Source organism: Lepisma saccharinum, chromosome 4 (genome assembly GCF_977018435.1).
Source record: "Lepisma saccharinum chromosome 4, izLepSacc3.1, whole genome shotgun sequence".
Lineage (NCBI taxonomy): Eukaryota > Metazoa > Arthropoda > Insecta > Zygentoma > Lepismatidae > Lepisma > Lepisma saccharinum.
This window is the reverse complement of record NC_139232.1, coordinates 784,860-929,038: the sequence shown is the minus strand read 5'-3', so window position 1 is coordinate 929,038 and position 144,179 is coordinate 784,860. Positions and strand designations below refer to the sequence as shown.

General features: G+C 38.4%; 3 protein-coding genes across 10 annotated transcripts; 2 read left to right on the top strand and 1 right to left on the bottom strand.

The window, feature by feature from the left end:
- Positions 1–25,124: 25,124 nt before the first annotated feature.
- mrj (DnaJ heat shock protein family (Hsp40) member B6 mrj) lies at positions 25,125–112,816 on the bottom strand. Of its 4 annotated transcripts, none has more exons than XM_083120231.1 (7): positions 112,647–112,816; positions 51,166–51,258; positions 48,100–48,209; positions 47,580–47,684; positions 39,281–39,463; positions 36,611–36,863; positions 25,125–26,557 (listed from the first exon to the last, which is right to left on the bottom strand). In XM_083120231.1, the coding sequence occupies exons 2-7, from the start codon at positions 51,228–51,230 to the stop codon at positions 26,455–26,457; spliced, it is 819 nt and encodes a 272-aa protein (XP_082976357.1). In that variant the 5' UTR covers positions 51,231–51,258; positions 112,647–112,816; the 3' UTR covers positions 25,125–26,454. The 4 variants fall into 4 exon arrangements, with proteins under 4 accessions (XP_082976357.1, XP_082976358.1, XP_082976359.1 ...); XM_083120232.1 differs by lacking the exon at positions 112,647–112,816 and adding an exon at positions 97,409–97,624; XM_083120233.1 differs by lacking the exon at positions 112,647–112,816 and adding an exon at positions 75,341–75,467.
- A 6,663-nt stretch (positions 112,817–119,479) lies between these two features.
- LOC145987076 (mitochondrial ribosome and complex I assembly factor AltMIEF1) lies at positions 119,480–134,904 on the top strand. Of its 5 annotated transcripts, none has more exons than XM_083121540.1 (3): positions 119,480–119,497; positions 133,695–133,865; positions 134,771–134,904. In XM_083121540.1, the coding sequence occupies exons 2-3, from the start codon at positions 133,698–133,700 to the stop codon at positions 134,807–134,809; spliced, it is 207 nt and encodes a 68-aa protein (XP_082977666.1). In that variant the 5' UTR covers positions 119,480–119,497; positions 133,695–133,697; the 3' UTR covers positions 134,810–134,904. The 5 variants fall into 5 exon arrangements, with proteins under 5 accessions (XP_082977666.1, XP_082977665.1, XP_082977663.1 ...); XM_083121539.1 differs by lacking the exon at positions 119,480–119,497 and adding an exon at positions 123,633–123,758; XM_083121537.1 differs by lacking the exon at positions 119,480–119,497 and adding an exon at positions 123,780–123,885 and having other exon boundaries at positions 134,775–134,865.
- Positions 134,823–138,781, top strand: LOC145987075 (mitochondrial translation release factor in rescue). Its single transcript, XM_083121535.1, has 2 exons — positions 134,823–135,084; positions 138,344–138,781. Exons 1-2 carry the CDS (start codon positions 134,823–134,825, stop codon positions 138,562–138,564), a joined length of 483 nt encoding a protein of 160 aa, XP_082977661.1. The 3' UTR covers positions 138,565–138,781.
- Positions 138,782–144,179: the final 5,398 nt, after the last annotated feature.

Sequence of the window (144,179 nt, the reverse complement as noted above, 5' to 3'; positions counted from 1 at the left end):
TTTTTGAGAAGGCAACACTATAATAAGGGTAATATGCCTCGTTTACCCCTCTGAAAATATACCTTGCTTGCCCTTCGTTGTAGAAAATCCATGGACGTCCATGGTAAGGGGACAATTGCCCCATTTTGCTCGCCTCCGTGCGCACGCCTATGCTAATAGAGAATGTTGCAAAGGACTGGTCGCGAAATGAGAGTTGCAGAAGGACAGCGTGGCTAATTGAGTGTTGCAAACGGCCGGTGGAAAAAAAACAGGGTCACAAAAGGTCGGTAGCAAAAGGACAGCATGACTAATCAAAAGTGTTGCAAGAATCCAGTCGCCAAAAGATAGGGTCGCGATTGTAGAAGGACAGCGTGGCTAATAGAGAGTGTTGCAAGAGACCGGTAGCCAAAAGACAGGGTCGCGAGAAGATTATTGCAAAAGGACAGCGTCGCTGAAAGATAGGGTTGTTAATGGCCAATCGCCAAAAGACGGTTGCAAGAAGACAGCGTGGCTAAAAGACAGGGTCGCTTTAGGCCATTCTCAAAAGGATAGCTTTGGTAATAGAGAAGGTTGCAAAAGATCGGTCGCCAAAAGACAGGGTCGCGAAAAGATCGTTGCAAAAGTACAGCGTCGCTAAAAGACAGGATTGCAAAGGGGTTCGCCGGAACAGTGGGCCCAGGCGTTTGAACGAGAGGAGAGGTGAGATGTGGTTACTGGTTATGTCTGATATTTCGATAAAAACGCAAATGTTTGGTGCGTTAAAATATGTACAAATCAGTACACGCTAAAAAAAAGAAAAGAAAAAAAAGGCACAACATTGCCTCAATCTTCTTACGAAAACACTATAGGTAAGCTAACAGCTAATGTTTAATTACACATAACTTTGGAGACATCGTAGTAACTGAAAGTTGTTTTGGGTTCACGACGCTCTTCACCTTCAGACTATCAGCCATTCCAGAGTTCTAGAGCTCGTGGTTTCAGTCTCCTCTCTATCAAGTTCAGAACTGAGAGGGGGTTGTTTATCCTGGATACCCCTTCATTTCGTCCGAGGAATTCAGTATAATCAGGTTTAGAATAGTAGTCAAACCATAATGCGGGATTCCGGCATCAACAAACATTTTTTTTATTTATCTCTTTCTATTCCAGCTGATACATAAAAACGTGCATTTATAGCCATTTATGCTCATTTTTCAAATTATTTAAATTCATCGACCTCCGCACGTCAGCTACAAAGATGAAACAGGCAAGCAGGCACATTGGACAGTTCAATATATTCATGTAAGTCTCAAAGTTTGTTTCTATTCCACAGGGCCTCGAAATACATTTTTTTTAAGAAACGGAACAGTTTCCTTTCATTAACTTGGTGTTGTATTTTTGTCTCTAATTACTACAGTGACGATTTTAGTGACTAGTAAGATGGCGTGCTGTATTAAAATTAATAATAGTTCATATTAAAATATTTACATAAACATAAAAGAATGCAAACTACATTGGACACGAGGCTTCTGGCATTTTCTTCTTTTTAAAATTTAAACAGCGGAAATCGTAAATGGTAGTCACTCACAAGGGGATTTTTTTTTAAAAAAACAAATGTACAGCCACCGGCAATAAAAAAGGGACGCGTAGATCCTGAAATGCTCGCTAGCCAGCATGGCGTTGTGTGTGTTGCCTAACTTTACGGTGTTCTGAGAAGGTAGTTACAAAGCGTTCTTTTTATATTCAAGACAGAAACATAATATGCAGTGCTTCAAACGTCACGCAATTCTAACTTTGATCGCTTCAAATTAGAAAGCCGTAAAACATACTTACATCTGGAATTTTGCATTTGTATGTATTTGTAATACTTGTAATTGCAAATTTGTGCCGTAACCTCTTAGAAATTAATTAATGTGCAAATTTAGGATAAATATCTGTCCAAACGGTCAATTTCGAGAGGGAAAAGGAAATTACCATAGGATCAAAATTGGAAGTTTGCGAGTCACTTGGAGCACTTTATGGGTTTGTTAATATGCATTTCATGAGCGAAGTAGCCACATTCGGCTATCTGGTAACTAATATGACTGTAATTTAGGATTTTCTATCGATTCATAAAAAACAGTGTAATTTTCTGCATCAATACCCATTGAAATTAACCAATTTTTAAATAAAAATGTATTTTTCCGGAATTCTTTAATTTATCGCCAATTTTGGTTTTTCAGCGTCCTTCTTTCCAGTCGCGGTTATAGATAGTCAATTTCCCGTTCATTTTCTTTTCCATGTTTCTGTTCTTCATCACAACATTTGAAAAGCGTGATCTCCGTGGCGGAGTGGTTATGATAGGGCGCTACGACGCTAGGGACCCCGGGTTCGAATTCTGGCCTGAGCATAGGTCTTATTTGTGAGTGTTCTTCACCAATTTAATATCATCACTCATGCTCGCCGTCGCAATTAACCAAAAGTGAAATAAAAACGACGCTACATATATCAAACATCAAATGAAACTCGAATCAAACAATGTACGAAAAAATTACATCAAATACTTGCACAATTCTAACACAAAAGTGCACGCGAAATGTCATTTCCAATGCCATGAATAGACTTCTGCTATGGTAGCATGAAATAACCCAGTTTTTGGGAGCGACAATTTTTATTGTCGTTATTTTCACGATTGAAATTATTATATAAGTGAATTCCACAAAGCGTACAAAAAGGCAACAATTAAAAGCACTGGCGCATTTTACTTCAAGGCGTGGATAGATTGTTTGAACAGTGATCATGTTCCTCATTATTACATACCACATTTATTTAAGAATACTAACAATGATACAAGTTCAATTAAGGAGTCCCGGTTTGATCCTTGAAGAGGCTCATTGCACAATGGTTTGGATCCCACTTGAAGCTGTAGGTGCAGTCGCAATTAGCCCTATCTGAGCATAAAGTAGACTTTAAAAAAACTTTAAAACCTTGCTTCAGAACAGAATTCGGTTACCTTTTCGCCTGAAAAAATTTTAATGAGAATTTCAGAAAATTAAATGTTTACCATACAAATTAATTCACATTTTACTCAAACTTTACCGTATGTTTTGAAATTTGTAAATTTTGACAGGAGGTTTCAGTAAATCGATTTAACTTTGGAACGAATAAATTACTTCTGAGTGCCAATTTAATCCATACTCACTTTTTTTAATTACAAAGCGCAAATTCTCAAAACAAAATAACCCGTGGTTTGTTGCTAAAGGTGTGTGTGGGGGGAGGGGGAGAATATGCCCTAAAATATAAACCAAAGAATAAACCCAACATTTTATTTTCAATTGTAAATTTCGATAAATGGGCAACACTAGTAAAACATGGCGCTTCAGGAATGGTAATTGTATCATATGATTTCACCGGGGAGAATGTAGGTCCTCTCGATTACAATACGAGAGCGTTACCACTGAACAATCGAGAGAACAGCAAGACACTTTGTCTACATCCATAGACGTTGTAATGGATCATGAGGTACGGTTAATATATGGAAAGACTTGAGCAATGATGGATAATTACAGGACAAAACAATATTACACTGAAGTGTTACTTTTTAACTTCACTCATGAAATGTATTTTCTTCCAAAGAAGAGCTCTACGTGACTCACAAACGTCCAATTTTGTTCCCATGGTAATTTCCATTTCTTTCCCGACATTGACAGTTTGGACAAATAAATGTATCCTAAATTTGCACATTTTATTAATTTCTAGGAGGTTACAGCACATATTGGCAATTACAAGTATTACAAATACGTAGAAACGTAAAATTTCAGGTGTAAGTATGTTTTACGACTTTCGAATTTGAAGCGATCAAAGTTAGAACTGCGTGACGTTTAAAACACTGCATGTTAGGTTTCTCACTTGAGTGTAAATAGAACGTTCTGTAACGACCTTCTCATAACGCCGTAGAGTTAGGCAACACACATAATGCCATGCGGGCTAGCGAGCATTTCAGGATCTAGATGTCCCATTTTTTTTGCCGGTGGCTGTACATATCCTCAATACTTTGCCTTAATGATAGGTCTACTTATTAAAAAACTAATTTGTGCAAGTGAAAGATATTGTTATTTTGTGTGAGATCAAGGATGGGATTTATTGTTTGACTGGCGTGAAATTTTACTGGGGTTAATCGGGGCAAAGAAGAAAGAACGACAAAAAAACGCTGGTTGCTGTTCCAGCACTCCGTACTCGTCTCCAACTTACGCAACACAGAAGAAATATCTAAAATATATATATAAAATAAACTAACCGGAACGGTTCGTTGCCATTTTATGACGATACAGAACGGGAAAGTTCCAGATAGCCTATTCATGAACCGGAACGCCGTACCCGTCTAAGCTCCCCCTGGCACTGCCATCAACCCCCTCCCCCTCCCCTCCACCCTTTGACCTTAGGTAAAACTATTTTGTATAATTTGTTTGCAGTGAAGAGTGAGAATATAGACAGCAGATATTATTTTTCTCAACTTGGTGAAAGATAAATTCACAAAACATGAACATCAGGTATTATATTCGTTGTCTTGTTTATGAGCCGAAGTCTAAGTAGCGGCAAGTATTTAGAAAATTCTCTAGACTTTAGAAAGTTCTTTCATAAGGGAGCTTCTTTATCTGTACCTTCGCTGCCCCTGTTGCGGCCTCCCGTTTAGACAGAAATCTGTGGCTTATGGCGTCATAATCCACATTCATTCCGCATCTGCGTCAAAGGTCAACAGCTCCCAAGTTTTGGGAACTAACGGGCAGTGTTATTCATTCGACCGGGGGTGATTGAGTATTGTGCATTTATTCTTGTATGTTATAAATATCTGTTTCACCAAACGTAGTATGGAGTGTGTAGTAAGGGATGATGTCAGTAGTAGTCAATTAACACTTCAAGAGATGTTTTAGAAAATATGGGAAAAATAAAAAAAACTGCAGTATTTGTATGATATTTCTGAAATCTATATTTTATATTAACTTAATGACCCCTTACACGCACACATATAATTTATCTTGATTTTATTTTGTTAAAATATTGAAAAATGGACTTGGTTCACAAGGGAACCCTTGATTACAAGGCTACGACGTTACCTTAGCACTGCGCCATAAGGAACCCCTTCATTACAAGGTGAAAGCGTTACACGCTACACGCTACTTGAAAAGCAACTGCCACTTGTAACTTTGTTGTAACTCATTATGTGCCTCCCCCGATGGCGTAGTGGTAACGTAGAGCTCCCGATTTCGATACCCGGTGTAAGCACATAGTACTTCGGATCCCACTTTAAGCTATAGGCCCAGTCCCGATAAGCCTTACTGTGCTTTAAGTGGTCTTAAAATTCAAAATCAATCAATCAAGTAACTCGTTACTACCGTAGACAGTATTTCGAAATAATCGTCTACCTATGAATTGCTACCTAAGTGCCTAGGTCACCACACGGTCTTTCAAACACGGAACCAGTGGCGTGGCGTGGGATTTTTAAAAGTGTTACCGGTTATCAGTAGGACATTTAAGGGAGACTTGGGCGCCTCCCCACCTCATGCCCCCCCCCCCCCCAATGTCTTCCAAGTAGTTCATATAATATTAATCTGGTACGTCTGCAATTCAATACTAGATTTTGGTAAAGTTATTAATCAGGAAAAAAATGTTGACATAAGGACTGAAGTGAAATCGCAAACATTGGTTGTTGACACAATAATACGTAATTTGATACTTACAGAAACATCGAAGGCTACTTATAGAGCAGATCAATCCGACGACTCTTCTTTGAAAATAGTTGTATGATGCTGGGGACCCGGGTTCGAATCCTGGCTTGGGCATGGACGTTTGTGATGTCTATTCATCAATTTCATCATATCATCACTCATCCCCATCTTCGCAAATGAGCCAAAAGTGGCACAAGCGAAGCAAAATCAATCAAATCAAATCAAAAAAAGTTCTATGATGCTGTCATAAAGTGAAATTTTTCATTTGAATTTGAATTTTTGGGTGCGTCATGGTCATGGTACATGTTATCCACATTTGAATTCCACAAGTTTTTTTTTTCACCCGAAAATAGAGTACATGGCCAACAAAAGAGTTTCGACAACTGCGCACTTCCACATAACCACGGATAGTCGTTATACCACGAAACATTGAAATGTCGATCATATCCAGCAGACGACTTGGTTTTTAAATCGTTCAAAATAGGCTTTGGCCTCCCTTTCGCCACAATTTCGATTTTTTCTGCAAAAGAACGAACCGAAAGATTGCTTCAAAATATCTTCTATCGCACGATTACACACACTGTTCAGATAGGATGAACCCGCCACCTCGGAACTCGGAGCAAGCTCCATTAATTAATTGACAATGCCCGAAAACAACATAAAGACGAAAGACACCACTCACAAAACTCGCACTGCACAGTCCCTCCCACAAACCGTTGTTTACTTTTGTAACACGTGAAGCACCCTCCGTGCCCCCTCCCCTCTCAGCATCGGCGCTTCCCCAATATTTCCTTCGGAACCTGCAAGAAGTCCAGTTCTACTACTGTTGCCATCTTAGTTATTTTGAAACCAGATTTGCCCAAATCGCGAAACTTTTCGTTTCAAATAAGACGTATGTAGAGTAGATGTAGTCTTCATCTGTTTCCTAACTACTCCCACTCCCATGTTTCGCTCATTTCTGACACCACTACTATTTCGTATATTTTACGTTCCTTGATACCTTTAAGGCTTTCGCTTTATAGGATAATCGTAATCGTGACTATGAGAATGCGTGGTGAATTATTTAAATAAAATTATTATTTCTTTGTGTATGTAATTATTAATTTTTATAATTATGTAAGTAAAATAATAACAACGAACATTGAAATAACTATTTCTTGCTGAGGATTCGAACCTGCGACACCTGACACTTCAGAGCGTGCTAAGATAACAATCGGGAAATTATGCTTGTAAGTAATGTTTTCACCCAAAAACAGTTCTACCACCTCAAAAACATTGCTTCAATCCGAAATTATCGCATTCCTGCGACAAAGTAACAGTTGGACTGAAAAGTTCGTAGGCTAACATAGTAAAAAATATTTTTTTGACAAAATTCGATTTTATTATTCAATAGAGTTGCCTTCGAGGGCGATACAACGATTATAGCGGTCATACAATTTTTCGATGCCATTTTTATAGTACGATTTCTCTTTAGCCTCAAAATAGGCCTCAGTTTCGGCGATTACCTCTTCATCAGTGCTAAATTTCTTTCCAGCGAGCATTCTTTTAAGGTCTGCAAACAGGAAAAAGTCACTGGGGGCCAGATCTGGAGAATATGGTGGATGGGGAAGCAATTCGTAGTCTAATTCATATAATTTTGCCATCGTTTTCATTGATTTGTGACACGGTGCATTGTCTTGATGAAACAGCACTTTTTTCTTCTTCAAATGGGGCCGTTTTCGCATGTTCAAATATTCATGCACAATATGTCCAACACGTTCCTTTGATATTTTTAAAGTCTCAGCTATCTCGATCAACTTCACTTTACGATCATTTAAAATTATTTTGTGGACTTTTTTGATGTTTTCGTCGGTAACAGCCTCTTTGGGGCGTCCACTGCGTGCATCGTCTTCGATGCTCATTTCGCCTCGTTTAAATTTAGCAAACCACTTCTCAACGGTTGATTTTCCTGGTGCAGAGTCCGAACAATGTTTATCAAGCCAAGCCTTGGCTTCAACAGTATTTTTTTTCGCCAAAAAGCAATGCTTTATTAACACACGAAATTCTTTTTTATCCATTTTTTCACAATAACAAAAGCTGCTTCACTCACAATGCTATATCTCACGAACTAATTATCCGGCATCTGTGAAATTTTTACACGTATCTTTTGAAGGTTAGTACTAAGTAAAAATCACATGGATTTAATTCTAGTAACGCCATCTATGAGTCAGCCTACGAACTTTTCAGCCCAACTGTTATGTCAATCTCAATCGGCCCTTTCAACAATTATCACAAATTCCTGTAACGGAAATAATATTATATGTGTGAAATATAGAATTTTAGGTTGACATTTTTAGAAGGACAGCGGACCTCTTGATCATACCCATCCCTCTCCTCTCCTTCTCGTCCACGATGTCGAAGAAGGACAAAGAGGACTTTCGTAATCGCTGATATTTAGTGTAAATACAAAATACTTGTTAGATTGCTTTCCCCCCCAGTGTGATTTGATTTTTTAAAATTTTGATTTGGCGATTTAAGTCCACTTCATGCACAGTAATGCTAATCGGGACAGTTTAAAGTTGGATCCGAACCACTTGTGCCTCCACCGGGTATCGAACCCGGGATCCCTTGATTATAAGGCGGCGACGCTACCACTGCGCCATCGTTCCCCAATGTGACTGGACACCTTCAGAGTAAGATAGACCCGATTAGGCGACTTAGCTCTTTTCTGTCAATTGAATATGGCAACAGTGGTCTGTATCCGGTAAGGATCACCGGCAACTGCGCCGGCTAAACAGGCATGCCAAAAACCCGCCTCCTCCTCCCGCGGTCAGTCTTTGCCGCAACGCGAAGTCTTCCTTGCGTGGGCTCAGGGCCCTTTCCTCATGTTGCCTGAGGAGGGTACCGGATCAGTCCTCCTCTTCGCTTTTGCCGGTGTCAGAAAAAATGTCAGTCTGCAATGTTTACTTTACGACAATATTACCAGTTTATGTACGTAATAATATTTTAAGACAGGTTCTTCAATTCTTTATATTTTGGTGTTACCTGCGGTAACAGCGGCTACATGCACGCCAAGCCTCTGCACGGAACAGTAGTATTTGCCGATCTGCTATACACAAAATAATATTCACACAAATAACACCTATCTTAAAGTTAATCGGCCATTTGAAGTATCAATAAATAGAAAACACTTACCTTCCACCAGTCTTCCATCATGCGGTTGCCTTCAAATACAACAATACAACAAAAGTTGCTTTCACTGAACACGGCAAACACACATTTAAAGGTGGAAACACAATAAGACGTCAGTCATATTTCTTTCAATCGCGAACTTCTAATGTAAAAGTACGCATTCTTAGATCGCACAACACATCTTGCCAAGAAGCAAATCGAACAAACTCGATGATTCTCATCCGAGGTTATTCGGCGACTGTCAAACTGACAGGGATAGCAAGCGCATGAAATAACATGTATTTTCCTTCTAAGCTGAAGTCAAAGTAGTTCACTGTGCGACGTTAAGAAGCATTGCATTTCATATAACTGCATAAAGAACACTACCCCTCCCAGTATTTTCTGACAGCCTATACGCAATTGCTGTTACTGCAGTGGGAAGTAACTCAAGACCCTCATTGGGGTCAAACAGGTCTTTAGCGCAAAATCCTGATCACTTCACACTGCACATGCCCACTCACTAGCGGGTCTCCCTTATTTCCAGGGTGCGAAATCCCGGGGGGGACAGGGGGAATTCCCCCACCAACGATCTTGTCCTGAAATCCCCCCCACCAAACTTTTCCGGGGGGAGAGTTTTTCTTCTAACAACAAACATACACAATTAGTTCAGGAGTCGAATATACTTGTACTTTACTGGAATAATATCGAAAACATAGGCCTATACAAAGAACGGACAACAAAGAGCCTCATATCTAAGGACACTGAACTCAGCAATCCCCAGAATACAGGAATGAGTCCGATTTGTTATTTCTTCTCCATTTCCCATCGCCTTTCGTCAGCTACCGGAATGTATTTAAATATATTAATAAAACAGGTAATAGCATTTAGATGTGATTTTTATGTGGGAAACTATTATCTTCCTAATGTCTCTTAATTTTTGCCCCCTCCCGTAGTCATTGTTCATAGCATTAGTACTATATTAAAATCTTCAATTTACAATCGAATTTTGAATGATAGACAGTCGATATATTGTATATTTTATAATATAATTTTATTATTTAATAATTGACATATTTAATTACATTTATGTATATGGGTGTATGTCTGTCTGCTCCTCCCCCCCCCCCACCAATCTGCAGTGATTTCGAACCCTGCTTATTTCACAACATTTTTGCAACCTTGTGTTCTGACGTCAGACGAGGAATGCCTACGGGGTTAGGTTAGGTCTGTTAGGTTTGGTTCTATTAGCATAAATACATTGAAAAATTATTATTTATGCTAATGGAACTGAACCTAACTAAAATCAGAAGACTGCTAAAGTGTTGTGCGATAAGTGAGGCCCCTCAACAGCACGGCACAAGGCAAACCCGCCAGTGTTGCCACAATCTAACACAATTTCCCTCTTTCGCCCAATTTTTCTCGCATCTGAAGAAATCACATAATAATTGGTGGATTTATTAGGGGCACCCAGGGTCGGATTAACCTATAGGCAACTGGAGCAATTGCCCAGGGTCCCCACCGAAAGGAAGCTGTGAAGGGCCTCCACCAAAAAAATCTTAACCAGCTGGCTATGCTTGTGAAAATTACATAAGAAGTTGTATTTTGAAAATAAAAAAAAATAAAAAAAACTTCAATATTGTCGTATGTCTACACTCTTCTGGATCCAATTGTAGCACAGCTCTCAGCTCAGTATACTTTATACCATGGATTATTTGGCTGTGGTGTGGAAATAAAGCACACTTATTCAAACAATCAATTCTCAGATACGATGAAGATAATAAATAATCCTACGAAGTACATAACTTTCTTTCGTTAATACGAACTGTGAGTTCTAAGCAGTAGCAATGTCAAACACCAGGAAGACATCCCAATGGAACTGTCTATGTATAATAGTGTATGTAAGGACCCTTTCCGCAGTACAGTTCCCAATGTATAATATTGTATGTAAGGACCCTTTCCGCAGTACATTTCCCAATGTCGAAATTCTCTTTAGAATGTATTTGGTCTTAATGGTAACAAACTGCAGCAGAGAAAGATCTTTCTCAAAAATGAAATTAGTGAAAAACAGACTTCGTGGACAGGATTGCTTATCCGATCTTTGTTTATTAAGCATTGAACATGAACTTCTTTGTGAATTGGACTTCGATGATATAGTAGATGAATTTTCGGCAAAAAAGGCAAGAAAAGTGTGTCTACTGTAAGTGTTAAGCCTTTGGGAATTTTCTTGAAGAAAGTGTAGTTACTACAATTTCCACAATGAACCTGTCGGTAATTGTCCAGTAGATGGACCGTGCATATGTAGTGAAATATTTACTCTTAATTGTAAATAATACCATTTATAATAAATTATGTACGTAAGTACAGTCCACTGCTGTTCTCTTTTTCCGTCTGAACCCCCTTAGTATTTACTATACAGGGTGAGGCAAAAAGATGTTAACACTGTATGGGAGACTAAATTCAAGGCCTGGACCGGACAGGATGCACCATCGTGCCTGACAATTGGTAGGATCTACGAGAAGTTTGTTCGGACAGGGTCCGTTGAAGACGATTGCAAGGGGAACAGCGGTAGGAAGAGATGTGACCGAACGGAAGAGAATAAATATCATCTGCGTCCAGGAAGCGATGTTAGCCAATCCAACCAAGTCCACGCGCAGACTTTCTCTAGAAACTAACATTTCGCAAAGGTCACTGATTAGAATTTTGCATTGTGACTTAGGAATGAAGCCATACCACTTGCAGATTGTGCAGCAGCTCACAAACACGGTCAAGCAAGCACGTGTAAAGGCTGCAGAAATTCTCTTGGAAATGGTGAACATTGAGCCTGACATTCTGTTCATGTTTTCTGACGAAGCAACATTCCACATCAACGGTCGTGTGAACAAGCACAACTGTATCATATGGGCGACTGAGCACCCGAAGGAAGTTCGAGAGCACATGCGGGATATAGCTAAGGTGAACGTTTGGTGTGCCGTGAGCAAATTTGGAGTGATTGGACCGTTCTTTTTTGAAGAACAGACAGTCATGGGAGAGAATTACCTTGCCATGCTCAGCACGTTCATGGAGGAGAACGTACCACTTGCCATTCTCCAGCGAGGGTACTTTCAGCAAGACGGCGCCCCTGCCCATTACAGTCTGCTGGTTCGGGAAAACCTGAACGACACGTTCGGTAAACGCTGGATTGGTAAAGGTGGTCCTCTCCCATGGCCAGCACGTTCTCCCGACCTGCCGCCATGCGATTTTTGGCTGTGGGGCATGGTCAAGGATCGGGTCTACGCCAGCAAACTTCGCAACCTAGACGACCTGAAACACCGCATCACTCACCTCATCGCTGGAATTCCTGCCTAAATGGCCCAGAGGGCCTTACAAACAACAATGAACAGACTCAATGAGTGCATTGATAGGGATGGGTGCCAAATTGAAACCCTGTAACCAAATCCCTGCTTGTAATTGAAAGTGATTCAACACCCGTTTATTGTTAACATCTTTTTGCCTCACCCTGTATATTGGAGTTACGGTGTTCACTGTTCATAATATACTGTAGACAATTAGACGCAGAATTTTACTGTTGCTATAGCGGTGCAATTTTCGTCCTGTAACTTTATTTTACTGCGCTATTCTCCCTGCAAACCTATCTTCGATATGTTTCATTGTGAATGACTACTGATTCTAAAATCAGGTCTACCATTTCAACTGCTGAAAATTGGTGGTTAACATATTGAGCTAATAAAGCTCCTAGTAAAACAATGGGGGCCCCCACAAAACATTTTGCCCAGGGGCCTCCTTGATACGGCCCTGGGGGCACCTGCCCGAAAAAGTAATGGCTCAGTATTATGAAAAGTGGTATGATATTTCAATAAAAAACAAAGTTCGAGCAACATAAAATAGAAAAAATCAATTAATAAAATAATAATTATTATAATAATAGGGTTACATGTTACCTACACTAAAATATAAAGGAGTGCTCTGTAAAACTTTCTTTGGAAACTTTGTTGCCAAGAATATTATTTGTGTAAATATGAAACGCTTCCTTGTTAAACAAGCTACGCAACGAGATAACATTGTGAAAACAAGAAAAACTTAAAAGATATAGAAACAAGTTAGGAAATTATTAATATATTTAAAATTATGATGTGTCAAGCGTTCGTCCAAATGGTATATGGAATGACCCTATTTTAAGTAGTTTCTCAACACTACACACTCGCATGCACACACAAAATGTTATCAATAATATCTCTGATGCTCCACAGGTTTTCTGATAAGCTGCAGTTAGAAACAGTGTTGACAGTAACATATTTTACAGTAAAAAACCCCAAAAATATGAAAAACCTTTTTTAAAAAATTCTCTCCGGTTACATATATTGCCCAGTCTGATTGCATTTCCTGCCAATACAGTAACAAATTACTATATTGTAATATTCAGAAATTTTGAGATGGGTGTTTTTGAGAAAATGATTTATAAAAAAGGTAAAAATGGATTTAAAAAATAAATTGCAAAGAATTTTCTACATAACTTTAGAAGCTAGTGCAGAAATGGCATTGTAAATAGTTAGTCCAGCTTCCATATTCTATTATACCAGCAAAACTCATGTCCTGTGGTTCTTCAGTTGAAGAAAGAAAGAAAGAAAGAAAGGAAAAAAAAATCAAATTTTTATATTTTGATTTTTAATTTTAGAATAGAAGAGGATTTCATAAATATGTTCCTTATTAAGGTTTTGGAAGTGCTTTGAACAAGCTTTCAAATAAAGGAAACCCAGTCTCTACCATTTTTAGTTTTTGATTTATAGTGGTTTGAAAGTTGCATTATTTTCCTAACACACACACACACACACACACCATCACACACACACACACACCCACACACACACACATATATATATATATATTACCAAATGGTGTCTTTCTTGGTGAGCTTGTAACACTGTAACAAATCAACAGAATAGGCAAATATTTTATTTTTGGACATGTCATATGTGGTCCTTTAACATATTTTTTTCAGCAAAATCCATGATGGCGAGTGGACAGCACCTGTATGATCTGAGATGAATCACCCTATAGCAACTTGGTGATATAATGCAAACAGCACAAACTGACCTGTCTAACCTACACTGCTCGCCATTAAAATTGCAACACCCAGAAGGAAATGAGATAGAAACACGGAACTTGGCAAATATGAGTTCATAATAAGATAAGAAAATGATTACAGTTAGAGCTCGGTGGTGTGACATGTGACACGTAGAACATGGTTGTATAACCCCAAGGAGCTAGTAGCGTGTACAGCCTCCACGGGCGGCAATAACGTGTACAGCCTCCACGGGCGGCAATAACTGCTGCAACACGGCGAGGCATGGACAGAATGAGTCTATCGATGTCTGCTTGCGGTATGGCGTCCCAAGCGGCTTCCACATGGTGCCAGAGGTCTTCAACATTACGTGCCGGAAACCTGAGTTGGGCCAGCCGGCGACCCACCATGGACCAGACATGTTCAATTGGCGACATATCCGGCGAACGTGCTGGCCAAGGAAGCAGGGGCACGTGGTTAGCTTCCATAAATGCGAGGACATTCCTTGCAACATGGGGGCGCACGTTATCCTGTTGAAAAGTGGCATTATGCAGTGCATGGATTAATGGGACAGCAACAGGGGTGAGAACCTGTGTGATGTACCGTTGGCTGTTCAATGTCCCTTGAATGCGTACGAGACGCGAACGAACACCTATGGCGATGGCACCCCATACCATGATACCCAATGAAGGCCCTGTGTGATGATGTATGATGCAGGCGTCATGAAGCCTAGTGCTACGGTGCCGCCACACGCGTGTACGTCCATCATGATGTATACAGAAGCGGGATTCATCAGAGAACACTACAGCATTCCACTCCGCCATCCATGCACGACGGTCTTGGCACCATCTCAGACGCAAACGCCTATGCTCTAGCGTCAGAGGAATCCGCAACAGTGGGCGCCGGGAAAAAATTCCCCGGTTCGGCAAACGACGAAGCACGGTTCGTGGGAACACTGGATGTTGTAAAACATCCCGTACTTCATGCACAATCCTCATTGACGTGGCCGTTCTGCCTGTAAGGGCCCTGCGTATCAGACGTCTGTCCTCTCGTTCCGTTGTCCGACGTGGACGTTGTGAACCTCTACGTCGCTCTACAGTGCCTTCCTGGACCCACTGGTTCCATACACGGATCACTGTGGATGCATTCCGTCCTACACGGGCACCGATCTCACGGTAGGATAATCCGCATTCACGGTATGCAACAATTCGGCCGCGATCGAACTGGGAAACCTGCTGGAATCGCTGCCGTATTCGACGACGTGGCATTGCTGACCGATTTTAACACACTACATTCACGACCATGCACTTTCACTGCTCTTCTGCACCTATCTGACCTGCTGCTACAGGTACCACTTACCAGATGGCGTGGCAGGCGCACATGACGCATGACGGCCTTGAACACCTAATCATTTCCTTCTGCACCTCTCCTCTACACACTATGCACATTTCGTCCGATTCCGATTACTCCTTCTGGGTGTTGCATTTTTAATGGCAAGCAGTTTATTAAGGTATGCACCTAATAGCAGAAATAAACATGTGAACAGCTTAGGCACTTTAAGTTTGTTTATAACTTGTTAAATTAATACATGAGTAGGTATATATCTACAAGTTGCTATAGATGTCATTAGGTGCTCGTGGTGGGAATGCTTGCTTGCTTCGTCATGTGGATGCTAAATCAATTAAGGATTTCTTTTCTTCTCGTTTTTTAGTTTGACGGGCAATTCTAAAATGGAGATAACAGAGGAAAAGTAAGTTGATTTTTGAGCAAGTGGTTTTGTCTAACACACAGCCATGAAAATAGGCAGCTGGACAGAATTGCCCTGATGCAACATATGGGAAAATCAAAGCGAGAGCAGAACAAAAGTCGCTGGTTCCCACACACTGTGGGGCATCGTTGCCTAGTTTTGGCATCAGACCAACCTCTCTCCGGGGAACTTTCACGTCATCCCTGTACCTTTAGAACAAATACTGTCAGTTTGTATCACATGGATTACAAAGACCAACTCTACAATGAGATTTCATTCGCTCAAACCTTTGAACACACGCGGTTGTGCTCCGACGTGGCAACAGCGCGAACTTCTGCAACCGGCCTAATTTCATAGCCGTGCATTTGGCATTTAGAGAGGCTGAAAACCAACAACAACCCAAAGCCTCCTCATTTACATGTTGTCCTCACACAATATAGTTTACAGAAATTAGAAAATTGAGTAACAAGCACACCGAGCATTTACTTGATGGCTCTAGTTATGATGTTTTCAACAAGATGAGGCACTGGCATGTAGATGTTCATTATTTATATAACGAAATTCTTCCTCACCATTGGATTGGTTGCAGCAGATCCCATGACTTATGTTCTATGATGGCCTCTTAGGTCACTGGATTTTACACCATATGACCACAACTCTGAATGAGATCAAAAATCACATCTTAACTGCTGTGTAGTTGGTAACACTGGATCGATATGCTGGAGCAAGTATGGCATGAATTCAATTACAACCTTCATTTTGTTCTTTTAACTAACCTTTAGTGGATGGATGGGATATACAGGGTGACCTGTAATTAGATGTATTCCCTGAAAGGGGTTAAAGTAGTGGCAATTTGCAATAAATTTGACCATATGATACCCCGTCTGAAAAGTAGTAGTTTTTGAGATAATCAAATTTCTATTGTTTTTTTTTGTTGTTAAATTACGATTTTCCACATAAAAATATGAATTGAGAAAAAACAGCTCATTGTATGGCACTTATTCCAGCATTTTCTGATAGCTAACAAGTAAGTGGTTCAGTGAAAGAAAAAAAAAGTTTGTCCTAAATAACAATCACATGTAAGTAACGGGTGGGTCTAAACTTACAAGTGGTGATAAAAAAATGCACTCTTAGTTTACTTGGCAACGTAGTAATAACAAAAATGGTATGACACGAAGCGTACAAATTACTTAAATTACTTCCTTGTGTCATCAGCTATCCAACAAGGTACAAATGTTGCTAACATTCACATTTGTATACAAGAAATAATACTCCATTCATTTTTATGTGAATGGAATTAATGAACATTACACGTCTTGCTCAAAGTGGGCACCTTCGGTACGAATGCAGAGGCACGCAGGTTTTTACGGACATTTGCTCTCGTAACTCGTGGTGTGATGGTGTCCTTGATGTGTTGAGCAGCTGTTAAGATCCTCTCCCTGAGCTCTTCTTGCGAGTTTACCGGTGTCTTGTAAACTAAGGCTATCATGCAGCCCCAAATGTAGAAGTCGCAAGGTGTCAAATCGGGGGATCGAGCCAGCCAGGGAATCGGGCCACCTCAGCCAATCCATTTGTTTGGGTAATTTTCATCCAGCCACTGTCGCATGCCCAGTCAGAAGTGAGCTGAGTAGCCATCATGCTGGTAAATCATGTCACATCTTGTGGCTAGAGGCACATCCTCCAACAACATTGTCATCTCATTCCTCTAAAATTGTTCATAAGTGATGCCATTTAAGATTTGGGGCAGGAAAAATGGCCCGATCAAATGATTGTTGATGACGCCCATCCATACATTCAATAAGAATCTCCTCTGACTGGCCTTTTCTTTGACTTTTTTTTTTTCGGGTTCTCGCTCTTTGGCACCCAATAATGTGCATTATGGAAATTGGTTACACCGTTCCGGTCAAACTTTTATTCGTCTGGCCATAAAATCTTGCTGAGGTAATCTGGACTTTCGAGATCAGCGTTTATTAGAAAACGACAAAAATCCATCCTTCTGGCAGGGTCTCCCTCCTCCAGAGCAGCATGGGTGTGTAGTGGTATGGATAAAGCCATGCCGTATGCAAAGTGAACCACACTTTCCACTGACTCATGCCAAGTTGCTTGGCTACAACTCTCGTCGAAGTAGTGCCGTCTCTTTGAAAACATTCCAGTATTTCCTCCTCTGCTTCAGCAGCAAACTCGCGAGATCCGCCTGCATCGCTTTGCCGTTGTGGACCTGAACCGGTTTCCTGGTTGCGCCGGTATGTTGTACAAAACACTCGCATGTCTGGTAAACAGCGATTAGGGAAAAGACACTCGTATTCTTTTCGTGCTGCAGCTGCGTCAGCATCACAAAACCCGTAACAGTACAAAATATCAGCGTATTCTTCATTGTCGAATGCAGCCATTGTTGAACAGCACAATAACAAAATTTAATAGCACCTATTCTATCACTTATTGATTTCGTTGCGAGGCTATGCAAAGTAGATTTAATGTAGATCAGCCACTTTCAACCCGAGATAGGCTCTTAGGTACTGCCATCTAGAGAGTGTCATTTCACTGCCATCTAGTGAGCTGCATGATTCACATTTGTATCACTTGTTTACGTGATACGTGATAAGATAAGTATTGTCATCTAGTGGGCGTATGATGTAACATGTAACGACCAAGCATGAGTAACAGCGGCCCAGATAGCGTGCTTCTAAGGAAATTAACATGAAAATGAATGAAGTATTAGTTCTTGTACACAAATGTGAATGTTAGCAACATTAGTTCCTTGTTGGATAGCTGATGACACAAGGAAGTAATTTAAGTAATTTGTACGCTTCGTGTCATACCTACCATTCTTGTTATTAATACGTTGCCAAGTAAACTAAGAGTGCATTTTTTTATCACCACTTGTAAGTTTAGACCCACCTGTTACTTACATGTGATTGTTATTTGGGACAAACTTATTTTTTCAACGAACCACTTACTTGTTAGCTATCAGAAAATGCTGAAATAAGTGCCATACAATGAGCTGTTTTTCTCAATTCATATTTTTATGTGGAAAATTGTAATTTAACAAAAAACAATAAAAATTTGATTGTCTCAAAAACTACTACTTCTCAGATGGGGTATCATATGGTCAAATTTATTGCAAATTGCCTCTACTTTAACCCCTTTCAGGGAATACATCTAATTACAGGTCACCATGTATATATATCTCACAGCCTATAAACCTGTTGTGGACGGATAGGATATTTATACAGAAGGTTGTTCAGGATATATCCAAATGACTTTCAAGGTGTACTGACCACATAAAATGACATGCTGCTGCTACCACTGGTTGTGTTCTATTGGACCACCAGCACTGTGGACTATCGCCCTACATAGGAGTTTCCATTGTAGCAAATTATGTTGGAGAACAGACATGGGAATTCTATCCCATTCCTCTCTGCAGACTTTCCAAAGACCAGGGAGGGTGCATGGACCACGATGTTTCAGATGGCGTTTCAAGAGTCCAAATGCACTGACATCAAGGCTTTTCACCGGAATGTCCTGAAATGGAATAACATGGATTCCTGTTTCCCACTTAATCTCCTGATAAAAACGTAGGAATGTTCGGGCGGTATGGCTTGAGGACTTGTCCATATGAATATACACCAGTTGAGTGTTCCCTTGTACAGTCACGGACACTTCTGGGTTGTAACTATACCATTAGCTTTCAATGGGATTGTTACAACTCAGAAGTGTCCATGACTACAAATGAGGGATGTCTGTACAGAAGATGAGGTCATAACGGATGACAAAGTGGACAGCATTCACCTTCACATTTCTGTCCACTTATGTATCGGCAACTTCTATGCATAACCGAATCTAGCAACAACCATGAAGCCTCTTGAAAAGGTGCACCAGCAGTAGTGAACTAAGTTAACATCTTGCCATAGGTGTTAAGGTGCAATCGATCAAATGTGACCACTGCCAGTTAGGTAAATGTATGCTTTTTCCATTGTGAGCAGTCCTCCATTTTGGCCCTGCCAGGTGTCTTTCACAATTTTTTCTGCAGTTGATCCTGCATTCAGCAATGTGGCAAGGGAGGAGGTGGTGCACACGAGCCTTACAAACACATGGCAGCCCAAGACGGTTATAGATGGTCGTGTTTACAGTGGAAGGAGCCATCTGCACCCTCCTGGCCATCTCACATTGGGTTGGTGGATTTTTGTGGGCGAATGTTTACCAATGTGCCCCTGTTGTGTGCACCAAGACACTATCTCCTTCACAGTTGTTCTCCCGACAGCCAAACCATTCTCCAGATTGATTTTTACTATTCTGTCATATGAGAAATGTGAATGAAAAGGGGCCACAACATAACCTTCCCAAAAACGATTCACTTTTGGTGCCATTTGACAGCTATTCTCGCTACTCAGTCATGTATCACAGCTGACACTCCGCACCTGCAACCTGCAATACACGACTGATAACAGCTGCACCATCACTCCAGCTCAATTCCACAGATGAAAGGTGTCGCAAAGTCATTTGGATATATCCCAAACAACCTTCTGTATTACATATCTATATATCCCAGAACCACGTGGCAGCCAATAATGCACCATTTCTTGAAAACTAAACACGATATTCCAGTTCTGTGTTTTTGACGATTGGTATACATATGAAGGTACGACATACTCAAATTACAAAACAATATATTCAATGTTACTATTATTTACAAGAGGAGTTTGAAAAAGTTATTAGTTTCCCTCCGAGTATTATGGGACAGATTTTATAAAAAAGGCAGAGTGTCTACAATTTCGTAATAATAACATTTCTGAACTTTTCCAGACCAAGTAATTAGGGCAATTCATGTATTTACACATTTGTATGAGAACACTACTATCTAAACACCACACTTAGAAACCCACTAAACGAACTTGAAAGCAATAACGAGAAGGAAAACTGAACAGAAATTGAAATTGACTGTTAGATAGGGGAATCAGGGGTGAGCATTTACATAATACTTGCAACGTATTGACTATTGATAAACAAAGATTTCCTATTATATGTAAAAAAAAAATATAACAATTATAGCAACATTTAAAAAATATATGTATTAATACAAGTATCAACCAAACACAACCCAAAAATTGCAACAAATAGCCACTTGCTGTAAAAGATTTCTAGTTGAAAATAGTTCCAAACATGCCCTATTTCCTAGAGTATTCAATTTCTACGGTTCCCTAGAGCAAGGTCTGTTGACCTGTGTTTGCCGCTCGCTTTGGAAGGTCCGTTCATAACATGCCTTTTGAGCAAGCCGAGGTGGTTGTAAAACTGTGACGTCATACAAATGACAGATCGCTGGGGAAAGTTTAGTATCCGCTAGTTTTAGCAGGGGAAACGTGTTTCTGTGTTCTTTCCTTGCTCTTGTATTCGTGTATTCGCGTGTATTTTTAGTCATTTTGTTGGTTTTTTTCATATTGTAGTGTGAGTGATAATAATAATGTCTAACTGTGCTGTGAGCACATGTCGAAACTATCTCAGGAAAACTAAAAATTTTGACATTGTTTACCATAAATTTCCTCCCAACGAGAAGTTCTGAAAAATATGGGAGAGCAAATGTTATCGAAAAGACACATTTCAGGTTGCTAACTCGAGTATTTGTTCTTCACATTTTTCACCAGAATGTTACGAACGCGATTTAAAATCGGAATTATTAGGAATTACAACAAAGAAGAGACTGAAGAAAGATGCCATTCCTACATTGTTACTTCCAGTCACACATATGCAGGTCAGTGACGACAACAGCGTTCGTGCAAGACGTGCAAAGGCAAGATGTGCTAGGAAAAGGGTTCTCTCTAAGGTAAGTGAACAATTATTTGTGAACAGCAGTGTGCCACCTCAAGAAGAAAAGCCTTTATCTGTGTTGTCATTTGTTTGTTCAATAGAAAGTGAAAAAATCGAAAACACAAAACAATTTGAAGTGCTTCGTGGGGAAAATGAAAAGCTAAAGACAGATATAAATAATTGTCATGAGGAAATCAAAAACCTTAAAATCAATTTGCAAAAATGGCAAGCAAGGTATAAGAAGGTATTGTAGTCAAAAGTGGCTTTAAAAACAAGGGAGCGGAAGAAAGTGAAAACTATCGTGAACAAAAAAGGGAGACAAATTTTGAGCAAAACCTTTACTCCAGGGCAAATCAACATGTTAATTAAGGGGAAAAGAAAGCAGGTGGAAACAGGAAGATATAATTTCTGCATTAACACAAAGGGCGATCAGTGAACGATTGTATACCCACATGAGATCAGAGGTCGGAATTCCATTACCCAGCATTGTAACACTTCGTCGCTGGGTGCAGAAATTGAGACTCCCACCGGGAATTCTTGCACCAGTTTTGAATATTATGAAACAGCAGGGACAGTGTTTGACTGAAGTGGAAAAACTGAGTGTCCTGTTGTTTGATGAAATGAATGTTAACGGACGAGTGTGCTACGACAGTGAAAATGACAGAGTTTTGGGTCCCCATAGAAATGTTCAGGTTGCAATGCTTCGAGGATTGACAGGTGAATGGAAACAGCCAGTATACTATAACTTTGATACGGCTATGACCAAGCTTTGTTGTTTGATATTATATCAATGGTTGGGGTAGCTGGGTATAAAATAGTCGCTATAGTTTCGGATCTAGGTGGAAGTAATAGAAAACTGTGGAACGATCTTAGGGTCAATTGTGAGCAGCCGTTTTTTTCAGTTCCATTGTCAGGGGAGAAAATTTGGGTTTTTGCAGATTTGTCACACTTAATAAAATTATTAAGGAATCATTTTATCGATAATGGAATCCAGTGGAATGAAACTGTTATGAAGAAAAATATCATAGAAAGGATACTCAAAATGGATTCTTCCGAACTCAGCCTTGCTCCAAAGTTAAATTGGATGCACATATCAGTGCAACAGAATGACAGACAAAGGGTTGCGCCAGCAATGGAACTTCTCTCCAGGCACACTGCTGCTCTTATTGAGTATGTCTTCCCAGAGAATGAGGTTGAGGCAAATTTTTTCCATCTCACTAACACTTTATTGACTTCATGAATTCAGGTGTGCCACTGAATTCTAGCAATAAAATCAAATGTGGCTTTGGCATACATTATGACGAACAAATGGAAGTGCTTAGTGAAATGGAGAAAGCAATATCAGAGGCAAGAGTTATGGGAAAATGCAATCTTCTTCCATTTCAACAAGGATTTCTTGTCTCCATCTGCAGCTTAAGAGGATTATACCATGATTTAAAATCAAAAGGTTTGAAATACATTCTTACCAGAAAGCTGAACCAAGATGCTCTGGAGAACCTTTTCTCTCAACTTCGTGGGATGGGGAATTTTTACAACAATCCGCTACCGGTAGAAGTGAAGCACAGGTTGCGCTTATTGATACTAGGTTGCCACCTGCCTCACCCGGGGAGTGCTCCTGTGGAAGATGCTGGGGAGACCACGATGCTTGCTTCATTGTTTGATTGTCCCTTCGATTCTCAAACAACTGACCAAATACAAGAAGTGACCTTTACGTCATCTGTAGACTTGCCACATGAAAACAGTGACATGCTTTACTTGATGAGAAATGAAGAAAAGGAGGCTCTGCGGTATGTTGCGGGCTATATCGCAAGAAAATGTAGGAATTTCGAAACTGGTGAAATTTGTGCATCAAATTCATCGGGTGGAGGATGGATAGAAACTTTGTCACGAGGTGGCCTTGTGTCTCCTTCTCCTGATTGGATGCAAGTTATAAAAGAGTGTGAGGGAATATTCTGGCAGTTCCACGGAAAAAACAATAAATTGGGGAGCAAAAGCAATAAGCAGTCTGTTGGAAATTCTGAAAAATAGGTTTCCCCATGAAGATCCGAAGATGCTCAAGTTGTTTTGTAGAGCAAGAACATTTTTCCGAGTTCGATATCTGAATCGCAGGACCCAAGAAATAAAAAGAAATGCCATGAAACAAAAACAATGGACCCAGAGCTGCTCTTCTTCCAGTTCTTTCCAGCACTAGCCGTGGGTAAGTTTATGCTTTTACATACTTATAATTCTTCTATACACCATTACTTTCATGTATTCTGTGTAAGTTGTTTTGCGATGCTCTTCAGTATGTGTTTTTCCTCTTAAAAAAAAAAGAGCGTTGCATGCTTTACAGTGCTGAAAATAGCAGACATGCAGAGAGTATCATGCTGATGAAGTCACAGAACCCTGCTGAGGTTGTAAACACAGGGACTGACAAAAAGGCCCGTTATGACCAGAACTTCTAGAGCGGGGGAAAGTGGGCTTCGATGGACCTTGCCCTAGAGTATTGAATATTTAATTTATACCTGTAATACTCAGTATATCAATCTATAGTATAGCTTGTCCACAACAAATTAAAAATTTCTTGCTTGTCCTTTTCTTCTTTGTTCAAGAAACTACTTTTGGTGCACTTCCACAAACATATTGATTTTTCCAGAAATGGAGTAGGCAGTACATTTTCCAGACATTTCCAGAAAAAAGGTAAATTCTCTGACTTTTCAATGATTTCCAGACTGGTAGACACCCTGAAGAGGTAATAACTCCTCAACTACCGCTTCATTTATATATACTTTTTGCAAGTAATTATGGGAACAAAAGAATGCTTTAACATCAGACAATTAGGGGTTCAGAGGGGGACCCAGAGGCAAAGCTCCAATTTTCAAAATTTGCCAAAATTACAGCTTTTGAAAATCTTGCATATTTTTTTTTAAATTGGGGCACAGGCATTACATATGCTCAAAGAGGTGTCTTTGGTCTTGTCCCCCCCCACCAATTTAGTTAATATAGCATTGTTTACGTAAGCTGGCAATACTGTCCTTATTATACATTGTTGCTATTAACTTTCCCCAAGATGTGTCAGCCTATTTTCAACCATGGTTGTACGAATGTACTACAACTACATAATAGATTTTTTCATTCACTTCAGACAATTGTGGTGACCACGGGGGCATCCCAAATACCATTTCTTTGTTAAATTTTGATTTCTCTTCTTCTTTCTTTGTTATTATTGGGAGATACAAATGTATAAATTTCGCCCCTAAAAGTTCTGTAATTCTGAAGAAAAAAAAATCAATTTCATCTCTCTATTACAATTAGTTCTCAAGTTACGATTTTTTGTACTTTGCGGCAAGTTTGAAAAGCATGCGACTGAAAGGTTTTGATCTAGAGAGGGTGTCCATGCATGCGAGGCAGGCTCCTTCCGTTAAAGGAGGTGACAGAATATTTACAAGGTATGATATGAATGATTATGTTTTCATTCTTACTTACAACCATGCTATAAACACTAAATATACTGTGTATGATCAATTGGAATTTGCTGAATCATTTTGAAACACACTGTGTATATAAGATGTATTCATCAACACATAAAGAAGCTCACCAACATAACATAATGACCAAAAAGGGCTTTCACTTATTCCAGTGAATTTATAACAAAACTGCATCTTTTTTATTAGCTTATTTTGCAAACATCGTTTGGTATTAAGTCATAATAAATAACACGAGGAACTTCATTTCCGTCATTCTTTATTGAAAGTTACAATATATACGGCAAGTAAATTTAAATATATCAAGAACAAGAAAATATGCAAGTCATCTTGGTATTTATGGCACTTGCCATATGCATTTTTTCAAGAGAAAAAAAAAATGCCATCACAAACAGAGAAAAAACATGAATTTACTTTTCTTTAGTTTCTTTTGAGTTTACGAAGCAATATACTTCTGCCATGATTATTCTGTTCTTTGGCCTAAATTGGCACTTCATTTAAATGAAACAAAAAAGTAGTCATTGCATTGTAAATGATTTCTCAGTCACTGATACACGAACACACATTTTGTATTACCCTTGAACAATGATTCTTCCACATACTCATATTTACAATGCACAGGCATTCAAAACCATCCAGTCTATTCACACACACATTTTAAAATGAAAAAAAAAATACCATACTGAGATAAACACTGAAGCAGAAGTACAATTTATATATAATATATATTTAGAAGAATAACATTAAAGTATCATTGATTCAACTTTTATGCCACTTCCTCACAGAAGATACATTAGGAAAGCAGCTTGATATTTTTGAAAAGCCACATCAACAATGCCACAATAGCTCGGAGTGGATGAGAACTCTTTAAACAATGCTGTCCAGTTGCACTATTTTCACACCATAAACTGAAGATAATTATGCAGCACTAATAACAATATTACTAATGTGTTTTAAAACTAATTTAGAATTCCAAAATACTTCTGAAACCAATTTCTACAACTACATGGAGAACTGCGGAGAATAGTAGTAATAATAGTGGGCCAGATAGCAAGGTTCTTATGGCAATGCATTTATACAAATAAACTATCAACATTACACCAAGTAACCCAAATTGCAGTTATTGTAATGTTAAACAATTAGGGAAAAAATATAGAACTCTTTGTTGTTATGAGTGAGTTTATTTTGTTGTTTTTAAAAGCTTGTTTCACCATAATTATCCTTACATTTTAAATTCATTTTGTGTATAATTAAATAATGCACAGCAGCTGTTAGCAACAAGCAACATACTTTTCTGTATAAATGCAATGCATGGTAACTTAAGCCATAATTTAAAGTTGTTCATAAATAACATAGGTTTGTAACCAGGACCAACACGTCAACAGCACAAAAGCATTTACAGTCAATTTGCTGGTGGCACACAGTGAAATACAACTTAAGCTTTTCCATCTTCAGAACCGTGCAGGTCTAACTAGTCACTTAGCACATGTTCACATTAAAATTTATCACTTTTTGGTCCGAATATAACTATGAATGCTTCTCTTTCAACAAGAACTATTTGAAGAATTGTGCTTAGCTATTGTAGCTGATCGGTTGTGCCACACCATTGACAGTCTTTTTAGTGAGAACATCATCTTCGTACACAGATACAGTCTCCCTGCCATTTTCACAAATCCTGAAAAATAAAGATATTACAGTTAACACAAACTTAATTAAAGGATATCTTACACATTGTGTAAATGTGTTTGTGAATAAATAATACAGGTTATTTTCTGGCATATATTCAGTTTTAAAACAATTGTATTTTTACTGTTTCGTCAGTCGTCCAATAAGTGATAACAAGGATGGGATGGAGACAAGTTGCTCTTTCTTCCTCTTGACCAAGCACGTTAAGTGGTATACTTTCGATCCTGAAGTCCCCAGGTTAGAGTCCCAGCCATGCATGATCGTTGTAAATGCCCTCTCATCTTGTAGATATCACTCATACTCATCATTGTTATTAACCAAAAGTGGCAGGAACACAACATACATTAACAAAAATATTAAATTTATTTTTCCTGCTGCTTCATTTCTTTTTTTAAAAATAAGTTTGGAATATTATTATATTGGGCAATAGGTGATAGGCACGGTGGCATATGTCGGCGAAAAGACAAGAACGTCCACCAGACAGATACCATGTGTTGTTGCATTCCAAGTCTGGATCTATCACCTATTGTCTAACGTAATAATATTCCAAACTTTTTGTGAGGAGTGTATATAACAGGGTTCCCAATCATTTTGGCAGTTAAATTTCCAGACCATTGTGTGGTATTTTGACATGCTGCTATCCCAGTTCTAACTGTTAAACAGAACTTGTTATTCAAGTAAATCACGGTCATTCAAGAATAAACTATGAAAACATTTGTACATAGAATATCTGCCATTAAGAAAACAGTTCAAGAAAAAGGGAAATTTATTTTCGTTTTTAAAATCTGGCAATTACAAAACCAACATCATTCTCCTCTGATTTTTCACTGGTTTCCTGGACTTTTCCACTTTCCTAGATCAGTTTAAACCTTGTATAATGTCTAGAGTATAATATTTAATTTCTTACACCAATAATAAAACTTGCAAATAAGTGTCATCAGCTTATTGTATATCAAATGTTTCACGTGATCCAATTTTTTTTTTTTTTTTTTTTTTTTTTTTTTTTTTTTTTTTTTTTTTTTTTTATATTCTGAAAGCAATGGCTCTTATATGAGTGCATGAGTTCCTCATGGGTCTCTTTTCAGATGTGAGCCTCAACTACTGGGTGGGATGCATGGAGTAGATAGCGAATGTTCACCAGCTGTGAACAAGGCACAGCCAAATAAGCAGTCCTGATCCAAGACAGCTGTGTTATCAATAGGGGCATGCCTATTTAGTTTTTGACAAAAACACGAAATGTAATGTTAATTTTTCATGTATTTGAAAGGTGTGATGTGCACTTTGCTACCATGTTTTGTCACGAGATGATGTGAAATGAACTAAAACCCGAAATTTAGGGTTTATTTACCAACACGACACCTTCGGACGTCTGAATTATCCTGTGATAATAGTAGTGTAATATGAGGTATTATTAACACAAAATTTTTCTTGTATAAAATTAGGCTAAAATGCCTATAAAAGTATATTATTTAAGTGTCCCCCTCTATCAAATTTAAGATTTTTTGCAATATTACTGGGATGAAGAGGGAAGAGAAAAGATGACCCCCCACCCAAATTGATGTGGCAAAACCTAAATTTGCTAAAATTGCTGTTTATAAATTTGTTAAAAATATGGCTTTTCTCGATATTGTTTTGACTACACTTAAAACTAAGGCAAAATGTTTATAAAATCTTATTGCTACTGTGTAAAACCTACGATTTTTGAGCTTCTGAGAAAGGATGACCTCTTTTTTTAGATTAATTTGGATACAGCTGTATCTGTCAGATTGTTTTTTATAAGATTGTTAAAAATATGTCTCTCTCAACACTATTTTAGCTTTACTTAAAACTAATCCAATAAGCTCATAAGAGTTTTTTGATTACACTGTAGTATACTATAATATAATCTTAAATACTTGTTTGTTTAAAATATTTTTGTACTATTATTGTTAATATGTTGACTTGTAATATTCTGAATTAGGACTAGGCTTAATTGATATATCTAATACTAAGAAAATATAATATGCAAAACTCTTCTAGAATTGCTCTGTGACTCTTTTATTTCTTACATCATAAACATATGATTTTTCACCTATAAGAATAACACTACATATGGTATCATCAGGGAGTGTATCATGGAATTCACAGATAATTTTAATGTTTGTCCTGTCATTAACCACAACCTGTTTTCTTTTTGAGGTGTTGATGACAAACATGGGTCTCTGTGCTTTGAATTCATCTGGTGTGTAATACATGTCAGTATTCCCAATTGTGACCCTTTTGTATGCTGTAAATGTATGACCCCCCTCAGATTGATGTGGCTACTCTTGAATTTGCTAAATTGTTGTTTATAAGTTTGTTAAAAATATGCCTCTCTTGATATTTCTCATACTGCCGTATTTTGTTAGGTATAAGTTGTATTCATACTTTTACTTATCACCAAGTAAATAGTAGAAAACAGTAAACAAAATTTGCCTGTTTTAGAGATATTCCAAAAAATATATATATTTGATAAGCGACAACAACAGAGCCATCTATGTGCAAATGTCTGAACTCGGTGAACACTTGGGAACAAGTCAACTTTTTTCAATACTACATCATTTTATACTCTCTTTGCCAGCAATAGGGAATGGTAGTAAGCGTTAGACAAAGTACTTTGGAGCCGAATATACCTTTCTTAAGATGTCGTATATTGCTAAAATATCTTGAAATGCACATATTTCTCATACCGCCGTATCTTGTTCTATTAGACCTCTTCAAGAAAATTGCCAATTCGTGAAAGCTAATTGAGCAACAACAGGTGCTAATAAGGCAAGCATACAATAATATGGGGATATGTGAATTGTCGGTTTCTTCGATTCAGATAAATGGATCGAATTGAAACTGGGATATTTTGCATTTTTTTTATATGATAGCTAATTGAACCGAGGGATAGAACATAGCTCTGCTGGGATTCGTCAAAATATTGATCCACAGAACAGTGACCTACAGAAGCAATACATAACACACGCCATTAGGTCATTGCCTGTCTGCACATGGAATTGAGGTAGGTCACTGCTTGTCAGTCGATCAATACTTATTCCACCAGCTCAGTACTGAAGAGTGTTAGTGATCGACTTTAGGTCTCACCACTGAAGTTTCCGGGTTCGAATCCCTGCATGGGACATTTTAATAAGTGTTATTTATCCAATTTCATCTTCATTCTTATTGTTGCTACGTAAAATAACAAAATTACAAACAAGAAGATATAATAATAAGAAGAGATGCAATGTGTAACATGTAGTTTTCGAGGATTACTCTCAAGAAAGGGTCTAACACACTTCCACGCAGCTCTGGCGCCTATTAGTTGGGGAGTAATTATCTGTGGGGCTCTTAATACGGCATAGTTTTTATTATAGAATAGTTATAGAAAATTTGCCATCAGATGTAGGCTTATGTGTTGGTTTTAGATGTTGATAAGTATACGGAAAGTGAAAAAAAGATTCTGAAAATGTGATTATATTAGTGATTTTAAATTGTATTCTTGGGGTCATGTACACACTTGAATTTTGAATTTTTTCCCGAGAAAATTTATATATAAATACCAGAGCTGAAAAAAATATTATAATTATAATTATTGTCTTTTAAGTTATATTTTATCAATTATCATAAGTTTAAAAGTGTTGTTTTTTCTAGTAAATAGAATTTTATTAAATTTTGACGATTGTGCGTTTTGTATTTTTCCCCGAGAGAATTTATATATAAATCTTCTATTTTAAATAATATTTTGTAAAAATGACAACTTGTATAACTGACTTGCCACTTGAACTGCTGTACAAGATTTTTAAGTACACAGGTGAGGATGTTGCGAGGCTTGTTGAGTTAAGTAAAATAGCACCTGAATTTCGTCCACCGTGCGAGATGATTTTTATGGACATTCTACGCAAAATAAGGGGTATTAAAAGTTTGCAGAATCCCGAGTTTCTTTTTCGGGCTGCAAGCAAAAAATTGGCCGATAGGATGGACGAGCTTCATGAGGCGAGGGAAGGAAGGAGACGATATACGGATGATTGGTATAAGTCAAATGCTGAAACAGATAACATTATTACACAACTTATCGCACTGACTGAGGTACGAACTTTTTTTCTAACCTGACATGATATATAAATAAAATACTATTACTAACAAGGAGATAAATGGATTAATTTTTGCAGGTGACCAAATCTCATGAAATATTGATAAAAGATATGCTTAATAATATAAACAAATGAAAATTATATTAAAGAGGAAATAAAATAAAAAGTAGACTTAATTCAGGAAATGCATGTTACTTCTCTCTAAGAAATTAAAAGTTAAAATATACAAAACAGTAATTTTACCTGTAGTATTATATGGATGTGAAACTTGGTCAAATATAAATTAAGGTGTATTTAAAAATAAAATTGTTAAGAAAATATTTGGACCTAAAAGGGATGAGAAGACAGGTTAGTGGAGAAGGTTACATAATTTAGAACTACATAATTTATATTTATATCCAGATATTATTACAACAATTAAATAAAGAAGTCTTAGGTGGACAGGATATGTGCTACAAAGCCTGAATAGGAGAGAAAAGAGGAGTTTACAGAATTTTTGTTGGGAAACTTGATGGTAAGAGGAGGCCTAGACGAAGATAGAAGGACAATATTGAGATGGATCTAAAGGAAATTGCTAGGGATGGTTAAGAATATATAAATGGATAGATGGAAGGCCTGTGTTGCTGCAGCTACGAACTTTTGGGTTTAAGAAGACTAGAGAGTTAGTTAGTTAGTTAGTTATGAAATCACATGGCACTATAAAAAAAATACAATCCCTGGCAGTTAAGTTGAATTTTAAGATGCTAAAAAGATAAATTATTCGAATTTGGAATACCTAAAAATCTTGTTAATATGTCTGACAAAATGTACAATTTATGAAAAGTTATAAAACAAAGATGTATCATATTTATTGCTTTTTAATTTTGTCTTAGAATATGCTATTAGGAAGGTAAAAGAAATTAACGAAGTACTGTGACTCAATTGCAGATGATGTAAATACAATTAAGAATAATGCTAAAATATTTTTTAAAGCAGCGAAGAGAAAATTACAGGCCGAAACCAAGTGATAATTATTCGATTTTGAACTAGTTTCCAAATTCAAGTACTTAGGAGTAATACTAACAAATGACAAGTAGGATTAATTCTGAAAATGCATGTTATTTTTCTCTTCATAAACTTTTGTATTTTTGTTTAATATCTAAGAAACGAAAAATTGAAGTATACAATAACAGTAATTTTGTCTGTGGATACGAAAATTTGATCTCTTGAAAATAAATTGAGGTGTATTTGAAAATAAGATTCTTAGGAAAATATTTCAGCTTAAAAAGGATCAAAAAACAAGTGAATGGTAAAAGTTACATAATTTAGAAGTACATAATTTATATTTGTGTCTAAAATATTATTAGATTGATGATTAAATCACGAATACTTAGGTGGGCACGAATGAGAAAAGAATAAAGGAGAGTTTACAGGAATCTTGTAGGGAAACCTGATGGTAAGAGACCAAAACGAAGATAGAGGCGGACCTAAAAAGAAATCGGTAAAGATGGAATGGAATATATAAATCTTGCTCAGGATAAGGACAAATGGAAAACTGCAGCTTTGAACTTTTGGATTCAAGAAGGCTAGAGAGTTAGTTAGTTAATTGATATTCAATGTAATATAATTTAACATATTTCAGAAACTAAAAGGCAGCAACATGGTATTCATATTGACAAGGGAATTCCTACAAAACTTTTTTTTTTCCTCATAAGTTTACCAATAGCACTTACTTACTAATTGTGAAGATGAGGATGACAATACGTTCCATCGTTCCTATATAAACGTTTCAACGTTTCGGTAAACGTTTTGGTAACGTTTTAACGTTTCGATAAACGTTTTAGTAATATGTGTGAGTGTGTGTGTCCGTATCTATAGGTTAGATTACCTTTCTTATATGTAATTTCTCTTTGTATTTTTTATTTCTCTGTAATTTTTTATATATTTTTTTTCTTCCTTTTTTTTCAATATTTTAATTATTTCATATTCAATTTTTTTGTAAACATGGTCAAGTGGAAGAAAAGGCTCCACAGCCTTAACTTCGCCATGTAAAAGAAGACGAAATAAATAAATAAATAAATAAAAATAATTTATATTTGACCAAGTTTCACATCCATATAATACTACAGGTAAAATTACTGTTTTGTATATTTTAACTTTTAATTTCTTAGAGAGAAGTAACATGCATTTCCTGAATTAAGTCTACTTTTTATTTTATTTCCTCTTTAATATAATTTTCATTTGTTTATATTATTAAGCATATCTTTTATCAATATTTCATGAGATTTGGTCACCTGCAAAAATTAATCCATTTATCTCCTTGTTAGTAATAGTATTTTATTTATATATCATGTCAGGTTAGAAAAAAAGTTCGTACCTCAGTCAGTGCGATAAGTTGTGTAATAATGTTATCTGTTTCAGCATTTGACTTATACCAATCATCCGTATATCGTCTCCTTCCTTCCCTCGCCTCATGAAGCTCGTCCATCCTATCGGCCAATTTTTTGCTTGCAGCCCGAAAAAGAAACTCGGGATTCTGCAAACTTTTAATACCCCTTATTTTGCGTAGAATGTCCATAAAAATCATCTCGCACGGTGGACGAAATTCAGGTGCTATTTTACTTAACTCAACAAGCCTCGCAACATCCTCACCTGTGTACTTAAAAATCTTGTACAGCAGTTCAAGTGGCAAGTCAGTTATACAAGTTGTCATTTTTACAAAATATTATTTAAAATAGAAGATTTATATATAAATTCTCTCGGGGAAAAATACAAAACGCACAATCGTCAAAATTTAATAAAATTCTATTTACTAGAAAAAACAACACTTTTAAACTTATGATAATTGATAAAATATAACTTAAAAGACAATAATTATAATTATAATATTATTTTCAGCTCTGGTATTTATATATAAATTTTCTCGGGAAAAAATTCAAAATTCAAGTGTGTACATGACCCCAAGAATACAATTTAAAATCACTAATATAATCACATTTTCAGAATCTTTTTTTCACTTTCCGTATACTTATCAACATCTAAAACCAACACATAAGCCTACATCTGATGGCAAATTTTCTATAACTATTCTATAATAAAAACTATGCCGTATTAAGAGCCCCACAGATAATTACTCCCCAACTAATAGGCGCCAGAGCTGCGTGGAAGTGTGTTAGACCCTTTCTTGAGAGTAATCCTCGAAAACTACATGTTACACATTGCATCTCTTCTTATTATTATATCTTCTTGTTTGTAATTTTGTTATTTTACGTAGCAACAATAAGAATGAAGATGAAATTGGATAAATAACACTTATTAAAATGTCCCATGCAGGGATTCGAACCCGGAAACTTCAGTGGTGAGACCTAAAGTCGATCACTAACACTCTTCAGTACTGAGCTGGTGGAATAAGTATTGATCGACTGACAAGCAGTGACCTACCTCAATTCCATGTGCAGACAGGCAATGACCTAATGGCGTGTGTTATGTATCGCTTCTGTAGGTCACTGTTCTGTGGATCAATATTTTGACGAATCCCAGCAGAGCTATGTTCTATCCCTCGGTTCAATTAGCTATCATATAAAAAAAATGCAAAATATCCCAGTTTCAATTCGATCCATTTATCTGAATCGAAGAAACCGACAATTCACATATCCCCATATTATTGTATGCTTGCCTTATTAGCACCTGTTGTTGCTCAATTAGCTTTCACGAATTGGCAATTTTCTTGAAGAGGTCTAATAGAACAAGATACGGCGGTATGAGAAATATGTGCATTTCAAGATATTTTAGCAATATACGACATCTTAAGAAAGGTATATTCGGCTCCAAAGTACTTTGTCTAACGCTTACTACCATTCCCTATTGCTGGCAAAGAGAGTATAAAATGATGTAGTATTGAAAAAAGTTGACTTGTTCCCAAGTGTTCACCGAGTTCAGACATTTGCACATAGATGGCTCTGTTGTTGTCGCTTATCAAATATATATATTTTTTGGAATATCTCTAAAACAGGCAAATTTTGTTTACTGTTTTCTACTATTTACTTGGTGATAAGTAAAAGTATGAATACAACTTATACCTAACAAAATACGGCAGTATGAGAAATATCAAGAGAGGCATATTTTTAACAAACTTATAAACAACAATTTAGCAAATTCAAGAGTAGCCACATCAATCTGAGGGGGGTCATACATTTACAGCATACAAAAGGGTCACAATTGGGAATACTGACATGTATTACACACCAGATGAATTCAAAGCACAGAGACCCATGTTTGTCATCAACACCTCAAAAAGAAAACAGGTTGTGGTTAATGACAGGACAAACATTAAAATTATCTGTGAATTCCATGATACACTCCCTGATGATACCATATGTAGTGTTATTCTTATAGGTGAAAAATCATATGTTTATGATGTAAGAAATAAAAGAGTCACAGAGCAATTCTAGAAGAGTTTTGCATATTATATTTTCTTAGTATTAGATATATCAATTAAGCCTAGTCCTAATTCAGAATATTACAAGTCAACATATTAACAATAATAGTACAAAAATATTTTAAACAAACAAGTATTTAAGATTATATTATAGTATACTACAGTGTAATCAAAAAACTCTTATGAGCTTATTGGATTAGTTTTAAGTAAAGCTAAAATAGTGTTGAGAGAGACATATTTTTAACAATCTTATAAAAAACAATCTGACAGATACAGCTGTATCCAAATTAATCTAAAAAAAGAGGTCATCCTTTCTCAGAAGCTCAAAAATCGTAGGTTTTACACAGTAGCAATAAGATTTTATAAACATTTTGCCTTAGTTTTAAGTGTAGTCAAAACAATATCGAGAAAAGCCATATTTTTAACAAATTTATAAACAGCAATTTTAGCAAATTTAGGTTTTGCCACATCAATTTGGGTGGGGGGGGGGGTCATCTTTTCTCTTCCCTCTTCATCCCAGTAATATTGCAAAAAATCTTAAATTTGATAGAGGGGGACACTTAAATAATAAACTTTTATAGGCATTTTAGCCTAATTTTATACAAGAAAAATTTTGTGTTAATAATACCTCATATTACACTACTGATAATTGATCATGGAAAATTGATTTAATTCTTTTGAAAATATTTGAGAAGCAAAAATTGACTTCTTTACACAGGAATAAACTTAATACTCTGATAACTAAAATCAAATTTAGATTTTTATTCACCATTTTAACACCGAAATGCCATTTCATATGCTGCCTTTGATCCCAAAATATGCCCAGTTCTTATACTGAAATCTTGATGTTTTATTCACCATAAATATGTGGCTCTACTTATCAGGGCCTGGAAAGAATAGTCTCTGGCAGGACCATCCTTATAAAATCTCAGAAAGCCTGTTGACAACACTATGGTATGGCAAGGAAGTGGTACTATCAAATAAGCACTGCCTCTGCTGCCTTCTAGAGGAGGGGGGGGGGGGGGGGAGGGAGGGCATGACCCTCTCTGAGGACACCCTGGACACCCTGACAAGACTAGTCAGGCTCTGGCGTCTGGACTCACAGCCAGTATAATCCTCTGTGGGGCTCATGTTGTCCCTGTGTGTTTGTGATTGTCCATCTGTCTCATCTTATCTCCATTCATCCTCATCTTCGCGATTAGACAAAAGTGGCAGAAAAACAAAGTAAAATAAACTACATCAATGAATCCTTGATCAGATCTGAAAATGTTTTTGAACAAACACACACATAAATGGAAGGAAATCATAATCAATATTTTGCAAAATATAAAAAGTGTCACTTTGTATGCTGATTGCCTTTTCCTTCCCATTTTATTAATCTGCCTCTCTGATTCCTTTCCTTCGTTTTTCATCTTTGAATTGAAAATATTGTCATTATCTGTCAATGAAAATTCTTTCCCATACATAACACTGGAGAAAGAAGAGAGTTACAGAAATAATAAAAATTAATATAAAAATTAGAAATACTTACTTCTTGGTAACTATTTTCTTTCCATTTACAAATCGAGTTGATGTTGAAGTTCTTTTCATAGCCCCTCCACTAGGACCACTACTGCTGAGAGTTGAAAATGAAGTGAAGTTACCATCTGATGAAGGGAAGAAATCATTAAATCCCATGCCAGTCATTCCGAATCCAAATCCCAGAGGATTGAAAAAATGTGAAGAGGCAATGCTATTCTGCCCAGCAGCATTTCTGTTTCCTCTTCGTCCATGTCTGCCCATTGCTGGAACAAGGAACATTCATAAAATAAATTAAGAATAAAACATTATCTTTCATCATACAAAGAAATGAGACCAGACAAGTTGATTAATACTTGTAAACAAAGTGATAATTAATTTTATTCTTCTAATAGAAAAAAATGACAAAACCAAGAGAAAAGTATTCCACACTGTATCATGTACCATAGGGTATCGTTCTACCAACAGAGAAAATATTTATATTTTTTTCAACTATAACATTATGGCCAACTGTGGGCTGGTTGCCTATATAAGATATTGAAAGCTCATGTGTGACATTCTTTTAGATATATATCTGCACTTTTGCGTGGTTCGGAAATCTACCACTGCACAGTTTCTCTCCTTTCGTCATACTGAAGAATATATCAAAGGGCTAACATCCTGCCCTTTCCTTGTAACAGGTATCCATTCTTTGTGAACAGATTTTGGAAATCAAAAAAGCACAGAAACATGCACTTTAGGGAGATCTCACAAATGGAGTGACATGCGATTAGTGACAAGTGCAACCTTTAAAACTGAAGATACACTGAGAGCTGCATGTATCACTTTTCACTTGTGTGTCGCTCGTACTGAGATGTTTTCTCAATACCATGCATCATGTTCCCTCCGCCCATGGTTCGTTCATGCATGCACAGTGAATATTTTGCTATAGACTGAAAGGGCTTGTGGTGCTTGCAGCTTCAATTTGAATTCTACCTGTCACTTGTAACTTCAGTGTGAAATCTTCCTTAGTTTGCACTGTTTGGTCTTTGTGATCCCTTGAAGTGCTCTGTAAACTTTGTCATTTTGCCATTTTCAAGTCCGCTGGAACTTGCTATATGTTGGGAAAGGCTAACTACAGGGCCTGCAGGCTACATGTAGCCCTCAAAATATTTTTCTTAATTCACTGTGGTCCAGTGTTGTAGTCTCAAATGAATCAGGCTGTTAGTTCTTAGAAATGTCAACAACAGACTGAGACTTTGTATGCATTCAGTGTCCTGTTTGTTTACAGTTAGCTCCTGCCATAATGAATACAAGCTCAGCCACAACCAAAACTATGGAGAAAAACACAGGAATTGTTTTGCAGATCTGAAGAAAAAAGGTGAGTGCTCAAAAAATGTTTTTCATAAAGCCACATCAATTAAAAAATAATGTCTGCCTGTAGAGAGAGATCATCCCCCCCACCCCTCCTTCACTATCGTTTGTTGTGGGTTCAAACTTTGTTTATCTGATCACGAATTTGTGAACAAATTTTCTGCAGATAAGCATTTGGAGAGGAGAAGGTGGCCACGAAATTCAATAAGGTTTCTCATCTCAAAACAAATCATTACTAGAAGAGTTCAAGAATTAAGTGCTCATGTTCGAAATAAATGAAAAAAAAATTATTAGTCAGTCAGTGTATTTTTCATTGCCTATTGATGACTTAAGTCCTGCACCGTGGCCGTGATGTCTAAGGTGTCATGTCCCAGCTATGGGACGCGTGCAGGTTAGAGTCTCCTGGGGAGATTTCGGCCTGCGTATGGGACCAGTGGTCACCCTCCATCGTGAGGAAATTGGGGAGCTACAAACGAGTAGCATAACCCGGTCATGGAAACCAACAACAACGACTGGGGGTTCGTTGTGCTCATCACACGTCACCTCGTAACTGGTTGGATGATCTACCTACTGGTAGGAGAGGCCGGCAATCAATAGGTAGGCCCTGGCCTTCAAGGGCTGTTGCGCCACGGTTATTATTATTTATTACTGATGACTTCATTGATGTTAGAGATGTGGCTCAGCTCTTGCTGTTACTCTGCTTCACAACACAACAAAAGGCGAGGATATATATGTAGCAGTTATGGAAGTGTGAAATGACATTGGTGGTGCAAAGAAACTTTCCGCAATTGTTACTGATGGTGCAAAATCCACATGGGGACCTGAAACTGGTTCAATTGGCTTGCTATGTAAAGACGATATTACTTTCCCATCCGTTTACTGCATTATTCATCAAGATGCAGGTTCTTCCGAGTATTTGGATATGGAAAAGTGATGAATGTTGTAACAAAATGTGTGAATTTCATCGGAGGAAAAAGTTGAGCTCTGTCACACCGCAAGTTCCTTTCTTTCCTAGAGAGTCCAGAATCTGAGTATGACAATTTGGTTTTGTACTTTTCAATAGTTGGGTAAGGGAAAATGTTTCAAAGGGAGAAGAAAAGAGTAAGTAAGAGAAAGAGGAGGAAGAGAAAAAGAATGCTGTATTTAAGTTTTGATCTGTTAATAATATAGTAATTGCTCCTGTTACGAATTTGACAAAAGGAGAGTGTAGACTTCCTCAGAAGTGTAATGTTGCAAACAGTGAACAAAACATGACTTTATGAAGAATTATATTCCATCAACTACCAACTAAAATAACAATACCTGTGTTTAGTTGCAAATATAAACTTACGTGGAAAGAGATCTCCAAATCCACTTCCAAAAAACTCTTGGAATACCTCTTCAGGGTCTCGGAAAGAGAAATTCGGAAAATTGAAAGCCATATCAAAGTCATCGTCAAAATGATTTCGTCTCGCTCCTCCCCCATTCATGAGACCCTCCTTTCCATATTGGTCATAAACTTTACGTTTCTTTTCTGGAAATAGAACATAACATTAACATTTCCTACACTATATTATGATTAAAGTACTAATGTTAATAATAATATTTTGATTTAAAACTGTTACTTTTAAAAATATTTACATTATGAACTCTGACTATAATATAAACTGATATCTGATTTAAATCAACAAGTTACAAATTACCTTAGACTCAAATAGTTCTATATTTTGAAAAACTATTTTCCTTATTGCTTTACATTAAGAGACATTAAATGTTAAATATAACTAAAATAGTCTTATCATGTATATGCCACAATAAAATAAAACTGCTTAAAAATGGATTTTCCATTGCCTACTTGGTAGAAGTGGATAAATTTCAGAATTTTGAGTTACTTTTAAAAAATTCTACACCATGCACCATCACCAAACTTGGTTAATGGTTAATATCCTCACAAAAACCATTCCAATCTTGTTAGTCTACAATTATGCACAAGCTGCAAGAAAAACTTAGAACATTCACATCAAGGCCCCAGTTTGAAGTTTTGAAATGGTTCATGACGATTTGTTACTATAATGCATCACAGTCCTTCCTTCATATTCCATGTTTTTGCAATGATTTTAAAACAAATTGATAGAAATACAACTGTCATAGCTTGTCTATCATACACAACAAAAATTCGACTTATAAAGTAAATCACCAGCAGGGCAAGTTTTAGAATATTTCAAAATGTATGAACTCTGTACAGTTAACCTATTCTGTGATTATAAGGTTCAACAATCCTTTAGGGAGTAAAGAGATGAGTAATGTGACTTTTTTAAAATTATTTTTATGATAATAAGAACAGGAGGTTTCTGTGTAATGGATAAAACATTCTGTATGTGCTAAACATTCTAGATTCAACTTCCAGGAACAGAGTTCATTTCATTGTGAAACATGCTTCACAATATCTGAAGTTTATCCGTATGAAAACTTTGAAGTCTGAACTCTATTTTCCTGTAATAGCAAATTTATACACTGGATTATCACAAATTATTGAGCATATTCAGTGATGAAATTTAGTAAAAGACATGAAAAACATATCCAAGGACACTACACATCAAGTCTTAGATCAGCTCAAACAGCTTTTGACACATAAAACAACTGCAAAGAATTCAACACTGCTCCATTTGTAGCATGAGCAACAGAGCAACATCCAGCCAGTATTTGCTCTCTTGTCATTGTCCTCCTCAACAAAGGCCTTCTAGTGGTGGAATCAACAATTAAAAACTGTTTGTGCAGTTCTGTTCTATGATGCTGTGTGTAATGCAGTTGGATAATTCTTTCTTTTATTTTTTATTACTGAAATGTGCTCAATAATTTGTCACAACAGTGCATTTTGCAACTTAACTAAAGATTAAAAATAATTGGTATGTCTGAATCTACACTCACAATTTTCTCAGAACAAACTAATTTTGAATGTTCAAAATCTGACATTGGCTGTACCAACTCTAAAAGCACTTAAAAACAACAGTTTCACCACTCATAACCGGGGAGCCATGGTGCAGGAAATGGTGTGAGTGGTGGCACCTGGATATTTTGGACTACAAGTGCTTTTCTTCCTGCTGTTCCTAAAGCACCCACATTTTCCACACTACTTGGATGAAAATCTCTACTGTTTTACTGTTTTGAGATTTAGAATGGGTAGAATGGAATGAAAAGGAAATGTGCTGAAAAGTCATGGTTTTTTACATAGCATTAAAATCAGAGGACACAGGAAAGCTTCGTGTAAAAATCACACCTGATTCTAAATTCTGCCAATAAAAAACATGTACTTTACAACAAATGTGAAACTACTATTGTGCAGTGTGTTCAATTTAAAACAGGAGCTATCCATGATAGAAACATCACAAGAGTAAATATTCACAATATATGTTACAGTAAAATATCCCCTACCTTCCCCAGCAAGTGCTTTCTCAACAAAATGAATCGGGTTACCAACACAAACTAACTATGCACACAATTACGTACTAGTCAATGTGCGGTCCTGTTTCTAACTGAATGCACTGTATTAGCGCATGTGACAACTCCTGAGACAGTCAGTGTGAGAAGAAGATGGTGCCTCAGTGCAATAATTACACAAGGAATTACATTACACAATTACACATGGGTGAAAAGGAACGGACAAGAAAAAATTAGTAGCAAATTCTTATACCAGTGGTTCCAGGTACAGAACTTGTGTCACAATGAGGTGAGAAGGGCGATGCTGAAAGGTTTTAAAGGGGGAGATGAGGGTGGCTCTAGCAAGCCCACACGATGATTGATTTCACTTTGTTTTGGTGCAGGGTCCAATTCATATATGTACCACCTCTCCAGTGGCATTGCCAGAAATTTTTCTTAGGGTGAGCTGAAGGGTGGATCAAATACTTTTAGGTGGGCTCCGGTTACATGATCATGGCCAGGGCCGGCCCTAGGAATGTTTCAAGGTGGAGTGATGTTTCATGAGAACCCCCCCAATCAACGTTGTGCTGCCCTGGAGCATTCTTATTCATGGCTTAAATTCATACCTATAATGCAATTATTACAAATATTTTGTATGTAATTTGTATTGGTGTTAAAATATAAATTTATATAAACTGTATATAAATGTCCTGTATTTTGTAAAAAAAAAAGGATTATAAAAATAAATCAAAATATGCTTTCATCAGTTAAAGAAAAGCTTCTCTGTGTTCTTGAAATAGAAAAAATCATTTTCAACTGATAATATAATATAAAAAAAAAATTACCAAAACTCCTTTAATCACAGTTACTGGAATAGTAAATCAATAGGTTTTCTCATTGTTTTTACATGTGTTAAAAGTTTAACTTGATCCCTCCGCTTGCTCCACCCAAGAACAGAGTTAAAATTACTATCAACGTACTTTTAAGAAACACAAGAGAACAAAACAACAATCGTCAAGAATGGAAACCAATTGACGAAAAGCACTGCAGCATCTCCTAACCATGGAACAATGATGTTCTGTTTACATGTTTATATTTCACACATTAATGAAAAGAAACCAACTCAGATGGAGAATCTAGAAACGTTATTCATTTTTGAAGTGAAACTGAGTTATGTTAGTCAATTGTTAAGGCTGCTTTGTCTTTGTGTACTTTATACTATAATTCTTTACCAGCTTCTTACTTTGCGTTATCTAAATAATATATATATCATGTATTTATTCTATTTGGGTGGGCTGACATTATTTTAGGGTGGGCTAGAGCTCATTCTCGCCCACTCGGTGGCGACGCCTCTGCACCTCTCGAGGGTTAAGAATTAAGATCACAAAAGGAGCAAGTTACATCTCCACTGTTAAGAAATGAGAGGAGAATACACACAAATTGAAATTATTGCACTGAATTATGGTTGGTAAAATAAACAAGTGATGCAAGATCATGAGAGACACGGAACAAATTTAAGGAAAGTAAAGAGACAAGGTGTGGCAAGGAACTTAAAGTTCAAATATTACATAATAAACAACCTGGAGCTGCATCTGCTGTGCAACTTCAATATGATCCATGAGTACTAATCAAATTTGAAATTTCAATTATTTGTTACTCACTCTTCAATAAACTAACAAAAGAGAATTCTAAAAGAAATAGTAATTCAGTACAAAATATTTGGTCTTTGTATCTGAAGTAGTTTATCATAATCAATAGATATGCAATGATTTGATTGTTGACGCTAATAAGTCCAGTTGAGAGAAGTTGGCACATGCGACAGCAAAAGAAACAGTAGGCAAATTGTTAATCACTATTTTCATTCAGTTTGTTTTACACACTGTGATGATAATGAATTGAAATAAAAACGTCAATAAGTAGGGATCACACCTGCCTTGAATCAACAGAATTCCATTTCTTTAACCATAGGATGTAGAATAAAGAATAATGAAAAGAGAGACTGACAATTTGCCTATTATTATTTTTGCTGTTGGCCGTACTATGTAAGTCTTTCCATTATGGAATTATCCATCTGAGAGATATTGAAAGTTTAAATTAAATTGACTGTTGACTTCATATTGTTTGACAGCTTCAGATGAACATACTACTCGAGGAAATTGTGTTGGTTAAAGATAATAGTGGTTAGATCTTTAAGTTCACAAAATTTTGGGATGTTATTTCCAATAGTTACTGTGTAATCAATAGGTATGAAATAGCTTTATTATTGCCTTGATCAATGAATGAATGAATGAATAAAACCATCACTACCTTAGATGTCAAGCTTGTCATTCAGTCCACCAAATTTCACATTTTTAACTTGAGAAGTTCAAGATATTTCAACAACTGATAATTGAATGATGGACTCCGATGATAATTTGTGCGCTGTTTAACTTGTTGATTATTTTACATCCACTTATTGCTCCTGCAGGCTAATTGGGACAGGACATACAGTTTAAGTGGGATCTGAACCACTGTGCAAAGTGCCTCAACCAGGGAGCTAACGTGAGATCCCTTGATTACAACGCAACAACATTACCACCATGTCACGAAGGAGACTAGTATTTGGAAGGTCTTAAAAGAAGTTAATTTTAGAAATGAAGGTTCATTGATTTCCAAGATATCAAGTGGTTACATGATGTCAACTGCTGCCTTTCTAAAGCAGACAGGCAGATGGATCACGATATAGTTTACGGTGCATCAAGTTATCGTTCCACCAAATTTAATCTCTGTAAACATCAAATTAAGCTAAATAAAAAATAAGGTAACTGATAATTCTGTATCAAAATACGAGGGATATGGCAATTGAAAATAGGAATTCAAGTTTCTCAGCCCATGTCCACACTGTAACGCAGCCACCTTGCAACTCCTCCCATGTCTAATTTCAATTTCCAAGTTCAACTCTTCCTGGCGCTGACTCACCCATCACAAGTGTATTCCTCCAGAATAGTGTTAATAACGAAGCAATGTGGCCATTCACATATTTCAAATTTTGGTGTAGAAGATAGAAATATTGGTTAAATTAGTGAAGTTGCTCTTAATTTCCAATTAATGTCTGTGAAAGAGGTGCTCTCTAAAATTTTAGTGCAAGGGATTTGCAGAAGAATCACAGCAATAAGCACAGGAAAGCCAATGTGGATCAAAAGGTAGTTGATCTGTTGTACATAAAAGAGTTTACATGCATTCCAGAGAGAGCACACAAAAATGAAAGAGCATTCAATATTCTGAGGAACAGACAAGAGACTGTTAAATTGATCAACTGTAAATGAAGGTCATGCTGTGGAAAATTTACAAGTCATCAAAACAAGAATAATATACAGGGCTATTGAGGAAATAAATGAAAGTTCCTTAAGGAGTGAACTTTAATTTTCTGACACTTCGGTAGCATTCAACATCACTTTCAGATGTAGTGATTGTTGTCACACACATCCTAGCAGTCTGAACATACACTTACAACTAGAACAGTCACTAAAGAAGACTGAAATGTTGTATCCAAATTTACCTTATGTTCACATGGTACATTAATCCTAAAGAAATAGGAAGACAATAGCTGCAAGATCTGTACATTTTGAAACTTATCTGAAATGCCAATTAATAGCAGGGCTAATGAAATGGTTAGCATTAAAATGTATTATGGATGGACAGACATGGAATGCATGTCAACAATGTAAAGATAACCATTATTCTACCAATTGCAAATGTTACATGAAAAACCTGAGATTTTTCTCATATACTTAATTCATGTGTGACCATGTGACTGCAAGAGGTTTTGGCTTAGATAAAGAAACTGCATATAGAGACATTTACTTTACAAAACCAAAGTATAAGAATTATACCCTTACATGTACAAAGATAACAAAAAAAAATAGTACAATGTGGCACTAAATTACAGGTTATATGTAGAAATATCAGGCAAGTAAATTTGGCAATCTTGCTGATAAACTAATGACAGACACGAGGAAGGTGGAGATTGTAGGTTTGAGTGTGCACGTACGTATAATGATGCTGCCGATGAAAGAGTCGATCTTGTTAAGGAAATTTACAAATAAATTACGCTCATTTATTGAATTACTGCACAAATTTTAAAATATGCACCGGCAAACTTTCCTGACGGTAACTTTATCCATAACACCCAGAAGAAAACTGGATGAAAATTTTGTTATTCTCAAACATTTCTAGACATTGAACTAACCGTAGGAAACCGCACGTCACACAGAGGAAAAGGTTACGTGAAAATTGCGGTTCAACTAAGGATTGAACCTGGGTCTTTATCATTCCATGCCAATGCTCCATCACAGAGTCGACAAGGCAATCTCTAGCCCCCCCCAAATTCCACAGCCTAGATCTCTGTGTAAGGTTAAGTTAGTGTTCACATGTCCAAGTGTTTCCAGGGGCAACAAGAAGTTGCACCATACCTAGAATAGACATTATAAACTTAGGATGTGGACATTGTGGGGAGGACAGAAATTGGTTTGGTAGAAAGTTGGTATTGAATGTTAAAGGTCCCAGGTTTGATCCCTGGAAGAGACACAATTTCCACATAAGTTTCCAGTAGGTTACGTTACTAGACACCTTTGTACTTAGAGTAAAAAAAAATATTGATGCTCCACTTGTTCATTAATATTTTTGTCCTGTTCATAGGTTGAATGAACAAACAGTCCGAGAAATAATTTGATATTTTGGGAAACCAGGGATGAGGTAGTAAATAAATACAGAGAACTAATGTTCTCACTTTTCCGCAAAACTGTTTCTTTGTTCTTCTATTAATTTTGGTGGGCACTGCCATCATCCTCATTGGTTGCATTTGCACTACAACACTAGAACAACAACAACAACAAAAAACAGTTTCTTGGTAAAATTATTAAATTTTGGCCTTTTAAAATATATATATATATATATATATATATATATATATATATATATATATATATATATATATATATATATTTTGATTCTTGAGTGGGAAGGAAATAAGAAATCAGCCTTCAGCAGTTTCTTTCATACCATCCGAAATCTAAGCCTAGCATTCTGTAAACACATATGTGAAAAATCACGAGGTATTCACACTACCTAGCAGGAACACAGTTACAAAATTGTAGCTTGCAAGGGCAGGATGCAAGTGCCACAAAATCAATTGCTAAGTAAACATCATATGCAAAAGACTGGAACTGGGCATGTCCAGGGAAAAAAAAATCTTCAAAATACTGAAGTTAAAAGGTAAAGGGATATTTATCACTGCAAGGTAATGATATTAGATCACGGCAAATTCACGTATCCTAATAGATGAGCTAAAAGCTATGTAGAGATTGGCTAGTCTTGAGAAAACATCCAAGTATCCTATCCAATGAAATATCTAAGACACAGGGCAAATCACAAACATAAGAAATCAAAGTAATAAAACTTGTAACTTTGGTGGACCAGGGCGGATATGTTAAAACCAAATCAGTAATGTTTCGAAACTCTGAATAAAATGTTTATTTCATCCTAAAAAAAGGATGAATAATAAGTTAAACCAGGGATCAACAACTCATTGTTTATGGCTCCATTTGCTGAAAATTGCTGAGGAAACTAAATTGCATTGCATTAAAAACTTACTTTCATTCTAAATATGTGACCACTTACATTTTTCAGTGAATGTTATTTTTTGTTCGCCTGTGAAAATTCATGTAGTAAATAAAACGTTTCACATTGATGGTGACATTTACTTCTGTTTTCAACTTTTCATGTACTATTTTCAAGTACAGTGTGAAAAAAATACATTTCAACGCATTTATAAAATTTGTTTCAGTTCAACTTTTTATTTAAATTGCTTTAAAAAAATGTCAGTAATGGAGAATCTAATTTTCATTTCCTCACACACCTCAGTATATTTTGGGTAGCCCTTTTTGTTGTTGTTGTTATGCAACATATACAAATTTGCTGGTTGTTGATCCATGTTAAATTGATGTTTACTCAGATTTATCTGAAACCACAGTTTTCAAGCATACTTTTGCATTCCATTCAAGACAATATGGAACTCTGATCATAACACTGACTCCAAACGCTGATATTAATCTACAAAATCTCCTGTCTGAGGTTATTTGCAAACACTAACCCACTGTACTCCATTATTCTCAACCATTGCAGGAAAGCAAATTAGGGATTAGTACGTAAAAAAAAAAAATATCAAGCACAGCTCTATATATAAGTTATTATACCAAAGTAACGATGAAAGGGTGAATCAAAAAAGCCACGAAAATTGAAGCTTCGAGGGGGCCTAGTTGCTGCTCTCTGTCGTTGGTCATAGACGCGTCGTTTCGAGTCTGGGAAAAAAATATTGGAGACAAACAAATATAACAGATGCCTCTTCAATGAATGTTCCATGGATTGTTTGTATGTTACTTTGTCAGTATGAAACTTAATCATAAATAAAGGTTCTGCTAAATGTTTAATTGTATTAAAAAACAAAGACACAGAACCCAAAAGATGAATAAAGATACTGTAAATTTTAAGTTATGCTTAATAATTGTACACAAGTGATTCCAGTACATGAGCATGTATAAAGTTATGTAAAATAAATTTACAAGACATTGTCATGTTCAAATGGCAAACTCAAAATGTAAGTATAAATATATTATTCAAATTGTAAAGAGTACAAGCTTTGGAATCTCTTCAATACTACAAAGCACACAGACATCAACTATATGAAGAAAATCGCATTAAATATATAAAACTCACCATCAGACAATACTTCATATGCTTCTGAGATTTCTTTAAACCTTCTATTCGCTTCCTCTGGGTTGTCTGGATTTTTATCTGGATGCCATTTTAAGGCTAACCTTCTGTATCTGCAATAAAATATATATATGTTAGCATTCTAAGGAAGATAACACTTCTATAGAAACTCAAATATCCTACAAAGTTTTGTACAAAATTATGTTTCAACTATATCACAAATATATACTGATATCACAAATATTTACTGCAGATGAAGAGACATAGACGATGCTGAAGTAAGGCTTTCAATGTTGAAGAAATAATTGTGGTCTGCTCAAGTATATGATATGAGAGTCTGGATGGAAAATGTATTAATTTTCCCCTGACTAATGCTGCAACCGAATCTAAATTGCCTACATGAAATTTAAGCTTCATCACCATAGAGATGGTAGCAACATCACACACATCTCAGTCTTATCTCCAAATTCAAGGCAAGACACGACAATAGAGCAAGACAGCCCTGTAAAAGTGGAGATGAGACTAAGACGTAGTGTGTAAGACTGTCAGGCTTGTTCCAGATTTCTTGCAAAACTTAGTATGATATTTACAAATTTACCTAAACCAAATTAATTTTATACCGTCTAAACATAACACATTTATTCAATTTTTTTCATAATTTCGTAATTGTCTTGCACATAATTGGTTACTTTATAATTTATTCTTCGTACCTTTAGTGCAACGGATAGTTTATATTATCGATATCAGAATAAGGAAATTATGGACGAAGAAATTAAAAACAGATGCAGTCTTTTTTTTACCAACTAGTAAAGAACAATAGTAACCAAGATCAGTGAACCCCCAATAATGGATGGTATTCACCTCGAAAATGAACAATACACAATGTATTTACCTTTTCACAATTTTTTGCTAAAATTTCTACACAATAAGTCATGTATATGTGTCTGTAACACGGCAAATACTTTTGCTGAGAAAAAGAAACTGCGAGTGGGCCAGCTTGGTGCAGTACCTCAGTTTAACCACCACAGGACAGCACGTGCCATAGTGAAGCTTCGGGCAGCAGGCAGAAGCTCGAGGTGGCTATATGGGCAAAATACATGGAATCTTCATCTCCAAGTATCACCGTATTTTTAAAATGGGCTATATTTTGATTACAACATGGTCAGCTGTATTTACGATTAACCTCGTTTCTAATACCATTCAGTCTCTACGTTCTTTGCAGCATTCTGAGAAAACTCACAATGCAGTCGAGCTTTGCTTGCATAATCTTCCTTTGTGGTTTTATTTTGGACTGTTAACAAGAATCTGAGCTACAGTTCTGCATATTGGGCAGTAAACAGCTTTGGTTGTAACAATGAGTGATATGAGCTCTAAAAAAGTACAAAGAGAACTATAGAATTGTTCTGGATTGTTCATGTAAAAGTGATTGTTATACGCTATAAGCTAAAAATAGCGATTCTGTTCTATTGTGAATTTCTCTCTTCTTTTTTATGTGAAGAAAAGAGCAAAGGACAAGAAAAATCTGTTTATAGCAGGAAGCCTTTGGACAGGTCACGCTTATAGTCTATGTCGATGAATATTGTTGATTATTTCTAACATGATAGATTGCTCAATATTATCAGCCCCTAAGTTTAGTCAGAGCTTATTGATAATGACACAATTTACTGTTTAACATAATCAATATTTTGTATATATTTCTACACAAAATATTTGCTATTTTTGTCCATGAAAACAATTGCATTGTGAAGCGAAATTTAGTGAATTTCCATTTTTCACTTTATAGAGCCACAAGTTTCATGTTTAGTACATATATTTTGTCCTGTACTTTTCCTTTGAAAATGTTCAAGGTATCTAAGGTCTAATAAATATCATTAAATGGTTACAAGTAAGGTTGCCAGATTTCTAAAATAAAATAAAAACCGGACATACTGATTATACAGGCATGGATAGAGTTAAATTGATTTTTTATAACATATTTAAACATTACAAAATCAATTGCTGTTTAAAGCATTGTTCATCCCTAATTTTTAACATTTTGACAAAATATATTAATATTTGAGTGAACTCTTTGTATGCTTTAAGAGGATATTTTTTTTCCAATGCATTACTATACAATTCAGAACATGACTTATTCTCATTCACTTATCATTTCTTTATCTAAATACGGGACAAATGGGCATCCCGAGAACATTTTCCAGGATAGCGGGCCATTTCTTTAAAAAAGGGGACAATCCTGCAAGATCTGGCAACCCTAGTTACAAGATTAATGTACTTCCACCAAAAGTTTGAAGCGAAGCAAAATAACTTTAAATAAGCTGTGATATGAAGAATCTCTATCATGGAATAGCAGCATAGAGACTTTAATCCTAGGATTTATGTCAACATTATTGGGTGCAATGTGCCAAAAAAGATATCTACAGCATACATATTTTAGAAATTCCTTTATACCTTTTCAAGAAAACTAACAACTATTTAAAACATGTCTTATCTTTCCCATTATTTTGAAACAATTTCTTGCAGATATATTTGCAGAAACTACCAAACTGAAGAGTGTGATGTGTACACTGATTACGTTTAGTTTATGTTTTATAATAAAATAAATTAGTGCCTTGGTCAGCATATTGAGTTTTTGATTACAAAGATGAAACAACCATAAAAATCACTCAGCTTCGTAAATCTGCATGTGTGTCAGAAGGGAAAGTTAAAAGTTGGGAAATTATATAGTACTCAAAACTGCCATATTATCTACCTGTGTCTATGTTAATGAGCACAGCACAATGTTTATGTACTATCAAATTTATGAAACACTCAATATGCTGACCAAGGCAGGAATTTATTTTATTATAAAACAAACTAAACGTAACGTTTCAACCTTCTAGCAAGGTCTTCTTCAGAATTTGAAATTTACAATTTGTACATGGTACAGAGTCTGAAGAAGACCTTGCTAGAAGGGTGAAACATTACGTTTAGTTTGTTTTATAATAAAATAAATTTCTGCCTTGGTCAGCATATTGAGTTTTTCATATCATGGAAACAAGGCTTAATGGTGTTATCATCAAATTTACTTACGCTTTTTTAATGTCTGCGTTTGAGGCATTCCGTGACACCTCTAGAGTCCTGTAGTAATCCACCATAATGCGGGCTATGCTCCGCTATCCAAACCTGAAATTAGAAAAAGAAAAAAAATCTTAATCATTATTTCATTAGAAAAAGCTTGATCATTCATATTGGTTAGTTCATAATTTTGTATTACATATAATTTACAGGTATTTATATTATTTCTTGAAGTTCTTTTATCAGCATTTTAAAATACAAAATTATTTTTAAAAAGGTCTAAACTTTACAAACATGTAAAGCACTGTATATTCAGACACAATGAAGGAATTTCTTTTCAATTACCAATTCTTGTAAATTTTGTTAGTTGCTTCTACATAAAAAAAGTCCCTATTGTAAAATATTACACTGTCTAAAATATTCCAAAAATACTGAATACATTACTGATAGTATGCAAGAGGTTTCATATGACATTTTATATAATATTACATTCTATTACTAAAGGCACTTCTTTGTGTAGAAGCAACAGCACAATTTATGAGAATTGGGAATCTTGACGTAAAAGACCGGCCTACAGTTTAATTAAGTAATTAAGCAGGATCTGAATTGTTCTCCACTGAGAACTGAACCTGGGATCTCTTGATTACACAGCAACAGTGATACCACTACACCATCAGGGGGCACGTAAAGGCAACAGCTCATTTTTTAAATTCAGTTGTTCACTGAAATTGCAGAAGTGTGGATGAATCACTGCACACTCTGTTTACTTATGATAATTAAGATAAAATTGCATGTTATTCATCAAAGTTTATATTGTCCCCCTTCTTTTTTTTAAATTAAGCTAAAAAATGTAGCCTGTTAAAGCAAATTCGCAAATAAATAGCAAATGCTATGAAGTTACGTCTTGTTCAGCACCTAAAACCGGAAGTATACAACAACTGATCAGTGTGCTTGTTACTCAGGTATAACCCCTATACCAATATACGAGGGGACACTGATAAGTATTGAGCCTTACCCAGAAAAAAAATGAAGCTAGGAGGCTGAAATTTGTAGGGTGTACTGGTCAATTCTTCTATATGTAATGGTGCAAAAATCGACTTTATATGATTTTAACTTCCCTTTGTTTTTCAGGTCAGTTTTGCCACAGAATTAATCAATATTCCATAACTCTCAAGATAATTTACTCCAGAAAGTGTTGTGGTGGTAAATAAACTTTAAACCTCATCATCAGATATGGGGAATATTGATAATATGAACTCCTTATCTTTAGCAGTTACCTCTGAAACTCTTCTCATAAAACAGCATACGAGTATTTAGCAAAAGACAACAGAGAAAGTGTGTGAATTCAATATGTATGCACATTATAAAGGCATTCTGAAAACAAAATACTCCTTACACACGAGTTTTATTGCAGTTAACCATCTTATTCCTCGAAAGATCAAAACAGAAAAGAGGAAATTTGGAGAAAGTGTAAGTTGCTTTTTTTTGGGGGGGGCATCTAGACGAGACTTTGTAGTCTCGGTGTTGTCTCGACTTGTAAACAACCGCCTTGTTCTAGTTTCGAATTTCAAAACAACATAAGCAATGTATCACCGCACAATTTTCACAGCTCACAGGGGCCTAACTTATTATTTTTTTATTAACGTTGTATCAACGTTACGAATTCTCGAAAAACGTAATTTTATCCTGAATATATGCAACCAGCACAGGCATCTGACGCCAATGAATTGACTATGTACTACAAACAATCAGGTAGATATTCGCTCGGTATGTCTGAAAGAAGACGCATAGTAAATTTGGTTTTCCAAATATACTACTGAACTTTCCAAGGAAACCAGGGAGCTTTCACATCGAAGCGACAGGCAACATGAGAGTTCCGCACAAGGGCCCGTCCAGTCTGTAGAAAAGCATCCGCTGCTCATACTCTACTAACAGACCGACGCGACACATGCAGCTTGTAGCGTGTCGATTCGGTCTGAAAATTTCCAAAATCTGTCTGGCGTAATATTTTCAAGAAGCTTCGGTGTCATTACATTTCATACCTTCTTAAAAGGAGTTTTGAAAATTCTCGTTATTTTGGTCAATTCAGCTGAGAAAGGAAATAGTAGGTAAAGTTTAATTGTCCACGTTTCTAATTAACTTATTTTCTTTGCATGTTATAGTTTTTTAAGTCTCTTAAAGATTGGAACTGTACCGATACTGATGCAGAGATTGTCTTCTGCCTCGTTAGCGTTTTCCTTTGAATCCCCGAACGGACCTGTCTGGACAGTGGACTGCAAAAATAATGCCAGGCAACTTGTCCTCACTATTTTGATACATTTTCTCTTACGAGGGCAAATCGAAAAGTCTCTGCGCCTTTTTTTTCAGCCGAAATAATAAACATGCAGGGAAATCAAAATATAGGAATTTCTCTATGCACCTTGCACTATTTTTCCACATAATTACCACAGTGGTTCAGGCATTTGTCCCATCTCACCACTAGTTATGAGATGCCGCTGTTGTAGAATTTGGCCGGTTGATCGTGGAACCACCGTCGGACAGCGGTCTTTGCTTCGTCGTCGCAAATGAACCTCTGTCCAGCCAGGAACTTCTTCAGTGAACCGAACACGTGAAAATCATTGGGGGCGAGGTCTGAACTATATGATGCATGCTCCAGAATCTACCATTTGAATGACTGAAGTCTGTCGATGGTCCTGTTTGCCACGTGGACAATGTTTTCCATTATAAGCGAGGAGCGAAGTTGTTGATTGTCATGAAGGTCTTCTCGGCAATTTTTGAACTCACAACACCCCCACCGCACAGTTCTCAAAGCGAGACACTTGTCCCCATTTGTCAGCAGCATTTCCCTATGGATCTCCATGGGTGTTCGTCCCTTGCTCCATAGAAAACGAATAACAATTTTTGCAAACTGACAGCAGCGCCGTGCCGCGGAGCAGCCAGCCGAGAGTTAACGCTGGGTCATTCCAAGAAAAACCTATTGCATTGAATGCATATCTCGGTTTCTCACTCACACAAATATTTCGGCTGAAACAAAATAGGCGCAAAGACTTTTTGATTTGCCCTCGTACGACGTTCTACGTGTTTTTTAAGGAATGGAATTCCACCGATGCTGGTGCAGAGGTTGTCAATTGCTTTACTGAAGTCTTGTTTCGTAAAACAAAACTATTATAATAAAATGGCGAGGGGGTGGAGAATTTGCCTGTTAAGTTCCGCACTCCACTTTAACTTCTTTGCACATTTGCTTTAAAGAAAAAAATCCAAATACGGTGAAAAATCATTTTCGAGGTGAACACCTCGAAAATTCGGATGTGTTATTTTACATCGCAATTTCTTTTTGTCAGTTTTACGTTACATGAATTCAGACAGGTCACTTGGTGACGGTAAGAATGAACGACAATGCCTGAAATTCGAATACGAGACCGCCGATGAATCACGATGGTAGAGTTTAAAAATCCAGCAAAGAATCTCCTTTTGTTCAGCACGTTTCCGTTCCGCCCCCCCCCCCCTGTAGCTTACCCAGTTCCTCATACAAAGTTGACCTTAAAATCAAGTTTTTGTTGCTTTGTCTTTGTGGCCGCAGAAGCGGCTAACTGTAGGCAACTTTTCGTTTTTGTCTGTTACCCGTTATACCGGTAGAAACGTGAGCCGTGTGGGTGAAAAACGCAAAGACTGATCCATCCTCCTGCATACACGAAATCAAGAAATTAAGAACGTTTCCTGCCCGAAACGATGAAGAGTAACAACAATTTTAGAAAAGTCCCTTTTACTTTCCCGTAGAGTTGAACACTTGCAAGTTTTAAGTACTAACTTTCTTAGCCGTATTACGCGTATTGATTCGCCGCTCGACAAGATCATCGTGTAAGAAGGACCAACCTGCTCAGAAAGCCATCAGAGTAGATATTTTCTGATGGCCGCATGACAAGATTATGCATGCAACAGGGTGTTCAGTTCTCTCCCGTCAGATTGCTGTAATGCGCAAGCGCCACTATCATCTTGCTAAATTGTGCGTCCATGTATTTTGCGTATAGACAACTCTTTCCGGGTTTCCCTTATCGCTTTGCGAAAATTCTGCAACCATGCCCTCCCCCCTCCCTCACTTCGAGCACTGTATGCATGGGTCAATTACTTGAAACTGGTAACCAAAACATTACCGTAATATAGCTTTAAGAAAAAATAATCTCAATTTCTTCCTCACCTCAACACAAACACATATTTTGGAAGAAACAAATACGACTAACACGTTCGAGACGACCACGATGGCGCAAAATGAAGTTAAGGTTCGAGTGGATCTTTCACCAACGCCAGCGAAGCAGTTTTCGAAATTTCCTCTGAAAAAATACATCCGCTTAGAATTCCTTCTACAGCATTCTCTTGAATCTTCATGAGGTTTACTTTCGGTATTGTCGAGAAAATAGCAATAGTTTCATACGCTTCCGTGGTCACGAAACTATTGCAAATATCTAGGTAACAGCGAAAGCAAACCACACTTAGATTCACTTGAATGCTGGAATTCTAAGTAGATGTTAATTTTTCACAATTTGGGAGGTCATGGTCGTTTTTCGAAAGGAGTAAAATTTCGTAAACAGGTTCGGCCAAAGGCCCAGCCATAATCTCAATTGTGTTTTTAAAATGTGATACATGGGTGCAAAAATACTGAAAAACGACTTAAGAAGGCCAAAAGAACACACACAATAAATCCAACTTTTTCTGTTTCAACTGAAGGCAAATAAACTACTACTATGTTTATACTATGTCCCCCGGGAATCTATGGAGCACGACTGTGCAAAAGGGGAAAAAGCGAGTGGGCGGAGCGAAGCAGCACGCACTGCTGTTAACAGCTGGTAGCTACAGCCGCATTTTCCTCTTCATACACTCACTTCCCGTCTCCGCGTTGATTGGCCGATCCCTCTCGAATCAATCCTTGCGCCGAGACTTGTTTTCGTTCGCTTGCTCCAGATATTCCAAGTATAGAGTAGCTACAGCATTGCCTTCAAAGTTATAATCTCAGCCAATTTCCCGAGTCCTGGTTATTAGCGCTGACTTCATGCACATATGGTGACATGAAATGAACGCCAGTTTTAGATTGAAGTGCGATTCGGTGTTTACGAGGACTCCACCAATAGCTCCCTCTTGATAAAGTGACAGCTGTTCGATCATGGCTTTTGTGGCAACTAGATAAGTTTCCAAGCGATTACAATCTCTGGCTTCGTGCTTTTGTGCATGCTATGCTATCTTTATGTTCAACAAGTTAACTCTTTCCTCACGAACCATTTCTATATCGAAGTAAGATTATGACATCTATGTAGAGGTTCGCGCTTTTCGAAAACACCTATTACCAGGAGTAGGAAAACTTAAAATAATTCAGGCACCAGCGCCTTTTTCTCAGGAGCTAGTTTTTTTAAAATGTGATCTAAGAAAGCCATGAATTCAGGTAACATAAAGTTAACACATTTTGAAATATGATCTTAAAACATTTATTAATGAATACAAGACTGAATTAAAAGTAATTAATTCTTGTGTCAACTGGTAACAGTATGAATAACTAGGCCTATATCTACTATACATTCTAATATATAACCAACTCTACCATATCGCTGCATATTTTAAGATTCGCCTAGCAACAGTGCAAAAATTTATAATGGCATATTTATTATTCTGATTTAATTATACACGTGATACAGAAAACACGCACACATTAAAAGGTACATACTGTACCAGTTTCTTAAAAAAAAAAAAAAAAAAAAAAAAAGTAATGGAAATTTACATGAGCGAACTTGAAATATTAGATAAATAGCTTAAATACAAAAATAAAACTGAATTTGAAAATTCAGGAACCAGGTGAAAATTTTCAGACGACCGGGCACACTGTATTTTTCTACCCCTGCCTATAACACATTTTAGATAAAAAAAAAAAGTCCATGGGGCTGTAAGGTATATTATTCTTATTTTCAGTAAATATTCAAACGAAAATCTCTGCCATACACTAAAAAAAAGTTTAAAAGGGCGTGTTCAGATACTGATGACGTAGAGATTAGAACGAGCAACATGAATTACTGATCCTTTGTGGCCGGTACACACAGAATCAAATGTCAACCAAGTGTATCTGGTGAGTGAATCGGCCACGACGCAAACCTGTATAATGTTGTAAACAGAGTAACATTTAAAAGAAAGAATAATGAATAAATATGGCATAATTAAATATGATAATACTCTTTTGTAGGTAACGTCTGTTGATTTCAGAACGTGAGTATTTTAATATTGTTCGGGAGGTTATTACAAAGCCATATTCCAGCATTCAGTGGTGTATTTTTTGATAACTGCAGTCTGTTTTGTTTTCGGTGGTAGTCATTGTTGCTTCTAGTGTTCTGGGGCTTTCGTCAACTCCCTTTTTTCTGGCTTACTAGTGGAATGGAAGTCTACTTAATAAGCAAGCAGCTAACATGTCCTCTCGAGAAGACTAGAAACATATTCAGGGCCTGACTGTAAGTAGAACCTGGGTCCTCTTACAAAGCTGGGCTGCTCTGCTGAGGACACGAAGCTTACCACCAAGATCGCCTCCTCCAAGTTTTGTTTCGACCACCTTTCACAATATGTTTACGCTTCGACAACCAAGACAATCTTCGTCCATTCCAACCGCATACGAGAAAAAATGCATGTAAATCACGAGGAACAAAAGCCTTTGTCGTTTGGACCTAATGCACCACCATAGACGAAAAGGCCACTTCCTTATGTGTCGCACGCAGCGTGTGACGTCTACCTGCCCATGGCCCACGCTTACCTTCACCTGACTCATTCCCACGAAGTGCTTCGTCATAAATGCGTGGTGTCCTCCCGTTCGAAAGTGTGGTGGTCGTCACGCCCGGCCACGATTCCGCCAACCTCGGTATTGCATGTTTGTTCTATTGAAGACCGACATTTGGTACGTTAAGCCTACAAACGAGCAGCCTCTACCCAGCGAACGAACAATTGTCAACTACGAGGGCGATTCAATAATTATTGTCTCCGGCATACTTAAAGTATATGAATTGCAATGAATGATGGGGATATTGTAGCCTAATGTCTTAGATGCCTATATGCCAAATTTTAGAACCGTAGGTGCTATAGTAAATTTGTTTTTCTTGTTTTTGGTGTGAGAGGTGGCACTTAGTTTGAAAAATGGAGAAAACCGAACAACCAGCTGTCATCAAGTACCTCCAGGAAAAGGGGCTAAGCCCAAAGGAGATTCATGAGGACATGGTTAGTGTGTTGGGTGATGGGGCTCCTACCTACCAGGTGGTAAAAAACTGGTGCCGCGATTTACGTTGCGGCAGGGAAAGCTGTCAACAGGCCCCTGGTGCTGGTCCTCCAACAACAGCATCCACCCCAGAAAACATTGATGCTGTACATGACATGATTATGGCTGACAGAAGAATCACGGTGCAACAGTTAGCAGACATCATGCACATCTCTGTAGGCTCAGTGGAAACCATTGTGCATGAACACTTGGGATTCAGAAAGGTGTCAGCGCGATGGGTCCCCAAAATGTTATCCCGTGAACAACAGAAAGACAGAGTTCAATGTTCAAGGGCTGGTTTGGAGCTGATGGGGGCAGACCTGAAGCAGTTCTGTGATAGATTTGTGACAGTGGATGAGACATGGCTCCACCACTATGATCCCGAGTCCAAACGACAGAGTATGGAGTGGCGGCACAGCAATTCACCTCCCCCCCCCCCCCCCGCAAATTCAGGGTGCAAGCATCAGCACGCAAGGTTATGGCCACAATTTTTTGGGATGCGAAGGGTGTGCTCCTTATTGACTACCTGGTGGGACACACTGTTTCTGGGGACTATTATGCAGCCCTAATCCCTAAGTTACGCGAAGCAATCAAGGAGAAACGGCGTGGGATGTTGCGGCGAATAGTGCTGTTTCACCACGATAATGCTCCAGCACACAGAAGCCATGTTACTGGTGCCGCAATCCATGCTGCTGGTTTCCATGTGTTGGAACACCCTCCCTACTCACCCGACCTCGCCCCTAGTGACTTTCATTTGTTCCCGAAGTTGAAGGAGCACCTCAAGGGGATGCATTTTCCCTCAAATGCTGCTGTTATGGACGCTGCGGAAGAATGGCTCACGGCTCAGCCACAGACATTCTTTGAAGCTGGCATAGTGGCTTTACAGCATAGGTGGAAGAAGTGCATTACTGTGAAGGGGGACTTTGTGGAAAAATAATACTGCTTATATGTCAGGGACAATAATTATTGAACCACCCTCGTATACTGCATGGGAGGTTGCAACAATTTGACGGAGGAGTCAAATATGTAATCCTGTCCCTCTAAGGCCAGCCGCACATCGGATCCGATACGACGCGACTAGTCTTTTTCGTTGCAAACCGACTCGGGGAAGGTTTAACATGAGGCTCTTATGGGCGGCGGTACAATGGATGAAACATTCGACTCGAGTCACCTGGAGTCACATTGCGAAAAAACAACGAATGTCTGGTGCATTTGGTATCGCAACGAGCAGTTTGCGACAAAACGATCTGCGCATGCGTGAATGCATTAAATTCCGCCACAGACATCTAATCGCAGACCGGAAATGGGGGTCAACTTGAAGTCAGCAATTAAATGCAGTCATTAAATGGTTAATATCTTATTTTCTAACAGATTATTTGCTAGAAATATACATCAATTCTACAAATATTGCTAGATTGATTCTGCTGTAAACTGCTATAATGCATCGTTACCCGCTTTTCAAATTATAAAAGATATTGCATACATGGACGAAATCTGCTATCAGATATTAGCTAACAAACAAAATGACTCGCCGTGTCGTGTCGCTTGTGACTCATCGTGTTACGTCTCGTCGTGTGCTGCTGGCCTAACTCCTCAAGCTGCAAGTCCCGAGGGGAAGGGGGTGGGGACACGGGCAGGAACCCACAATACGCATATGATAATGTTGACTATAAATTGTAGTCGCGCATCTATTTGCAATTCGCTTATTTACATTTCGGTCTGCTACTCGAATCTTGCCATCCGCACCACATCACTGAATAGCCAACCAGCGATACTTTAACAGCAGCAGGGGAGACCTTTGATTTGAAAGGGGGTGGTCCATTCTGTTCATTTTATCCACAAACTTAATGCGTTTCTCTAAGTAACTATCACCACTTTGGATAGACGCAGGGTAATATTCTCTCTCGTTTCTCCAACCGACCTTCGTGGCGGAGTGGTTAACACAGGAGTTCCGGTTTCGAATCCCGGACAGGACATGAGTGATTTTTGTGAGTTCATATCATCACTCAACCTCATTATCGCAAATGGGCAAAAAATTCCATCAAATAAATCTCCATCTTCCACTACTGGTTACTAATTTATGTTATGGCTCTTCGGGGGGGGGGGGTATATATAAAATTTCTTAATATCCTTATTCTTCAGCAATATAGTTACTGGAATTCCCTCCCCACACATGGAAAGTATCACACTGGCTAGGCATATAATGGAAGTAGTTAGAGCTGTGTTTGCTGTCAACCGTGGAAAGCTCAGGAAATAGCAAATCGATCGGCATAACAATTTTTTCGTTTGTATCTGCAATAGTTTCTGATAACCAACATACAGTATATCGATTCGTTCGATTTTCGAACACATCAATGAAACGGCCCCATGCATGGTATTTACAACGCATGAAATTGGTAATTTTTTGGTCTGTCAATCAGACGGACACGACTTCCGCATGTTCTCTTTTAGTTTTTTTCAAATACTACTGATCAGTATCCTAAAAATGCTCTCGTCTCCTTCCAATATTTTTCAACCATCTAAGCTGGCAGCATTCATTAAGTACATTTTGCATGTAATTCAGAAGGCGGGTTTGTTTCGAATTGGTAGCCCTGCCCTTTCATGGCAGCAGGTTGTTGTTCGTGGCGAAATGGATGGCGTAACGCTTTACGACGCCATGGGCCTGAGGTTAGAATTCTAGGTAAGGCGTGGACGTTTAATTGCTTTTGTTTCTTTATACATTTCATCAGAATAAAGTTAGGGGGCAGTAAAGCGATAATTTAAAAAAAATCAAGTTTAATACGAGGGCTGCTGGAAAAGTTTCTGCAATCAATATGAAAAAAGACATGTGAAATTCTGGGAATGGCTTTATTGTTTTTCAAAGTATTCACCCTTAAGATCGATACACTTTTGCATATGCTCAAACCAATTTTGAAAGCATTTTTTTCCACTATGAAACTGATACCTCAGAAACCGCTGTTCGGAATGCATCAACAGCTGCTTCAGGCGACACAAATCGCTCACCACGCATCTTATTTTTCATGTGTGGGAACAAAAACATGTCATTAGGTGATAAATCAGGTGAGTACGGACAATGTCATTAATTCGACGCTTTTACTGAACAAAAAATCAACAGTTTGGTGTGCTGAGTGGGAACTGGCGTTGTCGTGGTGAAGACGATTTGGGTTTGTTTTACGCAATTCATTGATGACCTCTGGCAAACAAATTGTTGTATACCACTCAGCATTTAGAGTCCTTTGATCTTGTAAAGCTATTGTTACCACATGTCCGGTATAACAGAAGAAACAAGCAATCATTTGCTTGGTAGCACTCCTCGAACGAACACCTTTTGTTGGTTTCGGCTCACTTTGGAACACCCAAACAGTGGATTGCTGTTTAGTTTCTGGTTTGTATGAATAGATCCAAGTTTTGTCCCCTGTAACGATGTAGTACACCAAATTTGACTTGCCTCGGTTGAATTTTTTGAGTATTTCTTTACACCAATTTACACGAGCCTGTTTTTGAGTTTCGGTCAAGTTGCGTGGGATCCAACGGCTTGAAAGTTTCCGTATGTTCAGATGACCATGCAAAATCGTATGTATTGCTTTCATGTCAATGTTCAAGAATGTCTGAATCTCACGGTATGCTATGCTGATCTCTCTCAATCATTTCACGCACAGCATCAACATTACTGGCAACAACATACATGGATGGACGACCTTCACAAAATTCATCACTGAGAAATGTGCGACCACGCTGGAATTCGGAAAACCAATTGTACACAGTCCTATTGGATGGTGCTTCATCCCAAAAAGCCAAATGAAGTCGCTCGATGCATTGTTTCGGTGTTAAACTACATTTGAAAACATAAAAAATAATTGCCCGAAAGTGTTCACGAGAAATTTCCATATCGCACACGAAACTACTTCTTCAAAATGCTGTGAAATATAAACGATTTTTATAATAGCGGAACACTAGCGCCACTGTTGCTGGTAGTTTGCGGAAACCTTTTCAGCAACCCTCGTATAAGTTGTAAATATTTTATACTAGAACAATCGTCGTAAGGGCAAACTTCGGATTGATTCAGAAGTTCAACCAGATTTTTATTTTATTTTGGGGGTTGTAAGGTTTGGAGCCGAAATGACCATAAAATGGGTTTTCGTGGAAAATTTTAGGGGGTGTGGAGGAAATTTTTGGGGATGATGGATTGATTGATTTAGTTTACTTTACTTCGCCTTTCTCCCACTTTTGGATATTCGCGAAGATAATGAAGTGTGATGATGTCACGAAAATGACGAAGGAACACTCGCAAAGTACACCCATACACCGGCCGGGACTCGAACCCGTGAACCCTGGCGCCGTGGCGAGCTGTAATCACTCTGCGCTAACACTGGAGGAATCTAAACTAAACTCCGTGGCGCAGCAGCCCTCTAAGGGCCAGAGCGGCTTTTTCATTCGGTGACGCGTGGTGCTCGGATCGAGTCCCATCGCCGCTGTTTTCTGACTTTTGAGACCGGAGCCTGTTACTTCTTTTCGATTATCCTCACGACGCTGGGTCAACGCCAAAATTTAGGTGGTTTCCACCGGGAATCGAACGCGGGGCTTCTCGCACCAAAGGCTAACCATTTGGGTACGCAGGAGCCACTTGGAGGATACTACTTGCATCAATAAAGCCATTAAATTAATTAAACCTCACACATAACAAGCCGCCCAGATGCCGCAGATAAACTGCGGAAAACTAGCTTCGTTAGCACCTTTGAAGCATAACGCAATTATGTATACGGTGCTGTAACCACACGTACCAACGACTCGAGAGACGTAATTACGATTAAACAGTATCGAGGCTCGTTCTAGCATGCGATCTACCACGCCTAATTTCATTTTCTGCTGCGTTATTTACTTGGCAGTCGAAAAAAGTTTCCACGAAACAACGGAGGACATGCAGTCATGGCGCCGAACAGAATAACCTCATGTGACTATTACTAGAGCTGTTTACGAGCAATTAACACAGCCCTTATCGGAGCTTTTGATAAAAACAGGAAAACGACAAGATATGACAGTGCTTTTCGGCTGCAGGCCACATGGAAACCACGCTTCCTTGTTCCGATGAGGTCACAGTCCTTCGGCAAATTCTCGCTAAGGATCGATACGCGTATTGATTCAAGGGGCCACTTCTTTCCCGCTTCCTATTATCAAATGCGCCTCTCCCTACTTTGCTTGTTATACCACTCGAACAACAGGTTGAAAGACCTGAGAACAAATACGATGCAGTTGTGTAGTTGAGTCGCAGAGTGTACCGTAATTGCCCAGCTGTAAACGAAACTCGCAATAATCTTTACGATCACTGCACAAAGATAAATTCCACAGCGAAGAAGGTGCAATATAGTGGTCGCATTTTATCAAATGTTTAAAAAATGCACACTCAATCTTAACCCTTACAGACCAATTCATACTATATCGCTATTACACCACACAGGTCTGCCCCGATGGCGTAGCGGTAACGTTGTAATCAAGGGATCTCGGATTCGATACCTGGTAGAGGCACTTTAAACTGTAGGTCCAGTCTTGGTTAGTCTATCTGTTCATAAAGTGGGCTTAAAAGAAAAATTCAAACAAACAATATCAAACTGTACAATATGTATGTATACAACCGTGAAACAGCACGTTAAATTTTCTGTTGCTGAACATCAGATACGGTTTTACACAGGCAGTTGGTCCATAAAGATTTACATTTATTGGATCCTATTTTCATGACATTTTCCCCTATGGAGAGTATAATTGTTTCACGGCTCACAAAATTTTCTACGTAAGAAGTGCCGTTTCCTGCAGGGGTTTTATCTGGGATTTTTCATTCAAGGGGTGTAAGTGTAAACTTAGAGGAAAAATGGGAATAAATTGGGTCTTTGTGAAAAATTCTAGTAGAAGAGGAGGGTGCTGGGAAATTTTCTTGTTGCGTGTGGATAAATAATTGATGTGCTGCCTTTATGGTGTAGTAGTTAACATGGTATCCTCTACGGCGGCAAAGGTGCTAGGTGCGATTCCTAGGTAAGGCATGAAGTGGAAATCAATTTCACCAATTCATCATTAGTCCTCCTGTCGCCATTAAGTAACGTACAATAACCAAAGCAGGAATAGAAATGGTGTGCGCGCGAGTGAAAATCTTGCATTCATAGGGAAAAGGCTGGATATATTTCCTATCAATTCAGAGCTCATAATTGTAAAATGTTAACACCAATAAATTGTTGGTTTTCCTCGCCAGATAACATATCTCTTTCCCTAAAATGTCGTAAAGCCAGTATGGCTTTTTACAATGTTATTTTTACACAGCCGATAAGCCTTTATCAAACTTTATTATCCGCTGCCAAGTTTTATTTGTTCATATTAACCAAAAGTCCCAAAAGTACCACATTACAAACATGGTAGCTCCGAACTTGCGTCCTAGGTTGGTCTCAATTAATGAAAGCGGCACAACCATTTCATTTCCAGTATAACCCCTCATCTACTTGTCAGAATGCACAACAGAGCTGTAGCAATTTTATTTGTAAAGGAGGCAGGTTGACATCTGAGGCTTCTGTGCGCTCGTGCAGCAGCCAGTGAGTGCGAAAAATCTATAGCTCAAACATAACTGGGTTACTATGTGAATGGATGCCTCAATTCCGATAACGCGGCCTTTAGCTCCCACTCAAAATGAAAAATAAACAGCTATGTTGAGTACAAAATGCAGAAGCCCCCTAAAACCATGTTCTTCAAATTCAACGGTGGAACCTATTTCTACTTCCAGTTCTTCCTCCGATGGTGACGGGTCTTCTATTCCTTCTGCACGGTGGCGATCTTTAGGAAAGTAAAAAAAAAATCAAGTCATCTGCCCATAGCAAAAGCTGTTCAAAGCTTTGGTCCAAAGCCATATGCGCGAGTTTCACTTTCTCTGGCCTAACCCAGTAACCTAAATTTTGTCTTCTGCCATGATTCGCTTAAATGTGTGACAAAGTATTATTTTAATTAAAGCTCATTGGTACCAAATGGAAACACCACAGTCCAGGTGTTTAGAAGATACAAATCATGACTCGGCAGTATTCCCATATGGGTGTCATATGTTATCCGTCTCCATCATCATATGCACAAGTTCTAGGCCTATTTTCAGTGACCCTCTCCAAGTTTTACTAATCACAAACAAACGCAGATGGCATTCACAGAATGTTTACCATTTCATCATTTTCTTCATAGTTTCTCTCTTTCCCTGTAAGAGTTTAACAACTTCAATGCAAAACTAAAGCCTGTACTGATAAGTGATTTTAGGAGAGGTCATATTCTGGTATGCTCAAAATCTTTTTCCAAATTCAGAAGTCAATATGTGTTCATTGGTGACAGGACTTTTCTTGATTTGTAGCATTCCAAATTTGTCAAGGAGGAGGGAAAAGGTACATGAGAGAAAGTAAAAAGAACAAAAGTTCCAACAATTCACATTTTCAGAAAAGTGCTGAGCCATCTTGCTCATTCTTCAAAGTATCCTTCCATTGTTTCACAAAACTTTCACGTTGTTGATTGTTAGGCGATTCTCTACTGGGGTTCCGCCCAAAACAAAATATTGTAATTTTTTCGCAATGTGACGCCGTCTCGAATATGGATTTGCACGTCTTGATGATTTCCTGCCAAACAAATGCATCAATTTAAAATGGACACTAACGCAACAGCATGAATCAAAATGGCCTTTCGATCCCGGAACTTATAGGGAAGATCATCGTCTGCCGTACTCCCAACGCGCTTCAACCTTGGCAATACCAAATCCGTCGACTGCAACCGCAATGTCTCGAAACCATCTTCGCTGAATCCAACCTTGCGAAATACTAGTCCCAAAAGCGCGCGCGCGCCAACACACAGATGCATGTTCAGAGAGAATCACGAAGGTCCTTCACCCAATCGCTCGCACTCGTTACTCAACGTTATCTTCCGCGAACAAAAGTTCTTCGCGGAGGCTAGTGTTAAGCAAATTGCTCCGACAACATTCAACATTCGTCCTACGTGCCCTCAATGCGAAGCTTCAAATAGTCATACACTACCGAGGCGTAATTTCGTTCAACGACATTTAATATACCGACTAATTCAAAGTGATTTTACGTAGTTTTTCTTCTTTTATAAGTTAATGATGCTGAGAATGAATAGTGTCAAAAGTGTGTCCACTTTATGCTCTGTGACAAATCTGGATTGGAAACAGTTTAAGTGGAATTCGAACCACTGTGAAATGTCGGATTTCCGGTAATCAAGCCTGGGACCTTTTGAAGGATGAAAGGTGAATTGATGAAAAACACACTGTAACGTCCATACCTTACTCAGTATTAGAACAGGATATCTGGCGTAGTAGAGCACTAACTACACCATTCACGTCATGAAAGCTGGCTCTCTCCTACAGCTTAACCAAGATAAGAATGTCCCCGGCAAACTCGCGTACTAAAGTGGGCAGTGTTGTTTTCTCCTCTCGTGCCTGTGAGCCCTGGAGTTTGGTGCTGGAGACGTGCAGCTGCTATCACTTATCGAAAAATCTGTTTCTCAAACATGTTGATAGCACCAAACTTAACCACCCTAATCAACTCACATGCATTAATTTCAATTAGAAATCTAATAATGCCTACGTTGTTAGCTTAGGAGGCCTGGTTTAGGGCTGCTAGCAAAGCAACCAGTTTTCGCAACGCGACAGCAGCTGTACGTGCCTCTCACTCGACCCGTGAGCCCTGCGACTACAGCGCCACAAAAGCATTCTTGCCTTGGTCAAGTTGTACCCTTCAAAGCCGGCAATTGTTGCCGTTTTAAGACAGACGAGTGAGTGGGCAGGCCTATAAAGATTTAATTTAAAACACTTGTATACCGATACCCACCTCCCGATATTGAATGCAACATCAATTGTTGATTTAAAATTTCAGACAGGCAAGATAGCAAAATAAATATTTCACATGCAGCGAACGAAATGGGTACAGGAAATACGACACGAATTCGATCCCCACGTAGCACAATTTTGCACAAAACAAACTCTAATTGTGTTTCACTTCAGTTTGGAATAACACAAGCCTGTTTATTTCTTCCACAACCGGGGTTCTTCCAACAAATCATAACCACGACTCAAAGACCTCTCACTTCTTAAGATTGCATTTTCTTTCCTTTGTAGCTACAGGGTAGTAATAATGCTGACAGCTGAAGATAAATCATACGTGTAAGACATTACTGTAGAAATGTACGATGTGGTCAACAAGTAGTACCTCCGAAATATCTAAGTTCATAGTAACACGTTCCACCTGCAGCAAGTGGAATTCTAAAATACTACCTTTCTAATGCAATTTTTTTTTATTTGTGACCTATGCAAAGGGATTGTATTGCATCGTATTTTTACTTTACGTCGTTTTTCTTCCACGTTTGGCTAATCGCGACGATGAGGACGATTACATGATCAAGGGGCACTAAGAAATGTAATTCCAAGGAAGGATTGGAACATTCGGTTCCTATGTAGAAAAGGGGGGAGGGATTAAGAGGTTTGTTTGTCTAGTTTGCCAACCCATCCCTGGCTCGAGTTTTCAGAGTGGGGCTGCAAATTAGAACAAAAGGAGAATGATTCACAGCATATAAAGCTGGACAAGAAACTCATAAATCGCAAGCTGGTGCCACGTATCGAAATTATAATGGATATGGATATCTACGATAGATAGAAATGTTAAAATATATGAGTAGACCGATCCTTCCAATATCACTTTACCTCACAAAATCACTCTAAATAAGGGTGTCCCAAAAGAAACGCAGGATTTAATTTAAGTAAAAAATATATTTTTATACTTATTAGTTGGCAAATTTATTGTGTTATTTGAAAGAGTAAACATTGCCATTAAATGTGGAAGAGGGTATCTGACAAATGTCCTCCACGACGCATTTGGCACACACGAATTCTTTTGACACAAATCTGAATCACTTTCTCGCATAACTGCGGCTCAATGCCGTCAATAGCTCTATGATTTTTTTTTGCTTTCAATTCAGGAATCGTTCTTATTTAAGCAGCATAATCTTTGGACTTAATGAATTCCCAGAGGAAAAAAACTGAACGGTATGAGGTCGCACAGTTCTTTCATTTGGGGCGCTTCTCCTACCGACAATGTTAGGTAATTTGCTCACTGTTTCCGTACTTGCGATGAATTTTAACGATCGTCAGTCGCTGCTTCGTCGTATAGCGTTCCATACTGACTAACCGCAATGCTTTTACTACAACGTGTGACCTTGTAGAACGCTGTCAACCCTGCGGGGGAAAAATGTTGCACAATTAAATCCTGCGTTACTTTTGGGCCACCCTTTATAATCGTACGTTCCTTCAATGAAATTATTACTAAACGTTGCACTAACTTAATGAACGCATACTGGCATATGGTATGTCAATCATACGCGTGTTTTTCCGTGACTTTACTCAAGCGTAGTTGCTATTCCAAATTAACTTCCGCTACTGTTGAACAGTATTCACATACGTTGTGCAGATTTATTTCTCTACGTCCATACAATGAGTGTCCTGTTTCGTTTGCAGATGCAAGCCACGCCTACTTTCATTTGTATAATTCCGGAAGCAAGTTTCACTTAAATACGTGCAATGCTCACATAGGTAGAAAATATATCCGCTTTTATGTGTAGCACAGTGGGAAAATCGTAATTATATCATCATTAAGAGATAATGTGAGGAGGAATGTGGTTAATTTGTTTGTAGAAAGTTGATATGTGTAGTTCATCACTTTACACGCAGGGAAATCTCGCTCTAATATCGCATTTACATTTGCTACAGAATTTGGCGTTGAAGAGTGGACCAGAAATTTTGTTGGGAAAGATCTAAAGTGCCATTGTCATGCTTCGAAATTAACCAAAGCCAGTTTTAGGTCAGTATGAAACGTCCAGTGCAAATGTATGCGAGACACTGTTAATTAACCTCCCTTATGTGTGTCACTTATTTTATAGCAAGGAAGGCCTTCGTTAAAGGTACCATCCCCGCATTCGCCTGAAGTCGCCCGAAAATTGCAGAAATACCTAAGTCACATGCTGATTCTAGTGTATTACAAAAATAAACACATTATTTTTCTTCATCTTTGCCAAAGACAAAATGGTGTAATTGATTTAATGAACAGAATAACGAGACGAGTACCACGTATTTGCATAAACTTATACACACGCTTGGCGTACGAGCAAATTATTGCGCAAATCAGTGTAAATCGAAAATAAAACCTGGTATGCAATTTAATTTCCTCTACGATAAGGGAAGTCGAGAAAATAGGATGCCTCTGGTAGGCACAGTTCTTTCTAAGTTCGTCAAGCAGGACGATTCGACAGTACAATGCAATGGAAAACTTAACTGTTTCTTCGTATCATCGAAGACAATATACTTGCCGATAAGTTGAGCAGAAAACTAGTGACTTGAATCTTATCCATTCCCACCACGTGTCCCGTACGCATTCTTTCATAGTCTGGCACTAACGGTACCTGGCAACAATTCCAAACCACCAATCGTAAATGACCTACTAAACCCTACAACCTTCCCGAATCTTGTTTATGTTGTTGTTGTTTTGATACGTGACGCGTGTCCTGAACTTCAGGAGGGTTCATGGTGTGACGAGCATGCTGATGGTTGCGGTATTTTCTTTATTAACAAATGTTTCTTGTTTAAATAAATTCCCCTTCTGCACAACTGTCGGGAATTTTAGTGCCAATTTCTTTCAATGTTATACTATAAACAGTTTATCCCATACGTCACTCTTCTGACGGTGCCTTGCTGTATTTTCTTATTTTACGTAACTTTTCTGTCCCTCTAAGCTAATCGTGGTGACAAGGTGAAATTATGATTAGATGGAATTGATAATATGACGCGTTGCAGATATTAGGGGCGTACTCGACAAAGGTCGATTTTTTTGTATCATAAATATTGAAGAACTCGTGCAATGTCTGACAGGAGTCTACCTCGCCTCTAATCCTGCTTTAGATTAGGAGAGACGTTTGGAAAACTGCAGATCCCCGCAACTTGTAATTTGAGAGTTCACCCCTAATATCCGCAACGCCTCATATGACATCCTACCCCCAGGCGGGAAAGACAGTCAACAAAACAATGAACTATAGTCAAGTTTATATTAGATTTAACTTTCTTCACCAGCAAGAACTTGTTGCGTAGGATTTGTCTGGTCATTAAAAGTATGATATGTGCCAGTGGTGAATCTATTTGCGCTCTTTACCTAACATTTGGGGCTTGAAAATTAGGGCTACGGGCGCCAAAATTGCTATAATATAATGCGACAGGGCGCCGATTTCGCTTCAATTTATATTATTATTCTCACCAACTGGCGATTTGGAGCAAGTGTATAAGTGTAATGCTCCATTAAATCAGCCATGATTGAAACTACAGTGTAGCCGCACAAAGTGAAACAGCCACATACTTTTGAACGACTAAAACTCCTAAGTCAATTAACAATAATCACGAAAGATTTACTGTTTAGTGCTCAGTATCCTCTGTTGGTCTTAGCGCTACCGGTGTGAGAATTTTACCCCAGCGAAATACAAGCACCATGTTTTCGACTTTCTTAGAAAATTAAACATCAGGATTTTCCTGACAAATACTTTGCGAACACAGCTGCAAATAGACACGAGACAGGGAAACCTTAACTCTGTTTGGAGTTTAGACTCGAGAAAGTATTAAATACGTACATCTCTGCAAGAAGTGTTTGGTGTGAAGCTGATGGCACTGAGTGGAAATCAGTATATAAGAAAACAGAATGAGTGATATGAATGTTTTGATACTGCATTTTGAACTGACCGTAACTGTAGGAAAATGATGCGCTTGTCTAACTTATAACACAGTGTATCCACAATCCACACCTTCTTCATGGAAATGTAGAGGGGATGGGGATTTGTGATCCGGACCTGACAACAAAGCTAATTTGAGTCAGCAAATTAAAAATGGCAAATGTTTTCACTATAACAAATGTTACGGAGATGAGAACACATCTGAACATTAAAATCATTACGCCTCAGACAGACGCTGTCGCTTTTTGGGGACATGCACAAATACGGACACAACACTCAAAACCAGTGGATTATATTGGTTGCTGGTTTAGTCACCAGAGCCTCGTTAGCTGCACAAATGCAGTTCCCAGAGTGTGCTGCGTGGAAGAGAGAGCTCTGCGCAAGGAAAACCACTCGCAATTAACTTGTTAAGCAGGAAATGAGCGTGTTTCCATTAGGTGTCAATAATTACCCCGCCAACCAGCAAAATGGTCAACTTTGTTGCACGAAATTCTAAGCCGCAAAATTTACGAGTCCCCGTACAAGCAAGTCTGAACAATCCGGAAAGATGCCAGGGCAAGGCTATTCCAAGCGAACGTCGATTAGCATCGAGAAGTATTTTTAGCAGACGCCGGCCGAATATACACAGCAGTCGGAACCCAAAGGCTCTCGCGGAACTAACGTTTGTCGCCGTCTCTGAGGTTAAGCATCGTCGGAAGTGGACTCACTTACTAGCAGAACCTGCCGCCACGAAGGTCAAGAGCAGCAGATGAGGCGCGTGCGAAAGTAAACAAAGGGCGATGCTCCAAAGGGCATAAATCCGTGAACTCTCCAGCGACGGAACTCGCTTGTTAGTCAAGAAAACTGACAACAACCAACCAAATATGTTAAAACTTCATTGGTGTTCGTGCCAGCCCTTCGAATTGTTCCAAGTCAACTTTATGCACAGAAGGCTAATCGGAATCGGATCTACAGTTTAAAGTGGGATCCGAACCACTGTGCCATGTGTCTCCACCGGGTACCGAAAACGAGACACCTTGATTAGCCAGCCCTTCGAAAACAATGTACAAAAAAGAGGAAATATTCACATAAGCATATCCTCTACCACTGTGTTCCAGGTCAAGAATTGAACTTTGATACACAAACGTGTATTAATGAACATTTTCCATCCAGTTGCGGCATCAAATTTCAGCTTCTATGACAGAAGCTATCTCTGATTGTATTTAGTGTTGCTTTAATACTGTATATTCGGTTTCATCGTAACAATGAAGGCCAAGAAATTAGATGTAGGAACCATCTTTCGTCAGCATGTCAATCTCAAACGGAACCTGCCCTAGGTTGGTGCGAAACCTGGCCTTATATCTAAAAGTGGACGAACTGAATCTGTACCTCTGCAGCAACAACTCATTACGGCCGGCTCTGCCAAGCGTCGAGTTCACGTATATATAAAATAGAACGTAAAATAATGCGTGTGAGTGATAGGTTTCCGTAAATGAAACTTTATGCCATAAAATTGCTTCGTTGCATACTTTTGAACAAATACATAATTTCCAACATTTTGCTTTGAAGATCTGTTTCAATGGGATTCGCTGAAGGCACAGCAAATATCTGAAACACAATCAAGAGTGTTTTCCGAGGAGGTGAAAGATAAAACACGTTTAGGTTCTGATGTTTTAGATCTCGTGCAAAGATTTTCGATGGAAAATAATTTATAAAATTCTGTGCACTCCTCTCTTTATTGAATAAAATCATCGGACGTGCAAAGTCAACATACTTCGTGTTATTTGACGAAATGTTTTTCTACAATCAAATGGATATTTTCATATTTCGAATTTTTTATGCACTACACACCATCCATCACAGAGATGCCACCAAAATTGCCGCAATTCACCAAAGTGTGAAGCACAATCTGTGGTAGATTGAATCACTCCTAGACATTTGAAATCCTACTCTTCGCATTATTTTAAGCACACCTTTTATGTAGCGTAAAGGTAAATAATGGAGCAGATTCCAAATCTCAGCCATTAGTGCAAGTGACAAGATCAACACCATGTCATTACCGTCTTTACTCCAGAAAATACCAGCTTAAAGCTGGGTGAACCCCAGAGCTGTCTGAGTAGAGATAGTGTTGGAAAATTTCCGCCCTAGGTCAGGCAGCCCGGGGAATCGAAATGGCATCCACAGCGCGTGGCTCTAATCCATTCAAATTGTTATCTTAAAGCACATTATTCAAAATGGCTGGTACTGTACTCAGAATTATTCTTTGATAATTCAAAATGAAAACTATTTATTTAAAATAAACAATGAATAACATGAAAATTGATCTTAGGAATTAATTGAATGAATCGGCTTCGCTTAGTATCTCGTTCTTGTTTAGATAAACCTTGGGGTCCACAAGCATAAGGGTTAAATACAGACTGCCTACACCTGGCAGCATGTCAAGGTATTTGTGACAACAGACTCAAAGGTGCTCACGTCAAACGGCTTCCTTCCCTTTGGCCAGCCAGTTGCAAAGGCTGGGGAAGACGTATTTCCGTAAGCGTTTCACGTTCGCCGTCACCTCTGCCACACAAATGTACTGGCGACAACATTTTTATTTATCAGCCTAAAGAAAGGAAGAACAGCTGGCAAACAATACGGAGTTCTTTATAAAACATATTGCTTTAGCAATTAAGCGATCCATCAAGGACAAATTCCACCTCCACACGACTTGTTCTTTGTGTGCATTATGATACTTTTTGGTGAAGGGCCTTTCTTCGCTCAAGGATATGTAGGAAAAGTACCAACCATTACAATTGTGAGGGAAAAAGTTCTGCATGTTTGAACACGGCAATTTATTACGTTAGTGCCGAATTTGCATTGTAGAGTACATACACTTAAGAGAACGCTCGGAACTTGACTGATTTTATAAATTGGACGTAATTTCAGATAAACCCTCTGTATTTTCCGAACATAGTCAGAATAAAGCTCATTATATTTTTTTTATCAAAATACGTAAGCAATAAAAAGATAAATTACAATTCTCGTTGCATCATAGATAAAACACGGGGAGAATAGTGTCTTCTATTGTAAACGCCGTGGAGTCCCGTGCGAGAATTGGAGGGGGGGTTTGCCCTAGGAAAATATACGTGAAGCATTCACCCAACTGTTGCCACCACGTTGCACATAGGGTATTTGAAGGCAGACAAAGGGCGAAATTATATACATAATTTATGTAATATCACGATGCTTCAATGTGCCTCCCGATGGTGTAGTGGCAACGTCGTCTCCACGTAATCAAGGGGTCCCAGGTTCGATGCAAGGAACATAGTGGTTCTGATGCTACTTTAAACTTTAGATACAGTCTCGATTAGCCTATCTGTTCAAACTGATGCTTCATGAGTAGTTAGGCAGATAAAGGGCGAAATTATATACATAATTTATGTAATATCACGATGCTTCAATGTGCCTCCCGGTGGTGTAGTGGCAACGTCGTCTCCTTGTAATCAAGGGGTCCCAGGTTCGATGCAAGGAACATAGTGGTTCCGATGCTACTTTAAACTTTAGGTACAGTCTCGATTAGCCTATCTGTACAAACTGATGCTTCATGAGTAGTTACTGGAATACCCCCAACTAACCCTGAGACTCGAACAAACACTCACTTCAACCACCCAAATTAACAATTCCCACTTCACGTCAAATTTTAGAAGGAAATTAGCCATACAAATTGCACACTGCAATGAATGTTAATCGACTGTCTAAATATAAAATGTTGCACCTGCTCATTTTGTCAATACTCACCATTTTTAAGAAGAAAAACTTAAATGTAAGAATTATAAAAAGAATAAAGAAAAGATGCAATATAACAGAGAGAGTGAGAAATAGCATACAATCTGCCGAGACAGTGCATGACTGGCATCTGGTTGAAGAAAAAGTCTGGCCATCGTTTCAATAAAATGATCCTCCTGTGTAATTCTGAACTTCTTTTCACGCATAGGGCCGGTCTACTCCTTGTGCCGTATTACAGAAAAAGTGAAAAGAGTGAGAAAAAATAAACTTTTAAACGGCAGTTTAAAGTGTATTTTTAGCCCTCTCTCTACTACGACCACACAAATTTGCCATGATGACGCGCCTGCACTATTTCACACTAAACTAATAAGGAGGAAAATCCACAATTACCTTACGAATGGCAGGCACACTGCACGACGATATCTCTTAGTAACACTGCTAGGGATTAAGTTGCCACCATCCAATGTTCCGAACGAGGCGAAGAAAAGCTTCTGTTGGGAATTACACTTCCATTTTTAGTTTATAAAAAAAAGAAACATTTAAACACAAACCAAGAAACAAATTTCCTCACGCGTGTGGTAACAACACTTCCTCGCACTAACTTTCTCCGAGACAGAAAGCACGGAAACAAAAGTGTGACGAACAAACTCTCCCTTTTACGATGCTGTTTACTCGGAAAATGCAGTTTCGTTTCCAGCTGAAAATGTTCTTTCCAACCCACGGGATCAGCTATTATGTTACACAAGAGAAAATTTCAATTCTATTGCAGTTATGTTTCCAAAGACGTACGTATTACTTTCCTCTTCTCTGTACGCAGTGCGTTTCGCATCAGAGGTTCGCTGAATGAGAAAGAAATCACCTACTTGGACGACTGTTTATTGCCGTTTGTACTGCCTGCTACACCGTGGGACCTAAGAACAAACGACCTTCGGTTCTCGTGGAGTGTTTCACTCGATCGAATCAATGACGTTTTCACTCTAATTGATATTTGTCCGATCCAATCTAAGTTTGTCTGCAACTTCGACGAAGTTCCCCAAATCTGCACTCGATGGAGTCTGGGGGTAGGGCTGCTTTCGAGATGCCCTTTCAGAAATTGAGGCAAGAACGACGTGAGCCCATCGGAGACGAGAACGATAGGCATCTGAAACTCGAAACGATATTTACGTAGTGTCCGAGGATCTCTGTCTTGTTCGATATTTTGGAAAACTATAACGTATTCAAAATTTTAACTAAACAAAAAATATTTTACTGTTAAAGACTTATTCAAAATAACGAGATCACACACAAATATAATCGATTGTAAGGCGCGTTATTTATCGTAACTGCAAAGCTAATTCACCAGTGCCAACTGTGAAGCTTGCCCGTCTTCGAGGGTTCGTGGCGTCGTAACGAGTCGTCAAACAAGAAAAGTTAATGGCCTCTACAGATATAAGTTATGAAAATTTCTGTGATGACGCGATGCGTATGTTGCTCATACGATGTATTTCGGTTGATTGATTTGGTTTATTTTACTTCGCAGTTCTGCCACTTTCGGCTAATCGAGAAGATTAGGATGGATGAGTGATGATATGATGAAATTTATGAAGGGACACTCAGAAAGAACGCCCACGCAGGGATTTGAATCCAGGACCCCTGGCATCGTAGCGCGCTGTGTAAACCACTCTGCCATGGATGTCGGCCTATTTGGAGACTCGAGAACGAGACTGATATTTACAACTCGAGATGAGACCGACTATAGACAGACGAGACGAGAGCCTGGCAAGTTTCTTCTTTCGTTAGCTCGCCCAGAGATTCCCGGAACACGGTATAGTAGACTTTGAACATCAGCAACAGGATAACGGTTTGGAGTTTTAAAATTACTCGAAAATATATATAATCTGGCAGGAACAAGTTCATTGTTTTTCCATGAATCTTCAGGCAGCAATTCTACCTGGATCATCGACTGATAAGACCAACTGCTTCGGGACCGGTTTTCACAAACTGTAGTATTATAAGGTTGCTTTGTTTTGCAATGCATTGTTAAATGGAACTCACACGAGTCTATAATGTTATTGAATTGTCTATTCACTAATTTATTGTCCAAACAGTAGCATTCGAACGAGGGAGAAAAGAATAGAAAGAAAAAATAGTGATTACATGCGATTTGTAACCAGCATACGTGTTAGAAAAAAGGAAACCCATAGAACTAATGCTGTACTGTGTTAAACGGCAGAAAAAATGATTGAGAATGGCAACGATGAATCTGTGGTGCACGGTTGCATACACATTTCGAAAGGCTATAGCTCCGAAAAAAGGCATCAACAGCAAAAAGTTATCAAGACAAGTAGTTTGCCTTGAAGTAAAATTTTGTAGGCGGTTCACGGTGAAACCCTGTTTGTTTATATCAATAGGTAATAATTGCTCAATACTAATAACTGCTGGTTTTAGTGTAGAATTTGACACGCACTGGGAATTGTCTATATTCTCACCTTTCAAACTATAAGGGTCTCGCGGATATACGTAGTTCGCACAGGACATCGCGCTAACTAACGGCATCCCTCGAGCAGACATTACCAAATCAACGCTGCACCTAAGGAGCTTGGTAAGCACCTGAATCGGGCTGACAATCTGTATCTTCCATCCAACCCTTTTGCATGACGAAGTGCAGTTATTCGACTCCCACGTTCTGCGTAGGGGGAGACATATACTGATGTGTTTTAAGGCAATTCTGGCAGCCTTCCTCCTCGGTCAGCAAAAAAGCAACTTCGCCAACCGAAATCTCGGTGGCTCTTTTCGTAATCTTGCCAAGTGCATGAACCTGGTTACATAAAACGGTGTTTCGCCAGAGCCATCTTCTGGTCGCCACTTAGCAGCTTCGGCTGCAGGCGAGTGGATGCTGCAAACAAGTTGAAAACAAACACAACACCAGGGAGATTAAGTATGGTGACATCAAGGTCCTAACAAAACTTGGCTTGCGGTCGCGCAACTCAAGATATTCTTCGCTATTCGCATCCCAAAAACCTCGACAGCGGGAGATTAAGAACATTACAGTATCGTGTACCTAAAATCGATATCGGCTTCATCATTTTAACACAGATATGTATTGACATATATATATTTTTAAATATTACTTTGGAAGCAGCAATTGCATTATTGAATGGTTGTTTTAAGTCCACTTGATGCACAGATAGGCTAATCGGGACTGGACCTACAGTTTAAAGCAGGATCCGAACCAGTGTGCAATGTGTCTCCACCGGGTATCGAACCCGGGACCCCTGGATTACACGGCGATGACGTTGCCGCTACGCCATCGGGGAGGCCGAGAAGCAGCAATTGTTACAGGAAGAACCGTGAATGTAATGAAAGACAATAGTTTTGATAAATTTGAAAAAAAAATTGCAAGATGATAAACTTGGCACTAGCAAGTCAAAATTAGCAAGTTAAATGAAAATTCACATGCAAAGCAAAATATGGCATTCAACTTGCCAAAGTAAGTGGTACTTCTATTTAGTACAGCAATTAAAGGAGTCAAGGTTCGCAGACCACTAAATTTCATCTATTTAAAGCTACCAGCCAAAAAAATTGCATTGTTATGTTGGTGAAATTTTCAGGAAGATGTACGCACGCCCATGATAGAGGCAGATCAAAAAGCTGTAAACATGCGCAGGAATGCAAGTCGATTGTTTCCATTGCCACTGAAAATGTTTGAAGGTTGAAGAAGAAGACAGTAAGTCCAGAAGGATAAGGTTTTCCTTTGTTACAGAATTAGCATAGGAGGAAAAGATGGAACTGACTACATGGTGGAAAAAATAAGCTGGTAAGAACTGATGTAAGAAGCTATAGAGGCAACGTACATACACAAGATAACATAAGCACAGCTACAAACTTACACCAAAGATGAAGTATTGTGCCGTGCTCACCTACGAAAATATGCCTATGCCAATCAATTGATAGGGCCACTAGCCAAAAACAGGACCAGCTAACTTCCTGGCGAAAAACGTCATGATAAATTCACGTGAAATATGTCAATTAAAACAAAACGTAAAATTAACTTTAGAACATTCCTTGTTGGGAAAACGTATTAACAAAACAATGGGTGGTCTAATTATCGCGCCTACTTAAATGACGGCTCAAAGTCTAAAATATCACGTTTCATTAGGGTTCACTTGAAATGAACTAGTTACGAAATTCCATACTTAATATCATTGCAAACATGTGACATTACAAATATGCTCTTAACTTATCGTAATACAATACCTGATGTGTAGTAATTGTAAATTAATATCCTTCATGCAATCACATATTGACATAACTTGAATACTGCCTTACAGCGATCGAGATTTCCGAAAAACGTGGTACGATCTTTTCGTTTTTGATAAACTTTGTATCGATAATAGTTATTTCCAATTTCAAGGAAAACGTAAAATTCTACATATCAACGATGATAAATGCAATTGCGAATATACGCTTTAAAGCCATACATCGAATGTCGATGTGGGGTAGCAATACTGAAGTTAATTTTCTCTAGAATGTATGGTTCGTTTCCTGGGTCAGGGTGGCTACTCTAGGACCATGATAAAGTTCAAGTAAAATTCTCGGTTTTTAAGATGAATTTTCAAAAAATTCAAGGCTACAAGCAGATGTTTTCTCAATTTCAACCTTAGGTATTACCTCCTCTCAACACCCACACACACACAAATATTATAGTAACAATATAAAGGGTCTGTGTGATTCCAATGTATCCAAAAATTGAAAATTAATTTAATCAAACGGTAATATTTAAAACACACAAGTCACAAATGTTACGGTATATATTCTAATCTGCGAAAAATTGTTAGTTGTGTAAGAATTTCAAACTCAAATTTACCTAATCATCTTCAAGACAACTTTTAATAATCTTCCATCTGTCAGATTGCTCTACAAAGGACACTAACAAAGTAATCGATAAAATTCTACTTTATTTTCCACGCAGCTTTCCTTTCCTTCTTCGATAAAAATAAAAACTAAACTGTGAAAAACTCGCATCAGGGTATTTATAAATATGCATAAATTCAATAGGATTTGAATTAATGAAAGTTGCAATTTTGCGCGTCTACGGAGAAAAATTCAAGCAGAATTCACGCATAATTCCCGGCGAGTAGCCACCCTGTGTGTGAGTAGTTCAAATACAAATACGCACGAAATACAATTGAAGTTAATAAAATTATCACTCTCGTTCCGAGAAATTAATTTTCCAACAATTACCACCTGATGCTACTTGGATTGGATTGATTTGTTGTTTTAAGTCCACTTTATGCACAGTAAGGCTAATCGGGACAGGGCCTACAGTTTTTAAAGTGGGATCCGAACCACTATGTGCCTCCACCGCGAATCGAACCCGGGACCCCTTGCTTAAAGTTACAAGGCGACGACGCTACCACTACGCTATCGGGGAGGCCCCTGATGCTACTGTAATTTCCTGAACACATATGTAAAGTATGGTATTATCTGCACTTCGTGACTAACACTGCTTGCAAAAGCTTCAACTGAGCTTGCGTAACTCTCTAATGTCACCACAAGTGCAAATGGTTTGATAGAAACCGAGCCTCTTGGTCTGTTATTCTAGAGTATGCCACGATGAGAATCGGCCTCCATTCACAGCGCTGAAGGGTTATTCTGACAAAATCCTGTTTCCCTGCTGGCTACTTCGGGGAGGAGAGTTTGAAACGCTGCCCCAACAGGGAGGCAGTGGTAGGCCTAGCTGGTTGCTTGACCTGAAGTTCCTTTGTAGGTAAAAGCGGCAACAGCGGGCCACTGCCATACAGGCGTTCCCCGCGCCAGGATTTAGGGTGGCCTCAGTATAATTCAATCGAGTTAAGAGAAAACCACTTGAAAACAAATTTCATCTTGCGAGCATTCCATTTGCATTTGTTGCTCTATGTATCTGTTTTGCTTCTCAAGTATAATATCGGCCACGAAGATGAATGACGATTAGAAAAGGAAGGTGTCAGGATTCAAACCTAGGATCACTGTGTCTTGGATCGGCGAGGTTGGTCAGCTGCAGAATGGTGTCCTCCTATAATCCACAAGGCTGCATACTTTTCGGCAGGGATATCTTTGATGACTGGACCATTAATGGACACGAATAATTTTCAATTGCGTTTGTTACATAGTTTAGAAATGGTATACTATATGGTTTCAATTCCATTTCCTTTGAGAGGGTTGAAAAAATCTCGGGCAGGGATAAAAATAATTTTATTTTTCCGGGAATACATTTTTTGTGGGGGGATCCCCGGCATCACCCCGTTAATTGGCACACTGATTCTACGCCATTTCTTGTATATGATAGTTAAGTGGTGAAAAGCAAATCAAGGATTTGGTACATGGACGGAAACTTCTCTACGAAGTTGGGCATGGGAGAGAGGGAAACTAGTTCCCGAATTTCTTATAAAAGTTGTAAAAAATTCAAAACGTCACGCCTCAACTCGACTTTCATAAACTGACCTTAAGGCATTTTAGTCTCTTTGTATATATCTATATTTCTTTCAGTGGTAAACTGTACGGCACCCACTATTGCAGGCCCGTAGCCAAGAAATCTTTGTGTGTGTGGGGGGGGGGGAGGGGCGAAGTCAATCCTAGAGGGGGCAAATTTTTAATATGTTGTGTCGCATTGGCAGATATAGCAGGGTATACAGAGGCACTTGTCCCTTCCCCCAAAAGAGGTAACAGAAAAGGGTTGATATATTGAAACTGCAACGAACAAAAAAAACTTCGAGCAACATCAAATAGCAATATTTCGATAATGACCTTTCCAGACTGCCAAAGAATATAAAGTTTAACATAAATATAGTAATAGGGACTGTATAGAAAAACGTCGCCTTGTAATCAAGGGGTCCCAGGTTCGATTCCTGGTGGAGGGACATAGTCGTTCGGATCCCACTTTAAACTGTAGGTCCAGTCCCGATTAGCCTTACTGTGCATAAAGTGGACACCAAATCAATCCAATAATATAGCAAAAGAGAACTGTTCAGCTTTCGGAAAATTCTCGTCTGTTTTCATCTACGCCTATTTCAGGAAAGGGCCTAATGCTGCAGCATCAATAGCACCCACCTTAATCCGTCACTGCCAACAGCTTTGGGCCTCTCTGCAGAACTGATTAAGCGGGAGCCCTTTATAAATCATGCTTCATAATGATTACCTCTAGTTTCCAGTATGCAAGATATTTACGCACAAAGGAATCTAACGAGAATCCAACAACACCAGTGTGTTGTGTTATGCAAAAAAATCGAATTAATTAAATAATAATGGTTACATATTATATACACTTTGACGAATTGTGCAAAAATTTGTATTACTTTTTTTGTACTTGCTAAAACATGGTCCCTTAGTCCCCCACGGACTCAATTTTCTTCAAAGGGGAGAGACTTGCATCACTACAGACAATTTGCCTACTGGTTACGTTAACCATTTTGCAAAATATTGTGTGAATTGTATTATATTATAGTTGAAATAAATGTTTTGACACCTGACAAAGAAATAGGAATCCCTTGACTGATCAATGACTTCTTGGATTACAGTGTCATCATTAATATGTTAAGTTTCTTAGAAAGAAATTGTTATAATAGGGTGCAATAAATTTACGGGGAAGCAGGGCATTCTCTTTAACATTTTTTTCTTCATATAGGTCGTTTTGGTCCCAGGGCCGACTCTCGCCGCCCCATAGCTATGGCTCTGAACTTGGATTATAAGAATAGTAGACATTGCGAGCGAAGCGAGCAAGAAAATTTTACGAAATGTATTTTTATTTGTATAAAATTTGAAATCGAGGGTGGCGTAATTGTCCCTCTGTGCCCCTTGCAAGTGCCCTTGGCCGTCTGGAAGAAAAATGCAAGGACACGTAAAAACTAATTCCATCATGAGTATCCAAATGCCCTGCTATTCTTATATTATCCTAGTCTTGTTTTTTTTACTTCAATGTTTGATTCCCCTATAAAGCACTTACGTCAAATGTCGGAGGGAGGGGGACAATGCCCCTTGCCCCCCTGTGGTTGCGACACTGTTTACGAGTGTCTCTTCATCAATTTCACATCATCACTCATTGTTGCGATTAGCTAGAAGTGGCAGAAAAACAACGCTAAGTAACAAAAATCAAATATCCACTCCCTCTCTCTACCACCTGAATCACTATTACCAAAAGGTAGACTGGGGAAACAAAAATTTAAGCAGTTCAAACTTCATAGCAACACATCCAAGCAAAACATCCAAACACGTTAGGCACCTTTAATATAAATACTACTCAAAATGTCACAACTGTTCTAGATACTGAAAATTGCAAAATCATTTCCCGAAGTCTGTATCTGGAAGGGAATTTTTTTCCTCCCAATCCTAATACGACATTATACGGAATCCCATGCACCCTAATAAATCACAAAATCAATAAGTGTTTTTGTTATGTTGCTAGAGTAACACATGATATAATTGTAAAGATTAGTGAGAATTCCAGGTAGGAATGTGTTCTGTATTTTTCACAGGTGGGGGGCAAAGCAGGCTCTCAGGGGGGCAGTTGCCCCCTTGCCCCACCTCTAGCTACGGGCCTGCACTATTGATGACTCAAGAAATGTGGACAATGGATATCCGGATTTTAGTTTACTCGTTTGCAAAGCTACTGGTAACCCGATTAATCCGAAAAAATAAAGGAAGGGTAACCGGATAATCCGGAAGCGACCATCTTCACTCGAAAACAAGCTTAACAATATAACTTTGAAAGTAACGAAAACTTCAACACAGATGCACCCACGGAGTGTTCAGCATAAAAACAGGTGCATTTGGAAGCTTTCACAGTTACGAGTCGAGCTGACCTTCGCCATCGAAATACCGCCTGCAAGTCGTCGTCCTTGGGTGCGAGATTATAATAAAAACTCGAAGGTGAGAAGCTAGAATATCCGCTGTTATAATGATACATTTTAACACATTCGTCGTCCTCACGGTTGCCATCCACAAAACCACGAAACAATTTCGAGCTCATATTGCGGGAGGTCGATGACTTAACAAATGACTCACCTGAAAACCCAACAACCACTTGAGGAAACAAGGCAGGCTGCACATTTCACTCGGTAAACGTTTGCATAGTGTAGCTAGCTTTCTTTCCGAAGCAGAAATTTCCCTCTATCCTTGTACCAATGTCGTAGAAGTCTCGTTAATGAGCTATTTACTTTGATAATTTCAGATTCTGCATGTGTAATTTCAAACGTCACAGCGGATAAAAGACCCGCCCAATAGTGCTGTTTCACGGTGTGGTGCAACATAGTGGAGCAAGTATAAACTTGTCAGGTTATATTGCTTGCGTAGGATGCAAAATATAAGAAATTCGTGTTAACAGATAGCAAGCACGTTTATTGATTGATTGGTTGATTTATTTTATTTTACTTCGCGTTTTGTGCCTCTTGGCTAATTTGCGAAGATGGGGATGAGTCATGAAATGATGAAATTGATGAATGGACATTCACAAACAACCATGCCCGTGCGGGATTCGAACCCGAGACCCCTGGCGTCGCAGCGCGATGTGCTAACCACTCAGCCACAGGGTCCGGCACACGTTTATTGAGTATCAACATTTTTTAAAACAATTTAAAGCGAAAACAGATATGGCTGATAAACACGCTTCTAAAATACCCACACCTCGCGCCATCTCCTTTTAGGGTGGAAAATATTGCTTTTCAAGTTGCTAAAAAAATCCAAACGGTAGGTACACCGACGTTTTTATAACTCTGGTCCTAGCTAACAGTATAAACCAGCATTTGATGACAAAGAATGCACACTTAACGCTTTATCTTGGATTTGAACTCGTGGCTCCTAACCTCACCACTGATAATTCAAACCAGATACAATGTATTTCGGCGCAACTGGTATATTTTATCGCCAACATTTGTTATCCTCACTACGAATAACTGTACGCCATTAGAATTTTACGGAACACTTGTGTGGTTCTGGAGCAACTAGAAATGAAAATTACTGCTATTTTCAGTTACTTATGAAACAAATCTTTTTTTGCCAGTCCATAATAATGTGCAAGCAAAACAAATTTACATATTATTTCCGCAATTCCTGCCTTGCAATTGTTCTTTCCTACTTGTGATTGCAATTGTAAGAATTTAAATGCAAGGATGGTAAGCGGGCCCCCTCCCAAAAATTAAGTATTTAAATTTCTCCAGCCGGGAGCCTGAGGATGCCCTAGCAACCGGTGTCTCCAATTCTCTGTACTCGGAGTTGTTAGAAAAACTCTAAAGATGCTGGCCAAGGCAGCCTTCTTCAGACTAAGAACTAAAACGATTCCTTATTCCTAAAAAACAACTGATACAGGGTCGAAACGTTACGTGTGAAGTGTTCCTTTACGTAAAGACTGCCTTGGTCAGCATGTTTAGGAGATTTTTAAACATGGGAACAAGGCTTAATCGTGTTACCATCGGAGTTGTTAACACTCTTTGCATCCCAATATGAGGCCCCTGCTCCCACAAAATTTTATATTGGGTTGGTGCGAATGAAATGTCCGGCCCAGGTGCGTCATTGTAAAAGTCCAAAAAAATCAAAACTACAATACCTGGTTAATCAAAATAGTCGCCATCTGCAGCCACACACTTTTGTCATCGCTCAGCCAACAATTGGATTCCATGGCGAAAGAAGTATGGAGTCTGCGACGCAAAGGTCTCCTCAACGGCATGTTGCACCGCCCGATCACCAGCGAAGGTCTTCCCCGTCAGGAAGTGATCGAAATGCCGGAAGAGATGGTAGTCAGTGGAAGAGAGGACGGGAGAATATGCTGAATGAGAAAGGGTTTCATATTGCAACTCATGGAGAGCCTGCACCGTCCTTTGCGCGACATGTGGACGAGCATTGTCGTGCAACACGAGGTCTGTGGACCATTGCTGGATTCTTGCGGAGAGGTTTGTGGTGCATTTCATGGAGTTCAGCACTGTAACGATCTGCATTGATGTTTCACCTCGCCTGAGAAAGACATGATAGATCACACCCACCATAGACCACCATACCAGCAATAACTCCTTCCGTGGGTGGAGAGGTGGTTTCGGAAACCGCCCTGGACGTTGATCACGATCCAACCCTTGTCCTGATCATTTACGATTGTCATAGCAGATCCATTTTTCATCTGAAGTGACAATCTGATGCAGGAAACCATCCCGGTTATTCCTTACACTCAGAGAACTGCACACCTCCAGACGGCGAGTCTTGTTGACCGCTGTCAAATCACGTGGTACCCATGAGTCCAACTTTTTCACTTTACCGATCGCACGGAGCCGCCGAACGACAGTGGTATGGTGTATGCCTAACTCGTCTGCAATGGCACGAACACTTTTCCGAGGGTCCGCTACCACGACGTTCCTGAGCTCATCCGAACATGATGTTGGTCGATGGCCACTGGGTTCATTTTGCAATGCTGTGTCACCGGAACAAAATTTGACAAACCAGCGGCGAATGGTTCGTTCATTTACCATTCCTGGCCCAAATGCACTGTTAGTGTTTTTGGCGGCTTGCTGAGCAGAATGTCCCAGTTTGAATTCGTAAAGACAAATCACTCGCAATTGTGTGTTCTCCATGGTGCACTTTCAGATGACCCTGTTCAGCAACACACTGCCTCCTGACTGTCTGGGTGCTCCAGCCTGTTTGCGGGACGTATACAGAGTTTATGACGTTAGACCCGTGACCTCAGTCAATCTATGTGTTGTGTTGTTGAGGTGAGTTTCTCACCAGACGTCAAAGCGGACATTTCATTCGCACCAACCCAATATTAATTCAATACCAACATACATATAGTCACGGATATCTAATCTACTGTAAAATGGGATGCATAAATATTAGTGTTGCCCACGAGACGAGACTTTGGCCTATCTCGCCTCGTGGAAATGCTGTGAAATGCTGTCTCGTCTCGAAAATATTCGTTTGTCTCGGGACACATGATCAATCTCGTCTCGTCTCGAATTTCTCGAATTTTTAAAAGCCTGTCCCGTCTCGTCCCGTGGGCAACACTAATAAATATTAAGAGGAAATCCTCGATCACCATATCAATTCACTTCGTGTTACGCAACGCGAGGCCAAGAACTGAAACAAAGCAGTGGACAATCTCTGTACCAGCATCAGATCAATTATATTCCTAAAAAGCACTGAAGATGCAAGAGAAAATTAACGAATTTTGCGTAAAGCTTGGCGAATCCGCTACTGTGACTTATAAAAAGTTACAACGTCGATTGAGATTGAGAATGATCATTAGTGAGTTAAATTTGAACCGGTTTACCGTCCATCAAATTTAGCACTTGGATGCACCACGACAATGCCCCATGTCACATGGCAGTAACCATCAATTAATTTTTAGCAGAAAAAAGCATTCCTGTGGTTCCTCAGGCCTCGTATTCGCCGGATCTCAGTCCCTGGGACTTCTTTCTATTCCCCCGGCTCAAAAACCACTTGAAAGGGCGCCATTTTGGTACTTTGGATAATATCCGGAAGAGAGTAACCGACGAGCTGAAGAGTATTCCAGCAGAAGCCTTCCAGCACTGCTATGAACAATGGAAACAACGCTTCCGTCGCTGTGTAGCTGCCCAAGGGAACTATTTTGAAGGGGATACCCTTGATTTGTAAAAAAATAATATTCATGGTTAAAAGAAAATCAATCATTACATTTCTGCCACACCTCGTATAGAGGACACAACACGAGCCACACAAGAGGACCACAATGGCTATGAGTGCAGACGCGGCAGCCTCGCTTGTACGTAAAAAGTAGTCCAGAGCGCATCGGAAGCGAGTGACGTTGGGTGTCTCAAAAAGGGCGATCCTTTGCAACCCAAATACAGTGTCAAGATGATTTGTCTGTGCAACTAAGGTAATATTCGCACTGCATGTAGCAGATCCTAACCGAGGTAACCAACTAGATGAAACTTGTTTCTAAACACATTTTAGCAACGTACTGCTCAGCAAAGAAATATGGAAATCAATTTGTTCTGTAGGTAATGGTCATCTCTCGCCTCTGGAGCGTTGTATCCAAAGTTCGATTTCTGGTTTGAGGGTCAGATACAAGGGCTTGGTTTCTTTGTTCACAACTCCGCAATGTATAAATTGCAGGGTAGATTCTGATGAAGGAGGTCATGTATCAAAAATGATTGACTGATTTGCTTTATTTTACTTCGCTTTTTGTGCCAATTTTGGCTAATTTGCGAAGATGGGGATGAGGGATGATATGATGAAATTTATGAATAGACACTCACAAACATCCATGCCCATGCCGGGATTCGAACCCGGGACGCCTGGCGTCATAGCGCGATGTGCTAACCACTCCGCCACGATGGCCAGCTCATGTCTCAAAAATAAAAGCTGCGATTGGAGTGAATGAACAGACCACGCGTCACTAGATGTAAAACACATCTGGCAGGCACTAAACATCCGGATCTGTGGTGCCAATGAGCTTCTTAAATGTGTGTGTTTGGAAACGCAATGTCAACGAGACAAGACGATTCTCGGGCAATCATCGCAATTCGCCACCTGTACAAATAAATGGTTTCTTAGTCTCGAAAATACAAAATGTGCAAATGTTTTGTGGTGTTCGAAACAAATTAAATTATTTTTCTTCCTTCATTTTGTGCTAAAAATATGCCACAAATATATTGACAGTCAAGTATACACGGATGGTACCGAGGCGGACTTGTAAAAATCGAGACGATACCGTGATTTAGTGTACGACACTATCGATCTGTTTCGAGATTCTTGTACGACATTAGAAAATTTACTTAAACCAAATTTGCCACTTCTCCAAACATACCAAGTGCATATGAATCGTTTATTTCAGAAACCCCCTATCGAGCACTTCTAGGGAAAACGATACTTGTAAAATTTCCAAAACGCATCGTTTGATGCGAAAATCGATCACGTAACCGCACAGATAAGGTATCTGCCCGAGCACTTACATACACGTCATATATTTTGTTGTAGCGATTGCAGTCATTAGTGTCAATTGTGAACTTGTGCTGAATGGCTGCATACACAAATTCACAATAAAATCCCTTTTTTTTTAGGGCTTGTAGCTTCGAAATGAGTCGTCAAACAATAAAATGTTAAGAAAAGTTGTATGACCTCTATACGCTGTGAAAGTTTGTGTGGTGACACGTTGTAAACTGTGTTGTTTACACTATATATTTCGAAGCTCGAGACGAAAGCGAAACACTGCCAACTCCCATCTCGTCTCGATTGAGCACTCAGAGTATATTTCCATTTCTAACTCTTGCACACTAAGCACTGGCTTATATATATTAATGACTATTTCGCAAGTTCACTTACGATTTAACCGAACCATGCGAGTTATTACCTTTGAAAAATAGGGGGGAGGGCAAACTGCACAGTACAAAAATGTTATACATGCATATATTTTAATACATTTTTCTGGGTTATTTGAAGAAACTCCCAGTTAGATGTATGTAGCGTAGCGTGTCTGGATTTGTATTGCATTTTGGTTAACTAGCGTCGTCTGTTCACCTCTCTAGTTAATAGCAACGACAGTAATTAATGGTGAAGAGATAAAATAAACGAAGGAACGGGACCTTACAAACAGTGCATACCCTGCTTTAGTTTCGTGGGATTATAAACTTACTTTCTATTTCGAACGCCTGGTGTTGTACAAACAATTACACATACACACATATGTATGAATACAGGGTGGGCACCAAGTAGCTTTCCCCAATAAATGAAGAAATACTTGTCTTGGGGAAAGTGACTTTGTGCCCACCCTGTATATGTATGTGTGTATGTAAGTAATTTAGAACATAGAATGTTAACGTGATTGTTTTCAAATATTTTTATTTTCGAAAATGTTGTTATTGATACGAGCACAAGTTTTGGCGGAGTCTTAGCTTATATAATAGGCTTTATAATACACATACAAAATAAAACAAAAACTTTCCAAAAATGGGGGAAGGCAGAAACGCAATATCCTTTGATTACGAGGAATTGCTAAAACTAAGCATGGTTATATCAAATGGAGCTGAAGCCAAAGAATGTGTATCACCTAGGCTTTCCTATTGCTAACATGTGGACTTGAGTCCTCGCTCTGGCCACAATTTCTTTTCTAGCATAGTACGCATGCAAACAGCAGTGGAGCAGAGCTGCGAAAACCGCCTACGTTACCGACAAAAAGCCACTCCATTTGAGGCATTAGCGAACTTGACCTTCTGCCTAGAGCAGTTCGACGTGGCTGCAAGCTCATAAGATCTCTTGCTTTTACCGATCGTCTACTTTGGAATATTGGCAGGTCCGGACCAGCGGAATAAACCGTAACCGCGACATCTAACGTCTCCGCTCCGTTATAACGTTGTCCGCCTACGTGGTTAATGGATAACAAACATTTGTTTAGCCTTGATGGACCACCAAACTAGATCAGGTTAAAGCAAATCCTTTTATTGTCAATCGATAATTCCTTTTTACGATACATTAGATCCTACGTCAATCTAGAGTCTTCCACTGCACTCAGGCCCAAGAACGAATGTCGCATTTAAAATTCTATTTGAGAGAATAATGATGACGTAAAAGCCAATGGGATGCTAATTAAATTAAGAACAGCTGCAAGTAAAAAAAAAACTAAAAAAAGTTGAGCTTTTGTTTTATGTTCACTTTATGCACAGATAAGCTAATCGAGATTGGACCTACAGTTTACAGTGGGATCCGAACCACCGTGCAATGTGCCTCTACCGGGTATCGAACCCGGGACCACTTCATTACAAGGCTACAACGTTGCTACTATGTCATCGGGAAGGCCAACAAAGAAAAACGGTTTTGCAGTCTAAGTTCTACGAGCACTTTGTAGGACAGGTTCTAAAATTCTTTACTGAAGTAGAAATACCCGTTTGAACTTAAGAAATTTCTAAAACTATGCCAAAGAGTTGCCAACGAACCACAACCAAGGTCTTTCTTCACCTGGGTCCTATATATACGTATCTGCTGCACAACCTATTTTGACCATGCTTCATGAAAACAATTTTTACTTGAATTTCGGCGACAGCGAGAAATATAGCCACCGGGTAACAAAAAATTAATATCTTTCCTTTATCTCGTTCTCGCAAAATGGATTGCTAGGTATCCGAACTGGGCAAGTGTTCACAGATTCGCGCCTGATACATGCTACGGGAAACTTTTCACCTATCAAGTTTGTTTGAGTTGATGTCCACTTTATGCACAGTAAGGCTAATTGGGACTGGGATTGCAGTTTAAAGTCGGATCCGAACCACTATGTGCCTCCACCGGGTATCGAACCCAGGACACCAAGGCGACGACGCTACCACTGCGCCATCGGGAAGGCCTCACCTATCAAGTACTTTAGAACTTACGTCTATCTTTTCCCCTTCGATTTGTCCATACCAGCGGTCACGAAAGTACGCTGGTGCCACATATGGAGAAAAGTGAAGCGGGAGAACATGAACCCCTGGTTGCCGTACACGATATAGCAACGTTCACCATGCAAGCGCAACTCTCCCTTCAAAGGAAAATTGTCCCTTGTCATCCCAACAGTTAATAACGCAATTCTTGTATCGCGTATAATACAAAGGACGAGTGCAGAACGGGAACACCTCTCAGCGTACAGACACGTGAGCAGGATGAAGTGGCAACAGTGGAAGTTCTTCCAGCTGCCTAATTTCGTGTATCCGAGTGTAGTTCTATCGATAGGTGGTCACAAACACAATAATCTTGAGAAAACTCGTCTAACAATCCCATAACGTAATTGGGACGTATATTCGCTCGCAAAAATAAGGTTAGTGAAATTGTTCATCTCATCTCCATTCACTTTCTTTTAAATTCTGCATGGTTTTCAAGGATGGACGCAATAGTACTGATGCAGTGCGGCTACAGAAAAGTCAATGACATTTCCTGACTTCCAGGATATAAAATACATGAGCAGATTAACACGAAAGGGAAGAGTTGCCGTAGATCCTGCACGGTTTGGTGCAATGAGAGGTTCAAAACCAGTACAAGAACATACATTTTTTTTAAGTGAATGAATGCAGTGGTGCGTTTAATCTCAACTGCAACACACTGAGATGTCCCACACGCTGTACGACTGCGGCAGCTCACTTCCTTGTACAGTATCTTTGCAAAGGATGACAATCAATCGATACAATTGGAATAGGTATAGTCATGTATTTCATTCGTAAGGGTGAAAATTTTATACTTGAAAGTTTTAAAAGTGTGAAAAATATGACAATAGATATTTTACTCTATAAATTGTGCACAGTGCAAGAACAACGAACCTCACGGGCCTCGTAAGTGTCCAACGAGTCCCCACGAATATCTAATATTTGAAGATAACTTTTTACTATTAGGTCACTGGCACTCCTCCCTTGTTGCAGCTGCCTAAATATCGACCATATCTCTGCTAAAGGTGGATGACTTCGCGGAGGAATGGTCTTCTGCGCGTATGCCGAGTAACTTGTCAAGGAAAATACACACAATGAAATCAGTCATCCTTGTTATTAAACCATCGATTTGCTACACCAAAAGACCAGTAGAAGCCTTCAGTGCTGCCGAAACTATCCTCTGGGAAGCCTTAGCACTTGCTCAGGTGAATCCGTATCTACTGTACGTAGTTAGTAAGATGTGGGTAGTTTCACTATAAAATACATAATTCGTTCTTATAAACCATGATGGACAGTTACTGAAATGCATATTCCATATGGTAGTTACCTAATGATGATAAACGTCTTACGCATGCTACACACACACGTCTGCGTAGCTCCAACGGTTGCTAAATTTTAACTACGTAGGTCATGGATATAGACTCATAAAGAGATGACACATTCCTCGTTGTCACTTGTATATAACTCACCCATACACTCGTCAAATTTGGGTTCTATAATAGATAATTTTTGTACGTCGACTTCTAACATATCTTTTAGTGCACGGTAATAAATCTTGAGATACACTAATGAGACACGCACTTGTATACGTAGATATATACTCGTATGTGTGTGTGTGTGTGTGTGTGTGTGTGTGTGTAGGCTCGGTGGCAAAGCGCCTGAACTGCTTGACTTTGGATCCCGCCACTGAAGTGGAAGGATCCACTAGGCAGTGGATGTTCCTTGCGACAAAACTCTTCAGTTTCATTTGATCACCACTCATCCTCATAATCGCAATTTGCCAAAATGGCCGGAAAGAGACGCCAAACAACAAGATATAAATACATATGCGAGCGTGTGACAACATTCGATGAATCTCAGTGTGAAAGGCACCTTTCACATTGACAAATACGATAATTGTTCTGTTACGCATTTAATTTTTAAAAATCACTAATTCAATCACAATCAATATTTAAAACTGGAATAAAAATTGTCATAAATACTAATTACATCGCCACTTTCCTCGAAGTGAAAATTAGCTCTGGGGTTCTCCGACTTAATAATTATGTAAAATTACACATCATTTTGGGTGGGAAACCAGTATGTGATTACTGTGAATTGCAAACAATGTATTCAGGGGTGAAAAATATAAAAACCTGCTTGATGAAACAAAAAAACATCTAAGGTTAGACTGTCATGTTAGATTTGTCGAATGCGTTCCTTGCGAACTGACTCATTATCTTAACCTACTAGGGATACTATATTATAATACAATGATTAACTGTTCAACATTTGCTTCTTGTCTTCAGATAGTTTTGACCCCAGAACATTCATCTCCTCTTGTTTTCATGAGTCAGACAACTTTCCTGTATGGACGATATGACTCATTTTATTAACCAAATGCCATTTTTTGTCAATTTACACCATGGACATCTTGCAAAGTTAGAGCAATCATTAATTCAGCAGTTATCAACTTCCTTTTGTAATGAAAACACATTCCAAAAACAAGGTCGGGATGTTGTCGTACGACACGGATAAACTTCTGGAATACTTGGAGGGTACAAAGTTGAACAACTTACCATTTAACTATTTAGGGATGGTACGATACCTAGAAACAACAGGAAATTTTCTACCTGTATGCGTGATGAAGCGGGGGGGGGTAGGTTACTCGCTTGCCATTGCCATTTATTTTTTGTCAAGAAACTACATTTTTTAGTAATGCACGCAGACTGTGTTGCTAATTTGTGCCCGGATCATCTTCTGTTGTGAATATCACAAAACAAAGTTTCACAAGTTTTTCCTTAATGCAAAAGTATCAGAGCACGTAACATATACTGTATGTATAGTAATTCGTGGGGAAAAGGTTACGACCTGACGGAATCTCAGATGCACTTTTATTTTACATTACGTATCGCATTTAGCACCTTGCCCGATGTAAAAAAAAATATCTGGTAACCTGAATCTTCTGTGCGTTTACATAAATACAGGATAAAAATGCAGTTTTTAAAGGCCCGGAGCGTTGAAACGTGTCCTTTACGAACAAAACGTTATCAAGAAAAGTTGTTAGCCTTGACGTCCTCTACACGACGTGAAAGCTTGTCTATGTTATACGGTGGCACTACATGCATTCACTAAACTAAATATATGATATTTGTGTATTGAACGTTCCCATAACATTATCCATAATCATGCATAACAGTTTGCGAAGATAAAATAAAATTAAGGCATGTATATATGCAGCGCTCGAAGTGGGAAGCGGGGGGGATTTCATGCACAGCATGTACCCCAGCTGTTCCACGACCAACATGTTAAACATAAGAGCATCACTTCCACAGACGCACATATCTAACCATTTCCACCCCAATTGCTGGGTTATGGAAAATATGATGATCTCATTTAAAAAAAAAAAATAATACGTAAACCAAATTCACTTTACTGTGAAATTTAGGCATACCAAGCCAACATCTAACCGATTATTTATTGATACGTCATATTTTCTTTATAGTCATTACAAAGTCAATCAATTACAGATAATTGTGAGCTTGCGTTGCGTGGCTGCCTTTAATCAGGAAAAAAATATTTTTTTCGAAGATTCATAGCGTCGAAACGAGACGTCAAAATAAAATAAAAAATAAACGTTTTTGTTTAATGAACTCTAAACCCTATGGAAGTATATGAAGTGACACGCTGTACATGTTGTTTATTCCATATACTATTTGAAGAGTCGAGACAGGAACGAGAAGACACGAAATTGTTGCTTCAAGTCCACTTTATGCTCAGATAGGTTTAAAGAAACAGTGCTTACAGTTAAAAGTGGGATCCAAACGTCTGTGCAATATAATACAGGGAGTCGAACCCGTGATCCTTTGATTATACCAAGCGACACACAGGCATACCTTTCGGGACAAGAACGAAACTGTAAAGTTTTGTCTCGATGCAATCTCCAATCTTAACACACCACAAAACGTAAAAATTATATTAAGGAAAAATGTTGGTTTAATACTGTCGTTACTATTACTTTGATAGTTTGGTCTTGAATTCACGATCTCTACAGGTAAAAAGGCACACACTCCGACAATGACTGCACAATATAATTTGCAGTTCAAGCGCACAGCCGTCATTTTACACTTAGCTGGGTTATGTCAGTAGAAATTCACTCGCTGAATCGATACCAGCATTATTACAGGAAAATGCGCACACGGTTGCTTTTCTTATTTCCGAATAGCAACCAACCAAACCTACCTCTCCGCGTGGGAACACACGTGAGCGTCGACGTAGGCTTCAATCGGAGACCCTGCCCACCCACAACGAATTTCTTACGAAGGGGAAAACTATGATCAATACGTTTGGCGGAACTAGTGGCTGTCTGGGTACAAAGTACCTGTCATTACGCACAAAAACAAGTTACATTTACGAAGAATTTTACAACTAATAAATCTAATTCAACAACGTGACATGGTATTGTAGGCAGCTTTTCAACCCTCTCCTCTTTAACGCGAAGAACGAACAAGACTCGCGTGTTGTGACGAAAAACCAGGAGCTTTATTTCTATCACGGTCGTCACCTGGTATGCTGGCAATCTGTCACGCCATGTTAGTACCCCATTCATAAACGAATATAGTTATTTTTATTAATTTACGTCCGTTAATTACGACGATGATGGTGAATGATGAGTACATACAACTGGTGGGAAGAAAAAAAAACATTTCCAGGCCGATAATTGAATCCAGAACGTTCGAGCACCGAACGACCTCTTCCTCCGAGACGATATGGAGCGCTACGGTGAAAGAAGCGTCTTACTGAAACAACACAGTAAGACATATTCGAAATTATGCTGCTCTACACATCGGTTGAGACTTAAAGGTAATTCTCCGTAACTCCAGATACCATAAACCCCATGGTTGATTGAGTTTATTTTACTTCGCGTTTTGTGTCTCTTGGGTAATTTGCGAAGATGGGGATGAGTGATGAAATTGATCCCCCACCATTCACACTTGTTCTCACTTTTACGCTTTTCAATTGTTACATTTTCTTTGTTTCTTATCATCTGGACAAACACAAATACCCATGCCTTACCCGGAACTCGAACCCGCAACCCCTGGCGTTGTAGCGCGCTGTGCTAACCACTTCGCCACGGAGGTCGACACCACTCGGTCACACGGTCCGGCCATTAACTCCATGGAAATGCTCCTCCAGCGGGTTTACGCAATTTTCTTTAAACGACACTTCCTAAAACATTCACGAGGTAATCACTTGAGGTTACCGAGATAAGAAATGAAGTATTTGACTGTTGCATGCGGCTTGTTCTTAGGTATGGATGTGTCCTTTATGGCCCAGAGGATTCAGATTCTGCCATTCGTCTCGGCCTTTCCGCCAATTTCCTTTTGAGTTTCCGGCTGTTACAAGGACAAGTCTACCACAAAGGGTCTGTTCCATCATTCGCAACCACAATTCCATACGTGGGCACTTCATGAGGCGTAACTACACAATGACAATCACAATCACAATAAAGAAAGAATGCAATCTTAGCTACACTAAGAATATACGATATGAAAGACAATAACACAGGTAATACCAAACTTAACTTCAATATATCTGCGATTCTATTCACTTGTTTGAGTTTCAATTGATGCTTTAAGACTACTTGATGCTCAGATGGGCTAATCGGGACTGGACCTGCAGTTTAAAGTGGGATCCGAATCACTGTGCAATGTGCCTCCACCAGGTATCGAACCAGGGACCTCTTCATTGCAAGGTGACGACGATACCACTATGTCATCAGGGAGGCCCGAAATAATTCACTTGTACATCGTGCCCTGAACACTGTAGCTAACATTTTAAACACACATTCAAGCGATATCTCTCTAAGTTTATGAATTAATTGTTACACAGCAAAACGCAATTGGGTTGTCGCTATAACTTAACTTCAAAGTAGCTTATCGAAAAGATTGTATCGGAACATTCGAGAAAGACTTGCGGTCTCCGCAGTCGACAATAGCATGCAAAAACTAGAAAGGTCCGAACCGAACGTCTGCACGGCTCAAACGGTTTTGATTCATCAGCTGTTCTCGACACTCGTGACTTTCACATCACAACACAGTTACGAGAAAGCAAAACTTACCGCAACCGAGTGATTATAAATGCTGCGATGTCCTTCCTGGGTAACGTCAAAACACCTGAGAAGAGTATCAATCCATGTCCCCTTTCGATAATTACTCTGGGCACATTTACGCACACTTGCCTCTTCCGAAAAGCATCCTCGCGGGGTCATGCGTAGCTCACAGAGTTGGACGGCCTCTCGCGCTGCTCGCTGTGGGCCATTTCCACCAACACGCACGCAATATCCGAGCACCGCCTGACGACGCCCCGCGCATGCTCTATAAGGCACAAAGTTGGGGACCCCGAGTCGTGACGTAACGAATGTTGATATTGTCAGCTGCACGAGAGAATGTCGCATGCTGTGCTTTTAAGCTGGATATAAAAATCCCACATGCGACGCGTGCTGGAAGAATCTAACGGACGGAAAGACATTTGCTGTTACCTTAATTGTCAACTTTATTCCATACTCTAATGCAGGGGTTTCCAACTTGCGGCCCGCGATGCCTTTTTTGCGGCCCGCGAAGCCAGTTTGCAAAATACATTAATTTTATGTATTTTTATTAAAATACGTTATATTTATGGACTTCCTTAAACAACAGGCGTTTCTATCACAGGTCATATGAACGAACTGAACTTGAAACTGCAGGGAAGAAATCAGCTAGTGTCAGATTAAATGGGTTTCGTAATAAACTGAAGATTTTCAACGTTACTTTGGAGAGGAATAACCTGGTCCATTTTCCAAGCTGTCGGCGGCTAGCAGAAGATGAAGAAACACTGGACTTTTCTGAATTGAGTGCAAATATTAAAGAAATAATGGATGAGTTTGACTCGAGATTTAAAGATTTTGAAGAACTTAAAAGCAGCATCCAGCTATTTAGCAATCCTCTTGGCGTTAACATAGAAGAACAAGAATATTCTGTCCAACTTGAATTGTGTGATTTGCAAGGCGATGTGTTCCTCCAAACTAGCCAAGAAAAGAGGAAAGAGTTTTTCAAATATCTTTCAAAGGAACGCTTTCCAAATCTTCGTAGTTGTGGGCAAAGAATCTTCATTGAAGTTCATCAAGAACCGCTCCAGAAGCCGACTGGCACATTCTTCACTGCTTGACCTTCTGAGACTTTCAAATACAGAAATTGGACATTCCAACTTTAATAAACGAAGTAGATCGGCCTCAATTTTCACATTGAACACTTACTATGAAGGATTGTTATTTGTATGGTGTGTTTTTCATTTCTTTGAATTAATCCATAATTATTGATTCTAATTATACAATTTTGACTAGTGATTCCATTGTTTTTATTGCCTCATTATAGAAATTTAGGTCATGCGTAGGTACTACATTTTCAGTTCAGTACTTACAGTTCTTGTAATATTTAATCCCCCCCACCAAAAAAAAGAATGCGGCCCGCCAATCAACTGATGGATGTAATTTTGGCCCTCGGACCTTTTGAAGTTGAAAACCACTGCTCTAATGCAATTGTTTCGCATGAACGTGTATTTATTATAAAATAATATCTGTACTTATTAAAAGCACCTGGAAGGAACTAAAAATATAAACAAATCGGTACTCAGTGTGGAATCACTATATATTCCATGAATATTTTTTTTCAGAATGCACTTCTCTGCATCTTGTATTTCATCTATTTTATATCGTTTTTCTGTTTATTTTATTTCGCTTTTTTTGCCACTTCTGGCTAATCGCGACGAGGAAGCTTTTATTGTTTGTGAATATTTCTAACAACGAAAAATTAATAACGTTACATCAAAAAACGTGTTTAAATATTTGCAACGACCGTAAACTACAAGAGTTTGTGTTTGTAGTTTGTGCTTTCCAATTCCCCTATATTTTTAAGCAAACGTTTCCAGCCTCCCAATTGTGATAGTTCTTAACCCGCTGGCGTAGCGGTAACGTCGTCGCCTTATAATCAAGGGGTCCCGGGTTCGATACCCGTTGGAGGACATAGTTGTTTGTACCCCCAATTAGCATAAAGTGGACATAACTCAAAATCAAACGATGTCTCTCTTATCCGTTTACGTTGACCAAATCAATCATTTCATTGCCCACTATTGCCATCCAAAACAACTCAAAAATCTACATATAAAGAGCGCAGGACGCTTCACTTCTGGTCATTTCGGCCAAAAAAAAAAAAAGATTCCATTCGGTGGTCGATTACTCACGGCCGTGCACACCTGAGTAGTTCGGCTCCAGTGTGACCGCCCACACTTATTTACATGGTGTTACTGTTCTGCAGTTTTATGGCAGTGTAAAAGTTCGATCGAAACCGGATTAAACTTTGCCGTAGCTTCTCGAACTGGTGTCATTTTTATATCAAGTGTTGGGAAAGAAACTACGTCGTCAAAGCGCCGCTTTCCTGTCAGGTCTGAAATCGATTCTCTTTCGTCGCCTGCATCGCGCACAAAGGCCGTACGTAATCTTCCTTCCAAAACACGAAGTCGCAACTTATATAACCCTTGACATGCGTTCTAATGATACATGTGCAAAACCAACATTTTCTAATTCATCTGCCTAGGCAAATGTTGATAGCATGGTGAAATCATAAAAGATACTGCTTTCACTTTCTGAGCATGTTGTAGGATGGTTCCCATGAAATAGGGACTGTCCCGCGTCCCTTCACATATTTCGATCTGATTAAACACAACCCATGAGCATGCGGTAAGTTCGTTCTCGTGTTTTCTTAGAAACTAATGACCATAAGACTACTGCTGAAATTCAAGGAACAATGAACTTAACACTTTGAGACATACTTTGTACGACGCAGAATAAAGTCACAGACATTGCACATATTCATCATCAATCACGAACTTTAACCAGAGAGAAATGGTGCTGCAACAATGCGCGTGTATTTTCAACGTATACGTCTACAATCGTTGTGCACTGCATCAAGCCAGAAGGCACTTAATGAACGTGGGGATGTAGTAGAGTTCCAGACATTCTCGAACTTGGGATGGTGAATAATGGTGGTGTGCACAGTCAGGCACCCTATACTTCCTCCCCCAATCCATCTAACAAACAAACTCCCGCTTGATAGACAGACGCCCTAGTGATTGGCGCATCATGAGATCACGAGGAGGATGAATGATAAAACGGATGGCAGAACAAAAGACACACGCGCGTCGTCTCTCGGACACGAACCAAGATTCCTCGTTTTGCAAAGCATTTTGCTAACTATAGAGGGGGACACACACTTCTAACGGTATTTTCAATTTATTTAATATAGGCATTTGGGTAAATAACCACATGATATTTACTCGATCCGGTCTATAATGTGCTCCATTATTTTCAGAGGCGTCCGGTCATCGGGAGATTCGGCGATGACAAAGCAAAATAATAAAAAAAATATTGCTTTTCAAACATTTTAGAGAAGAAGTAAAAAATATGTCAGAAAATTGGATATTTGAGCGAAATTATTTACGTGACACCATGAAACAGAAATATGCAAGAGATTCGCTAAGTTTAGCGCATCGAAAGGAGAGCCCAGTTCTACCCCTGGGCCCAACCGCCGCGCTACATTTCCTGTTGAGTGAAGTGGTGGCAGGCGGCCCAGGTTATCGCAGCAGGTCTGTGAATCCAAGGTCCTTTGACCACTTTTTCCCCGCTCTTGAAGGTTTGGTCATAAGAGACCTTTTTTCAGCCCCCTTGTTTACAAACAAGGCAGGGTTTCTGTGACGCCATCAAGATGAAACTTCTCAGAATGTCCAGCACTGTAAAGCATGCAACGCTCTTGTTTTTACGAGAAAAACATACATTGAAGACCATCGCAACACAACTTACACAGAATACATGAAAGTAATGGTGCACAGAAAAAAAATATGTACGCAAAAGCATAAATTTCCCCACGGTTAGTGCTTCATCCTGCGATTCAAATATAGATTTCGGCAAAAAATGTTCTTGCTTTACAAAACACGAAGTACTTCCTGTTGTTTTGTTTACTATGCTTACAAATGACAAGACTGATGAAGATTCTTGTGCTCGAGGTGACATACTTACTCAGACAGAACCTTTTTCCCAACATATCTTACTCTCACACCAGGGATGGTAAAAAATATCAGGATTCCGGAAAATTTAAAAGCATAATTCTGAGAACTTGAAGTCATTTCGAAGCTAGCGGCTTCCATACCGGAGATATCGCACGCGATTTAACGGGAGTTGGCGTCCGGGCGGCCGCCAAGCGTCCCGCCGTCAGGCGCACAAATGGGAAAGAAGGATCCTTACATTTTATATGTACAAAAAGAACTATCTTCGGAATGCATTTATCATTCATTTTATGCCATTCAAAAATACAGTTTCTGTGCTTGTTTTCCATTATTAGCTAATGTAAAACTATTACAAATAGTTTGTTCCAAACAAATGATTTAGCACAGACATCTACCCTCCTTTTGCGTAATTTATGAGGATAATAACGTCTTTGACACTACTACTACCACTAGTAGTAATAATGCCATTATTAATGTTATTATTATTATTGGTACGTTTATCCTGGTACTTGCCCCCCAAGACAAAAAAATTGTGGTTGCGCCTCTGCGTACAATACAAACCCCAAGATTCCCTCGGTTCAAAGCAAACACTTCCTTTGTGCTCTAACATTCTCACCTTGGCAAGATGAAAAGCGCCTCTTACAAATGGAACCGGTCGTGAAACGTGGTTGGCGTTATGTAGGAGTAAAGCTCGGTTCACTCCTCCCACATCACCGCTTTTGTGGTCCGATTCTTAGCAGTTTTGCTGCCCCCAGGCTGCCCACGAAACTGGACAATCCAGTTGGTATTTCCAATCGATGAGCTGATTCCAGCGGGGGATGTAAATGAATGGGAAAAATCTCATGAACAATATGGGGAATGGGAGGATAATACTCTGTGTGCAATCATAGGTTTCCACTTCTGACACAAACTATCATGCAGAATCTTGTGTCGTGACCAGTAGAGCCGGCCTCCGTAGCTTAGTGGTTATCGTGTCATGCTACGAAACATTTGAATCATGGGCCTCTAGAAAAAGTTCATGTAATTCGAATGGTGAAATTGTAGCGATACTTTATTACAAAGAATATTGTTTTCTGCGATTTACAGGATGTCAGTTACAGCAATTTACTCCCATGCCCAACGGTATAATGAGACGACATTAGAATCATGTTGACTTCCCTAACTAGGAATGTGCGGGACGGAAAAGTTTTTGGTCAGGACGTGATTGGTTTGATTGTGACTGATTTGATGTTTTAAAGTCCACTATATGCACAGTAAGGCTAATCGGGACTGGACCTACAGTTTAAAGTGGGATCCTAACCACTTGTGCCTCCACAGGGTATCGAACCAGGGACCCCAGGACGTGATCGGGAAGGAAATAATAATCCTGACATTCTCCATTTTCCGACCAGGTCGGGAAATTTTAACATGTTACGAAATGTGTTTTTATTTATATAGAATTTGCAATCGAGGGGAGGGGGGCAATTGCACCTCTTTGCCCCCTCCCCTGCAGGTGCCCTTGGCCGTCTGGAAGAAAAAAGTGCAAGAAATAGGGAAAAACTAATTCCATCTTGAGTATTCTCTTGTCCTGCTACCCTTCTGCTAGTCTTGCATTTTTTTTTCCTTCAATGTTTGCCTCCCCTTGCCCCCCTAGAATTCATTTCCATCCAAGGTTAGGGGGGAGGCAATGGCTCCGTGCCCCCCCCCTCTGTGGTTGCGCCACTGATAGAGAAGGCATTTTTAAAATAAAAAAATATGAAACCCGTATTTTAATGATAACATTTAAACACGAAGGCCACGATAGTAATTTATGTTCATGTACTTTACTTATCGTTACTTTACGTATTTACATGTTGTTTGTGAATTGTCAGTTTATAACTGTTATGCTGTATTATGCAGTAGGCCAGTAGTAGCTTCAATTAATCCAACCTTTTAGCAACGCACCAGGTGGAGGCACATAGTGGTTCGGATTCCACTTTAAACTATAGGCCCAGTTCCGATTAGCTTTTCTGTGCATAAAGTTGACTTTAAAAAATAAACTGAAACTCACAAACAAATAGCCATGCTTATGTAATCAGAAATAAGGTTTTGGTGCTATCATCAAAGGAGAACTTCCCGGTTTGGCGCCTTCTTCCCCCGCCCTCGGGCCTTAATCCGCCCCTGTGGAAGTCCAGGAGGGCTCAGAAAAGAAAATGTCTATTCACCACCAGAGGTGGTCATTTTCGTTCAACCTCCCTCACCCTCACGATTTGCCTATCGCCCTCACCCTCACGATTTGCTTTTCGCCCTCACCCTCACGACTCACCAGTCGCCCTCACCCTCACGGATCGATCTCGCCCTCACCCTCCCTCACTCTCACAAGTCTTCGGAGAGTGAGGGTGAGGTCTGCCTCATGAGGGTCGCCCTCCGGAGGGTGACCACCTCTGTTCACCACTGCTATATCTGTGAGCAATTGTAAGCAGTAGAAAAAAAAAGAGGCACCGAATTAGTGTTTTCGGAAGGGCGCAGAGACTAGAGGGCGTACCGGGATTTTGCCCGGTGGGCCAGTCCAGCCCTGCCTATATAATAAAAAGCTTTAAAACCAACCTTTGCAGAAATATGTGCATCAAAACAAGAAGTTTGCAACAGTTTCTACTCTGTTTCATTTTTTAAGTTCAATATGAAGAGGCTAGTCAAGATTGAAAAAAAAAAACTATTATTAAATCAGGAATATCGTGAATACTTAAATTGTAAATTATAGAAATCTTGTAATTATATATTTTTTTGTCTGAACTGTACAGAACCCTCCAAATATCAATGTATATGTTTTATATGGAGTAATAAAATTCAAATTCAAACAAATTTCCTTATTCAATGAAATATACATTTCAGACATTGAGGGGGGGGGGGATAATTTATCACGATCAAATGCTGTTTCAAACCAATTTTACGGTTCACTAAGAAAATTCAATCTGAAACAATTCAAACTGGATGTCAACATCCAGGAATCGAGGTGGAGACGTCTCGATAACAAGGCAACACTGTTGGGCTTGGTGGTTAGGTTGTAATAATAATGAAACAAGCAAGCCAGAAATCCTAAGTTTGAACTCTGCATTACAGAAAACTCTTTGTGTTGTTCCTTTGTCTATTTCATCCTCCAATTCTAATAGCCTAAGGCCAGCCAAACTTCTTTCTTTGGATTAATCACAATGTTTTGGTTAATGAACAGATGAAATGAATGAGGAGACAAACAAAATGACACATTAGTGGTTAAGCCTGAGACCTCTGGCGTCATAAAATGCTAGGATGACCACTCCATTAGTGATCATCACAATGCCACAAAAAAGTTAGGAGTAATAAGTCACACACATTAAGTTATTTGCCACGGTGGCCCTGATGTACTTCGTGGGCCATAGTTTGGGCAGCCCTGTATTAGCATGAAAAGACAGCACAATGAAAATGCACAGATATTGACCTAACAAGGTTTGATAGATTTGGCTTATTTTACTTCGCTTTTCGGCCACTTTTGGTTAATCGTAAAGATGAGGATCAGTGATGATATTATGAAGAGACACTCTCAAGGAACTCCCAAACTTAGGCTGGGATTTGAACCTGGGCCCCTGGTATCATAGCATGCTCCTCACAGCCAGTCCTCACAATTAGCACAATCAGCCAGCCCTCACATTAATGGACGTCAATTTCTGTGCCGGTTCTGTAAGGTTCTCTATTAATGTAGGTTTATCCTTCTAATGACTTCACTTAAACACACATTAAACAAAAATTAAATTGGGTTGTTATGTCAGAACTGGCAATAACAGATCAGAGGAATTCATAACAAGAACAGGAGTAAGACAAGATGATATTTTATCACCATACTTGTTTATCATTCTGATTGATGAAATTCTGAAAGAAATAAAACCAAACATGAGAAAATTCAAAGTAGGAAATTGGAAACTGAAAACTGTAACTAACTGTATCTGAACTTTTATATGCAGATATTGTTTGCAAATTCACAAGCAAACCTACAAAGAAATTTAGAAATAATAAATGGTAATATATTAAAGAAATATATAAAAATAAACAAAGAAAAAACAACTGTTACGGATAGGCAGAATAGAAAAACCCTGCATAATAAGCCTTGAAGATTCATGAGCTAAAACAAGTACAAAGTTTCAAGTATCTATGTATCACAATCAATAGCAATGGAAAAATAGATGGAGAATTAAACACTAGAATAAAGAATACAAACAGACTATATTATGCCATAAACAAAGGATTTTTATAGAAAAGGAAATAAGCCAAAAAACAAAAATGATTGTTTACAAATCAACTTATGTACCAACACTGATATACATATATGGAAGTGAATCCTGGATAATTAATGAGAAACAAAACTTACAAACAGTAGAAATGAAATATTAGAATTGAACAGTGGGAAAGACCAGAAGGGACAAAATCAGAAATCAATCAATCAGAATAACATGAAACCAATACATAAGGATGTTGAGCAAGCACAACTCAGATTGTTTGGACACCTCAGCAGAATGCCTGAACATCAAATACCTAAACAGGAGGATTGGATGTGGACAGACCACATAAAACATGGAATGAGCAAATGAAGGATATCCTGAGCAGGAGGAACATCTTGTGAAGTGAAGGAAGGAAGTTGGCAGGTCATGACAGATGGCGAGCTCTCTCTAAAACCTCGACACCAATTGGTAGAAGAGGATCAGAATAAGTAAGTAAGTAAATTGGGCTGTCCAAAAAAATAGTATTGTCTCCTTACTCTCTTCTCTACCGGCATGTGAATTTCTCTGGGATTATTACTTGCAGTTGGAGCTGCGGTAGTCTAGTTTGTAGGGCATCCAGTAGGTAGACCCAGGTTTGATTCCAGGGGTGGGTGATCTAAGGTTGGAATTTATCTGGCTGGCCTTGTCCCCGCATAAAGCAGTTTTAGGACTCACTCGGTCTCAAATTAATGGGTACCTGGGGTCATCCCTGCAGAGTAAAGGTGGCCAGAGCATGGTGCTGATCACATCACATCCAAGGTGGCAGAGATCGAGAATGTGTTGGACCCTACCCCCACATCGCTTAAACATGCCTTAATGACATGGTGCTATATGCACGAGGAACTTTAAGTTGCGATTACTTGCCGTCAGTCCACTTTCATATATTTCAACTCAAATGACACTTTTATTTAATCTGCTTGGAACTAGAGAAAAATTATATAACAGATATTATAAAAGATAGTAAGGTTCCAGGAGTGTCCCTGTCATCCAGCAAGGTACATTTCTATCCATGACTCCCTCTGTAGCGAGGGTGACCCAACAACCTCAATCCATCCATGTGATGGTTAGTTACCATGAGCTAATTGAGGAGCAGAGCCTTTGAAAAGTTATGCAAACTAGTTTTGAATTTGGAAAACCTTATATTTGGCCAAAAGAAGTAACAATCTTGACAAATTCTCACAAATAAAACAAAAATATGCAGCCCCAATATGGTTATCACATGGTCGAAGGTAAAAAAATGACTAAGGTCTGTATCTGGAATACTGTTCTCATTTTTCTTTATTTATGTCGCTTTCCTGCAAATTTTTGCCTACCCATTCTTTGTAGCTTTAGTGCCTATAAATCTAGTTTCTACTTACAAATAAAACAAATTTTTTGGCACACAATAAGATAGAAACACAATATTAAGATAGGCCTGAAGGATGGTCAAGAGTGGATTGATTTTGCCCAGAACAGGGACAGGTGGAAACCTTCTGGTTTAGGGATGACAGACAGCTAAGTAATTCCATGCCGGTTTCCCAGCAAGCAGTCATTCTTCGTTTATTGTCATCTTGCAATTTCATAGATGGTGAGAAGAGGTTTTGTGCTTGAAACTTAATACCATGTACTAATTACAAAAGTAGGGATGTGACGAAGCTGAAAATTTACCGATGCTGATGTACTCAGCGATAATTTTTGGAACCGATGCCGATATTTAACCGATTCCGATACATAAGATTATTAAACAGAAATGGGATGTTATTGTCTGCATGACAAAAGTAGATTTGCTATGTACATTTCTATTGCATATCATATGTATATACATATATATTCTCAAGAGTTGCGAATGTACATTTGCATCTACAAAAGGTTATGTGAACCTAGAGATTTAACATTAGTACACAAGCAGTTCTTTGAAATGTAAAATGAATTCCTGTTCTGCCAGATTCAACTTCAGAAATACGAGATCTGGAAGCACTTCAGGAAGTAACCTACTTCTTCTCTTATCACAAATCTGTTCAGCAACACTGAACACTCAATCACTGAATACTGATGCAGCAGGTATGCCCAAGTATTTTCTCAGCACTTGCTTCAGGTTTGAATGCTCATTTTTGAATTTCCAATACAACAGCAATGTACTGTTTTATTTCCGATTTATAGTTAGGTTGATCCCCTGAATGAGAGTTTGCAATAATTTTATTACGAAATCTCTACAATAATGACGAATCATAACCAAATTTTCAACAAATCTTACAAAACTAGAATATAAAACTGGTTAGCACGTAAAACTCTAGTATAATCTGTACTGGTTTAAATATCGGATTTTTGCCGATTCCTATATGTCAATTTCTGCCGATTTTCATACATCTGTAATCGGCTTCGGCACATCCCTATACAAAAGCATTTGTGTAGGGTTGCCACATGTCATAGATTTATTTTACTTTGCTTTTCTGCCAATTTTGGCTAATTGCTAAGTGATGATATGATAAAATTGATGACGGGACACTCACAAAGTACACCCATACCAAGGCTGGGATTCAAACCCATTTCCTGTCAATGATACAAGAGTAAGCTACAAGACTATGCTGCAGAGATTTTGACTTCACCATTCAACACACTTGCTGATAATAATTAGTATCAATGCTACTGTCATTTCCTTCTCTTTGCAGTGCTAAGATTCCTTTCCATTGTAAGCTACTTGCTGTAAACAGTTAGTGATCAGGTGTCTGTCTGTCTGTTCAGTCCAAAGTTTTCAAATAAAGTTTCAACATTGTGAGAGCAGCATAGTTCACTATGGCATTGAAAAGAAAGTGCAAGTTTAATGATAGATTTCAAAGTGAATTTGTGTTTATTAAGAAGTGTAAAGAAGATAATAATGGGACTATACATAATAATCATGATGCACATTCATACTACTTTATCGGGTCCACCCCTTCTCTCTCTGCAACAGGCTTCATGTCAGCAGCATCCTGGATTTTCACTTACAAAATATAGCAACCCTAATTTAGATGTTATTTCCAGGCTGAGAGCTTAAAACCTGACCTACCTATCCTAAATACAATTAGAGAAATTATTTTAAAGCTATTACAAGCCCTCAACATACACAACTGATGACAACAAGTCTCAAGCATAAAACCACTTCACTTCTTATGTGAAGTGAGGCAGTAGTCTGTATCCTCTACAACTGTAAACAAATGGTTGCTCACTAGCATTCCCACAAAGCATGCAATAAGTAATTACTATGGCTCATCAGTATGTGCACACAGTCATGTATGGCAATGGAATCGTGGTAGAAAATAAATGTGTATAATGATTAGTTCAGAATCATACAATTGAAACTGGGCCTGTTAATTATCAGAAAGACTGGTACAGATCATTGTAGAAACATGTTAATTTCAAACCGAAGGAGTGTTTTGGCGAAAATGCTCTGCTTGGGTAATGGTTCTGATTGTTTTACAATTCTATTCAAATTCTCCTAGCAGGAAGACTATTTATCGTAGAATTTTGCCAATCATTGTCACACGAAATTTGAACCTTCCTTAAAGTAATTAGCACTGTTTAGGTTATGAATAAAAAAAGTTATTTATGTTGAAAAAACAACTTAAAAAATAACTTATGCCAGCATGCAGGCTTCCCATGGACAATGTATTTTCCGTTGACAAGCTACTGTAAGTATCTAGTAAACTAGTGGAAACTAATGTAGAAGTAAATCGGAATTTTAGTAGAATGCATTTAGGGACTTTATTTTAATGCTAAGAAAACCACAACTGACCTGCCTAACCTAACTACGAAAGCATACATTGAACAAAATCTTAAGTAATCGCTAAAACTCTGCAGTATGTGTTAACAGAAGTAAATCGAACCATGTAAAAATTGTATTTGTAGCATGATGAAATCGCAATAAAACAAAAGGAACTTCGGTCGTAAGGTGTAAGCTTAAAATATTTTTGTTTCATAAATAAGCTTGTACACAGTAAATCCATGTCAACTAATATCTTACCACAAGACTGGCATAGCTTTGTTTAGGGTTATGAAAATACTGATACATAAATGCAAAATGGAATAACGATCTGTTGCCTTCCAATCCCTCCCCCACCCCCACATTCCAAGAATAAATTTAGTACTCGTACTTCTTCTTCATCATGACCCTGTTGACTTTGGACATCTGCTTTTGAATTTGCTTTAATGTTTCTTTTCTGAAGTTAGTAGTCACTCTAGTTCACCAGTATCATATACAATTGTATGAATAAATCACTTTTATCCTTTTGCCATTTTTTTTCTTAATAAAAATCATAATTCAAGCCTACATTTTCGAGCATATGCATACAGAAGCCATATTAGTGTAGGAGATAATTCTGTTAGAAGGGAAGATAGTGATATTGGAAATGAAATATTTAAATGTTGTATACATTTATAGTGTGTGATTTGTTGATTTGAGAAAATTGGACATTTTAGAAATAAATGTTGCGCATCAGGATTTTCATTACCAGATTTGCTACTCTTGAGTTTTGATGTGTATTTTTGCTAGATGTGCTGGTGTACGCACGTGTCCCATCCTTAAACTATTGATGAAAACTATGACCTGCCGTGGGAGTGTGTATAAAAAGAACCATGGGTCTTTGGTTGTAAAGTCTGCTATTCATCTATATGTATTACCCACAACCTTAAATTGATCATTTGTTCCACGAGTTTGATTTTCACTCGTGGTAATAAATCTGTATACACTAATCTATTGAAACTTGTGTGTTGTAAATCTCTGGCTTGTTTAGCATACGAGTCCACTCGTTCATTTCCTACGTTAATATTATGTACTTTAACATAACTGAATTGTATGCCAATGTTTCTTTTGCAAGCAAATTGAACCTTGTTGAATAATTAAAATATTAAGATAAGATTGATGACATAATTTGGGATAAGATGTAGATAATGCTTGTAATACATTCAGTGCATCTGTAAGGAGAAGATTTTTTTTAAAACCTTCGGCTATTCCACATTGTAAGGCTTTGATTACCAGTTTCATATATCGGAGACACATTAAAATCGGATATTTTGTGTTTCGCATGGTTCGTACTTAACAATTGTGTATTGCGGAACATAGTTCAAGATGCCATTATGCTTTTTGCATGAAAACAAACACTTTTTCTACTAAAATAAGGCATTTTTCTAAGTGCTACCGAATGCTCGTTGCAGTGCCATATCGCTTGCTTTGCGAATGATATCCCTTCTTTTCTTTTCGAATATCAGTGTTTCCAACTCCGTTATGCACGAAAATTGCTGTTCCACGATGAAACGTGTGCAAATTGTACATTATGCATGGGTAGCTGACGGATAGCCACACGAACTATTTCCGATAAGGTTAGGTTAGGCAAGCATAGTTAAAAAAGGGGGGGTTGGAAACACTGACAGGGGGGGGGGGTTACGTCATCAAACATATGCAGCATTTGGTTCATGTAGGGGAAGCAATGGCAATTGTGCGTCGGTGAGATATTTCTCTTGAAAAATACATGATTTCCCGGTCAAATAGATTCCACGATGAAAGAAAATACCTCGACGAACGTTGGAAACCTCAGAGAAACTCATTTCCGTAAGTAGTTTCTTCTGTAAAAATGAAGAAATGTGTCTCCGATATATGAAACTGTTACCAGGCTTTGTATAGTGCGTAACTTTCCGCAGTAGAAATAGATGAATCTATAGGTAATCTAAACTGTTGGGATGCAATAGGCACATCCTACCCCTTTGTTATTCTTTTGAACCATCGGTGTAAATCATCACATGTCTTGGCCATTTTTCACTGTACAGTGCATGAAGTCTTAGATATCTGAAGTGAATTGAACATTGTGTATATAATGGAATATCCAGTTGATAAATCGGTAAAAATTCAACACAGTCCCAACGGATTTCTTCATTTTTTCAGAATAAACTACTTACGGAAATGAGTTTCTGTAGCATTTAGAAGTTCGTGCAGGTATTTCCTTTCATCATGGAATCTATTTCTCTGGGAAATCATGTATTTTTCAACAGAAATATCTCTCCGACGCACAATTGCTGTTGCTTCCATTTGCTTGCGCTACATGAACCAAATGTGTGATGCTGTAACTTCCCGTCAGTGTTTCCAAACATGCAGTTTTTTTGCAAGATGAAAATTTTAACTATGTTTGCCTAACCTCACCGAACCTAACCTTGCCGAGCATGGTTTGTGGGGCTATTCATGAATTCGGGGCTATCCGTAAATGGTTGGTGGGGATATTTCGGTTGATGAGGTTGCAACATTGCCACTGATGATCTACCACCGTAGTCAAGCTGTCTCGGCATGTTGTCATGTCACAAATTGAAATTATTTTCGTGAAAAGAGCAAAATACCATCTGGAACAATCTTTCGCAATGCAGAATAGGTAAGTACGAACGTTAAAAGTTACTAAATGAAAGAGTGAGAGGTGTTGGGACCATGTCGAACATTTACCGATAAATCAAAGGTTGTAGAGTGAAAGTCTTGGATCGAAGTTTTGGAACTAAGTAATGACAGGACACAAAGAAATATGAGGTGGTATGTGGATTTATTACATAGGCTTCAACCCATTGTATTTCAAACAATTTATTAAATGGATGAGGATGATTTTCCCATGTGTTAAGGAGAAATTTTATTGTTAATTGAATCCGCCTGCGTCTGAAAGATGTTTCTTTACTCTCTATGTAAACACTTACATAGAGGCTTAATGGCAACAGACCTAGACAAGTTCTCAATGCTTTTCTTTGAAATATATCTATTTTGTCGATGCTCCCCCGTAACTGAAAGCTGCATAGTCTAAAAATGAACGAATATGAAAAAGAAGTAAAATTTTTGGGTGCCCACCCCATTTAGTTGTTGTCATCCTACGAATTATGTTTAGAAAACTAGTATCCGTACACCTGGGAAAAAAAAAGCTATCGACCACCATTGTCCTAGTACTTCAGGTGTGTATAAACACATCACAGAAATGTCAATTGTTCTCACTCACTAAATATGAGGGGAAACAAAAAAAAAAATATTTTCCTTCTTACCTTCAGTTGATTCTATTATAGTTCAATGAAAATTTTTCACTCCACAAAAATTAACAAAAAAAAAAGTTCAATTTTACACTCCAAAGTTGATCTGGTACACAAAATTCACGTTTCACTCACTCACTTCGGTCGGGTACACTACACTAGCGCCGTTTTCGCTTACATTTACGTCGATCGGTGTAAACTTGCACAAGTCGTTTTCTTCTTCTGCTATAATGCACATGCAACAAAAATGTGGAACGTAGTGATTAAGCTCAATCAAGGGTATAGGCGAAAAGCCGAAAACAACTGGAATCATTGCTTCTGGTGGTTGCGTTTGCTAAGGGCCGTATTCATAGTTAAATCTCAAGACACTGTGTAAGAGATTCTTAGCCAAGACGATCTTGGGAAGGTAATCTCGTCTTGAGACAGTGTCGTTTCATAGTCGTATCTTGAGAAACTCTTGGCTAAGAGCCTCTCTTCCCAAGGAAAGAAACTTTCTCTTCGCCAAGACGACGATCCTGAGATACGATTGCCTAAAGTGATACCAACTTAAAAGAACTGCAAGAGAAATTGTCAAAAGAAACAACAAAACACATTTTGAAATACATTAATAAATTACGTGAAGTTATGAACAGAGTCGTAAAGGTACATTTATTTCGATAAGTGATGATTTTGTTACAGAAGATGAATTACTTTCCTGGCTTTGTATGTTTTTCTTGGGTTAGCGATAGGGTTGTATGTTGGTAGTAAAACAAAAGAAAATCACGCAGCGGTGTGCAGTCAAGACGTAAATTCACAGCAGGCGCTGTGCTGTAGCTTCATGTTTTGTTGTTCATATACGTTGATGAAAGAGAAACAAGAACAACAAAATAATTATCTACTCACGGATTAAAACTTATAGATACTCGAGTTTGGATTCAAATTAAAAATTAACCAGTAATTAGTCTACATAGAAACGAGTTACATCAAAACTCAGCGTACTCAATTCTGCGTTAATCTATGTATGCTACGCAATTTTTTTTGTCTTGAGATAAAAAGGGTCCCCCCCTTTTTTTTTTGCATACGATCGCTCTCTTTGAAATTCTATAAAAAAGAAATGGGTGGTCCGATTCTAATGAAATTTTATTACGGTGCAACCAGGAAGGTTTTAAACAATTCTTAATTTTCAGATTTTTAAAATTTGTCAAAAAACTATTCTTATCAATTTTTGCGAAACTACTTCTCTTATAGTATTGTAGTCCTACAAATACAATTTTGGTCTTGCTTTGAAGGTCTTTGCATCTGTTTTTCAAATCCATTATCATTGGCAATTCACGTTGCAAAACAGATTTTTAATAAACGGAGTACAGGGTGTCTACCAAAATAAATCCGAAATTCTTGATCTTTCTTCCCTTTTTCTTAACCTTATTTAATCGTTCACTACTTAGGCATAGTTGCAAATTTAGATATTTTTATTCAATGAAAAACCCTTACCAGAAGGCCAGTGAAGATGAAAACTGAAGCTGTGCTTGACTTGCTTTAATTATTAATGCATGTAAAAATTAATGCTCCAGATATCATCTTAGATGGGGAATGGCCACATTACGTTATGTAATATTTTTACAAAACTTTATGCATACAAAAATGTAATTCTTAAGAACCAAAGTAAACAAATTTTAAACACAACTCATTATAATTTAAATTTTCAAATATTCAATATTATTAAATCCCAGGACAGGTATATAACAATTTAACTCGCTACACTGTAAAAAAAAAAATAGCAAACATTCTTGACCACAAGCATGATTTCTTGACTATCTTGACTGGTAGACAGCCTGGAGTAAATATGTACATGGAACGTGTCCAACACTGTTAGCACTAAGAGCCTGCAGTTTCTATGGTTCAACGGACATCGCTGCATTGATATGTGCGAGAACCATTTCAATTCAACTTTTTTGGGACACAAATTTGATACATTATATATTAGAAAAATCAATTCATTTGTGAATATATATCCATAAGCATAAGATAAAAAAAAAGTTTTAGTTGAGCAAAATGGGCATTTACAGCTGCAGGCATGCATTTGAGGAATCTTATGAACTTGAAGGTTACCAACCTTACCACTCTTTCACTGTAGCATCAATCTGTTTGAACATAATTTCCTTACATCAGTCTAATACTGGGATGCTTCTCCATTTTCTACCCAAGTATCAATTTGCAACAAATGAGAAAGGGCTATCTAGTCCAAACTTACCTGCACATTGTCATGTTCTTTTCAGAAAACCATAGAACAGATGTTGTTCACTTTGTTAATATTTACAATTTTTTTCCTGAAATCTACTTGATGTCCTCTTTCCACATACATAAAATAGAAGAAACCATGAAAGAAACTAAAAACCAGTAAATATCTGATATTCCCCGGGACACCTATAACTTCTTCGTTTTGTCAATTTTTGACATTTGTATTTACCTATCTGCTTCGCGGAACATTCTTTAATTCATTCACGTTTTTTTGATCAAAGTAATTGTAATAAATTAGTAATTTTTTAATAAAAGTGTTTTTGTAACTGAAGAACGTACGTTTCCGCAAATGGTTTGTGGGGCTATGTGTCGATGGTTCGTGGGGCTATGTGAGAATGGTGTGTGGGGCTACGCATATTTCTTTCGAAACCAATTTTTAACTATTGTAACCTAAACGTGACCCTACCTAACCTAACTTTACCGGGAATCGTTCATGGGGCTATGTGTCAATGGTTGAATTTCCGCTATGAAACATTCCCACATCACACAAAACACCTTCCAGATGTTAAACAATGCTACAGGAACTTATTACCGTTAAGTAGTTTCTTCTGTAAAAATGAAAAAATCTGTCCGGGGAATATCAGATTAGTACCAAAACTACTTGTATGGATTCGAAATCCCAAGCGGAATACTCATAATGAATTTCCACAATGTGCATATAAATTGTTCACTCCTATTCTCAAGAGTATAAGCGAAATGCAATGACATAATTCGACACAAGTACAAGTAAAATTCATCAACGAAGAAAGCGTAACATTTAGAAGTTGGAATTTCAAATGGGTTGTTACAATACACGTGAACAAGATATGCGGAGCGATTATAGCCTGGCATTTATGCACAAAATGAGTGTATAGCAAAGGACATCAAATATTCATAATATGTTAAGAGCTAAACTTTTGACAGAAGACAAAATAAATCTACTGTCATTTAATGAATATCTGAGATGTATCAAAGTTTAATGCAAAAGTGTATAACAATACACTGGGTGTATTTTTTATTCCATCATAAAACAGAAGGTACAAGATTATGGGATTCTCACATATGAGGAGATGCACAAACATTACCAAACTAATTTATCCCACTCCCTAATCACAGCCTCTCTGCCTTTGCTCATTTACGCTGTACCATAGGCTATAGAAACAAAGTGAGAGTCCATGGTCACAATAAAATGTTCCAGCGAGCTATGATCAATTGAAGTGCTTGGGTGGAAAACATGGTAAGTGACATTTTGGTATTTTTGAGTTACAAAGTAAAATGTGCCATCCTTCAATTTTAGAGAGAAATTGCCATGTCATACAATTTGCAATGGACTCGGTGAAGCCTTCTGAAATTGGTAAACAAAACACAAAAACAATTTATCTACAGTATAGCTTCTAATAATATTTTTTCATAATGAACTCGGAAATGACCAAGGTGTCACTTAGCATGTTTTACACACAGAGACCTTCAATTGCTTCCTATGAACATTTCTCTTGCATAAGTTACTCATTATTTTTCAAATCGTATAAGGAGTATATATTTTTTACCCAGTCAATTAGAGTAACATTAGCTTGATGGTACACTATCATCAGGCCTTTTCCCATTAATGAATGATATCAAGAGAATTTGATGCACTTACTTACCTCAGTAACTCTCAACTGTACCAGGCTATACTGAATAGTTGAAAGCATATAATTCCTGTTGTAAATAATTTTTGGTGTGATACCACAGATTTTTATGTTACTTTTTTATCGATTGTCTGTGCATGTGTGCACATGGTGCATACATACTCCCTCCCATGGCTTCCAAGAATATCCACATGATACAAATTCATAAAATTGATTGATTGATTTAGTTTACTTTACTTCGCGTTTTGTGCCTCTTGGCTAATTTGCGAAGATGGGGATGAGTGATGAAATTGATGAATGGACATTCACAAACAACCGAGCCCGAGCGGGATTCGAACCCGGGACCCTTGGCGTCGCAGTGCAATGTGCTAACCACTCAGCCACAGGGTCCGGCACAAATTCATAAAAGAACCAAAGGAATTAAGATAGTTAATTTTCCTAGACACATGGACATCACTGAGAAGTTAATTTTACTAGACACATGGACATCACTGAGAAACATTAAACTGTGTAATAAATAAAAATCAAAACTAATTTACAGGTAAAGCACTAATTTATTTTGAGAATAATCTTGTTCACTGGTCATACATAAAGGAAGGTCACATTTCATTATTTTCTTTGACTCTAAAAAAAAGGGGAAAGAACATAAGTTAAATGAAATTATGTTGTCCACGTATACAAAATACACATGTTTTTGGTGACATTAAAACCATGTAGTAAAATGCATGCTTTTAAGGAAAATACAGTTTTGCAGGATAACTTGTTGATATTCTTAGTATCAATCAATAGTATCAATGCACACAGCACTTGGATGAATACAAATTTAACGTCATGGAAAATGCTAAAACAGCGTTCACAATAAAAATCAAACGAAGAGATACCCAGGTGGCATCTCATAAAACTAGGATTCCTACCACTATAATTCACTGTCACACACACATGCTGATGCAGAAAATTGTGTGCGAGAGAAAAAGAGAAACATTGAAAACTGAGCGAATAGTCTTTGACAAAGTATAAGCTGACCACATTGTTATATTCATATGAACAGTCTATTCACAAGAAGCTCCTTTGCAGCTCACCATTGTTACGATGCACACGTGTAGGCTCTATTTCTACAGACATGATATCTGAGGTTCCTTGAAAATTTCAACATCGCCACTGTATATGATACCCATATTGTGGAAAACTGCACACGCGATAACAATGTCTCGAACTGTTTCCAAGTCTTCTGGACAAACGTGGAAAACGTCGCTTCCATATCCCAAAGGTACTCTCCACAACATTCCTCTGCTGAGCATGGGCATAGCTGTACCTCTTTCAGGATCAGTTGGTGGGTCTTGGAATGGACTGTAGAGGTATGGTCGAGTTGAGCTGAATATCCCTTGCCATGAAGAATTGCATCTTGTCCTTTGGAATATCGAATTATCATAAATACTTCCTGCCCATCTAGCCACGAAGTCATACGACAACCTCAGAATCAAAGAGAATGACAGGACGTGTAAAGGTAAAAAGGCAAAGTGCTCCCCTGTGCTTAGCACCACGCCATGAAGGCGTGTAGGGGGTGTGGGAGTAACGCCCCACACTTTCTTGATCCGGTCGTAAGTGGAGATGATGTGATCACGCCCCTGACCGCCTTTACCCCCCCCCCCCAAGGTACCCATGTCATTCGACATGTACAGTGGGATCCATGAGTATTACCTTGCAAATTGTCCATCACCATGTTCGTGCACTTTATTTGACCCAATAAGAGCTTCAAGAATTAAAAGAAAATTCAAAACAAGCTGTTGACAACTTCTTCACCAGGACACATAAAAATCCATCGCTTAAAAACACATAGGATGTAAGAGAAAATTTAATGAAAATGGTCATGGACAATTTGCACGGTAATACTCATGAATTCTACTGTACATGACAGAACGTGAGTGTAGTAATTAGTAGCAGCACAGATAATTAGTGCTAGCTAGTCCCTCCGCTTCCGGTGACAATTTTATGCTTTGGAATAAAATCGTACACAGTTTGGCTTTTCGCGATTAAAATTAACCGATATGCCATCTGGTGGGATTTCCAGGAAGTACTCTAAGTCGGATACGTTGTGTTGAAGTCGTTTAAAGCATGGGGAATAGGCGAGAGAGTAAGGTCTACTGTTAAGGGCTTCTTTTTGCTCTAAGTCGTTTTATGGGTCAGAACAAATTAAAAGTTTTCATGTGTTTCCACCCTTTGGAATCAACAAAATGAACTTTGTTAATAAATCAGGGAAAACGTAATTGACAGAAGATTGGTGTGGGGGATATATCACTGTAATTCGGCAAGGAAATTACGAAGAATGCACGAGTCTGCTTACTTTATTTTTCGAGAGATAAATATATATTACCATGAAAGTAAAGTTTTAAAGTGTACTTTATAAATAAAGCTTTTGTTTTCCCTCGAAAAATCATGAAGCGTCTTACCCAATGCGTCCATGTATTACCGGTATTACGTATGTGTGAAATTTGGAACAGGTGCTAGTCGATTAAGAGAGAAGATGAAAATAGTTTGAGAATGAATTAATGTCAAATGTAACCAGAAAAAAAAGGTGGACATGCTAATGTTACTATTTTATTCAGAACGATGTCCTTTTTCAGTGCGTATAGCCTGGTCATGAAATCGTGAATATTATTATTAAACCAGCCTTTCTTTCGAGAAAGAACTGCAATGATATGTTTGCAATTTTCTCCTGTCCCAGCTTTTCAAGTACAGGCCCATTTTAATTCCTTTATTTTCAAATAATTTCCGAGAACCCCAGTTACAATATGACGTGCAGATGATACAGCACTGCTTTGGACAACCAGTGCTTATACATAGTTTCGTCTGCATTTTCACGTTTGTTACCGTACTTGGAATTCACATCGCATTCGCAATATTTAAAAATAATGCGTAATTTAAACGTTTTCTACCATACCAGTCATGACAACACGCTGCTATTTTGTACAGTGGGATCCATGAGTATTACCGTGCAAATCGTCCATCACCATGTTCGAGCACTTTATTTGATCCAATATGAGCTACAATAATTAAAGGAAAACTCAAAGCAAGCTGTTGACAAATTCTGCAACAACAAACATAAAAATCCATGGCTTAAAAACACATAGGATGTAAGCAGGCGCGTGCCCAGGATTTTCGTAAGGGGGGGGGGTTATGAATCCAACACATTTTCCAGTTCACAGGTCAAATTTCTTGTAATAAATTAGATAATTAATATACTTGAATTTTACCCCAATGAACGCAATCAATGTATTTGCTATGGATGCTTCATGTTTTTATTGCATCATATAAAAGCACCTGCTTGAATATTTCCAAATTATTAATATTTTATATTTAATTGCTCAAATATAATTTTTAAACAAAAAATATGTACACTCAACATTGTAACAACATTAAAGAGATTAAGACTACTTGATGTCTTAAAGACAGTAATAAATAAGGTACCACAGTTCAACAATTTAAATTCCGAAATTTAGGCATCGAGGTTTCTGTGCGAGTTCTGACAAGTAACAAGTAAGTTCGTCACAAGTAACTTTTATATCCCGGTGAATGTTCAGAGCAGCTAACCCATTTAATCTTTCTTCGCAAATGGTATTTCGAAGATAGGTCTTCAACCGCCTCAAAGTTGAGAATGATTTCTCATTTGATGTTGTTGTTACCGGGATTGTACATAATATGCGCAAACGTGTGTTTGCCCAGGGAAATATTACTTCACTGCACATATCAATTGCTTCAAGAGCAATTACTGGACGTGTTTGCATTGCTGCAAGATGACGATACCACAGTCTCATTTCAGTGGGAGCGTCGTCGCCTTGTAATCAAGGTGTCCCGGGTTCGATACCCGATGGAGGCACATAGTGGTTCGGATCTCACTTTAAACTTAAGGTCCAGTCCCGATTAGCCTCACTGTGCATAAAGTGGATTTAAAACATCAATTTAATGAACGTTGTTCTTGTTGTGGAGATGATTTTGCTAAATATTGTGTACATTTTTGGCATTGTATTATTATATTATTGGTCAAAACATTTGTTTGACAGTCGACAAACAAATACGAACCCTTTCAGTAATTAACAATTTCTACTACAGTGTCATTAATATGTCATATTCATTTTCATATTAGGTCTATGGAGAGGAATTTTGTATGTTGTTAACGTTATGGAACTGCGAAACCAACTGTTGAAGGGGCCACTCCCCCCCTTCCACTCCGAAGCCCAGTACCGCACCGCAGGATCTGTCACTGAGCCCGAAAAATCTTGCCAGACAGTGCTCGAAATGGAAATTCCTAGCCGAAAAGGGAAGGGATATTTGATCGATTTTGGAGATACGAGGGGGTACATCCTTTAATGGATCAACATGGAGATGGAGACAATACAGTAGGTGGAGGATGCTCAATATGCAAATTATTCTAATTGGGGGTATGCTTTGTGAAACTTTCTTAACTGGAGGCAGCATCCCCTACTTCGACCACTGATGCCAGAAAAGATGCTTTCAGAAAATGAATTTATTACTGCACACACATATTACTTATTGTATTTGTTGCGTTTGTACAAGAGAAATATTCAGAAGATTTGTAAGGAATATTTACAGTTCATAGGATGCCTACCTAGTCTATCCCGTGTCGTAATACAAATTTTATCCCTTTCCTACAAAATAATAAAACTGTCCATGGCAACCGTGATTTTATCATCGGTGAGGCCCCTGAAATCATTGAGTAAAACTTGTTCATCTTCATGTTCTCTCGTCCTGTGAAAGTTTATTGGTGATATAGGGTGACATCCTACACACGTCCAGACATACACACGCGGGCACCCCCCTCCCCTGCACACACACGTTTGTATGCTTACAGCACATGCTGTGCCCTCCCAGAAAAAAACAATTCTAAATCCGCCTATGGATATATGTGCTATCAAATAATGAACGTCACTTACCTCGAGAGTTCCTTGACATAATTTTGCAACAAGGTTTCCAATATCTTCTGTTATGCCTTCTTGTTGAATATCAGAGTCTGAAAGTTCGCACGTTTCACTCTTGCAATTCGGATGGAATTCCTCTGAACTTAAATCGACCTTTTCTGACGTTCTATTTGTGAAAGGTGAAGCTTCAACTTCCATTCTTTGTTTATTTTGGAAATAATCTAATAATGTATTTCTCCTCTTTTCTCTATCCATCTTTAGTTTCACGTCAAAAATCTATTACACACGCAGAAACGTAACACACAACACAACCACTTCGACTTGCTACCTTGCAGAATGCAACTCGCTACAACCCCAGTGAACACCAGGATTTGGGACAAAGATACGGGGCGAGTGTTTGTGGGTCCGGGAAGTCGAATGTCTGAACCATACATCCAGCTTGGTCCAGCTCAAATTACGTCACCAGTGTTGACAGCAACCAGTAGCGTCAGTGTCAGTAGTGTTGGCAACTGCTAAATTATTTACGCAGAAATCCAAGTGAGATCTTTCACAAATGTTACAAGAAAATTTAATAAACTGAAGGCTGGAAATTGGTTGAGAAAAAAATATCTAATTTGTAAAGAGCACAAGAGTAAAACGTATAATATTTTGACATATTAATTGTTTTTATTTTGTTTATGAAAGTGACTGGGCCAGTTGGGCTATATAACGCATCCCTCACCCCTCCCTTCCTCCCGGCATGCTATTGTACAAAACATCGCTTGCCTCCTTCGTAAAACCATGCTTCGCTACTGCCTGCAACAATTATTATTATTATTATAATTATTTATATTTTGAAATAAATATGCATCCAGGTGCGATATAAGATTTTGACTTACTTTGCCTACTAATTGTAGTGATTCAAATCTCACAGAACTTTGCTCTGCTGGCATAAATGGTATAAGAAGGGGAAAGATAGAAATGGGAAGTTAGCAGCACTGTCGTAACAGGAAAGGGAGGGTCATTCTCCTAAGAGGGTCATCGTGGGTGAAAGAAAGGGGAGGAGGGATTCCTTCAGTTCGCATTCCAAGGGTTACGGCTCTTTTCTTGACCATACTGAGAAGGAAATTCTCCTTCCTTTTCAGTGTCGAAGGAATGAATGAATGCCTGTGCATTGCTGTAACTCAACTCCAATATTATCAAAAGTAATTGAAGAAGCAAATACATTTCTCATTGCCAAATGTAAACATTTTACAATATTGGCGATTTGGTACTCAAACACATTTATGAAATAAAATTTATTTTTGCTTTGAATTTTTTTAAATGACGAAACCAATGGGGGGGGTTTAACCCCCACCAACCCCCCCCCCTGGGCACGCCACTGGATGTAAGAGAAAATTAATGAAAGGAGACATGTACGGTAATACTTATGGATACTACTGCTGAATGTAAACCGAAAGCTGCAAGACCATACTTGAAGCGAGCATACTTCGAGAGCATACTCGCAGTGCGGTCTTGAAGCCTGGAAGCGGAAAGCTTTCGAACTGCACTTCGACTGCAGCGCCAGCACAAGTGAGGATTGCAACAAAAGTTGCTTCGAAACTAAAATTATCAAACATCGATTGTATATGCCACTCTTGTTTTCCGTGAACAACACACACATGACTCGGCGTGCAGTTTATATAACACAGCACGTTATTAATTATAGAAATATGAAATAAATTTGCTCTTTCAAATTAATTTTCACACATTCCGCAACATGGTTTACGATCGCGGAAAAAGAAATTGTTTTCTCACTTTTAAACACTTCTCACTATAGAAGAAAGAAACCACGCATATATGAATAAAACCAATAAATAAAATTACATAGTATTTTAAAAACTTGTTTACTTACATTTCCACACAATGGAAGAACTACAACTACCAGCTGATTGACTTCCGACGTCCATTTTTTTAACAAATGAAAAGCAAGCACAGATCGCAAGTGTGCACCGCTCGTGTGCTGCGTCCTCTGGTCTTGTACACTCGTTTGCTTGGCGCTTTCGAACTGCACTAGGTGACGTCACTTCCGTCAAGACTGTACTTCAAGTATGTACTTTGTACCTTTTGGACACAGCCAAAGATTTATCCTACTTAGAGCGGCCATATTGGAAGCGACACTAGCGCTCAGGTGGTAATTTTAATCGCGATTTGACATTACTTTATCCACTGATGTACAATTTGCGTTATCATGAAAGTGCTGTGTGATTCAGTGGTGTGGTACTTAAGACAAATATGATATTTATAAGCAAATATTATTGGTCTGAAGATTTTAATTTGCAATTTATATGGCAAGAAATATTATATAATTATTTGTTCTGTTTTTCCCAATCCCTTCTCTTGTTCTGTAGTGGAGATCATTTTGTATAATATGTAGGTGTTATGCACTGTGCTGTGGTGGTATGTCGAAATTTTGCTGTACGTTTTTCGTAATGAATGTTATAAACAAATATTTCATATTAAGGTCTGTTTTGTTTATGTGTCGGATGGTTTTCGCTACGTAGTATTCTTTTTGATGCTATACTGAAGAACTACGAATTCCACTAGATAAAACTAATGTATGAAAAGTTTCTTCCTTGTACTTAACTACCATTACAGTGACAGCATTACCGAATTTGGTGAAGCATGAACTACTGTATATCTTTGTATGTATATTATTAAGTACATGAATTACAATTCAGATTTTATGTATAATGAAAACCTTCGGGTTTTAAATAATGGTAGGTTGATATTCATTTTTGTCACTGGATGTTTGAGGTAACTTTACGGACATAGTAAAAACAGACCACTTTGTAGTTAATACTGTAACATAGAAATAAATACAGTGCTTTAATAAGGATTATATCAAGTCGTACAATAATATAAGGGCTAACAAAATATACAAACAATTGGAGATCAAAACCAATTTTAGAGCTTTTGCAATGTATGTTGTTTTGGTATTAAAATTTCAGTAACCACCAAACGTCTCTAATTCCCTTATTTTCGTATTTTTCACATTGATACTTACGTATTCTGCATTCCTAAGCGTTCTTCAAGTTCGCGTTTCGTTTTTTGCATGCAAATAATCTCAATTTTCGAAATATCGAGTATTTTTATTTTGTTCGCTTTCGCTTGCGTTACACGCGATATGGTGGAGAAATCTTGACTAGCGTAGTCCATGATCAGTGGTTATGCAGTGTTGCAACCTTCTTCATAGAAAAATACCTACTTTCGTGTTACTGATTTTGTATTTTTTTCTAGGTTCGAAAACCCCATGAACCATGCATGGATAGACCCACAAACCATTCATAAATAGCCCCACAAACCATGCACAGCAAGGTTAGGTTAGGCAAACATAGTTAAATTTGTTTTTCAAAATTAGAATTTTTTTTCCGGTTCGAAAACCCCACGAACCATGCACGGATAGCCCCACGAACCATTCATAAATAGCCCCACAAACCATTCACGGATAGCCCCACGAACCATTCATAAATAGCCCCATGAACCATTCATAAATAGCCCCACGAACCATTCACGGATAGCCCCACGAACCATTCATAAATAGCCCCATGAACCATTCACGGATAGCCCCACGAACCATGCACGGCAAAGTTAGGTTCTGTTAGGTTAGGCAAACAGTTAAATTTGTTTTTCAAAATTAGAAAAATTTTTTCGGGTTCGAAAACCCCACAAAACATGCACGAATAGCCCCACGAAACATTCATAAATATCCCCACAAACCATTCACAGATAGCCCCACGAACCATTCACGGATAGCCCCACGAACCATTCATAAATAGCCCCACGAACCATTCACGGATAGCCCCATGAACCATTCATAAATAGCCCCACGAACCATTCACGGATAGCCCCACAAACCATTCATATATAGCCCCACAAACCATTCATATATAGCCCCACAAACCATTCATAAATAGCCCCACGAACCATTCACGGATAGCCCCACGAACCATTCATAAATAGCCCCACAAACCATTCATAAATAGCCTTAGAGATACTGGGTGAAAGGGGGGGTTATAACCCCCATCAACCTCACATTGAGCACGCCACTGAACCTGTGCACGTCATGTTGTCGCAAGTTCGTAATCAGAAATGATGAACAGTAACTCACGTTTATTTACGTTCTAGAACTGTTACACAGTTACAAAACTGCATATTTGGAAACACTGACTGGTTGTTACGTCATGAAACGCTCGCAAATATTTGGTTAACGTAGTAGACGGACATCAAGGGAACAGCTTTCGTGCATCGGAGTGACATTAATGTCGAAAATTACATGATTTACCGGCAAAAAAATTTCAGCGAGGTGAAAACAAACTTCCAAGACCTTCCTAAAGTATAAATAAACCCATTTCGGTAAGTACTTTCTCCTGTAAAATTGAAGAGATACGTTTTGGGGATACAAAAATTTTGCCGTTGGTAACAGTTCATTATATCGGAGACACATTAGAATCGGATATTTTGTGTTTTGCATGGTTCGTACTTACCAAGGTAACAGTTCGTTATATCGGAGACACATTTTTTCATTTTTATAGAAGAAACTACTTACTGAAATGAGTTTCTTCAAGCTTTCCAACGTTTGTCGAGGTATTTTCTTTCATCGTGGAATATATTTGACCGGAAAATCATGTATTTTTCAAGAGAAATATTGGTAACAGTTTCATACATCGGAGACACATTTCTTCAATTTTACACAAGAAACTACTTACGGAAATGAGTTTCTCCAAGGTTTACAATGTTCATCGAGGTATTTTCTTTCATCGTGGAATATATTTGACCGGGAAATGATGTATTTTTCAAGATAAATGGCACCTTGAACTATGTTTCGCAATACACAATTGATAAGTACGAACCATGCGAAACACAAAATATCTGATTTTAATGTGTCTCCGATCTAGGAAACTGTGACCGAAATATCTCACCGATGCACATTTGCCATTGCTTTCGCTATGTGAACTGCATGCTGCATACGTTTGATGACGTAAGCCCCTGTCAGTGTTTCCAACCAAAGGTGAACGTTTTGAACAGATTGCCGAGCATGTTTCAAGACCACATGTTTTCTCCTAAAGACCATTTGACCTTGTTTCCTAGTCAAACAGACACACGGCATAATCTGCCATGAAGCCTGATGAAGAGGACGGAGGTAGTGTTTTTCTTCCTTGACTCCATTAGTGGTTATAATGCAGGCTATAACGGTGCAAGAGAAAATTGCAGGAATATCAATGATGCTGTGATTCTTTATGCTCAACGTTTTCCAGACTGGGTGCGATCGCATGCTTCTTTTCACAGAGTTGTTCAACAGTTCTCCACCGACGGAACTGTACAACCAAAAAGAAAGGAATCGCCGAAGAACAATTTGCTGGAGAAAATAATAAAATTGCGGTATTAGCTGCAGTGGCTCATAGTTAGTACTCGATAAATAAGTCGTGAATCGGGAATTTCGCAGACTACTGTGTGCCAAATACTGAAGCGTAGAAAGTGTCATCTGTTTCATGTTTCGTTGCATCAAGAAGTTGATGGCGATGATTTTCAGAACCGAGTGACATTCTGTCAATGGGCACTTCAGCAAATACAAGGAGACCCAATTTCTTTACTAGAGTTTTGTTCTCTGATGAGTTGACTTTTACAAACCATGGTAGGATTAATCGACACAATATGCATTATTGGAGTGTCAAAAACCTGCATTGGTTATGCCAAGTTGAACATCAGCGCCCTTGGAATGTAATTGTTTGGTGTGGAATTATTGGCGATAAACTTATTGGTCCATATTTTATCTATGGGAACTTAAATGGTGAAAAATATCTAAACTTCTTGCAGAACGAACTTCCAGTATTGCTTGCAGACCTTCCCTTAGACGTGCAACAAACAATGTGGTTTCAACATGACGGTTGTCCAGCACATTATTCCGTTGCAGCATGGGAGGTATTAGATCGCGTGTACAACCATCGGTGGATAGGTGGTCCAGTGTCTTGGCCTGCAAGATCGCCTGACGTTTGTTAGTGGGGTTACTTGAAGAGTGAAGTTTATAATGAACTGGCAACAACGTGTGAGAACATGATTGAGCGAATCACCAATGCATGTCGAAAGATTACACCAGGCACGCTTCTCAGTTGTGTCCAATCATTCCAAGTGCGGATAAATCAGTGTATCGAAGTGGGTGGTGACATTTTCGAGCACTTATTGTAAAATAATTATTAAAAACAAGTACCCCGATGGTGAGATGCGAGGGGACTCACCTTAAAAAAAACCCGATCGGAACAAATACTGCTACGTCCACGTCATTGTTCCTGGGTTATGCTAAATGCAGTATCTCATAAAAATTCAACATGCCTCATGTCATTTTGCGATTCAAAGTGCATTTTTTACCATTTCCGCAATCTTTCATTTTTGCAATTACAGCGCCATCTATCGCAAATCCACAAACAAGTTTGACAAAATCTGCGTAAGAATCCGAATCTGCAATACAAAATGGGGGTTCCCATTTGAGATTTTCAAGTTGCCCCTCACCCCACCCCCAGGAGGTGGGATGGGGGGGGGGTGGAGTTTGGCATCATTGGATGAGCCCCTTCATGACGAACAAATTTCATTCATAACTTTTTCTTGATCAGATGTGTACTTTGAGATATTTTGTTGTGTAAAGCTAAAAAACTCACCCGGTATAATCAGCAAAGGAAGCAGTGATTCAATTATAAAATAGTTTATTGAAATTTAGTGATAAAACAAATGTGTGCTCTGTGAGCCACCCCCTGGTATGTAAGTTTCTCGTACGGCACGGGTAAGCTACGGTTAAAATTAAACTAAGTCCTAATGAGCACATCTGACCATGAAATTGACTTAATGGAGAAGTATACGTATTACATGAATGTGTGTATATATCCTGTTTAACGGAGCTTTGAGATGTAAGCGACACGTGGCTCTTGGAAACCAACCCTTAGGAGTAAATGCAACCTTTCAAACTGAAGGAACATAAGCTGCAAGTGTTGCTTGTCACTTGGCCTGTACCATTTTATCAGGGAACTTTCAGACTGAAACAAGTGACATGTGTCACTTGGAAGCAGTAATCCATTGAACCTTTTGAATTGAAATGCGACAATGAGCTAAACATGTCACTTGCATGTTGCTTGGACTGTACTGTTTTCTCAATGGCATGCATCGTGCACGGTGAATGCTTTGCTTTATACTGAAGAAGTCTGTGTCACTTGTCATCTGCGACTTCAGTCTGAAAGCTCCTTCAATGGCACGCATCATGTCACCTCGGTCTTGTTTGTGCATCGTGGTGGATGCTTGCTTACAGACTGAAGGGGCCCATGTCATTTGTCACTTCAATGTGACCCCCTCCCCCCGCACTGTCATGTGTTGCTTCAGTCTGAATATACTCCGTACTTAACAAGATTGTTAGCTACTTCATCAGAGATTAAGTTTTCATTTAGCCTGTAAATCACAGAGAACAATTGCAAGTACTATTGATGGAAAAGGCCTGCTTTTTGATAGAATGTTCCTTTTATAATCATGAATGGACCTCTGGAGTGGAATAAAGTAATGCTGTTGCCTTGTAATAAGAAGGGGTCTGAGGTTCAATCCTCAGTGGAGGCAGAGTGCTCCAGATCTCATTTCAAACTGTAGGTCCACTCCTGCTAGTCTTATTTGCTTCTACTTCAGTTTTAGTGCCAGTGTTTTTCAACAGGCGGGCCGCAAAAGTTCTGTTGCACCCAGGAGTTGACGACAAATTTAAAACTAATTTTGTATTTAACAGCGAGTCTATACATATTTGAACTCCGATTATGCCATACTTGATATATTAACTCTTTCGCTGCGGAATTCTCTGGCACACAATATCCCTTGGCTGCGTAATTAAATTTGAAAAAATATTTTTTTTATAAACAAATAATTGTCACAATTACATTGCGTTATATATGAGAGAGTACTTACAAAATTCATTCCTTCCACTGGAAAACCATTTTGTAGTCCCTGGTGGTATGATATTTTGAAATTTTGAAGAAAAAAAATTAGAAAGAATAATTTTAAAAAATTACATTGCAAAATATGTTATAGAGAAATTACAAAAGTCATTCCTTGCACTGGCAAACCATTCTGTAGTCCCTGATGGTATGGTATTTCTCAAAACACGGGATGACGCAGAGTGGTGGAGCGGCGTGGAAATTCATAAGTAGTATCAAGATACTGGGTGGAGAAAACTTCAGTTTGTTCTGCTGTGTGTTCAAATACTGAGCGGGGGAAATATTTGATAAAACAAGAAAATGGTGTGCTAAATACTGTACTGTCACCAAGTAACTTAGCACTTGTTGTGTCGAACTTCCCGCACCTAGATCAATGCTGGTTTGCATTCTGCTCCATGATGTTACGGACGGCGGTACAAATTCTTCATCAGACACTACACAATCACTGTCACCACTTAAAGTCTCATAAAAACTGTCGCTATTATCGTCACAACTTTATTCACCTTCTGATTCAACAGTTGAGTAACATCATTATCAGACAAGTGTTGTTGACGAAGCCATGTTGTTTACATTCGAACATGCATTTGAAACTGACATGTCAGAGCACTCAACGCTCGTATTCTAAACGGAGGCGTAATTAGCGATATCATACGGATATAAACAAAACTACAAGTTCAAATAGTATCAACAGATGTCTGAAGGCTACTAAAAGCGACGTACTGCGGAAATGCGACACCCGCAGCGAGTGGAAGTATGAACTTGCAATAAAGCGACTTCCGCGGAGCAAGGCACCTGGCATGCTGTGCATAAATGCGACGAGCGCAGCGAAAGAGTTAATATTAATTAAGGTTGCATATTAATTTGCATATAAACTTTAAAGTTCAGAAATGTATTTATGAGCGAAATTGTTGGGATCAGGGCATAGACTTGTAAAAAATAATTTTACTGAGCTGTGGTCTCACAAAGGTCGAGAACCACTGCAACAAGCAGCCAAAATATATATCACTAGTTGCTCCGTGACCAGGTTTGGTGGCCATTTAACCAAATTATGCATGATATACTGAAAGCCAGAATACAAATATATATTACTAAACACAAAATTTAATGTAAAGAGATTTGATACTAGATTTTCAAAAGGTAAAGCAGTATTTTCTTTTTTGCTTCATGTATGTGTTCGTATAACAAATTCAAACATTGAAAATCTTATACAGAGTGTCCGAAAAGTCACGCAACCCGGTGTTTACGACCGTATAACGGAATAGCGAAACGGAATGAGAAGAAACGCTTTCTGCCAAGAGAATGCCCTGTATATTGGGAAAATTTAGAGAGACAAACATATGTAAGAACATGCATGTTTTAATAACAAATAAGCAAAGTGTTGCCAAAGGCGGAAAAAAAATATTTGCATATCGTGTATATTGATGCACAGAACTCACTGAGGTAAATTATTGCAACATTTCACAATACCAACGAACAATTTGGATGGCCATCTATTGAATTTGACAGAAAAAGAACTTTGACGAAGTTTCAAAAACATTGCAGAAGGGAATAAATGGGCTGTTCCAAAAATTGATGTTTTCACAATATTATGAGGGACACTGGCAACACTGTTGGTGTCACGTGTCACTAACAGATGTCTTTCACCTCAGGCTATCACACTAAGGCACTTTTAACGACAAAGGAGAAAGTTGGTTATTCTCGAACATATGCAATAAATTACATACACCTGGCAACCCTGAAATGTGGGTACAGAAGAACGTGTATCAATTGTTATGTTTTCTGTGCCTTAGGTGGTTGCTGTTTGCCGCGAACGGCATTCAGATTGTGTCTACTTATGCTGCTGTCGTGTGTGTGTTTTTAAAATGCCATATTCTACACAGGAAAGAGTGTTTATTGTTGAAGAATATATCCGAACATCCTCATATTCTGGCGTAAGGGAAGCATTTAGGGATACCCACATTTCAGGGTTGCAAGGTGTATGTAATTTATTGCATATGTTCGAGAATAACCAACTTTCTTCTTTGTCGTTAAAAGTGCCTTAGTGTGATAGCCTGAGGTGAAACACGTCTGGTAGTGACACGTGACACCAACAGTGTTGCCAGTGTCCCTCGTAATATTGTGAAAACATCGATTTTTGGAACAGCCCATTTATTCCCTTCTGCAATGTTTTTGAAACTTCGTCAAAGTTCTTTTTCTGTCAAATTCAATAGATGGCCATCCAAATTGTTCGTTGGTATTGTGAAATGTTGCAATAATTTACCTCAGCGAGTTCTGTGCATCAATATACACGATATGCAAATATTTTTTTCCGCCTTTGGCAACACTTTGCTTATTTGTTATTAAAACATGCATGTTCTTACATATGTTTGTCTCTCTAAATTTTCCCAATATACAGGGCATTCTCTTGGCAGAAAGCGTTTCTTCTCATTCCGTTTCGCTATTCCGTTATACGGTCGTAAACACCGGGTTGCGTGACTTTTCGGACACTCTGTACTAATCATATGTACTATTAGGTTCTATGAAAAACACATACAAATATGCTCTAGTTGTGTGAATATGCGTATACTACATAGATATATTTCATAAGCCTACCGAAATATGAAGATAACACTTGGAAAGAACCAACCATTCAAAAAAGCCAGCTTTCTTGAAAACACTGTTTTTGTCTAGCTACGAATTTCATATTGTAAATTGTATTTTATATTTAGAAATGTGTGTCTATTGTACAGTAGGGAGATAAACAAAAACCATGGAAGAAGAAAAATACTGCCAACTCCTGTATTTTCATTGATTTGAAACACTTTTGTGAAAAAAGCCACGGAAAAGAATGTGTTTTTTTCTTCTTCAAAAAAGCCATTTTTTTCCCGACCACTTCCAACTCTACACTGCACACACTTTGGGATCCATATAATGTCAAGAAAATATATGTTATATATCATTTGCCCATGCTTTGTTAGTATTCCCTGTGATTCTGATGCCGACTACCCTAGATTGCTTACTGATTCTGCCGATCTGACCACTGAACTATAGTTAGTGGTGTTCCGCAATGTAGATCTACCTCTAAGGGACATGTTTTAATAATGGGAAACAAAATAATCGTTAATCAAGCACCTAGGTTGATTTCAGAAAGTTTAACAATTTAAGCAATACAGTAGTTAATTCCTCTGTGTTATTAGTGGATATTAGCAATATATGTACTATATTTCTTGGCAGTGTAGGTTTGATTTGTAATAGTATAGTATAGTAAATGCAATCAAATATTAAAATAATAATACAATTGTGCCAATCATACCTGCTTACAGTGTCCAAAAAAAGCTGTAGGTTTACTTACAACCAATACATCTGCTGCTTGTGTAGAAAGGTTATCTTTCCTGCCAAGTTATGAAGAGTGGAATTATGGGATATTAGCATGATTTTGTAGATACTTTGTCATATTCAAAAGTTCCAATTCCATTCTAAATGCTAGGTTTTGAAGAAAATTCCTGATGTAGATGGCCATTATAGGTAGGGAGGTGTAAGGGGATGATCCTTTAAAAATACACCCAAATATCAACCTCTCGTGTAGTACAGCCTGGACTGCATTTGGCAGACTAACGAGTCTGGCATCTTGACAATGTTCTGTAGGAATTGTGTTGTGTCATCCATGTGTGTTGGTGATCTCCATCATCACAATTAGCCAAAAGAGACAGAAAAGCAACATAAAATAACCTAATTCAATCAATATTGTCCATAGGTTGACTATAGTTGGTGTTACCCTAATAATAAAATTATTCACAGGACAAGGTTCAGCATAATATATGTAGAGTATCCTATTTCAGTGATACTGGTGTGTGCAGTCACTGGGTTCTGTATTAAGAATTTTGCTTCCAAGTTGAAGGAATTCCAATGATCTATTAAGAATCAGACTCGTGGTCATAGTATACATGTTTGCTAAATATTGGGACTTTTTTTTTTTGCATGGATTAGGTCTTAAACAAAGCTCCTAGTAACTTAAGTATGACATGGCATAATACAGAAAAATGTTTTTTCTATGTACGCATTGCTTGCATTGTAGAATTATTTCCCTTGTAGTCTACGGTTGTTACAAGCATAACAACACAATTTGTTGTGACGTTTCAGGAGAACACACGCTTCATCAAACTAGAAATAAATGTCTTACGAAGGAAGCGTCTGTTCTTCTGAAATATCGCAACAAATTGTGTTTTTATGCTTGTAACAACCGTAGACTACAATGGAAATAATAATACAGAAATGTTACTTTTATTGTAGAGCATGGAAGTACTTACTAGTAGGCATATTTTGAAGCTATATCGAGATTTGCTTCAGTATGGGAAACAGCTAAAGTTCACAGACAAGGAGTATTATTTTCGGAGAGTTAGAAAGGAATTCAAGAAGAACAAGTCTTTGACCAGTGAAGAGGAGAGGCAGTTTAATTTTCAGGTACTAGATGTGATATTGATAAAACAATAGAACTTGTCTTTGCTCATACCCATAGTGTGAAACCATCACCAAGAAATATCATGTTTTTGCCTGAAGTGATCATTCATTGTGAATTTTGTATCAAGAATCATGTTCTTCATACGTAATATTGTTTCCTTCTTCTAGTGACAACCTTTGTAATAGTCACATTTCAACAAATTTCAAATGTGTCTTTTTCAAGAGCTGTAAACAATGAAATAAGTGTCCATTACTACAACCAGTTGTTTGTTGATTGTTTGCTGCAACGAACATTACATTTTATTCTGTGAAATGCATCAAAACATTGATTATTATTATTACTTCTACTATGAATTGGACTACCCAGACAATGTGCAAAACTTTTTAACATCACATTTTCATTGCTGTACATTTGCTCACATTTCAAATGCTTATATTGCATGCAATTTTGTAGAAATTTGGCTTTGATAGGGAGTGGTTTTAGCCACTTCCTTGATCAAGGGTGTTCAGTAGTAGATATCTCAGATCTCGCTGTTGTGGATTCTGGGTTCAAATCCTAGCATATGTTCTTTGTTGGTTAACATTTGTTTACTTGTCTCAGAGGTAAAGGCTTTGCACCCAACGTGTGATCTGAAACAACAACAAAAAGTGTTTGAGGCCTAGTAAAAAAATTATGGGCATGTCCATGCTACTCTTCTGACATTGTTTCTCAATTCTATCATAAAATTGAATACTTATTCAAGTAGTAATTTTCATGATATTAGTAAATATCCATCTTTGATGGTCACAAGAGTAACATGGACATGCCCATTCAATGCAACTTGTATGCGCATGTAACTTTATTCACTGTAATGCAACTAGTACTGCAATTCTGCTGTCATTACTGTGATGTTTTACTTTTCTTTCAGAAAGGTTGTACGCTCTTGTCAAATAAAAGAGTAATATAATTCTTGAGAAGACATGTTTGGAGTCACTCGCACATTGAGATTATGCAGCACAGTGTTACATCTTCATGGTCAGTGTGCAAGTAGATGGTGTGGTCGTGTGAGTGAGGCAAATCCTTGGGGATCAGCTTCTGTTAGAAGGAAGCACATAGACTATTCCTTGGTTCCATCACTTAATGAAGGAGATCTTGAAGAACAGTTTGTCAGAGGACACGGCCCAGGTGGCCAAGCAGTTAACAAGACAGCTAACTGTGTTGTTCTCACTCACAAGCCGACAGGTATTTTTCCCCTTCTTTTGAAGAGTTCAAGGAAAACAATAGATTCATATGCTATAGAAAGTAAAAAAAATGTTGTGTTTATTACGATTTCCTACTTTAGGCAGATATGAAGAATTATTGTACGATTGATTTTATACGGTGATATTGAAATGTCAACTTTACCTGCCTCGGTGACTGAGTGGTCTTGACACTGAAGGTTCCAGGTTTGAGTCCAGACTTTGGCATTTCCTTGCAAGTGCCCCTTCATCAATTTAATATAATAGTCTTTCATCCTTATTGTTGAAATTAGCGAAAGTAGCAGGCATGAATTTGCAATTTTTTTTATTATTATTATTACTTTGTTGCTGTTTCAAGACAAATCATTAATGATTCATAGGATTTACCAAGATGTTTAATATTCTACACAAAAAAAAATACCAGCTTTCAAATTTCCTAAACTTCTTGGGGTTCCTCTCATGTACCCAATTACTGACCATACAATCCCATGAAAAAACAATTTTGCTACAGAATTTTTACAACTGTAAATTTGTTGCACCTGGCAACACTACATAAATTATGCTGCTCAATAAGTTTGTCTTAGGATACCAGCACAGTTGGAATGGAGGATAGTGAAGTTACACCAAGGTAGGGTTGCCAGATTCTGAAATGTTAAACCTGGACATCTGTCTGACCAAAAAGGATATTATTCTAGTACCATCACTGTTATCAGTTACAGTTTCCAATAACATATGGAAGTAAAGAACATTACACTATACATTACAAATAATATAATCATTGTTTTGAACATGTTATGAATAATAGCTAATAGTCGATCTTAGACATCAGTACTAATATCATATCCTCCATGTACTGAAGCACTCGGCAGTGTGCATCAACAGTGCGCACCCCTCACATCTTCCTTTGGGTCTGTAATAAACATTCTCTTATTATGTTACAACAGTGATCGAATTGGGCCAGTATGGCATACCGACAGTAAATGAAGATGCCAAAAAGCATACCGGCAGTAGATTTTTAAAATTGGCAGTTATTTATAGAAACTAATTGCACAAGTAGCTTCGCAATGGATAATGTTCTCGCTCATTTCTCTCTCTCTCGTTTGAGTTGTACCATAGAGCATTCTGCTGTCTTCCCCCACCTGCAATACACTCGTCATGAGAAACACAACAATAGCATCTGCAATTAAAATAGTAATTTAAATAAGGTAAGGTAAAGTTCCCCTTGCACATAGCACCCTGCCATGAAGGCAGTAATTGATTTCCAATTCGGCCACTGGTTACAAAGCTGGAATAATATAAGATTGAGGGCTATGGCGTCATTGTAGCTTTAAGTTTCAACAATAGAACAGTTCTGCCAACTTCAAAAAGAAAATATTGAATGAAAAATCTAATTTGAAAGGAAAAACAAAACCTGGGACTGTCCTGGAAAAACAGAATGTAACCCTGCACAAAGGTGAGCAGATGCAACTAAGAATCCTTACAGAAATGCCGTTTCAGCATAAAATTAATATTTAATATAATTGCATGATCAGTACTTAGGTGCATGTTGCACATCTTTTCTGACAAAATTCAGAACTGACAGCATTGCTAAGATTATATGCCACTAAAATGTCATTTTTATGCATATACTATAGAATCGTTATTCTTAAATCCATTAAGTAGTGCACATGATCCCTATTGGTCGCTAACCACAGATTAGCATGATCTGTCATGAACTTATTACTTTTCTCTCCTGAAATATTCTATTCGTGTATCTTACATTTCCCACATCCCCATGAAAAATGTATAATTTAGGTTTCACTTCATATATTACTTCATTAGAATGTAAATAATATAACTGACCCTTATGATATACGAGGGGATATCAAAAAGTAATTGAGTACATTTTTTTACAGCCAAACTGAAATGTATTCACAAAAACTGAAATCTACATTTTGAAGGTTGAACATTGCTCTACTTTTCCACATTACATCCATTCACATTTATCCCACTGTGGCACCAATTTTTCGATGCCCATGCGGTAGAAATCATTTGGCTAGATGCGTAACCAACAACGCATGGCTGTCGCAGCTGAAGTGTTTGCTGGTATGGTGTTCCTATAGTGAGCCGAACAAGTGAAAGTCTGAACAGACCAGGTCTGGACTGTATGCTGGATGCTTGAGAATTTCCCAATGCCAGGAATTGATTTTTTGCATCACTGATCAACCACATAGGAACGAACGAGCATAGTCATGGAGAATGATGACCTCCTCCAGAGATTTTGTTGTATGTTTACGGCGCAGAGCAGCTCGTAGACGATCCAGTGTGGCACAATATGCAGCAGCAATTCCAGTTGCTCCTTTTACCCCCAAATCAGCAAGAATGACACCCTGGCTGTCCCAGAAAACGGTAAGCAAAACCTTTCCTGCAGGCGGAGTTGTCCTGAATTTTTTGGGTAGGGCAAGTTTGTGTGTTTCCATACCATACTCTGTCGCTTTCGTTCAGGGGTGTAATGAAAACCCCAATGCGGTCAAAATGAGTTTCCAGCCCTATGGTACCGGAGCAAATGCTCAAGACTATTCCATACGGTCCTCCATATGCTATGATGTGAAATGTCTGGGAACCTATCTCACTGACACTTTGCGATACCCAAGTTCTTCATGGATGATGGTGTATGCACTGCCATGTGAAATGCTCACTGCATCCGCTGTTGTTTGGATTGTTGACCGCTGGTCCTCCTGAATCAATGCCTCCACAGCGTCAGCATTGCTCTGTGTGTGGGATGTGCAGAATGAGGTTTATCGAAGACATTTACATGCCCCCCGGCGTTGAACTTTGCACACCAGTTACAGACATTTGTAAATGTCATGCACGTGTCACCATACAGTGCACAGAGCTCATGATAGATTCCAGGTGGTTTCTGTCCCCTTGACCAGAGAAACCGAATTACACTCTGCAGCTCAACTGTGTCGAATGTCTCAAGCGTAGAAACAACTGCCTCTCGGCATGCGCAAAGTGCACACACCTGCCATCTCATGAAAAGGTGGCGAAAGAAATGTACTTCCAAATGTATATTTCAGTTTTTCTGAATGCATTTTAGTTTGGCTGTAAAAAATTTACTCAATTACTTTTTCATATCCCCTCATATTTTTTTAATTGCCAAAGTAAGAGGCTAGTGATATACAAAATTGATTGTTAACCTTCACCTTCTTATAAATTGTTATTTGCTCACCTGGTTGAAGGCCAGTGAAAAAGCATCACAAATAATTAATTGTTGCTTTCAGGTCTCCAAGTGAAGTGCCACCAGACAAGGTCATTGCAACAAAACAGAAAAATTGCAAGGGAACTTCTAGTTACAAAACTGGATAACCGAGTAAATGGTGAGAACAGTGTTGAAGCACAGTTAAGAAATGTAGAAGAAAAGAAGAGTAAGGAACGTTCTAGAAGACAGAAAAAGCTTGTAGAAATGAAACAACAGTGGAAAGAGAGGGAAGGGGTATCATGAATTTAGAGGACTGTTTACGCTGTATATATTATTTGTAGTATCACATGAAGTAATAACTAAGCTCAAACTTTTATGTGATTTTCAATAAAGATTCAATTTGTGAGAACACCGTGTATCATTACATTATTTGTATCATTAAAACTTGGCAAAGTATAGGTTTCAATATCTGAACTTTGCCTATACCCTGCTTGACCAGATACGTATCACAATACGTCCTACATGTATGTTGGATCGAACCATTCTTTTGTGGTGCCATTTATTTATCAGTGTGCCATGTTCCACATTTGGTAAAATAAATATTGTTTCTAAAAAACACTAGCAGGTTCACTGTGACATTTTCTGTAATACTCTTCTATGCATTAGATTGTGGTTCTCTATGCAACCTTTCCACTGCTCCAGGTTAATCACTACAATGGGAGTGAATGATAAGGAAGAAAGAATAAACATGCTGACTTAATGTTCTTGTACAAAAATGGGATTAAGGCTAAGAGTGATAGTTGTATAAAGTTTTCCCCATGTTGCAAGGGGAAGCAGTTTTTAAGTTGATTATTAGCTAGATAAGATATTTCTTCAGCTCGCCGCAGGGGAAGGTCAGCGGGGAGGAGCAGTATCGGGTCCTTGCATCTGGCTGTCTGGCTGAACATGCAAACAGTTACTCATGCCCTTAATGAAGGAGAAAGAAAACTAGTTCTGCAACAATGCATCTTGGTTAATTTCTACACTAACTTGTTTCCTTAGGGAGAACTCATTCCACTTTCCCATTTGCACAAATTAAAAACTGAAAGGTGTATGTTATGTAACAATATGTTCCAGCAACATCAATGCAGATGATGGAAATGGGAAAAGCTCTTTCATGCATGCATGACAAAACTGTTTGGATGAAATCTTGTTGGACAAGGAGGAGTTGAGTAATGTAAACTTCCTTGTGCACATTGCAATGTGCCATGAAGGCGCAAATGGAAAGGAGTGAATGTGAAAGTTGGCCCCACCCATTCTCAATTCCGGCAATTTTTGGAAATGATGTGATCAGCACCACACTCCCACCACCTCTACTCCCCAGGTTCCCATTTATTTGAGACTGTGTGAACCCCAGAGCTGCTTTATGCAGGGACAAGGCTGGAAAAATTTCGAACTTAGATCATCCACCCTCGAAAGGGAACCCAGGTCTCCCATGTGGGAGGCTCCTACCATCCAATGTGGAAATGTGTTTTTAATGAAATAAAATTTCTGGTGAACCAGAAGATTTCAAACTCAACTCAAAATGTGGTGTCATAGCCCCTCATACATTGCTGATGAAAAGGAAGGGACTTTTCATATGTGTAAGAACTTATAGACAATACGTTGACAATACAACTGCCATATTTCCATTGTTTACAGTGGAAGAAATAGTGTTTGGAGTTGATTCATGCTTTATGCATAGTTGGGTTCAAGAAAGTGTTCTCATACAATTCAGAGCAATAAATCAGTGAGAGGGGGTGTGTAATGAAAATATTTGCATATTCAAGAATATAAGGGATTTTCAAAAACTACCAACGAAGAACAAAGGCAAGAAACTGAAACCAGCAACGATGCTCTGTACAGTGAACTATTCTATGCATATGAATGAATTCAGGGACCAAAGGAAAATTTGAAACATGTAATGTTGCAGCTTGGTAAAAATATAGTCATAGCAGAATTTCTAAGAACTTCATAATGTACTTATTTATACTTTAGAAAATATATTCCCAGAAATGAATTCACTTTCCTTTTCACTACATACAGTTCATGGATTTTTCTTCGTAATATGCACTTACCCATAAAAGGTAATGGTAAAGTTGGCACATATAGGGGGATGTGTAGGGCCCCAATCTGATAACTCCCCAAACTAGTTTTAATTAAGCTAAATAAATACAGTCGGGAACCAATAAGAAATACCTTTCTCATCACAGATGAAGTGATGCTGAATAAGAAAGACCAAATCAAGATAATTCTTTGTAGTTAAGATTGACGCAAAGGTGAATCAGAAATCTACATCATCTACAAGATAGAGTACCACTGTAGCGTATGCATCCTTGGTAGAAATGTTGCACCGAATTCAGAATATGGTCGAACATCAGCAATGTGTGGACAATGATGTTGAACAGGTTTCATTAATATATTCTTGATAGTTTTCCCATTCTTTCCAGACTTTATGCACATCCTACAATCAGGCAGCATGGACAACTATTGTGTTCTTGTGGAAAATGGCGACTGCTCTGCACACAGACCTTCGGGCTTGCACGATGCACCTCAAGGTTGCCAGCATTGCCAGTGTGTGTGTATTATCGGTGCCTGTGTGTAATGGAATGATGTGTGGCTTTTATGTGAATTGTTGAAACACACTATAATTTACAAAATTTTATCAGTAATATTATTTATTACAATTGTGTTCTACAAACCTGTTTTTCACATATTTCAATTTTCAATGGAACCTGTACAATCTTCATTTCTTACTTTCCCGCTCCCAGAGTGGACTTCTTTCTGTCACTTATAAATTGTTGCCTCAGAGGGAACAAAGAAACAGATGTTGACAGAAGGAACATGGTCAATTTAAACAGGACAGTGTGTCACAAACAGCATGAGATTAAACCTCCAATTTTGTAAAATTTTGGGAGCTTTTCACAACACTTGAGCATATTTTACAATCCAAAACTTGAAAATGAACCATTTATCTTTGAATGGATGATTGATAACTGGAATGAATGAATCTAATATTGTCCAGAAGATATACACACACGAGGGCCATTTTTCTTGTAGTGGCAACATGTATGAGAAAGAGACATGGAGGAAGATACATACCTGGAATCATTTACAATACTTCAATGTAATCTCCTGCTGCTGTGCGAACGTTTCCAAACATCTGGCACTCGTTGAATGCCATTGATCGCTCCCGTTCGTGACAGTGTGCGCAGGGACCAACTTGTGGCTGAAATTATGCTCGGGACATCTGGAAAGCATTTCCCCCTCAGAGATTCCTTCATCTTGGGAAACAAATCAAACTCGCAGGGACTCATGTCAGGAGAATAAGGTGGGTGCTCCAACATCTCCCAACCCCATTGTTGCAGTATGTTCTGCACCACATGTGTTGTATGTCATCTTGCATTATCGTGGAGAATGATGGGTCCCGATTGCAGGAGATGTGGTCTTTTGCACCTAAGAGCAGGGTGCAAATGGTCACGAATGTAACTGACGTAATAGCCTGCATACACGGTAACACCTTATCGAACACTATGTGCAAGGATAACTCCTTCATGGTCATACGCCACAATCATCATCACCTTCAAATTCGCCGGTTCCTATCTGACTTTTTTTTGGATGTAGAGAGATGACACCACTCATTCGACTGCCGCTTCAATTCCGGCTTGTACGATCTGACCCACGTGTCGTCAGTGGCAATAATGCAAGTAAGGAATGTGTTACCTTCGAATCGCCAACGTGCTAGGTGCATGCGTGCACATTCCCATCTGTGCCATTGATGAACTTCAGTACCCATTTTGCTGATATCTTATGCAGGTCGAGGTCCTGAGTTAGCATCTGGTATACAGAGGATGGTGAAATCTTCAGTTTATTTGCTAATTCAATACATGTCCAATGCCAACCATTTTCCAGTAATCTGCAAAGTGCATCAAGATAGTGTGGATCTGTTGCCCATGTTCTTTCGTGGCTGATTCACGACCACTTTCACATGTCTTGGCCCATGTGGCAACGGTACGATACAGTAAAGCGTGGTCCCCACATGCCTCGCGTAAGCCCTTGTGAATTAGACATCCATTCCTTCCACGTGCAACTTGAAATTTGATTAATATTTGCTGTTCTTCATGCGTGAACATTGTTCAGAGTAGTATTATACGCACACTTCACTTTAATGTCTTCTAACTATCACACAACAGTACTGTTCAGCACCAAACACTACACACGATCCATAGTACAAGACTAAACAAGACCTGATTGTCTTTTGTCCCAGCAACAACTGAGAAGCGGTGACTTCGACACTTAGGGTAGCAATCAGTGGCATTCCCAAGGGAGGTTGGTGTGGGTAAAAAAACCTCCCTCCTTTAGGGCCCAGTATTCCTAAAAAAAAAAGGAAAGCATTTGGTCGAGGGGGCAAGGGAGGTAGAGGCAGAAATCTTCCCTTTCCCTTCAGGCGGCTGTCTCTATCTGGAAGTGGTGAGGCGGAGGAAAAGCCAACTAGGGTATCCAGCTTGCCCGCTGATCACATTGAGGGATGAGAAGCGCATGGAAAAAAAATGTTGCATATGAACTGTGGCTTCAAGACAATAAATATTGTGATTAGAAAATAATTAGAAATGTAAGATTGATTGATCTATCTCTGCTAGACTAGCTACTCCTCAGTGCACGTCACTGCTGAGAAGCATATACCAACAGTATTGCCACCAGCGGCGGCTCGTGGTCTGACTTTATGGGTGTGCACTTCGGCATCGCGTCCACAAGAAGTGTTTTATAACCCTTTCAAATACTCTCTCTTTTATTTTGCATCCATAATGATGCTAAATGTATTGGTAACCCAAGTTATGAACACCTTTTACAGAAAAATAAGGCTATAGGAGACCTTTCTTTCCTTCCCTTCCTGTCCCTCAAGGGAGGTATGACAAATACACCTTGTGCACCTCCTTCCCTCCTGGGAACCATGCCTCTTCCCTCCCTCTTCCCTCCCTCTATCACGAAAACCTAACTTCTGAAAGTTCAAGGTCGTGTGGGGAATGCGAAAGCAAGAAGGGGGGAGGGGAGAAGTCGTGTGGTCACCAGAACAGGTTTCTTGCAAATTTTAAAACATCGTCACGGCTCTGAGAACGTATAAAGCGGGAAACGAGACTTTGAGCGAACGTAAGATTGAGGTGAACGTCCTTTTATTTAACATGGACTTTTGCCGGGGCCTGACTGGATGAACGTAATATCGGGGTTTCACTGTATATTGCAAAATCATCTAAGCTAGAAGATTATTGTTGTTTTGATGTCATTATGTAGGTATAAAATAAACACATACCTACAATACACGTGTTCTTTAACAGCATTATAGTATTTTTAAAATAAGGCTATTATTCTTAGTCATTAAAACCGTAAATATATAACATGGTTATGATTTATATTGGAGGAAGGTGAAAAGTAGGGGGAGCCAAAATCCCATCTCGCCCCGGTGAAAATTTTATCTTGAGCCACTCCTGCGAACAAGGTAACCGATTCAACGACCACGTGCAGAAAATTGATGTAATTAATCTAGCAGTTGTTTATTTCTAACAACAGACTGATCAAAGCAACAAACTCAAGAGAAATCAAAAGAATAAATAAAAAAAATATTAAAGAAAATGACAGTACTCACTCATTCCACACTACCCTTCTTTTTACTTTCCCTTCCGCCTTATCTGTCTTATATTACTGCAGTCGCTGGTGTGATTTGTGCGAGTAGCTAACTTCCCTCCAAATATTCAACAACGTTAAATATTACGTATCTGCTTTCGCTATGTACAGTTTCCCCTTTCATCATGCTCACTTTGAAATAAAAGAGGTACGAGCTTTTGGTAGCGTAACAATATTGCCACACAATGGAAAGAGCTGACTGATCCATGTCTCCCCCCTCT

What these genes read in the sequence shown, in the direction of transcription:
- mrj (XM_083120231.1), bottom strand. Translation starts at nt 51,230, where the DNA reads ATGGTGGATTACTACAGGACTCTAGAGGTGTCACGGAATGCCTCAAAC. An exon ending in ACCCTTTCATCGTTACTTTG is followed by an intron (nt 39,464 to 47,579) that starts GTATAATAACTT and finishes TTCTATTTCCAG; the next exon opens with AAAAGAAACGTAAAGTTTAT. An exon ending in ATTTGGAGATCTCTTTCCAC is followed by an intron (nt 36,864 to 39,280) that starts GTAAGTTTATAT and finishes TCCTTGTTCCAG; the next exon opens with CAATGGGCAGACATGGACGA.
- LOC145987076 (XM_083121536.1), top strand. Translation starts at nt 123,850, where the DNA reads ATGCACTGTGCTGTGGTGGTATGTCGAAATTTTGCT. An exon ending in TGGTATGTCGAAATTTTGCT is followed by an intron (nt 123,886 to 133,694) that starts GTACGTTTTTCG and finishes CTTTTATTGTAG; the next exon opens with AGCATGGAAGTACTTACTAG. An exon ending in AGAGGCAGTTTAATTTTCAG is followed by an intron (nt 133,866 to 134,770) that starts GTACTAGATGTG and finishes CTTTTCTTTCAG; the next exon opens with AAAGGTTGTACGCTCTTGTC.
- LOC145987075 (XM_083121535.1), top strand. Translation starts at nt 134,823, where the DNA reads ATGTTTGGAGTCACTCGCACATTGAGATTATGCAGCACAGTGTTACAT. An exon ending in TCTCACTCACAAGCCGACAG is followed by an intron (nt 135,085 to 138,343) that starts GTATTTTTCCCC and finishes TGTTGCTTTCAG; the next exon opens with GTCTCCAAGTGAAGTGCCAC.